Raw genomic sequence first — 127,738 nt, forward strand, 5'->3', positions numbered from 1 at the left:
TTAAGCATGTTATGTAAAATTTCTGACTGATTCAATAGGACCCATTATGTTTGCTAATCTGACTAATCAGACACTTAAAATCTAGCAATTTTCCAAAAATTAATCGATATTTTTCATATATATCCTGTTGCACTGAATTGCTGAAAAGAAGCACTATGCGCCTATCCAAAATATACTTCTAAGACATTTAAAAAAAACAGAATTGTTCCTATAGGTGTCATTATGTATTTAGGTATTTTTTATGAGAAGTGGCAATGTCTTAGGCTGTTAAGCGGGCAGAGGCCTTCCCCATTGCGTGCATGCACTGCAATGCACTGGTGACTGGGTAAATTACCAGTGATGTACGCACGACCTGTCATATACGTCTGCTCTCACCTACTAAGATAATAATCTTGCAATGCAATAATGATCTTTGCATACCAGTTTTGTAGCATCGTTTAATTATCTTGGAAATTTGCTCGGGCTTTACAAATGAATTTATCTGCTGGCTACTGCTTGCAGCATGGCTGAAGGAGTGACGTCAATGAGTATACTGCATGCCGCCATGTTTTGTCTGCTGCTGTCACCTCGAGCACTGTAATCAGTGACGTCAGAGTCATTATCATGCATCCGTTTGAGCAAACAATTACCACCAATACAGGGGCAGCCGACCAGTACCAGGTTTCCAATGTAGTTTACTATGACCCAAGATGAGAACACCTGCTTAATAGCGCGTGATTTCACATCAGCTCATGCGACCTTAATAGCATTACTTCCGGTCGTACATACTGTATATGCGTCACTTCGTTTGCAAGATGTAGAAAATATTTTGTTTTGTCTCAGTTTACCAATTGACAATATCAACTGAAAAAAAAATCTTTTTATTCACCAGTAAATTAGCTTTTGTTTTCAATAATAATGTAGGGATATTTAATTTTCAATAAAATTTCGATTTTCAATGGATAATTGCTAATATTAAAGATCGGCCTGTCAACAAATTCGATATTTCTCCACTTTTTGCGATACGTCACACAAAAAATAGCCTTCCCATAGGTTTATGGTTTTAATATCTGTTAAATAAAATCACTTATCGCACCAATTGACATGATATTTCCAAACAATTTGCCAGCAGTAGCCTACTAAGTTATTCATCGCTTCATTTCCCGCTACATTTAATGAATTAGAGCAATCACTGGTACGAAAACATTATAAGTGTGATATGTCTGTACTCTTTGGAGAGCCGGGAATGTTGACAGACATATATGTATGCAGTTGTGTGTCTCGTCTAATCAATACTTCAAGACGAAGTGCGGGGGTGGCTAACGGAAGTCCAATGTTTTCTCCATCCTGGAATTTTTTTCTGGCTTCGATTTACGTCATAAGCGCAATAGAGATTGAGATTTTTACGGTCTTCAAATTAGTGTCAACGCGGCGTTTGACAGTTGACGACCTTCAAGCACATGACTTGGGTGTGAGTTGTAATGAATAACAGACTCTAACAAATGTCATCTTGGTTAATGTACTTCTTCTGCCCAGCACAAATTACAATACAAAGATGTTTGTATGTCGTTACTTCACTACCAAAGGTAATCCAGTTAACACTAGTGGGCTGGACAGACGTTGTCACGTTGTGTGTCGGTTTTCGTTCACAATAATTAATCGTTTCAGAACAATTTGATTGGTGGCATATTGTCTTAGTAAGGGTTCACTGTTCTTAGTAGCTAACTCACAGAAGACATGAAGCTTAAAACGCTTAATGACTTATCAAGGACATATCTAATACAAAAATGTGCTAAGTTGATGTAAAATTCTAAACAAAGATAAATCGATCTTGTGTTAATTACTCTGACATAAATTGTCATATTTTGGATACTCCAAATAAACAAGGGTCTGTACATTTTTTACATCGATGATCAAATATTTTACACGTGTCAACCATTCCTAAATCAAAAATAGCATTGTTCTGATATTTCAGTAGCACCTTAGCACATTAGTAGTTATGTCTCATATCAGATTTCTATTTTGACAATAATTCGATGACATTTGTAATAACTAGGTAATGTCCGTCATAACACCCATATCATTTCATTATGATAAAATTACTGTGTTGTAAATTTAAAATAACAACGAAATCACAATAATATTGCATATTCAACTATTTTACTGAACCAACGAAATGAGCTAGTTTTTATACACATTTATTATCACAGTTTACGTTTTTCGCATTTGTACTATTTAACTGTGCATATTAAGTACATTCACATTCCTCGAAGGAATAGCTAGTTTATTAAATATTGTAAAACACGTTGTTGATATAGTTTCATATTCATTTTATCCATAAACAAACTACAGGAACGCCTACTTGATTATGTTGAGAATCCCCGTGTGAATTTTAAGGTTGACAGAAGAGAATTTGGGCTGTTATTCTCACGCTGCTTACGTGACATACGAAATGTTAGAGACATGACAAAGATCCCACATTTTTCTAATAACAACCGCAGCCACTGACAGTTCATAATGTCACGCAAGTTCTTCACCGCCAACATGAACGCTAATATTAGAATCGCATGCCCACCTTAATCTTATGTCATTTCCGGTCTAGTCTCGGTCTGATTTCACATTCGATTATTACAGCCTTTTAAGATCTTATAAATCGTAAATGAAAAAAACCAGTTAGTTTTAAAATGATGTTCAAAGTATATGTCGATTACTTTGAAACCAATAATTCCAAATTAATTAAAGTAAGCACTGTCACACTCACTGACATGAAACAAATCAAAATTTCCTTAGTTTCTAAATTTTCCATTAGAAAAATAATAGAAGTAAACAAAAGTCCTTATTTGAAAATGTTCATATAATAACTTTGATGTTTCCCTGTGTTGATCAAAAACAATCATAAGTTTGTTTGTTTTTCTATGATTCAGAAAAAAACGTGACTTTAGGGAAAATAATTGGGTGAACACAACTAATCACAAGCAAGACATATTTCAATCTAAAGAATCATTTAACCAATACAATGTAATTTATACAAAAATAAAAAACTACATTAGATCAAAGTATTTCAGAAGAGTGAGGCTTATTTTGTCTGTTATAGAAATCTAGGTCACAGCGACACCCGCCATACAAATCTAGGTATAAGTGACACCGACAATACAAATCTAGGTCACGATGGCACTGACAATGCAAATCTAAGTCACAACGACACCCGCCATACAAATCTAGGTCACAGTGACACTGACAATGCAAATCTACATATATACATATAATTACATACAATGTTATGTAAAAAATCTATGTGGACTTAACAGAACAATTTACTTAGTTAAAGGCTTGTTAGCCAAGAGTGTCATCCTACAACAAGAAAGTACGTAATAGACAATGTAAACAACCATCAGCAAACAGAACAACACGGCATTCGAAATCAAATATGGCTAGCTAAGTACATTCTTGTGTTATTCAATATTTGCACTTCGCAGACCGTCTTCCATTCACGTCGATTTTGACAGGAATACAGAAGCGTTTCTATTGGATTTAGGTGGATATGGTACGGAGATGTGTTTACAGAATACATGGACAATGTTTACGGTTAGGTCTAAGTATGGTAAGATCCATTTCTAAAATCGGTTTACTTGTCCAAATATGATTGGAAATTAACCAAGGAGAAAATAGAATATTAGCCGTATCCAACTCCTCTTTGACAGATGCAACTAACTTTTTTTATTCGTCAACCTTCACAATTCCAATTCAGTACAATGCGCACTTCATTACTTCAAAGAAACTCGGTTTAACTCGAACTCGAAGGGACCTGGTTCAAAAACAATGATGTTATTGATGTTATCGTAAACGAACGGACTAGATGATGAGATGATGCTGTAATCAATCGCGATATCATATTGCTGGAGATTGACCCAATTATGAAGTGGAATACAAACAATATTTTTCTTATAAACTAGCCTGCAGTACATGATGATATGGCTTATTATTGTTAGCACGTAGATCATTAGAATAAGACTATCTTTAAAACAAAATGCACACTAAAAATATAAAACAATAGACCTGAATCGATCATCTGTGACCTGGTGATCAATGTGAATATTAGAAGCCCAAGTTAGCAAATTATAATTACACAAGGAATGCAGGTTGATACCATCCATTCTAACAAATTTAGTAATTTTTCATCCCAGCATACAGGAGGCTTATCAGGCCTCTGAAGTTCAAGGTCATTCATTCGCACAACCTTTCAACATGCTACATGCATAACATCAGGTATCTATGGCACTTAATTATTATGACAAAAAGTAGTTCGAAGATAATGGTCTATTAGACCGATGTGCCCTTCAATGAAGTAATTCATTTAAACAAACTTGAAAGCAACTTATCCCGAACAATTCTACAGGTTCAATATCATGTTTCTTGGCTTCTTGGTTTTTGAGAAGAAGTCCTTTAAAGAAAAAGGTTGAGGCCGGACAGACGGACGATGGCCGCTGCGCCATATAATAAGCTCACGTGTCTATCGGACAATGTAGCCAGAAACGATAATATATTACCGTACAATTTTGAATGAAACGAAAATAAATAAAAATATTCTAACGAATAGACATTATCCAAACATACTCTAAAGGTAGAACTATAAAATATATCAGTACAATCCCATTTAATAAATGAAGAAAAGCTTCCATTTGTTTTTCACAATGATACGTTGAAACAAAATGAAAATGTCAAAGACAATGCCATTAATTACAATCAGTGAAGAGCTCAAATTCCATATGGTAATTAATAAATATCACCGCCTAATTGTCACAGCTGGTTAACTACATATAACGTCTGTGTTATTTTTTGATAAAACCATTGGTACCACGATAGTCTTTAGAATTCAATTTAATTATGGACGCAGGCTAAGCGACTTAATGTCCATATCAAACACATACAATATTGTCACTGGCATAAACTTACATGCATAGTCCTAAAGAAAAATTTGAATTTATCAATAATAATCATATAATTATATTGGCTTTAAAGTGTTCATCCTTTGCATGTATTAGAATACGGTAAAATGGGACATTTCTATAATCACAAAATAAATCTTGAACGCATATACGAGCCCATTCTACTATACCTTTCAGTCTAAAGACGACACCATTATCTGTCCAAAAGTATTTTGACCTACAATATTGCACAGCTACGTGGAATCCAGATCGCGTTTTTACATATTATCGCGATATTTTCTACCCGCGTCAACACTAACGTCGAAGTTTCTAATTAGTGACCGCATTAACTGCCGAGTCTATTATATATGAAGGAATTCTGCGTATTGCATTAAGAATTAACCATGCCAAGGGTTTACCGTTATGTGTTTAGAAGATTTTTTTTTTTGTGTTCCACTATATTAAGACACTTTTGTATGTCTGCCAAGCGGTTTGGTATTATTTTTCATTTGTGCAATATAAAAATCCGGTCAACTACACTGGTTTCACATGAAAACCGAAATTGAAGTCTCTAGAGGCATGCGTATGACATTATACCGAAAGAAGGTTTGTCTCCGAATGTTCCGGCTTATAAATGCCATCACTTGAGATTTGACAACAGATACTACGGGCCGGCAGCTGTATAAGGTTATTAAGACTTGGGAATAAGTCCCAAAAGGACTCTTAAACCGCATTGCAAAGCAACACCACATTTTATTATTTTACATACATTATCTAGAATCCAGATTGACTGGCGGTACATTTTGTCGTGATTTTAGAAATATCGGTCATTCGTTCAAAATAAAACAGCTGATAGTTCTAAGTTAGGTACTGCATTCCAAAAGGTAGACGATGGCACATTATAATACTGTTTTTTTTCCTAATGAATACTAGGAATTCTACAATTACTCATGATCAGATCAAGCACAGACCAATCTAATACACTACGGTAAAATAATGTTCCATTTCAATAAACAGGAACAAATCACAATGCGATACCATTATGCCATCCAAATACACCTTCTTCGCGGGACATGGTCAACGTACTCAAAACGAGGCTGTAGGTGCACTAGCAGCACCAACTATGTCTAACAAGATGGCTGCCCAATATGGTTGAGTACCAATGTGTTAAATGATTCAAAGAAAGTCATAATGATATCATTTTCATCTTTTACCCAGTTATGAAAAGAGAAGATTGATAGTTAATATACGAGATGTAAGTGATATGTGGATGAAACATAAATCATTTTACTACACAAGGAACTAAACAGCCAAATTAGTACATCATCCTCAAACCATATGGATGGAGTTTATTTAATACTCCAACTTTACCACCAAACGCCTTCAGCCACGTCATTTTAGCATTTAATATGGATGGGTATCTACCCACTGTTATGTTCAACCAAAGCGTGTCAAAAAGCGTGAGGATCATTCGTCTATATCGATGGCCTTGACACCGATATCGGACCGTGCGGTTGTGTGGGAGTTTTACGCTAAACCAAGCGGCATCTTATTTCCTAGAATACTATACACTCTCCCAGCGACGTGGGCTCAATGCATTTATGCATGCGACATGTTATATCCAAGCCACCCACGCTTACTTCAACAGGGCAGTTCGCGAGGACAATATGTACTGATTTGAGTTTACAAGAGAAAATATAACAGTTAATGTTTTCATCTATGTACTTTAAACTGACTTAATTTCACGATGAGTTAATTTCGCGTTTTCATGCCAGCAGACATTTTCACGGGGATTTTATTTCACGATTTACAGGTAAAATGCTCTATGACATTATTAGTTGAATCATTTTCGCGACAGCGAATTTTCGCGACTTCAAGAAGACCGTGACAAACGCTAAAATAAACCGCACGCCAAAATAAGGTGGTTTACAGTGTATTGCATAACTTCTAAAAATAACATCACAATGGAATAATGATATCACCACTTCAGAAATGACATTTAGGCTGTACGCTTGCTGCTAGTGGCTAATACGAGAATTTCCTGCAATGTTCGGAAGAAACTCTGGTTATACACAACATGGGGTACTGTTGGGTCTGATATCAGAGCAACATTTATCATTATTCTGTATTCTTTTTATTACTTCTTTGTTCTTTTGGATAAGTATTAGCTATGATATAATGTGCTTGTGATTGTAACGCCATATCTTTTGGGAGAAAATGAAGTTAATTTCGTACACGTGACAATTATACAATCCTCTCACAAGATAAGACTCTTGTACTTGAAAAGGTCATCCTTTACACTTTACAAATAGCTTACAAGATAGCAACTCTTGTAGTTTAAAAGGTCATATTTACACTTTAAAAAGATATTTCAGAAGATAGGAACTCTTGTATTGAAAAAGGTCATTGTTACAATTTACAAATTGCTCACAAGATAGGAACACTTGTAATTGAAAAGGTCATCTTTTACACTGCACAAATGACTCACAAGATAAGAACACTTGTACTTAAAAGCAACATGCGGTCTCTCGTATCAAACTAAAAAAAAAGTCGGGTTTTAGGTTAGTATGTCATTGAACGTCTACCCGATATATGTACATAGCGATCTATCGACGTCTCGTTTCCTTGTTTGATCAAGCAGTAATGAACTGATAACCGATTAGTAACCCGTTCAGATGAAGATGGCCTTTGCAGCAGACTTCCTGAACGTAAATCCGGCACGAGATATAAAGCTAATGACCATAAGAAAGTAGCCGATTGAAATCCTAAGGAATGGGATAAAACCATGAGGAGTGATAGTTTATCAGGTTTTGAATCGGCTGCTTGTCGATATCAAAAAGAGGGGTGTTTGATATCGGGGTCAATTAGAATTTAACTCCATGAATTCTGAATTCATCATTGTCTCTTCATATTTTCTCTTGATGTTTATGATTATCGATTTTAAAAGTGGATGTTATGGGGGAAAATGGGAGCAAAATGATTCACCGCATTAAAAAGGAGAACGTTGTAAGGAGAACGTTGTATAGAAAAGTATAGAATGACACGTACTCGTATATTGTATTCTTATAGGTAGACAACAGCGTTATAATGTCACAGGACATGGCACTTTCTACTGGAACCGTTATTACTACGCAGTCGAAATATGAAATTCAACTTTCCCAACAGAAACGATAATTTACCTGGTATTGGCTGTAGTCACACAAATCACAACATTGACAGTTTATGACAGTTCACGACTGTCGTAAATGGGTCATTGTATTAACCATTTTGAAGTTTAGTAGCTCAAGTGGTCCGAAGGACCAAGGTGAGCTTATGCCATACCGTGGCGTCCGTCATCTGTCCGTCCGTCAACAATCGACTTCTTCTCCATAACCTCTGGTCGTATTTCAACAAAACTTTCACTGGTAGCATCCTTATGGGCTACTTACTGAAAATTGTACAAATGATGGGGCTGACACCCCCCCCCCTCCACCTAGGGGCCTTCCACCTAGGGGCCTGATCGAGAGGTGCGGGGCCAACTCAAAGCATGGGATAGCACCCATAATGCAATTGTAGCATCCTTATAGGGTGGGGATTCAAAATTGTGCAGATGATAGCGCTGATCCCCGCGGGGCCTGAGGGTGGGGTCAAAAGTGGTCAATTTGACTATTTCCATATAAACGACTTCTTCTGTACAACTAAGCATGGGATTACGCTCATAATGCAAAGGTAGCATCCTTATAGGGTGGAGATTCAAAATTGTGCAAATGATGGGGCTGACCCCCGGTAAAATAAACGACTTCTTCTCTGCAACTTAGCATGGGAGAGCACTCATAATAAAATGGTAGCATCCTTATAGGGTCTTAGAAGGGGGCCAAAAAAGTCAATTAGGCTACTATTTTCATATAAATTACTTCCTCTCTGAACCTATGTATTGAATAGCATATTTGTATGGTATCTATAGCATCATTATATGGTTGTGATTCAATTTTGGAGTCAATTTTGCCATTTTTTTCTAATTGTAAGAGTCTTTGTGATAATAACTAAAAAAACAGGTGAGCTATACAGGCCCTCTGGGTCTCTTGTTTGATGAAATGATCGATATTGTTAATCTCATATCCTTTGTAGTGTGACTGTAATGTGTGTTTTTATTTTTTGAAATGATAAACTGTAAGATATTCCGTGGTTTGAAAACATGTATTTTATAAGCAAAATTATCACACATCTATGTATGTACTCATCAAATTTCGTGACATTCATAACCGCTGATAATGTGTTCAATAATCTGTAAACAAATGTTTCTTGGTGCAATATTTTATGCACACTGGCCTATGACCTTATCTGACAAAGTGAATGCCGTTTGTCATTTTACATTTGTCATTCGGACAGGTTGTTGATATGGTAATATCAAATCCGGGGACCCAGTCACGTGATAGGCTCATTATAATATTGAGCACCGTTTTGAATGCATATCTTAATTAAATCTGAAACAATACAAAAGAATGACGTTCGGTATCTAAAACCAGAGATAACTTAATTCTGAACGCAAGCGATATCTCTTATCAGAGTTGTGAATGATGTATCAGATAATCCGTTACTTTTTCTTGTAGACAGTTCATATACATAGGATCTCGATTAGCCCTGAGGTATTCTCCCATTCTCTCTGTAACAGGCAAATGTCCATGTACTTCCTTCTTACGGATGCAATGCTGATAGAAACGTGTAGATATATCTTACTAAAATTGGGTTGCCAATCATTCCACTAGACAGATTATTGATAAGAAGATGAAGTAACCGGTGCTTGCCTTATTGTCCACGAAAGAGTTCAATTCAGCGTCGTCAACAGACATATCGGAAGAGCTATGGATGACGTCTCAAAGTCACATAGGCTTCCCACCAATCGCTTGTTTGGTTGAACGCTGGTTCATTCGACGATTTTCTTGGCTACCGTCTCTGGCAAAGTTACACACCGGTTAAAGAACGAAAACTTAGTGCACGGGAACGACCAGCACGTCCATTTTCAGTATATAATACGGATCAGATGTGCTGAATCTTCGTTTATAAAGAAAATAAAAGATCCAATATAGTCATCGTTTACAATCGTCAATGAGTAGTATTGTTAATGTTTGATATCAAACAAAACGCATCAAAACAATGACTACATATGTTTTTTATCTACCAGAGTACATTGTAATTGTTCTGAAGTGATATACATGTACATAAAACGCCGCAAAATGAATCTGTAAATTTGAACTTCTTGAATAATGAATTGTTTTTAAATACCCGCTCAAATTCATTATACTGGAAGTCAACTGATACTCGCAGTGACTTAAGTTCGCGCTTTAATGCCCAACATTTTCACGCCGATTAAACGTCATTTACAGGTAACACACTAGATACTGTACTTGTAGTTAAATGGTTTTTTCCCGACGATTGATTGTCGCGATAATCGCGTTCGAAATACGCGAAAATAAGTGGTTTACCTTATATGGTATTTACTGTAAAGGTCTTAAATTTCGCGGGGGTAACATTTTGCGATTTACAGTTTGAAACTTATTTGCGGGACTTATTTTCGTAAAGTATCTTTGAAGCCTTTGAAAGCGTAATTCACACTACAAGCTGTAATATGTACATGTATATGTAAAACTATAATTTTGTTCAATTTCCAGAAGCATTAAACTTCGAGAATTCGGATGAAGCTACGAATTTGGCTAAATGAAAAATGATCTCGAAATAACTATGAAAGTAAGAAGTTGATAAACGCACCCAATACCAACGTTATTTTTCTAAAAGATACATGAAAAATGATCTCGAAATCTCCTACATACGATTCAACGGGCAAGTCTAAGCTGGCGTATAATTTCAGAATAGGGGGAAAGAACGTTTTATCCCTTTATCGCACGACCAATCTATTGTCTGGTATGATAAAAGATACATTCAGTCAATAAAATGAGTCATATCATAGATTTATTCAGAATAATGTTGTAGAAATATGATATATAATGGCGTCTCGGGAGATATCAATCGAGTGTACAATAACCGCCGCTCTAGATCCGTCCGGGACTAGTCAGCATTATTCAAAAGACTACTTGCGAATACAGCATTTAGTAAAGAGCATGATTACGCCAATCGTTTGTTTTCAATGAGTTTTAAGTATTAGTGACAGCAAAGCAGTATGGTGGCATATTTCTAGCATCGAGTTGCTGACTTACACTTAATGATGTCAATTAGTTTAATGCAGTGCTAAATAGGGTGGAAAAAAAGACCGGCTTTCAATTAGAAAACAATTGGTTACGTGTTTTTAAACTTGGTGTATTAAGGTTGATGGCATTGATACTGACAGAAATATGATGCTAGCTATTGTACCTTTACTGAGCAATCAGACACTTTGAACCCTTCGTACCAATATACTAGACATACGTGATATGATAAATGAGAACAAAAATATCCGGCTATTAAAACCGGAGTAAATTACCAACTGATTGAAGCTATATTATGATCGCACCGAAACCAAAGAAAATTGTGTTGAAATTATTTGCAGAAATATTAATAGGTATAAACAGTATTCAAAGGCATGTGTTTGTGTTTGATTGCGGGGAAAAAAGACAACACCAAAAACAAATCGTGAAAACGTATCATGAACTATCGTTGGTACCTATATTCTAGAATATACATCATCTAAATGGAAGTGAATGATTTGCTTTCTGTACTCTTGCTACATATGTTCTATACACAAAAACTTTATAAACATGATTAGTCTTACACGACAACACTGCACATCGACTTGTTTTTGCGAGCGCATGAATTTCGCGAGGCGCTTAGAAATCGCTAAGAACCATACGAGTCTAAATCGAAAAATAAAATCACCGTGGAAATGTCGTTTAGCGTAGAAACGAAAGATTAATTCGCCCCGAAAATATGTTGATCGATAGTAACCAAAATTAAGGGAATCAATGCTAACACTAACAACACCCGCTACTGACGTCAATGATCATTAGTTCAGCAAAACAAGTGTCAATTCCATCAATAATGTTATCGAGAATATATGATCCGATTAAGGAGTGATATTGTTTCTATCCTTTTATTTGTTTTGTTGAGGTCCTAACAAGGCATGACAGATCTCACGACACTAAAGCAATTTCTCTATGTGTGTCTGGCCAGACCTGGTCAGGGTTGCTAGGCCATGTCGGTAGATTATCCTCCTCAAGCCTACCAATCACCGTCCGATATGACTACCAAGAAATACAATCAAGAATGAAACGGAGATCAGACGACAGGCTCTCTATTGACGTCACGCGACAAACACGTGTAGGCCGCGTGACTGATCCGAAATCAGCATGCACAGCCTACAGACGGCCCACCAACAGAATACGTGGGACAAACAAGGTATTGGAAAACGTTTTTTATCAGTCTTGATGGGAACTTTTGGTAATATTGAACGTATTCGACATCAATGTACTTTTAATGTTTCATCAACGGTTATCTTTGAAACATAAAATACAAGTGATGTGAAAGTACAAGGAAGTGGGGCAATGCCCTGTCAGTAGGTACCTTATTACCGCATCATGTATCGGTACCAAACAGTGCAACCAGGGTAGCACATACCGCCACTGGTTTCAAATTGTCATGTTCTATGTTGGTACTAGCTGCAATATTGTAGCTCAAAAGACTTTTAGACAGAATATGGTATCGTCTTTAGAGCTACAATTGGTGCCTATTACTGCTAATGGAGCAAAATTATGATTACGCAAACCATTATAAAACGTTTGTTTGCATTTCATCGTACTTTATTTTATATTGCTTACCTACTAGGCAATAAAACTGAACCATATAAAATATCAAATTCTCATCGAGGCATTATTTTTTTAACATAATATATATGAAGGGCTTTCTGAAGGGAATTTATACGGCAAGTCCACAAATTGTGAATCTGACGTCTTGTGAGCAGTACGGTAGATATTAAAAATGCTAGTTATGTTTGTTTTGGACAAAAATGATATGTAAATGCACGTATACGCATAAAATAATTGGAAACCTACAAAAAAGTATAGAAAACTGTGCCCGAGTGATTTTCGGAGGCAGTGCTCCACTACGACACATAGGGACCAATTCGTACCCGGCCGAAAGGTATAGCAGGCCGGGTTCGTATATTCGTTCTGTCGGTACCCACTGCATGCTTGTCAAAGTTGTCTAATTTGGTATCTTACTGGTAAACCTGCATTCATCGGATAGTACCCATTAACAGTGACTTGAACTGAACATAACCCAATGAGAAATGGTTGTAGTCTTTCCACTGGCCGATACATGTAAGAGCCCATAAAAGTGGTCGTTATATTAATGCCTCGACATAAAGTAAAAGCCTTTAGAGATAAGAACAGAAGGTTTGTCTTTCACTGTTGTCAGTACATAATTATGACAGGTGCAAAATCGCTTCTGTTATTTTGGCAGTATGCTTCAAAACGTGAGGACTTTTGAAACATGTAAAATTATACCGCCATACCTGTAGAGGAGATGCCGGCTGCCTCCATTGCATGACAACAAAAGGCGTTTAAATTCAGGATCTCGTCTATTCTTATCCCTGACACAGCTTCACTTTCTCTGCGTTGCCCGTTCGTCATGTAGGAAAACCCTTGGGTTCGGACCCTTTGCCTATACGCATTAGCGTCGATAAACGTAGCAGTTTCTATCCCTGCTTCACGTGCTGCTCATCTCGCTATCACAACATGACCATATATTTCCATTCTACTTTCAGTTTCCCGTTTAATCTATGTTAAAGCAGATGGGCAATATCAGGCTATGAACTCCCATCTGGTCAAGCGTAGGAATATTTGACGTTTCCGTCACGCCACTGACAATGTATACAATATCTACTTACGTCTATACATAAATTAACGGTCAAATAATTTGAAAAGTTTTTAAAGTTGTGCGGTCTTTGAAATCCAATAGTATTATCGTGTAGACAAAATAGCATAATAAAAAAAATATCAACGCATAGTTTTCATTTGTTCGCTTTGTTTCAAACCGTTTTGTACACGTGTTGGACTGTATTTAGTAACTGATGCTATGTTTGTTGAACTTGGTGACGTCAAAAACTGCGCAAGCGAGAAACTCAAAAGATATACCTGTAGAGTTTTTAATTTGAATGATTGTAATGGAAATATAAAAAGTAATAAATTGTTACCAGATGGGACATACAGTTGATATAATAACTGGTACCATTATATTAATCTTTCTTCCAGATGGGCTTCATATCAGGTGTATGTCCAATCTGGTAACAGTTTATTGCTTCAGTAATGCCACATCCACACAAAACACACACTAACACACAGGTGTCTAAAGGATGGTTAGCAAAATCAGGTAATAGTTGTCTGCTACGATGAGTGGACATAAAACCGACGCGTGTTTCCTAAAAAGAGTTTTAGTTACATTTGTAGGTACATTTTGTAGGTCAGTGGGTCTAGATTAATGCGCTTAGGGAATAGTGGGAAGTGGTTTTAGAGTGATTTCAGTACCAATGATCAAACAGTTATTTTAGTATATGTTTTACACGGACAAATACATACTTTTGACAATTCGTGAATTTGATTGATCACGAACATTGTCAGTTTGCTAAGCAATATGAAGAGGATAAATATGCACTAATATTATCTAATAGGATAAACGCATTCCCAGTCTTGCTACACCAGCAGAGCGAAATAGCTGGACGGACACGCAATACACGTGTATCCCTCTCCTCAATAACCATTTTCCCGTCATTTAGTCAAACACGCCAATTTATAGAATGGAAAGGCAAAAAATGCCCAACCCATACTGGATGTTTAGATGTTTTACCAGTTAATTTAATGACATGACGTCATTGGTATTTTCTAACCTTATCATCACCATCTTTCTTAAACTCACCTGACATACGTTATGGAAGTCTGGGAAAACCAGGATCATTGCCGAAGACACAGCACTGGATAGCATCTATACCTGTGCGATAGTCTGTCAGAACATCGCCGGCATTTCATTCCACACTATATATTATTCCTTTGTCCAAACATTTATCTTTCCAACATCGCCCAATGAGCCATATTCACGTGCGTTCACTCCTCAGCATCTGTCACCAATAGCAGACGACAACCACTACAAGAGTGTGTCTAAATTATGTCCCTTTCTTTGATATATTACCAGGTAGGAAATAATTGAAAACAAGTGGCGCCCTCTGGAATTGCCGTTGTTATATTCGATCTGCTCCGAATGCTTGGCCTGTAGGCTTTTAGTATCGCGACGTCTGTGACATTAAGGTGACAGATCTTAGTCAAATGGATAGCGTCCATTCTTGTATTGATTGACACAATTGTAAATTGGGGTTGCCACGAGTAATAGATACAAGTATTCTCAATAGCGAAATGATAGGCAGTTGATGGATAAAAACTTAACACGTGGTCGTGCTATGTCCATACACAAAGGCAGTTTAAGTTACAGAACTGGCTTCATTTTCAATTTCTGAGAAGGGAAAAATCAAGAGGTACCGTTAAACACATTATTTTTCTTTTGTTCCGAATGGTTGCATATGGTTTTTGACTCTGAAATGCTTTTCATAGTGCAGTTTCTTTAAATTGCAAAAATACAGAAAGTTACTTAAAACACAATATTGGCTCTCTATTTAGGCATTATACAGATCTGTTCTCTACGAGTGACTTTAGTTATCATGTTTCTTTAAACGAAAGCCTCTGTCTTTTCAAATTTTGAAAATCAACTTTCTCGGGTTTGACCATAGCTCAAAATAAAACATAAACCAAAAATAGTATAAGTAGTTAATTTTAAACTATCGATATGTTCTTATTTAATTCGCGTTTCGAATGAATATTTAAAGTTAATGATAACACGTACTTTAATAATGATGTATGTCATTGGCTCGGCAACATTGCATTTCAAACTAACACACTGATAACAAGAATTGCTATATGTTTTCAAATCAAACTCACCGTGGGCGTTTCTGTCTTCCATCGCGCCGTTAATAGTTATTAGTATGATCTGAAAAACGACCTTCACTGAAGGATTCGGTGGGTAACTTTACTCAACAGGAGTTTTGTGACTGAGTACAACAGAAAACAAGAGATCCCAAAGGGATCTTGGCGCCCACCAAAGAATGATCTAGAGGGATCTTGACGCCCACCAAAAAATTATCTATGTCTGAAAATGGAAAGAGGGATCTTTTCTCTGCTTTTCAATTTTTTTCAAACATATTACATTTAAAATTTGTAACATATCGCTTCAGTACTTTCAGATAAATAGCGGTAACAATCTTCAACCATCAAAAAACAAGATGGCGGCCTATCGGCCATCATACTCGCAATACAGTCCCAAAATGCAATATGCAAAACTAAGGCCCCATGGGAACCTAGATTTGAAACTTGAAACAGATCTCTTCAGCACTTTCTGAGAAACAGCAGTGACAAACAACTTCAACTATCAAATTCCAAGATGGCAGCCTTTCGGCCATCTTGTTGACCGATCGGTTTGAAAACGCAATATGCACAACTAGGGGAACCTACATATGAAATTTGAGAATGATCCCTGCAGTACTTCCTGAGAAATTGAGAAATAGCGATAACAAACTTTACCTATCGAAATCAAAGATGGCTGCCTGGCGGTCATTTTGCTGACCGATCGGTCTCAAATCGCAATATGCACAACTAGGGTCCAAGGGGAACCTACATATGAAATTTGAGAATGATCCCTTAAGCACTTCATGAGAAATTGAGAAATAGAGATAACAAACTTTAACTATCAAAATCCAAGATGGCTGCCTGGCGACCATCTTGTTGACCGATCGGTCCCAAAACGCTATATTCACAACTAGGGCCCTAGGAGAATCTATATATGAAATCTGAGAATGATCCCCTCAGTTCTTTCTGAGAAGCGATAACAAGAATTGTTTACGGACGAACGGACGGACGGAGGGACGGACGACAGACCACGGACGAAAAGCGATACTAAAAAGAATTGTGCTTTCATACAAAGGTATTGGATTATTGACTTTGACATGTTCTTAGGCAGCCTTTTGTTACAAATTGTCGTAATTCAGAGTCCAGGAAACATAGCTTCTTTGCCAGTGAAACTACAATCACAGTTGTTCTTTTTTTTGTAAATGTCTTCAATATGTGGAATAAAGCGTCCACAAGCGTCCGTTGCTAATCTAATTGAAATTGATAATATTTTGTTGGGTGCCATACAATATATCATAGTTCTCAAAATAAGTCTCGAGGCAGTTAATTATCAAATTTAAAAAAATGACACGAGCTTTAGTGACTGTCTTTTACAAATTTAACAAAGGCCTAATGGACCCGAATCGCTCACCTGCTATCTGGTAATCATGCATGGTTCATACTTAACAAATAAGAGTGTGAATAAAATTTTATATAATGCCAAAACACGTTAGAGGCCCCTATGCCTCTTGGTTATTAATAAGAAGAAGTCGTTTAAATATTTTAGCCTATTTGACCCATGTGACCTTGAATGAAGGTCAAGGTCATTCAATTGAACAAACTAAGTAGTCCTTTATCCCAGCATGTCACATGCCAAATATTTGGTCTCTAGGCCTCTTGGTTATTAAGAAGAAGTTGCTTAAAGATTTTAGCCTATTTAACCCCAGTAAACTTGAATGAAAGTCAAAGTCATTCATTTGAACAAACTTTGTAGCCCTTCATTCCAAGATGTTACATGCTCAATATCAGGTTTCTAGCCCCCTTGGTTATCAAGAAGAAGTCGGAAAAAGATTTAAGCCTATTTGACCCCTGTGACCTTGAATGAAGATCATGGTCATTCATTTGAACAAACTTGGTAGCCCTTTATCCCAGCATGTCACGTGCTAAATATTAGGTCTCTAGGCCTCCTGGTTATCAAGAAGAAGTCGTTTAAATATTTAAGACTATTTGCCCCAGCGACATTGAATGAAGGTCAAGGTCATTCATTTGAAAAAAAAAACTTGGTAGCCCTTTATCCCAGCATGCCACAGGCCCAATATCAGGTCCCTAGGCCTCTTGGTTATAAAGAAGAAATTGTTTTAAGATTTAAGCCTATTTGACACCATGTGACCTTGAATCAAGGTCAAGGTCATTCTTTTGAACAAACTTGGTACTTCTTCATTCCAGCATGTCACATGCCAAATATTAGGTCTTAAGGCCTCTTGGTTATGAAGCAGAAGTCTTATCAGTATATTTCAGCCTATTTGACCCCTGTGACCTTGAATGAAGGTCAAGTTCATTCTATTGAACAAACTTGGTAGTCCTTCATCCCAGCATGTCACAGGCCCAATATCAGGTATCTAGGCCTCTTGGTTATTAAGAACTAGTCTGTAAAAAAATTCACTTTTTTCACCTCTATTGCCTTCAGTGAAGGTCAGGATCATTTATTCGAACAACTCTAGGATTCTAGGTCTCCAAGTTTTGGAGAAGAAGTTGTCTAAATGGAAAAATTGACGCCCTTTGGACAGGTGAGCTAAAAATTAACGAGAGTTTAGATAAACATAATAAATTACAGTCACGGGCTGTGGAACTTGTTTATTCCATAACCCTAACCCTATTTCTATACCGTGTTGATCATTGTTTCTTTTCTACATTCAGGGAAACTCGCCACCATATAATGTGTCATAATATTCTTGTGCCATAAAATATAGTACCTAATTACCGAGCCAATCTTTTGTTTCTTAAATATTTGAATAATCCCTACCAATATGTATAAAGTTAATACAATGCTATTAAGACCGAAGCTGAAAGCCAATCGGAATCAAGAGATGTGGGAGCTGACCAATGACAGACAACATGAAATATAACCAACTGCTAATTAAATTTATCACATGTTTTTTCCATTGTGACACATGTAAAGTTATTGGATAAATTGTCTCCTTGTTTTGGGGGTTTTCGTTTTTGTTGTTGTTTTTTGTTGTTGTTTTTTTTTCTACACAGCAATTGACTTATGACATTGTGCTCTCCTTGGTTCATTGATGAGTGTATATATGCACCTAATGACATCTTCCTCAAAGTCACAGCCTTCCAAACCGATGATGTGTCGATGGTGTCGGATTCTACAGCATTGTCTACTGAACAAGCTCTTGTCCTACATGTATGGTTGGAACTGGTGTCGGATTCTACAGCATTGTCTACAAAACAAGCTCTTATCCTACATGTATGGTTGGAACTGGTGTCGGATTCTACAGCATTGTCTACTAAACAAGCTCTTGTCCTACATGTATGGTTGGAACTTTTGTTTGTTTGTTTGTTTGTTTGATTAATTAACGTCCTCTTAACAGCTATGGTCATGTAAGGACGGCCTCCCATGTATGCGGTGTGTTGCATGTATGTTGTGCGAGGTGCGTGTTTTGGGAGACTGCGGTATATTCATGTTGTGTCTTCTTGTATAGTGGAACTGTTGCCCTTTTTATAGTGCTATATCACTGAAGCATGCCGCCGAAGACACCAAGCAACACACCCCACCCGGTCACATTATACTGACAACGGGCCAACCAGTCGTCCCACTCCCTGTATGCTGAGCGCTAAGCAGAGTAGAAACTACCACTTTTAAAGACTTTGGTGTGTCTCGGCTAGGGGACAGAACCCAGAGCCTTCCTCACAGGGGCGAACGCTCAACTCAAGGCCAAAAGTGAGGCGGTGCCAAGGGAGGCATTAGGAAAGATAAAGTCAGTTAGGAAGAAGAGAAAAGATAAGATCCTAAATTTAGTCGCATTGTCTACTAAACAAGCTCTTGTCCTACATGTATGGTTAGAACTAGTGTGGTGGCATCTCCTTGCGTAGTTTTTCATCATGTTGTCTTCAGAATTTGTTGCCTGCAGAGTTAATACTTGGCGTAGTAAAAACCTTTCAGATGGGAAAGCATAGATTTTGTATTGTTAGGAAGAGATCTTCATTCCAAGTTGTTTGTTGATAATCTCAGTCATTTTGGCAGTTTTGAAGCCTAGGAGTAAAAGAGTTGGAACCACCTAGATAAGTTATGACTAAGATGTTTGGTTTGACCTATTACTTCCAGTTATTGGTTGTTGATGACCAGATCAACATGGTGTCTATCTGCCAGAAGTGGGTAGTATTGTTGCCTTACCGAGTCTTCTCTTGGCGCAGTTTCCCGTAGGTTTATCATTTCTTAGACTTCACACATAGTTATAACCACCTCGGTCAGTTATCCTGGCATTTTCAGTTTTACCTGTGAACAATGTGGAGTTCCGGAAACGCTTTTGATACATACAAGAGGACTTTAAGGAAGGTTTCTCCAGAATCGACTCTTTCAGCCATACATTCAATGAGGAGTACTTCATTTTAGTTGCAAATTCTCTCGTATCTTTCCGGGTGTGATGGAAAGGGGCATCCGACTATGCGAGTCAGGAATCTTTTACATATACTCATTGTTTCCTATAAATTTGTGCTCAAACTTCACTGAAAAGAGAGCACTGACTTGGATAAATACGCTTGCCCTGGCGAAGTTGTTTGGTTTTGTGCTACCTGCCTTGAAGGCCTTAGTAAATACATCTTTTTCTCCTCGTGAAATTTGTTTTGCTTTTTAAATATTGGCATGAGTTCCATACAGAGTCATAGTCTCAACATATTCTGGTTGTATTTGTCAACTTTGCTCTGTTCTGCATCATAACTTCTGTTGCTAGCTCGTAGACAAAGGTGCTCCAACTACCTTGCTCAAGACATTCCTATCTATCAGAGTTACTTCCCTTCTCTGAATGCAGGGTGTCAATTTCATTTTCCGCAATTTTGCCAAAGATTGTCAGAATTTCTTCGGGACGTTGCAATTAGCACGACATGTGAAGAACGCATGCTATTTCTTTTTTATCCTTTACTGGGACGGAATATTCCCTAAAACTAAATAACGCGGTAATCATTAGATCCAAGTCACCACAAGATGTTGCTGAATATGGAAATTGCATTACAACTGAAACATCTTTGACATATGCGCTTTATGAATAAAGAGGCTCTATAAACAGTAGCTATTTCCGTGCTGCGATATATTATGGTGCGTTTGCTTGCACTAGTGACCTTTATCTCCAGTGGGTGTAATTTGTCTCAACGACGTTATGCGTTTATTATAGAGAGTGAGAAGTCGCCGACCGCCGAGACTCGGATTGGTTAGGAGGTCCCCTGCTACTTCTAGTCCGTCTGTACCAACCGGGGATCATAGGAAACAATACATTCTAATTAGGATATATCCAAATACAGACATGATACATAGACTTTAGCACTATCTGGTAAATTCGCAGCGAGTGTAGACAACCAGAAAGGGGTTCACAATAATATTTATAACAACTGGCAGTCGGCCAAGTCACATTCACAACGGAGTAAATAAAATGATTTCTTGAATAGATAAATTGTTGCTAGGTACATACCTTAACAGAAACTGATTTAAAAAAAAAATTCTCACTTTTAAAAGTGCTCCACCGCCGACAGAGCATAAACGATACCCATTAATTGAACAATAACAGATGTTTAGTCGTGTTTATATGTGTCTAATTAACACAAAAAATACATATAAAATATTGATTTTGCTTTTGGTACCTGCGCAATCAGTACTTCATTCCATATACACGGGGGTAATCGTGGTACATCGGTTTTTCAATTCCGTCAGAGTGGTACAACGGTATTTCAATTCCGTCAGAGCAAATTGTGGCTACAAATTCCGTCAGAGGAAAAAAGTTACACATTGACACTTTCAAGCAGAAAAAAAGAAAGTATATGTGATTGAAATCATCTTTTTACTTGCATAATATGGATATAGATACATTTTTAATGTCTAGCTAAGGTAATACATATCTATTGATAGTTTTTATTGAATTATATCACGATTTCCTTGAAAGTTGGTAAAAATTGTATGTGTTTTAAATGTATTTCGTATTTCCAATAGATCATAACTAGAGTAATTATCAAGATAATTGTTATATTTGTGTAATAAGTGACCTTTTGGTAAGCAAAATCATGGTTTGTATATTTTTTCACTGTACATAAAATTCAATGATACAAGTTCCGTCAAGTTAAAAATGTAGGATGATACAAATTCCGTTGAAGTGTGATACAAATTCCGCCAGGTCTTCCAGATATCACATTTACATCAATGAAGACATTTGTAGCGTATATATCCGTATTTCTTATTCTAATCGTTTTATTTTTAAACTTATTATATTTGTTTATTTCATTAGACGATCATTTCAGGTTCACGTTGTTTATTTTGAAGGGAATAAAGACGAAATTCAAAACAACCACGATAATTAACCATTGCATTACAGTAGTGTTGTGGTTGTCTTGATTGTAATTGGTCTTTTTCATTAGTACACGTATACTCCTCTAAAACACCGCGATAAAGCGTTGATATTGTCAATAGCCGTTGACTTATCAGAATGCAGCATTTACTGTGAAAATATTCAGTATTTGTATATCAAAGAATTATACCATAGAAGACAGGCATTGATTGTTTGTGTGCGAAAAGTATGTTACTTCCCAATCACTATCAGTTATTTTTCGGTCTCGCAATATTACAAACATAAGACGTACTAACCGATACCTGTCCGCAAGGAATGATAACTCATTTAGGGATCTAAGGTAGATTAAGAGTTTTTATTGACGGAACCGGTGAAAGGAAGCAAGCAAAATGTTATTAATAGTAAATTGAATAAAATACGTTTTTTGCAACTCCACCTTACAGGATGAACCATCACTATCATTCACCAAGAGACACGGAATAACCCTGTATATTAGAATGCATTAAATTCACAATGACCGGTAACATCGGGCTGTAATTAAAACTAGAATACAAATATGGTTCATACTTTATTGGAATATTCATTATTTTTCCCATAATAAAATACGATAACAATATTACCTAATCCTGTCATCAGGTGGATCCTCCATCCGCGATTGTTTCAGCACTGTCCACTACAATCTTCAGAGGTACGGCGACTGGGATGATCAAGTCCCAGCCCGAGAACACTCAGCTATCCGCCAATCTAGAATGGTTGCAATCAGTTGGTATGTTCCCGATGAATGATCATATAAAAATGTCTTATATGAGTAGCATTTTCCACAGCTCTTCTCGTTTCCTCCACAGCCACAATGAAGCCATTTCTATCTCCCCGCACACACATCCTGCCAACTTTTTCCTCTCTGCTCAGGTGGCACCAATAATTCGCAGGGCCTTTGTAGACTGTCCTACAACACCACGGTATCCCACCTCCACTGGAAAGCATCATACCTTCCATTGTCTCTGCTGACAGTCTGCTACTAGATCCTGGTATTTGGCTCGCTTCCTTTCATACGCGGTTTTCCAACGGTACGATCAACTCCACTACCTGTTTGGTAGACAAAAACCATATAACAATACCTTGGTACCGTTTCTTTGATTTGTAGTTGTTATCTCTGGTGGAAACTGCATTCGGCATTCCAGATTTGCTCGCAACTGCCAATCCGCAGCCGTACCAAGTAGCCAACTTCATTGCATACCACCTTTCGTAATCTGCTCCCCTGTTCGGACAAATGTGTCAAATTTCAGACCCTTTTTTCCTTACTTGGCTTTTTCCCGTTCTTCTCTAATTCATCTGCAAGGACAGATACCTTATAGTAACGCCGTGTTCATCCGCCAACGCAACTGAGCATGAAGACAGGATGTGCTCTACATTTGCTGGTTTGCCACAGGTCTTGCAATTGGGTTCCTCTGATATCCCATGTAACGAAGTTTGTTAGTGATACTAGTACTAGTGATAGTTAGTTAGTATACTGACTTCAGCTGGAAATGCAGTTCCTGTGCGTCCATAGACCAGATTTCGCTCCATATCAACTTCTTTGGACGAGTACTTTCCCAATTTAACCAACTGCCCTGCTTCTTCATGCTTGTTGCACGAACCGTTCTTGTATGTTCCTCCATTTGGCAGACTTCATTATGTACAAGCTGTCTCTTCTCATTCGTAGCTGTTCCCCATCTTGCTCTAGTTGTTACACCGAACCGTTGCCTGTCCACTGCCATACTTCACGCGATGTCACCATGCCCCAAACATGACTCTACTTCATTCACTGTCCTCTTTGCAAACCATTTTCGTCCAGTTGTGATGTCCACCTTCGCTCCTCTCACCTTAGCATCTCTGCTGTCCCTTAACATCAGTAGCTGTCTAACTTTGGGTGACCTTGTACTCCTCTGTTAGTGATATCAGGGGAAGTTGTAACTTTTTCTCTGAACTGTCAGCCATCATCTCAGCCATCGACTGTCGCCATTGGCATTCATACACTAGTAGAAGCCAAATGATTCGAGGTAGCACACCGTGTTGATGAATCTAGGCCTTGTATTTCCCAGGTAGACCGCTTCTGTCTATGGATGTCTATCAGTTTCTCTAGCTGTTGGTGCATTTCACTCACGTTCTTGGTGTCACTCAATGAGTCGTATCAGTATTTATTTACCAAGGCATTTCACTGGTTTCTTGGACACGGTTGGAATCTTGTCTTCTCCTAATCTCAATTGTATGTTGGTAACCTTCCCTTTCTTCGATTACGAGCTCCTGGACTTCGTGGGTTTGATCTTCATTGGAGTCCAGCTGATTATGTTCTCAATCTCCCTAAGATTCCACTTAGCTTCGACTACCGTCTTTGTGCTTATTGCCAACTCGTCCATGAAACCTCTGACTGAAGGCTATCGAATACCTACTTTCATCCATGGCCCTCTACTGATTCCCCCCACATATTTAACCAGGAGATCCATAGCCGCAGAGAATAAGATCACTGATACAGTGTATCCGGTAACTGTTCCAACTTCTAGACGCTGCCAGGTGGTTGTGTAATCCTACACTGTAAACTTCATCTGAAGTCTGTTAAAGTAATCCTTTAGTAGATGACTTATCTTCCCCGGCACATGGTACTTCTACAGCGTGAACCATACGCATTTGCCAGGTTCAACCATATAACAGCCAGATCCTCTTTTCTTTCCTTGGCCTCTCTGATGATCACGTACTCGTCCTTCCTGCACAGCGATGTCTATTATACTCATTGGTCAGCATATATTTATACTTTTCAGTTACTTTTAATTGAAAAGGTATTAGACGATTTTAGTGCTTTTTTTCGTAGTAAAATATAAGGTGAACATAAAAACGATATACTTCACTCCAGTGAAATGTTTTCACTCGCTTTCGACCTTGCATTCAAAGTATTGTAATTTTCAAAATATTAGCAACTTTTGGTGATTAATAACATATTAAAAGCCCATCTTGATTCGTGAGTATGAAAAATACGGCACGTATCACTTTAATAATCGAAAAGGCAAATAACTTTTAAAATACAATGACGGAATAACCTTTGACGGAACTATTAGTGATGGTCTTCTGTAGATGAGAGCGAGAAAAAATGTAATAAATGGAATATCCATTGTTTCTTGATGAATACCAGTAATATTTCATTTAGCGAGATGGAAACTTAGATGTTTTTTTTTTCACTTGTTGTGCTTCCCACTCGTAGTTTATATACATTTTTTCCCGATTACAACAGTAATAAAACGCTTTTCTTGAACTTTAAACTTTTTATTTCTTAATGGAAGATGAACGGAAATTGTATCATGTCTAAATCAGTATTTAGAAATTGTATCAGTAGTGAACGGAAAATGTATCATTGTTCCAAATACTTTATTTCGATCAAAGCAAACTGTCATAAAATTGTCTTTTTCGCCGACTTTGATCTGTTATTATGATCAATGATAATATCCTTATATTGTTTTGTTAACAAAATACTTTTCTGAACACTTTTATGTATCCAAAACTTAATTTAAATTAATTGACATATTTCCTATACAAATATGCATTTATCTGGAGTTATATATTCACACTCGCCAAAAATCAAATAATAAAGTGTTCGAAATAGTGATGTTGTGACATACCTCAAGAATCGAAGCATATTACACAATAGTAATCTTTCTATATGGAATTAAAGTTGCTTATATTTCCCTCTGACGGAATTTGTAGCCAATATTCTGCTCTGACGGAATTGAAATACCGTTGTACCACTCTGACGGAATTGAAAAACCGATGTACCACGATTACCCCCGTGATATATGCCATGGTGCCGTGGACTTTTTCGGGACGCATTTGATATTATTTTTGATATTTCATCTTGAAGTAAAATAAGAAGCTCAAATTTTTCAATGATGGTAATGATGTAAAGTAAGTAACTTTTGTAACAAGAAAAATACTAATACCATTTGTCAACGGTGGTGCATCTTTAAATGTTGCCGTAAAGCGAGATTTATAATTTTGAAGGGTTTCAGAAATTACAAGCTTACCGTAAATACACATATCTGACATAGCGAATTGTAAATGCAAGAAATTAATATTATTTTTATAACGCGGGTCGTCTTTTCGTCCTAATTCATGATGGCGTAGTAGTTGACAATCAATATTCCATGCAGCAAAGTTGCGAACCCTAATTGTTAACATAGATTTACACAGAGAGTATTGCATTTGTTTAGGGTTGTATAACTTCATCTCAGGCCATGAATATCATTGTTCTGATATTATTAGTGTAAATGATTACTTTTTAATTTTTGTTTCGGAAAGAAACGTAGTTGGCATTTTTCAAACCATTCCGCCGTTCCGTTAAAGTGAATAGTCGGGCAAAGAAAACCAGTCTAAATGCGTTCATTGGCCTTCCAAAAGTTCTCACATATTAATGCGACGGTCAAGGTCTGCTTACGTTTCCCAGTTCTGACCATTGAAATAGAGAAAAGGTGAAAACATTGAAAGCGAGGCTGCGTGGAAATGTAACCACGGGCATAGTCAGCCGGAAGGACGTTTTAGGATTCCTATACTTTAAATTAATTTCTACGTGCGCAGACAGATTTTGACGAGAAAGTTTATTTTTCTATTCCATAAGAAATTATTCTGGATACATTCACACCATTTTTACCGGCTTTAGCCATCCTTGCCCGACTGTTCACTTTAAATATTCTTGTGTTATGGTAAAATATCGTGATCATGGTTCCCAAAGTAATTTTCTTCAAATGTCAATGGGATTTTTTTTATAGAGTAAAGGTCATGGACTTCAAATAGTGTCCGAGATTCATTGGTCAAGGACTCCGAACTGACATCTATCTGCCCTTTAAAGAAAAAAGACTAGCAAGGAATGCCTTTCATTACCATGTGCCACTGGCAATCGAGCTCTGCTGTTTTAAAATATCCATCTCTCAGTTGATCAGACAATGATACTTTCCACGATGACATGCATTACGCTAGGTCTTACAAGAATAAAAATCGTAATCATAACTCAATAGATTAACAAGAGGGAAATAGTAAAACATGTGTTTATAGAGAGACTTTGGAAAACTACAAGTGTTTCTTTATCCTCTTGATCTATTCTCGAGATCAAGTTTTACAAATATATGTCAAATCCGGCCAAGTCTTAAATCTTGCAGGTTACGTTAGTATATATTAATGTCATGTGTCCAATAACACTTCTATGAGCCTTTTGGTTATTGAGGTACACTAACAGACATTCACATATATGACTCTGTTTGACCCCTGCTATATCAAAGAATGACGTCCAATGCCATCAGTATCAGGTTTCTTGAGCAATGCTTTTCATACGACAGTAAAGATACAGATAAGGATAGACAAACGAATGGACAACAGACAAAACATTGTACAGTGTAACTTCCCGAAACCGAACCTTCTCAAAACCGACCACCTCTAGAAACCGAACATGAATGTCATGTACAGAATGAATTCCTCTTTATTAATAGTAAAATAAAACTTCCCAAAACCGATCCCTCCCATGTAGTTCCTGATTTCCTGAAAGAGCACTCACTTCTGGCATTCCGAATACTGTTGGAATATAACTGGTAAAATGGAAGTTTGAATTGAAAAATTACTACCTTTGCCTAGCATCCTCATTGGATCAGTGGTATCATGGATGCAGCCAATGGCAATTTTGGTTTGAAAGATATTAAAGAATCATTGTGATACTGAAATCGATAGGAAGGTTAAGATCATTCATGCCTAATATCAGATCTCTGTGCCTCTTACTTACTAATTAGTTGTTTAAGATTTTAGCCTTTTCTCAAGATACCTGTCGGTCAACCATCAGACTCCTTGATATCAGGCAAATGAGTTTTTTTAATGAAAAGTTTACACACAGCAGAAATAAGACTGTGGACCACCATGATGTAAAATGACTATGCTTCACCTTATGATCAGATGACTGTATAATTAAAATCAAATTTCTCTGGAAGAAGATGCCGATATAAATACTGTTAAAGGGAATTTCCTTCCTCAAATCAAAATTTTGGCCCTTTACGACTGACATCTACAAATGTAGTCTGTATATATCTGGTGCTAGTTATTTTATTTGTCTAAAATATACTATGCATATTTTAAGTCATCAATGTAGCAATAACAGAAATTTACAGCTTGTCAAAAATACTCACTTTGAATGACAATGGGATGTCCAATTATACGGTGCACTAGACCACAAAAATTACCTCCCTTTTGGCATGAAAAATCTGGAGTTAAACAAACAAACAAAAAAATTCCTTAATATCATGAAAGTGTCTTTTAATACAATTTTATTACATACAGTTAATAAATGCATTTGTTTTCTTAAAAAACTGTCATTCATAAACTTAACAAACATGTTTGAAACACAACACCATCATTCACAAAAACATTAAACGACAAAGGAAAGAAAGATAAATGAACAGACAAATGATAGACAGAGTGACAAAGATAGGTCACTGAACAGATCCATGTTCACTTTGAGGTCCATGGATACTCTCAAAACAAAGAAATAATGGTAAGAGAATTATGGTCCATGAAATGTTTTGATTGTTTAACAGAATGATCATGCATACTTGACCTACATCATGACCTTGACTTCATTTCATTTTGTGACGTTATCTAAATGGTAAAATTTAACACAAGAATATAACAATTTAAAAGAACCAGCCCATGAACTTAAATTCATACTGGTTTAGCCCTGAGTAATTTTGTTCTTGTGGAAGCTTTAAAAATAGGTCTCTTGGATGCAATCTAATACCTATAATTAACTACAACTGCAATATATACCAAGAGCTGTTGGTTTCCCTTACTATGGTCAATAATACAATCAATGTGACCAGAGGTCAGCAAAATTAATGATGGCAATAAAATTAATTTATGCATAGTTGTGAAAAAATAGTTTTAAACAGAAATTATATGTTTTTGATCCTTTCTGTGATCTTGTCATAAATAACAGTAATTTTGGTTATCTTACTTTTCTGTACCGTCAGTATGCCATTAAAACAGACTGGGTGTCTGTTCGGCCAAACTTTTACTGTCCTCTTTTATTTGTACAACTGGTACCACTTTGTCTTTCTTCTTCATTTTTCCTTTTTCAAAAAGACTTAAAAATTCTGCATCTCCATCGGAAATGAGTTTGTCTACTCCTGTCTGTGGCACGGTTTTCTTCTTCTTCTTCCATTTGAGAGGGTCGCTAAAACAGTCAAAACTATCATCCTTAAGTGTGCTATTATTGTGGAGTTCAATATTGGAAGATTCAGGCATCATTACGGAACTGTCCGCAGTAGTACCTGGAGTAACATTCCTGTCTCTCCTTTTACTTTCAGAAGTCTCTTTCTCTCTTCCCCTCCCGGGCGGAGGTTTTCTCACCGATTTAGAGGATTTTCTATCACAGAGAAATATATCATCTAAATCCTCATACACAGAAACATCCGGGGTACATTCATCGTCCTGTACTGTTACAATGTCCTTTTTTGCATCTACACCAATCTCGTCCAGCAGTTCCGTAGAGTGAGGCCCTTCCTGCCCTGTTTCCTGAATCTCCTCGTCTGTGCCAGAATCCTGTACTGACCACATCGGTGACATCGCCAGACCGTGAATCTTACCTCTACTACTACCACCAACACCCCTTTTAGCAGGTCGCCGAGTTCGTGTTGTCATGGCAACATTTCCCTTTCTTTTCTTTACTTTCCTACCAATTTCTAAACTCTCCAGAGGTTCGCTCTCTCGGCTACTGGTCCGGGTTAAAGTCTTTGTGCCAAGAGATTCACTGTCTGAGAGATAGCTAACTCCTAATGTAGGATTATCCTTAATTTTCCTAGACTGTTTGGAAGACCTTTTTCTGTCTGAAGAGCCTATAAAAAATTGTGAAAAAAAAAAGAAAATATTTAACTCACCATATCTCACCATATAAATCATCATTAATTAGATGGGAATATCATTTTAAACTGAATGGTATGCCCTATATTTTGGGTTTTTACTAGGCTATTTACTATTTGTTGAAAACAAAATGAATATTTATCTATGCCCTTGATTAACAAATGAAATTTAGGGGGTGCTGAGTAAGATAACATATAGACTATCAATTCATAAAATATATGCACAAAGTAATCTATACAAAAATATTGCAACTGTTACTTTCACAGCGACTTGATTTTACAAATTTAGTAGCTCAACATTTTCATAGTGATTTAATTCACAATCTACAGGTAAAACTCAATTATTGTTCTTGTAGTTGATTAATTTTTCGCTATTAATTTATGGGTCTGAATTTTGCTATAAGATATGATAAGATAACAAACTGAGAGAATGAACAGAGTATATACCATGGCTACATTCCTCCTGCTGCAGATGCTGAGAGTCCTGGAAGATTTTGGACAGATCTGGGTTGGTCTTCACGTAAAATTCCTCCAACATCTTATTCCTGGTAGTAGGATCTGCTAATAACACAGTCTCGGCAAAGTCTACAATAGACTCCTTTCCAGCCATCTGCTGAAACTGTCGTCTGCAAAAATTTACTTTTCATAAATAATCTGTATGTGATATGTAATTGTCACCAAAACAATTTTTATTCAAATACTGATAAGGTAATTAAATATAAATGTAAAACATTTTTAGAAGAATGATATTGCATAGAAAAGAGTAAAATTTTAAGCTTCCATTATGGTGTATTAGAATTCAATGAAATGAAGGTCTCTCCATTAAATAGGACAAATGGCCTTTCAAATCCATAATGCATAGTTTCTTAGCCTCATTTATAACCTCTGCGCTCATTTAAAACTTTGAATTCATTGTTTGTATTTTATAAGCAAACTAAAATCCTGACTATTACAGAGCTATCACATCTTGTAGGTAAGTATTGATGGTAACAACATTAGTTTGTAAGCCAAACTTAGTTGTTATCTGTAAAATAAGACTATGTTCTTGTGTGAAAAGATTGTAATCACAAACATGACATATCAATCAATAACTACCAGTAAGAGCAGATAACATAATACATAAACACAAAATACTTTTCCTGTACTACGTGTACGAAGTACAAACATCCTTATAGTAGAATGTATGAAATTGAAATTATCCCTACATGAAATGTTATCCTAAATTCAAATATAGTTTGACGTATATACAGAATCTGTTATATTCTGTTGATGAATACTACATGGATGCACATGGATGGTCTACTGAAGAACATCTTGAACACTTACTGCCGTATCCCTCTTGGCGTCTGACCAATCAGGACTTTAGAATTACCAATCACTTCCACTCTAGGTTTGGCTGTTTTGGAGCTATTTGACCCCTTTTTTCCCTTTCCCTTAGTTTTAGGGGGCGGGGCTTCATCCTCTGACTGCAAAAAATAAAATTATGACTGGAAGTTGATATGAGATCCAGTAGACTTGGCTAGAATACAAAGAATTTAGAGGATCTATTTGTGACACCATGTAACTACTGAATGGGAAAATTTATTATGAGATACCAAGGTATCTTACAAATTAGGTAAATATAGAATACCGTTTATCCAACAACTGCTGCACATAATTGGAATGATTGTTTACTGAGTATTTTCATGTCCATTTCAGTGATATTGCAATTTTAAAAACAGCATTTCTGGAACTGTTTATGAAGGCGCTTATATATTTTCCATGGCAGTAATAAGGAGTGCACTCTCATTCTGGTTTTGTGATCGAATTTCTTCCTGCGCAATAAAGTAGCGTCTCACTTCAAGCCAAACCAAATGAATAATCGTAAAAAACTGGTAATTTGCTTTAACTTGTCTTGAATGTTGTTTATAAGCAAATGGTTGCAAGATAAACAGGATACAGTTAAAAGATTTAATTTGTTACTCGACACAGAAAGCCGAAACGATCAGCAAAGTCATTTTGGCTTTCCTCATTCTTTCACAAAAACAAACCTTGTAAGATACAAACATTTTATATTAATAATACAGCTGTGTATTTTTGCAGGGATCCACTTAAAGTTAAATCTTGAAATTTTGATTCGCTAGAATTTATTTTTCTACTTTTAGATCCAAATCGTGAAAATATTGACCGACGAAAATCACCTGCTATACAGTATATGGCGAGAAAAAGGAATCAAAATCCATGGATTTCAAGTTAGTGAAAATGATGTTGTTTGAGTATGATTAGTGCAAACTTATGGTGATTGTGACGTCATGTCTTTGATAGGATGGTATATATATATATATCACATCGTAAGCACTGTTAGGTAGGACTGATCATACTGAAACAATACCTTCATTGCATGGCAGTGGATGATGACTTACATCAGAGAAGGGAGCACAGTATGCAGCAGGAACTTGAGAATTTTGATGAAATTCGTAAACATCTTGAATCGCACATCTGGTCATGTGATCCTCAGCTTTACTGGCACCGATGATCTTCTTATTCTGGTGGACATGGACGACACCACATTTTTCTGAAAATTTCAATCAAAATTTGGAAAGTTTACAAACTACATAATGTTATGGGAACATATCTAACATATTATTATACATAGAGAAAGATAAGAATCTCAACCTTCAGGAAAGGGTTCTTAAGCTGCTTAAAAAAAATATGTTTTAAAAGATCATATTTACAATTAACAAACTCAGCAATTTTACATATTATTTCATATCATCTATTATTTCTATTGTATAAGTGCATAATTTTTTTCTTATAACAATAACAAACTCATTTTGTTGGTACCAATAATCTTTATTATAATACCTGTTTTACTGTATGCTAAAAACCTATAGTTTGTCAGTATCAAATTCGTTATAATCTTTACAGTTAAAACCATTTATCTTCAAAAGGAAACCAGCTAGAGGAAAAAAGATAAATGATCATTGTTTAATTGCATATTTTACTACACTATTATGATATTTTTACCGACCGAATGTAAAGCATTAAACTTCTACAGGATAGGTCTACCTACCAAATACAGCTCCTACCGAGGAGAAGCTAGAACTGGGTATCTGACCGCGGTCACCATCTACACTGTCAAACTGACCACTGGGATTGTCCTGATGATATGTTAGCTCTCTCGTTTTTACCTTTGTATTGGAAGCCCGTTTCCTTTTGCTGTTTTTCTCTTATGAATAAAAAATAATTTTCAAAGATATCTTAATGTCAAAACTCATAAACTCATAGTCGGTGGGAGTAAAATAAAACTTTGGATATAAAAATCTGAGTATTTGAGTAAGGTGGGTTTTTTTTACATACTGTTAACAGTATGATGGGTAAATCAAATTGCTCAAGGTCTTCAAGTGATTATGATACAAGTCCAAGTTAACTAGGGTTAACTGGTACATGTAGTAGATACAATAAAAATATTTTGTGGTAAAGTTGTTTTTAAAAGTGTATTTGATTAGATATTGAATCATTAAAATACTATGAAATTCAACCAAAGTTGTTATGATCTATATCTTAATTGTGAATAATAAAATTTTTGACATTATGCATTCATGTAAAATTAATTTCAGGAGCATTATAGAATCATTTACAAAAACTGTAAGCCTATATCCATACCTCTGTTCTCCATTTCCTCACTGTCCAAGGTTCCTGGCTCTGAATCCCCTAGTGACTGGTCCTCTATTATATCATTGTCAGACTCCTCATTACTTACGATAGATAAGTCCTCAGCTGAATCATCTCCCTTCTCTTTCTGAGACTCTACTGGAGGGATGTATTTAGCCAAGTCATATCCAGCGAGACCTCTTTCTAAGTTAGAATTTCTCTGTCAACAAAAAATAACTTTTAATGCAGCAGTAAGTTTTTCACGCTCAATGGTTTTTTGTACAATAAACCTCTATATACACATTTTCACTGCAGCCCTACTAAGTAAGCTTACCAAGCACAGTTGGAATTCATCAGTCTATGAATTGCCATCTGATGATATCATTATCATTATGACATCACAATTGTTATGCCAGCGCTCACAGAAGATGGCTATACAAATGTATGATCCATCTTTGACGATAATGAATTCTTTATTTATCATAGGTGCAAAATCTCTTGAAATTTCAGCATAAAATGTTATCAATTGTAAATATAAGCATTGAACATCATTCACTTGTCATTTATAGGCAATATGGCTATGAATGTCGCCTGAAAGACGTTCAATGCCTGTGCCTATTAATTACCACCTTAGAGAAGTGGATCCTTCTTACCTGGAGTATGTCCATCGTCAAACATTTGTCACCACTGTGGAGTTTAAACATGTTTTTCACACCAAAGAGTTCGCCTTTTTGTTCACTGTCACCAGAAATGGCATCAAAGTATCTCTTAGCATTCATATTTCCAACTGCAACACTGTCCAGTTGCTGAAATAAATAGGGGGAAGTGTTTAAACAATTTTATTGTACCTGATTAGTAAAATACAGTTTACATATATAACGAACATCTGAGGACCTAACGAAATCACTTTGTTACAAGCAGAGTTTGTTATACACTTCTTACAGACATCTTGTAGGAACTTTGACAGGGAAAAAATCACTATGTTATGACCATGAATTCATTGTAAGTGTGTGTGTTCATTATAAACATATTTTACTGTATATAAAAAGATATGAAAGATTTTCATTCAAATTTTCAATTTTATACATCTGCAGTAATTCAGAATTTTGTTCTCCAGTTTGGAGACAATCAAGGAACTAGCTATCTCAAAGCTTGTTTTTATTTCTTATTTCATGTTTAATCAAAACATTTTTGATTGCTTTGCTATGCACATCTCATGTAAGTAATGCCATTATTTATTGAAATTAAATGGTATTGAAACTGCATCACACTACAGCTATTTCCAATATTTCACTTGAGGTTATAATTAAATTATGTTATATCCTTTTTACAACTTACCTGCTTGTAAACCTGCCTTAAGTACATATTCTCCTCTATAGATCCTGCCGAGATCAGGCGATACACCTGGACATTTCTCCTCTGTCCAATACGGTATGCCCTGTACAAAGATATCTTACAATATCTATCAGATGGTAATAACCACTTTGAACAACACTGAGCAACAGGTTTATCTATTCTCCATTATTTCTCCAAAATATTTATAATGATTTACATCCTCTATATTACAGGGGTTAGTGTCAATGTTGTTATATCCATCACTGGACTATGTCATAGCAAATCTGAACGCAGTTCAGGAGAAAAACACTGACCAATCACAGACCTGCAAAGACTTCCTTTAGAAAGAGTGAGGTACAGAGCCATACAATGTACTCTTACTCAATTCTTTTAATGTATATCAAAGGATCAAACTACCTCTCTCATCTGTTGTCAAACACAGAGCCTTCAATTTTTATGACCAGGGATGGATATAATGACAGTGTTAGTAACCCCTGGAATATCAAACATTAGACATCACAACATCATGCATGGTCACCTGTCCTGAGCCTGAAGGTCATGGGTTGGATTCCAGTTGGGGTCAAATATCACCACTCTATTAGCACCAGTCAAATTGAGGCCAAGGCCACCAGCTCTGATAATCATAAAATATACCCATGTACATTTATCAGGTCAGTTTGATTTAAACATTTTATTTAAATATATAAAAATGGGATCAGACAATTTTTAAATATGGTCCATCATCTACGTAGATTAAACCTACCCATCAATACTCAGTAATATAATGTATAATTATCCATAAATCATCAGAATTTTTATTATACAGCAGTGAAATTATCTTGAAATGTCATTGGAGAATATCATTCATAATTTATGTGCAACATTCTTTCAGAGAAAAGGGATATTTTTTATTTGATGGATAAAATGTGCTACAAGTCTTGTTTTCATGTAAACATAATTTTATTTTATGTTTAACTGACTTTCATTTGCAGATGTGTATACATACTTTGTAGATATGAGGAAGATAAAGATTGACGGGTCATTGTTGAACTCGCGGACCAGGTCCATACGTTTCTTGGCACTGGTGCTGCCATCTAGACGACGGTACTCATATCCTGTAGTCATCATGTACTGCTCTAGGATGTCCAGTACCTGTACAAAAATGTTACAGTCTTAGTTTCATAAATAGACGTTGTTTGATTGTCAGATACGACAGCATGAATTTCATATTGGTTTAGTAGGACCTCTTTTTTATATGGAAGATACAACCTCATATTGGGTAAGTAAAGACCTCATTTTTAGTTTGAATTATCATTTTTTGCCCCTAAGAATTATCAGCAATAACAAAAGCGGTAGGATTTTTTCTGATTTTAAATCTAGACACAAATAAATGGTCAAGAATGGTCTACGGACACTAGGATAGCTAGGTCCAAATATACGGTATATAAAATGTATCTAATTATCAGGTCCCTGTGTGAAGACTTACCTTTGTGCTGTAGGAGAAGAGGAGCACCTTGCTATGGTCCCTACAGAATACAGACAGCAGCCCTTTCAGAATCTAAGACAAAGGCCAAAGTTCAATCATTAGATCAATATATAGTTTATTTTATCACTTAATCTGTCTAACATCCAGTGACTAAGTCCCAGACGTCCATTTAGCATATGGCACTAATGTGATTATACCTGGAAATCCACTATTTCAAAGAGTCACAATATAAACATACTGCAGTCTCCCAAATATAAAGCACACTTGTATTATACATAACACATGGGTGATCATCCTTAATTAACTGACCCTGACTGTTAATAGGATGGTAATCTAATTAAACAATCAACAACCTGTCACGTCATGTAATCTGTAGGATATATAAAATACAAACTAGATGAAACTAAAAATGTCACCAGAATGGCAGAATAATACACACACCCTCTTGGGCTAAATGGGCTAATTAGGCCTTTTAATTAGTAATAACAGTGGCAGAATAATACCCCCCCCCCTTGGGCTAATTAGGCCTTTTAATTAGTAATAACAGATGCACAAACAGACAGACAGATGGACAACCCGATTCTAGTATACCCCACTTAACTTCATTGCTGGGTTATAACTAGAGGGACAGTACACCGAATACAATGATCACTACATCACAGGTTTCAAGTGGTTTGAGTGTAGTATGTTTCACATAACATATTAGATAACTATTTAGTATACCTTCATCTTTCCGCAGTATTTGGGATCAGACAGGGTACGAAATGCAGCCTCTCTTGTTTCACTGAAAAATTCTGGAAACTTCTCCTGAATGTACTTGATGACCTTTATGGAGAATTCTGTTAACTGCTGGTCCGATCTATCAGATCGAACTAACAATGCCACATGGTTGGCTATTTTCAACAAGATGTGCATGAATGTGAATCGCATCTGTCTGGTTGATACACCATCTGGAGTTTTCTGGAAAAATATATTTAAATTGTCCATTCATTCACCTATAAAATTTCAGAAGTGATGCTGATTATGTGATTTATGTCATTTTCGCTTACTTTACACAGTACTTCACAAAATTCAATAAACGACAAAATCAGAGCAAGATAAATTTAGAAACACCATATATCAAACAAGACATCATTTGAATGCAACCGTCTTCTGGTGATTGTCATATCATACAATCCCGTCAATATATGATGTTAATATCACTAGAAGGTGAAACTTATCATACAGTTATTTCCTGGGTATTGTCCGCAGGCTATTGAATTTACTACATTAAAAGATGTCTAATGCAAGCTATCTACTGATGCAGGCTATCTGTACTTGAATGTCATTTTCACTATCATAAACCCAACCTCCTGGAATTTATACCGACATTGTGACAGCGGCCCTTAATGACGTCACTCCCACAGTCACATGGCTCGTCCATGTCCAACACAAATCTCATCCCGGGGTGGGCAAGTACCGCACGATACACGGACGTCTGGAAGTTTGTCAGCTTACAAAACACGATGTTGTCATCTGGAAATATATACAAGTCAATAAGTGCACTGGTCAATAAAACAAGACTGAATAATTGTTTTAAGGAACTTCCAGCTTCAAAAGGGTTGTTTACTACATAACATGCATACTTATAATGAATTTGACATAATACAGAGTTATCTGCCCTTGTGGGTAGTTTTTGACTGTGATGTCATGTGCTTGAGTTTGTAATGTCATACTTTTTCAGTGATAACAACACTCTCAGGAAAAATAACCCATATATCATTCTGGATATATTCCTCCACAGTTGACTATAATTGTATACAGTTAGGAGGATATCAGGCAAATTCAAATTAATAACTTTTCAATAGATATGATATCTGTTTCACTTACCTTTATTAGGGAGCTGTTGAGATATCAGATCCTTTGTCCTCCTCAGTAGCATCTTGTTTCGCCTCTCGGCAAACTCTTGATTTTCTGTAATGTGTCATAGACATGCAAACATAAACATGATCAACACGAAAATGAAGAAGAACTTAACAGCACCTACTACCACAACTATATATATATAATTATACTAGCAGGAAAACAATGTCACTGAAAATCGTTCATACTACTAGCTAATCATGCACACTCTCCAACTGGCTGTTATATAGACCGTAATCGCCATCATCACTCCTCCCCCATAAATGCCCCTCCCTTCTTCTTGAGGAGTTGAAGTTATATACACGCCCCACCCATACCATGGATCTGACTTTTACAACTATATGATGCTTATAACAGCAATGAATCCCATATAACATGAAATACCGGATGCATATTTACTGCGCCAGATTAATGTACCATGAGTACAGAAGGAATTAAAATATGGCTTACATTTTCATGACCTTATAAGTGCCCCCTTTTGCTATACTTATAAAGTGCCCTGGGTGCTAATTAAGGCGAATATGGTACATGTAATTAGTACAGTAGACCATGATCTGGACAATGACAGTCCCCATAAATCAAAATCTAGAAGAAAATATTAGAGAACAGATTTAATTATTGACTTTTGAAATAAATTGAAACTGCCAATCAGAAAAATTAATAATCAATGCATTTTGTTTTTGGGATGTAAGTGTTCAGAATACTACTGTATAATTATGTATTTAGAAATGAATGCTAAACTTTACTTTTTCTTGCAAAAGCCAGTTCTCTTTTGGTGGCGGTCTTCTTCTGTCCCTTCTCTATGGGATCCACGTAATCTTCTTTAAAGTCTGACAACACTCCTAGGCAGCCTGGCTGGGCCCTTTAAGTAAAACAAAAGTAAGATATTACAAGGAGAAAGTGTAGTTTTAAGTAAAGAAAGAGAACCAGCATTTCAGGCTGACATTAGAAAAAGCAATATAAACATCTGTATTCTGCCAAAGAAATAAAAAGTTAGTGAAGATTTTTTTCATGAAATGCTTCGCAGAAATAATACATTAGGAAAGGATATTTCATTATTCACTTTATTCAACTATGAGAAAATTTAATCACATGCAGTTACTGTAAATATTATGCTGGGAAGTACCTAGGTTTCAAGATACTAAACTAATGTTAGGCATATACAATTAGTCCCACCTTCAAGCGATTGTATTGTCACAAAATCACCAAAAAATTTGTCACAGTTACCAAAAGTGTGCCTTTCAATGGTGAATTGTAATTTACCAAGTTGAACGTCATTATGAAAACTGACTGAAAGCCACACGACATGGGAGGCTAAATGAGATATCAAATTTGTTACTTACCAGTCGAGGATACTCCACAGTTCTATCATACTGTTCTGTAGAGCTGTACCTGTTAATCCAAACCTCCTCAGACACCGCAACGTCCTCAAAGATTTGGTAATTTGGGCCGTCAGTCCCTGTGCAAGTGGAATAAATAATTGCATTGTACAAAAATCAGAAGGCTCTGTTATATATGTCACACAATTCAGAATTAATAGTGAGTCATAGTGAATGTAGGCAATATGAAAATGTGAACCATGAAATGATAAACCAGCAAAATTGTCACAGCGATTTAATTTTGCCAGTAAAATGCTCTATTTCATTTATAGTTGAATTGTGTTGCAGCAATGCATATTCTTGAATTCTAATCATTCGCAAAATATGCAAGAATATTTTACATTGGAAATAAGTTTATTTACAATATAGCTTAATGATCAAACTTAAAGACAAGGTAGTGTATTCAGTGACAATTTGCTGACAAGGATGTTTTTTTCTTTTAATCTAACTAACTGACACAAAGCACCAGGAGAATTTATCTATATATGAGGGATATACCTTGATCCGATGGACTTCATCCACAAAGACAGCATCCCACTTTATGTCGTTTAGCTCTGCCTATGGTGATATCAATGATTAAGACAATAAGTCCATGGTGCAAAGAATCTCTATAATATAGTCACCTTTCCTTGGAAGATTTCTATAAAACTAGACAACATCAGTAAGGTGGGTCTAAAACTATGCAATTACATCTTGAACCATGCAATAAAATGCTTCCATGCAGGCACCATGCAATATAAACTTAAACTGTGCAATATATCATGATTTATTTGAAAAGTCGTGATAATACCAGAAAATATGATATTTTCTGATATAAAGATTATTATTTTAAAGTAAATTATGTAATAACATATTATATTTACTATTTGATCCAATAATGTAGAATAGAGAGTAACACCCACTTACTCTATTATCACGAAACGTTTCATAGGTTGTCACCATCACTTCATACTTCCCACGCTGCACATCAGAGAGACACTGGACTTTATCTGCTGAATGGTATTTTCTGTAAAAATAAACAATTTCTATCTAAAGCAAATTGAAAAATTATCAAATTCTTCTCAAGGAAATGAAACACTGTCAACAAAGAAAGATATTTTCTCAATCTCCTACACATGACACTGTCTGTCCTTAAATAACTTAGGCTATAAACAAAATAAACTATAAACAAATACTTTTTCTCAGTAAAATCAATTATATTTTGAAGTAAGAGCTTTTCATCCTAGGAAGTGGTTTCTTTGAAGCTCCTCGAACTTACCCTACAGTAAAATATCCCCATGACTCCAGCTCGTCCAGCCAGTTGTAGAGGACACTGCCAGGACCAATAATCAGAAACGGTCCGTGCTGAGGAACTCCGGAATCTGATGAGGACACTGCATCAGACATCTGGTGATAGGAAAAATTTAGCAAAGTGTGTTGCATTTCTCCTCAGTTACACAGCAAAGAACTTTTATGTTGTGTCATCTCTCATTCTTTTGTTACAAATAAAGCTAAGGTGCCCATATTTCATCACAGGTATATTTTCTGTTTTTGTATTACCTTACTTACTAACCTGTCTGATAAACCTTGGCTTCTGTTTCTGAACATCAATTTTGTTTCCTTTCTTGTTCAGAAGAGCTGACAGCAAACCAATCACCTAATAAAGAAATTTTGAAAGTGAATAAACTCCAAGGCCATTTTCAAATGACACAGACTAGCTAGGATCTATTTAAACAATAAAAAAAAATTACAGACCAGTATCAGTTTAAAAAAATTGCAAGTTCACAGAGTAGGATATAAGAATGTTCTTAACTATCATTACACCAGCAATTACCAGTTTTTAAATATTTTAGGCAAATATTCATGATGTTTCATAGTCAAAATTCAAAATCTAGGATTAAAGGCTTTGAAAGGTCAATGAGTAAAATCTAAACATTTCTTGATACCTCGTACACAAAAGAATTCAGAATAGATATATACCAAGATGTTCAAGACTGTCTAGTGATGTTTTTGAAGATCAATTAAAATGGAGTTGAGCATTGTACCTGACGATGACAAGTTTGCATAAAGATGACCATTTACCTGGACAGTTTTATCTAGACCAAGAGTTGACCAGTATATCTAAGATGAACAGTTATTATAAAGATGACCATTTACCTGGACAGTTTTATCTAGACCAAGAGTTGACCAGTATATCTAAGATGAACAGTTTTTATAAAGATGACCATTTACCTGGACAGTTTTACCTAGACCAAGAGTTGACCAGTGTATCTCAGATGACCAGTTTTTATAAAGATAACCATTTACCTGGACAGTTTTATCTAGACCAAGAGTTGACCAGTATATCTAAGATGACCAGTTTTTATAAAGATGACCATTTACCTGGACAGTTTTATCTAGACCAAGAGTTGACCAGTATATCTAAGATGACCAGTTTTTATAAAGATGACCATTTACCTGGACAGTTTTATCTAGACCAAGAGTTGACCAGTGTATCTAAGATGAACAGTTTTTATAAAGATGACCATTTACCTGGACAGTTTTACCTAGACCAAGAGTTGACCAGTGTATCTGGACAGTTTTATCTAGACCAAGAGTTGACCAGTGTATCTAAGATGAACAGTTTTTATAAAGATGACCATTTACCTGGACAGTTTTACCTAGACCAAGAGTTGACCAGTGTATCTCAGATGACCAGTTTTTATAAAGATGACCATTTACCTGGACAGTTTTACCCAGACCCATATCATCCCCCAGAATGGCCCCTCTGTCCTCCTTATAGTGACTGTATAAAAACTTAATCCCATCTCGCTGGTAGTCTCTCAAGTACTGATTAATGGTCGCTGGTACCTATAATTATAAAGTACATTTAGAACATTGTAAAACATTGATAAATTAATATTTATTTCATTACATTGAAACATATTAATACATCCCAATACAGCAACATTCTACTCATTTAACAGAAGAAAGAAATCACACTTTCCGTTGCATTTCAGAGCTAGTTTTTTTTTTCTAATTATATAGCTGCAGCTAGCTACAACTACTGACGGGAAGAAAAACCTATAGCTACAGTACACACTAGGAATTTTATGAAAACTTTCACAGTGCTTTCTATCACAAAGCAAATATCTGAGATTCATTATAGATATATATATATATATATATCACTGTATTGAGATTCTGAAATTTCATCTCATAACACAGCCGAATATTGGCCTTGATTTTTATTCTTTTCCTCTATTAAGAAAATGAAGAGTCAGTACCAACTACCACCTGTCAATATTTACCTGTACAGGTTGTGTATCTTGAGTACCAGCTGAGAGTAGATATGGAATTTTGGCAGCTGCCGGAGTAAACTTAAACCTGGGCTTCTCAAGTTCTTCTTCCTCGAACCCTAGTGAGAATAAGACATTTTTCTTATCACAAAAAAAGCACATGCATTTGTAAAAATAGTGAGTGTGTTGTCTTTTTTTTTAATATGTCTTTAAATTTAATTTGGTAAATTAGGTTCGGGATGCATGCACAATATCACTTTCTAAGAAGAATCTTTACAACTCTAGGAGATAGAAAAACAGAAAAGTCCCAATTTAATATGCATTGTTCAAGTTTTTGGTACTTTCCTTGTAGATTGAGGCCAGTTTCGTTATAATGGGACTATTCACAAAGTTTGGTACTTGGTCAACTAAAAATGGTACTTGTAGCTGATGATCTTGGCTCCTTTCCAACAGTTACCATGGATTAGATGCAACCTGTCCACATATCCATGTTCACTCAATAATGCACAAAATCTAATTATTTAAGTATCTCATTGCAATATTATTGTAACAGTAGAGGAGAAAATGCAGCGACCAGACTGAGGTTCGAACCCTGGACCTCCAAACAAATTATACTTGAACATTTGGAGTATACCTAGACTTCAATATGAGCTTATCCAAGATTTCCTTTTAAAATTTGAAGTTGTCAATATAATGTGATCAATAATGGATTCATGTAAATATCTGTGAAGCATCTTTCCGATACTGACCCTCACACCCTCTTGTATCTTGGATTGCTTCTTCTTCCTCATCACTTGTCTGCAGATCTGCATTTAATTTTCTTCTCCTTGAGACTCCTGTCAGTGGTGACTCATTTTGAGAACTGTTCAAGCTTCCAAGTGACTCAGACTCTGGTTTCGATCTATGTCTAGTTGTGTGACATTTCTGCGGGGACTTTTTATCAGACTTCTTTGAGATATCTTTAGCTTTGTCCCTGAGGTATAACCACATAGAATTACTTCAACAAAAACTTTATGTATTTTACATCCATTCCGGTACAAGTTATATATAACTACTAAATACAAATCACCTTTATTGGCCCTGGTGAAAATACAACTTCAATAAATATTAAAGCAATCAACCATCAAACAAACATACCTTTTTACTCATGTCATTAAAAACAACTACTATTAAATATACATACACCCACCATTGACACAATAATTCCAGCATCACACACATAAACCGATCAACTATCTCGCATATCCACCATCACAACATTTCCATTTACTCCTTCACCGCCAAGAAATTCAACCTTACCATCTCCTCTATCACCATCCCATCTCTTACTTATAGGTAAGTAATATTCTAAATGTTCTATATTTAGGACCTGCTTTCTATTTTTAGAACCAGCTCTCATTCCTCTCAATGATCCTTACTAGACTTTATTTTTCTAACCAATGGCTATAGCTAACATATATTATAACTGGTTGGGGACCTTTCCTATAACATTTACCTCTTCTTTCTTCTTTGTAAGTCTGCTTGATTTTTGGAAGCCCCACCAATGGCCACCACTCCTTTGGCTTTTTTCTTTGGCACATAATAGTCGTCCTCTTCATCATCTGTATCGGCATACTTGTCACTAAAAGTACATGTCATTTTTTAAAACATAATCATAATCTATAATGTACAAGTGTACTTATCATATACAAGTATCCAACACATCTAAAATTATACACAATATATTTTGTCAGAAAGATCAATTCTTTGTGACTGAAGATCATTCTGTTATTAATAAATTAAATTATAATGCAAATTCACTATGAATTCTCTGCAACTTTTATTCATATTCATATTGCAAAAAAATAGTGCCAAAAGCTTACTTACCTTAACCAAGACACCTGTTCTTTACCATCCAGGGGCTTAAAGAGGCTATCATTGTGACTGATAGACGCTTCTATGATGCTGACATCTGAAAAATAAAATTCAAAAATCATTGCTAATTCATTTTTTTTTCTTTTTCTAGAATATGCTTTTAAAAATATCTCATTAAATCATCTAAATTATTTTTCTAATTTTATTCAAATTCCTAAACCTGTGTCAAACTGCTTTGATTCCCACATTTCAAAGTAGGGGAGATAACTTAATCATTTGTCTAAATCAAACTGCTTTGATTCTTACATTTCAAAGTAGGAGGTGATAACCTCTAAGTATACTATTTAGCTACATTCCAATTCTGTACAACCATATCAATGTGTAAAAGGTCAGCAACTTTCCTAAATAGCCATTTCATTATAAGGTACCACTAAATACCAGGAAAGTTTACATGTCCCTTATTCGTCCCGTTCAATGGCAATAATTGTATATGTTCTCTGACAGGTTTAAGGGTTTCTTTTATTTAATGATGCTTATGCTTCTGTCAGAATGATTTGTTAATAACAAATATATAATTACCTGGTGAATTTTTCTTCCTTGAAGCTTTTTGAAGCAAATTCACATTGATGTCTTCGGTATCATCCGATGAGTAGCCATCAAAACTTATGGTAGCGATTACACTGCCATTTTTATGTGCAAGTTTTTCTATTTTAGCTCTGTAGTATTCACCATCCTTAGAATAAGGAGCTCTGCACATCTCTCCTAAACTCCATACTGTTTAAAAAAAATAAAAGTCATTTTTTAAACCAAATACAAAATAAATGTGACAAAGTAATTCTAATAATAAAGACATGATATATAATTCTAATGTATTGTACTTAGGTGCGGCAATAGCCAATTACCCAATCTACCTAAATCAAATTTGAATCATATTTGATTTTTTCCGGTAATCTGTAAATTTTTACTGTCAACTAATAATAAACAAATATTATTTCCATTTTAGACATAAGCTTACAAATCATGTACAGATCTGAATTAAATATAAATCCAGTCATATAGAATCTACTTCGTAAGCTTGGATCCTATTCTTTAATCAGTTTTTAAGAAGATCGTAAAAAACAAAGTGTAGTTCTACTTCATTATACAATTACGTAATACGAAGCCTACCTTTCTCTCGACTCTCTTCACTAGGTTCAAACATCAGACAACATCTAACTTATTGCACTAACAGAGAAAATTGATCAGTAGCATCATAGGAGGACAGAGCGGTTGAAAATCATTAAGATCTGATCAAAAACAAATAAGAACTGCATTAGTAGTTATTACAACACACAGTTCTCTAGGCCTTTTCCACATGCTGCCTCTGAAACTTCAAACATTGAGAAAGTGAAACTGTGGAGTTTGTAATACAAAAACGGAAAACGAAATTTACGGAACAAATCATTCACATATGCATTAGGTAGAATTTATCTTTCGTTATATTATTAGCCCTATACTTATAATCTAGAACAACGCATAAACAAGCAAACTTATTTAATAACCTTATAACTTTCTTAATTACTATTTATCGAAAACGGACCCGTACGATGACCGTAATAAATCCGACTTCCGTCCTGGGTACACAATGATCCCAAATTATCACGGTAGTTCTACGCTTATATTACAAGGATATATTAGAATACGAATTAGTAATTAATAATTTCGCATGATCAACATAAATAAAACAAAAATGATAAACGGAATGTTGATGTTATTTATTACAATACGTTTAAAAGATAAGTTTGCATTGTGACATTAAGGAATAATGATTTCTCCCACAAATCTTATCGTGATTTTGATTGGACACCTGAAATTTATTTAAACCAATAATATTGTTTGTTACAACAATGACAATATAAGAAGTCAAGAAGTCGAAGGATGGCCTACGTTGGTGACCACGGCCGATATCTGTTAAAAAATTATCGTATTTGATGGTAAGATCAAAAGAAATATTGTGTTTGCTGTATTTTTCATGTCATTAGAAGATGACTCTATATCATAATCCATGAATGAGTTTGGTTAATCGTCTATTTATCTGAAATGCGGAGTTTTTAGTTGAGGTCAAGTGTCTACGATGAAAACATGAACGAAAACTAGAACGTCGAAAATAAGGTTGACATCATTGCTATATATTGTTACATAAAAGGCCAAAACGTTTATTTTTTTATATCGTAGCTTTAGGCCAGATACACATTTGCTGTCGTTTTAAAACAGCTTCTAAACGATATAGAATAATTAGTTTTGTTGTTTGTGTAGAAAACTTAAAGTTTATTAAACCCCATAAACAATAATGCCATATCAATCTCAGATCTTAATCATCCATATTACTTTTCCATATTACCTTTGAGTATATCGGATAAGTGACGTAATATTTCAAGAGTTTGCTATTCTGTTGTAGAAGGAGTGGTAGCTTTATCAGGGTGATTGGTACCCCAACAGTGTTAGGTTAATTAAGTGTATAATGGTTATTACTGGTTATTAGCTACTCACCAAGACATCGCGAAAGGTTGAACAAATGGACGGACATTCGGACCGGCAAGGACTGTGAGTAAGCCGGCCAAAAAAGGTTTTGCCGGACCGAACATAAATGTGAATTTTTCAAATCGCCTTTTGTCCATGGTCCGTTGTCCATAGTCGGTCCGTTAACAATTCTTGTTACCGCCATTTTTCAGAAAGTACTGAAGGGATCTTTTTTTCAAATTTGACATGTAGGTTCCCCTAGGGCCCTATTTGTACATATTGCATTTTGGGACCTATCGGTCAACAAGATGGCCGCCAGGCACTCAGGCAGCCATCTTTGATTTTGATAGTTAAAAACCACCAACCAGCGATCAGTACTTGGCAACTACTCCACATGGGATTCAAACTTGCATCTCTGAGGTGGAGGGCTTGTGGTTATATGTCCAGACATCTTAACCATTCGGCCACCACAGCCCCATTTTTAGCTCATCTGGTCCGAAGGACCAAGGTGAGCTTATGCCATGCCGTGGCGTCCATCCATCCGTCAACAATCCACTTCTTCTCCATAACCGCTGGTCCGATTTCAACAAAATTTGACTGGTAAGCATCCTTATGGGCTACTGACTGAAAATTGTACAAATGATGGGGCTGACCCCCCAGGGGCCTGAGGGGCGGGGTCAAAAGGGGTCAATTTAGCTATTTCCATATAAGCGACTTCTTCTCTGAAACTGAGCATGGGATAGCACCCTTAATGCAATGGTAGCATCCTTATAGGGTGTGGATTCAAAATTGTTCAAATGATGGGGCTGACCCTCGAGGGCCTGAGGGGCGGGGTCAAAAGGGGTCAGTTTGGCTATTTCCATATAAACGACTTCTTCTCTGAAACTGAGCATGGGATAGCACCCATAATGCAATGGTAGCATCCTTATAAGGTGGGGATTCAAAATTTTACAAAAGATGGGGCTGACCCCCCGGGGGCCTGAGGGGCGTGGTCAAAAGGGGTCAATTTGGCTATTTCAATATACACTTGTAAATGACTTCTCTGCACCTAAGCATGGGATAGCACTAATAATGCAATGGTATCATCCTTATAGGGTAGAGATTCAAAATTGTACAAATGATGGGGCTGATATCCGGGGGCCTGAGGGGCAGGGTCAAAAGGGGTCAATTTGGCTATTATCATATGAATGACTTAAGCTTCTTCTCTGCGACAAAGCATGGGATAGCACTCATAATGCAATGGTAGCATCCTTATAGGGTGGAAATGATGGGGCTGACCCCAGGGGGCTGAGTGGCAGGGTCAATAGGGGTCAATTTGGCTACTTCCATATAAATGACTTCTTCTCTGCAACTGAGCATGTGATACTATCACCCATAATGCAATGGGAGCATCCTTATAGGGTGGGGATTCAAAATTGTACAAATGATGGGGCTGACCCCAGGGGGCTGAGGGGCGGGGTCAAAAGGAGTCAATTTGGCTACTTCCATATTTACTTCTTCTCTGCAACTAAGCATGAGATAGCACTCATAATGCAATGGTAGCATCCTTATAGGGTGGGGATTCAAAATTGTACAAGAGATGGGGCTGACCTCATGTTGATGATTGATTGTGGTTAGAAATCTCATAATTGTTTTAGCTGTGATAGTTTTCTTTTCTTTTTTGTACTTATTTTATAAATTATTTTTCCAAAGTTTTATCAAACAGAGTTATATAACATATAAACAAGATACAACTTTCATTCCTAACACATGTTACAACATGCATGTATTTTGTTTTACATTGAGACATATTAATTTGAAATTAATTATATTGCTAAAATAGGAGTAGGCTGTTATAAAGCTTGATTTGTATATGCATTTTAATTCATGAGTAATTCCCTCCACTAATTAATAATATAACTCTCATATACATTTATAGACTAAGTTACATGTACAGACTCATACCATGACTTATAGATTACATACATACACACCCATTTTCATACAACCATACAAACGTACGCATAAGACACCTGGACTTGACAATAACAAACAAACATAGTAGAAGAAAGAGTTGAAGATTTCTTTGTCAACCCTTAGGGTACAAGAGATTGCACACTCTAACCTTTTGAACCTGAAGACAATAATGTAACATGACTTCTTGCGGTGTAAACGTAGCATGAATTGTTGATTAATCATCAATATTGACGTTCAGTCGATGGACCCATGTTAATATCACAGTGAAACTGCTTGTTTTTGGCTATTATCTTATCTTTTTCTTTTGTATATGGCAGAAAAAGAATCATTCCCTACCAATGAGGGTGTGACAACGAAACCACAACCCTCTGGGGAATTCCTGAATGTCCAACCCTCGGCAAGCTACAGTTGGACGTTCATGAATTACCCCTCAGGTTGTTATTTCATTGTCACACCCTCTAGGTAGGGATAGATTCTATTAGTCAATTCATTAGCTATTAGTATGAATGTTTGCATATTAATTATATGATCTTTCAGCAACATATACAAACAAATTCATGATACATGATCACATATTTGCATATATTCTAATGTCATTGTTTTGTTTTCAGATCAAAACACTTTACAATGGACGACAGCTCCAACAGGAGAAAGACCAGGTCCTCTGGTAGGAAAAAGGCAAGCACTAAAGTAGCCGATAGCGGGGAGGACAGCAGCCAGGTTCCTGATGGAGCAGAGGCCAATAAAAGTAAAACCAGTGGAGCATCTCCGGGGCGTTCCTCACCGGAACCAGATTGTGCGATATGTCTGGGACGTCTCCAGAACAAGTCCTTCACAGATCGCTGCTTTCACATGTTCTGCTTCGTCTGTCTACAGGAATGGTCCAAGGTCAAGGCAGAGTGTCCGCTGTGTAAGCAGAAATTTACCAGCATCATCCACAATGTAAGGTCAAATGAGGACTATGACCAGTACCCGATCCCACCAAAGATCCCGACCTGGGATCAACAGGCACGTAATTTCCGCTACCACACAACACTCACTTTGGAAAGAAGACTGCAAATCAATATTCCTGACTTTCGACAGCATCCACAGTACCAGGAGCATGATTACACGCTCCAGCGACCAAGTCACCACAATCACATGACGACTCGGTCACACTGGCGCCGTCAGAGACAGGCCTCCAGTTCCGATTTCCGTAGGAGGATCTACACAAACAACCTAAGACTTGTTGAGGTTAGTGACCCCAGAATGCGCACAAGAGATACAACGCCAAGTTTTTTCAGGAGTAACCCAGCATGCACTCACAGACTTGTCCCATGGTTGAACCGGGAACTCAATGCTCTGCTCCAAGGCCAGCAGGAAAACGTTCAGTTTGTTCTGGAACTCATCATGGGCAGGATTAAAGACATGGCCATCACAAGCGAGGACTTTTACCAAAGTGTTTACCCATACATAGGAAGATACACCAGACATTTCATGCAGGAATTTGAACATTTTGCTAGATCTCCCTACAACATGGCTGCCTATGACCAGCATGCGGTGTATCAACCACAAACCTTAGCTGTTGAGTCAGACTCGGACACAGACTCCATCCTCTCAGTAGGCAATGATGATAATAATGATGATGATGATGACGTAATTGTGATTTCTCCGAGTCAAGACAGTGGTAGGAGGCGTCAACCATCCCCGCCTCATCGTCCGAGAGAGAGAAGTTCTCTGACATACCGTGACCTCTCACCATTGTTGCACAGAGTAAGAAGCCTGCTGGAATATCCGGACCCGGGTAGTAGCCATCTGGGTATTGGCACGCCCGGGTGGGATTCCCCTACACCTGGACCATCCTGGGCTGCTGAGGCCGACGTGTCAGACTCATCAGCTGCTGTAACCACTGTGGATGAGGAGACAGTATTAGACGATGGACTTCGCTCCATGGAGAACGCACATGCAGTTAAAACAGAAGATGAGCGCGACATTGATGTAGAAAATTCCTCTAGTGACGATTCTGATTCTAGTGGAGCTGAAAGTGACATTGTGTTTGTAGGGTACGATCGACCCTGGCAGGAGCGTTCTCCAATATTACTTTTATCATCGAGTGATGATGAAGACGCTACTGCCCAGTCAAATTTAAACGGTGCCATTGATAGGAATTCTAAGCATAAAGAGGATAAAAAACCTCACAGTGACAGACATAGGAAACGGGACTCTGAGATGTCGAAAAATCACTCTAAATCCTCAAAGAGGCGAAGGTCACGATCAAGGTCATGGTCAAGATCTCGATCCAGATCTTCACCTCGGCATGAAAGTTACCGGAGAAGGAGCAGTCATTCTAGGTCAAGGTCAAAGTATGTGTCTGATTATCGTAGGCGAAGGTCAAGGTCAAGAGATCGATCAGGATCAAAAAGGAAAAGAATGTCGTCTCCCATTAGTTCAGATCAGTCCTACGCTTACAGATCTAGATCAAACTTGCTGTCATGGGATCGTAAACGACACAGAAGTAAATCAAGTAGTGTTGAAATCACTTACGTAAAGCGAAAGAAATCAAAACACAAGAAAAAAGAGAAGAAACATCACAGAAAACATAAAAGTAAGAAGCATAAAAAAAGAAGGCGAGCTTCAGATTCGGAAGATAGTGAGGGTAGTAGGACTCAGGGTAGACCAAGGAGTTTGGTTACTGTGGTGAACAAATCAAACGAGACAATCCAGAAACAAAGGGATGAGCATGAAGAAGAACATAAAACCATTAGTAATGATAGTAGTAATAATCACACTCATAAAACTTCTTCTTCACAACCACTGGCGTCAGACTCGTCCGTCTCAAATACAAACACAGTGACAACAGGTACAACATCAATAGCACCGGTCTCAACAGGATCTTTAGATTCAAAAGTGACTACTACTGAACCTTCAGATTCAAAATCTAATTCTATAGAACCGAGCGTCAATAAGAAACCATATAAGAAACACCCAACTGGTCATAAAAAGAGTAGCCAGAACAAAAACTTATCACAGCCTACATCCTTGCAACATGCTTCCTCTGAAATTGTTCATCCATCACATTCATATGATTCATCCTCATTTACTGGAAATGTGTCTGCATCTAGCTCACAATCTACTGGAAATGTTTTTGAACCTAGTATACATTCTACTGAAAATATATCTGCATCTAGCTCACATTCTACTGAAAATATGTCTGTATCTAGCTTACAATCTACTGGAAATATATCTGCGTCTAGCTCACATTCTACTGGAAATATATCTGCGTCTAGTTCACATTCTACTGAAAATATATCTGCATCTAACTTACAATCTAGTGGTAATATGTCTGGACCTACTGCTAGCTCACAATCTGCTGAGAACATTGACGGGGACATTCATGATCACATTAGTAAGACATCACCTGAATCAGATCAGGAAAAGGTAACAAAAGAATCTTATACCCAAGGTGCTTCACCATGTGATGCACAATCGCCTAAAGACCAAAGTGATGGACCGGTCTGTGTGGCAGCAGATCAGTCCAGTAGTAACATTTCTGCATCAGATGATAGATTAAAAACCTTGAAAGACAGTGATGTAGAAAGTAGTAATTCAGACAACAGTTGTGAACATCAAATACCAGAGAGCTCTTCTAGTTCTAAGCTAAACACCATCCATGATTCTGATCAGAATTTAACACCAGCTGTATCTGTAGTAAAGAGAACCTCTATTGAGTTAGATCAATCATCATCAGATTACAATGGAGATGAGAACAAAAATGTGCAAACTGAATCAGATGGAGTTACTATGATGCCCAGTGATGAGGCAGCTTCCAGCTCTATTAGGACTGATGACAGCAGACACAGCAATGACATAACAGATAAATACCAGTCCCCTCCCGGTACAACTAACAGTGGGACACGTCGACTTAGGCACCAGTCAAGTACTATTGAGATCCTGGACTCCGACTCATCAAACAGTGACTCCGATACTGAAGTGATAGAATGTGCTGGGAGTGCAGAACGTGGGAGGGGTAACGAACATAAAAGGTCGTGTGTTATTGTCGCCTCTCCCCCAGTGATTGGTTACCCACCAAACAGTGTCTCGGACTACTCTAGATACTCTGGTGATCAAGGTCAGGGCCCACCCAGTAGTACGTCTGAGGCTAATGTGTATGACAACTCCAGTACAATGCCATCCCTCCCCAGTAGTCCCTGTGTCTACAGTAGCCCTAGCCTTATGTACGGTTCCCCAATGGGAAGTAGTCTAGCCATTCCAGGCTTCAACAGTCTCTTCCATTCCTCCAGTGCCAGTATCATGAGGACGGATGGCTTTGTCAGTAATGTGGCAGTGTCCATATCCACCGCGGGCGTACAGAGTCAGCATATGACCAACCATGTGTATCGAGCTAGTCCGAGCGGACAGTGGGAATCTCACCATTCTGCACATAGTATCTCTCGTGCAAACATGGGAAATGTTGAACTTGTACAGACAATGTCCGGCGTTGCTCACAACAATCTTTATGGCTCCTCATGCAGCGCGTCATCATCAACCATGACCTACTTACCGCGAACCACCTGTGGGACAGGTTTACCTACAGGGGCCTCCGTACAAACATACACAAACACAGAACAGTCGTATGTCCCTACTGCAGGTACAAGTCAGTATGTTCCCACCACAAGTCAGGCACCAATGGTACCAAGCACCTCTTCTCAGACAAACTATCTGCTAAATGGAAACCAACTTCCAAATCAGGAAAGTTCGCAAGCCTCACTCTCCCCTTTACCTCGGTATTACACAAATCCTAGCTCTAGTGGTTTGTGGCCACAGGACAGACATATTGATGTGACCAATAGCAGTGAGGGGGGCAGTGATGTGGATGTGCTATTTTTGTCTGATAATGAAGATGAATTGAGGGAAATCAACATAATGGATGTCACCGACGAGGAGGAGGAATCATTCGACGATGGATCCCATGTGGTAGATCTAGGAAGTGTTGATCTCATCAGCGATGACAGCGATGTCGAGATAGAGGAAACGCCGGGAGCAACAGGCAGTGTATGCCAGAGTCTGATTGGTGCTGGTTTACCACACGGGAGTGTGAGTGACGCAGTGCTGGAAGATGATGCAGAGCGGAGTCGCAGGACTACCTGTGATCTCAGTCTGTGTGTAAGTGACGACGACGAAACAACATCGCATAGTCATGGGCAGCTTAATGTTTGTTCTTCCTCAGAAGAAGACAGTAATTTATTGTGTAATGCAACTTCAGAAGATAAGATAAAAAATGGAAATGGTGTTTTATCATCATATAGAAACATCAATGAAGAATCAGATTGCATCTCACCAGTTAGCTCCACTGACTCTCATAGTGCCAGTAACTTACATGGAGAAACTGATCAAACTTCAACAGGGTCTAGTTTAGACTGTCAAAATCCTAAATCCAAATCAAACCAAATTGTTTCATTCAACTCTAGTATTGTTGGTCTTGATTCTGGCACCGAGTCGGACAAAACTATATCATCTCATTCTAGTGTCAACTGTCATAGTTCCATATTAACTGAAATAGCTGGAATGTGTAATTCTGAATCAAATTGTCAGAATTCAGATTCCAGCGAATCTGTACCATCTCATATGCATTCTGTGGTTGAAAGTTTGGATTCTTGTTTATGGAAGAACAGTTCTTCAACAGACAATGATACACAGAGGGTATACAACATAGCATGTAGAGGTGAATCATCAATCAATTATGAAACATCTGATAAAGATAGTGAAATGTGTGATTTATCTATAAACAATGACAGTATGTGTAGTTCATCAGAAAATGAAAATCAAAACATCGAGAGTGTTAGTGATTCATCAGGCAATGTAGGCCAAACAATTGGTGGTTCATCAAAAACTGAAAGCCAGAATATTGACAGAATGTGTGATTCGTCTGAAAGTGAAAACCAGAAAATAGAAGGTATTGGTGGTTCATTAGAAAATGAAAGGCATAATATTGACAGTATATGTGGTTCATCAGAAAATGAAAACCAGAACATTGACAGAATGTGTAATTCATCAGAAAATGAAAACCAAAACATTGACAGAATGTGTGATTCATCAGAAAATGAAAACCAAAACATTGACAGAATGTGTGATTCATCAGAAAATGAAAACCAGAACATTGACAGAATGTGTGATTCATCGGAAAATGAAAACCAGAACATTGACAGAATGTGTGATTCATCAGAAAATGAAAACCAGAGCATTGACAGAATGTGTGATTCATCAGAAAATGAAAACCAGAGCATTGACAGAATGTGTGATTCATCTGTACATAGTAACAGGAGCATTAATTCACCTGATTCATCAAACAGTGATTCATCTAGCTCTCCTCATAGAAATGCAATAAGTCCAGTCTGTGGTGAAAGTAAGGGTGTCGATGAAAATGTAGAGGTAAATGAAAAATGTGTAGAATATTCATCAGATGATTTAAATGATACAGAACTAAGTGAAGGCTTGTCTTTCTCAGGCAGTGATGTTGAGGGAGCAGACAACAGCTAAATATCAATATACATTTAGGTATAGTCAATAGTGTATAATCTTAAAATAGGTTTTTGCTTTTGGTTTGATACACAAACTTAGATTTTGTAATGTAATGCAAACATCAACTTCCATAAGTAATATATTTAATATTATTTAAATACATGTAGATTTTTTTTTTTATCAAAATTTGTTGCGCAGATATAATATAGAATCTACATTTTGTAATTTTATTCTGTATAGCATATTGCTTTAATATCATCTACTCTTGGGAGTAACCGAAGTGTTGATTTTGGTGTCACGTGTTTGTGAGGGTAACGTCAGCAAGTGATTAACCGTAAATTGGGATATTTTGAATATGGTCATATTTTAGCTTATTTGGCGGTTGGCATAAAAGCGCCAAAATTTAATGCACCAAAATTTGGCTATGTATTTGTTTGTATATAAAGATCAATACATCTACATGTCATGTATTATGTATATGAAAACATACTTTTAGGTAAATTACTCGATCACGTTACATAAATATACATTTAGGGTATGTACTGTCAACTGGAAAAATAATATACAAGTGCGTTACCTGTGTGAATTTTTTTTTTGTGCAAACATGTATATATATTGGATGTGTGACTAATGATAACTTCTATAGAAGACCAATATTTCAAAGGGCCGTCTTTGTATTGATAAAGCTTTAAAAAAACGTCGGTTTTTCATTGTTGCAGAATCTATATATAAAGAAAAAGTAAATCTTCAGAATTCTGTTCTTTTATCAATTGAAACTAAGTTATGCACCAAAAATCTACATAGCATAGGACTACGCCAAATTTAAACACACCAAAATTTAACCACCCTATTTTGATACAAAAATGCCATATTTTCCCCAAAGCCAATATATCCCAATTTATGGTAAAACACACAAAATAATGACATAAAAATAAATACTTTCTAACAAGAACAGATAACTCTGTCATATATATATATGCAAAGATTAAGTATGCAAGATAAAAGTTTAAGATAAACTGTTATGGCACATGTACATTTCTCTAAATTGCAACCCAATAGCCTGATAACATTTGTGCAGAATAATTGTTTCTATTGTGGAATGACATAAAAAGAGGATATCTTGTGTAACATCATTTCAACAGAAAGATTACAAATATTTACATTCCATCACCACTGGGGATACTAGTCCCACACAAACGTTATCAGGTATCGTGTGGTACGTGAATTAGTCCCATTAATATATGCATAGGTATTTGATTATTTAGTATAAAGGTTAGAAAAACACAAATTTTGTTTTAGCCAGTATGAGGCTGGTGTTCACATTGCTATTTGAATGCTACATGTAACATATACATAGATACTACATTAAAGGGTGATGATTTAATTGATTTCCAGCGGGTATATTGATTTGGATTTTTCCATTTGTTCTCTTTTTGAAACTTCTTTTCTGTACAATAAGTGCAACAAATAAAATTGATATATTCTTAGAACTTGGTAACAATTAGAAAGTTTAATCAAATACCTTAAGTTCTGGACTAACTTTTGATCAGCACTTTTAAATTTGTAGAACACAATTTGGAGTTATTGCCCGTTTGTTAACATCATCATTCTCTATCATCTCTGAGCAATAACTGAAGTAAGTAAATGTTTACTTAATTTCATGGAACTTTGTGATAACTTTAATACCTTAATTCAGCTAAATTGAATTTTCACTTTAAAGCTAAAAAAAATATTTGTCAGAGTTATGACCCCTTGATTGGCAAATGCCTGTTCTTTGCTGATAAGAACTGCGATGAATCCAATTTAATTTACGTGACCTTGTTTATGTTTATATTATCTATTTCCTGAAAACAGGGGATATAAAATCTACTAATGTTCTTGTTTATAGGTTAGATATTGTGTTAGAACTTTGGTCAATCATAATTATATATACATACACATATACTGTATACTGTGGACCCGCAATAATCCGGATACCAATAGTGCAGAAAACTCCCGATCTAGAAAGGAAATATTAAAGAATGTACAAATGTATTTGTTATATTGACTATGAGTACATGTAGAAGGAATTCTACAGTAGTCTGGAATATTGCTAATCCAGGTGGTCTGGGCTGCGGGAATGTCAGGGGTTTCAATATTAGGCGGTAAACCGGTACTTTTGATGGTTAAACTTGGCTGTGGTACAGCCTGATTTGGGCTTAATTACATTAGATAGCATAAAGATAGTATAGAATAGTACCCTCTGAAATTGCAATTATACCTCCTCTCCTGAAAACTATTGAATCCCCTAGAATGTACATTGTACAGAAGTCTGGATTATCAAAGGTCCACTGTAAAAACAAATTTTGTTTATAATCTTTAAAAAAGAGTCTATATATAAAGGTATGTAATGATCATCAGTTTTAAATCTTTTGAACCTCAAAAAGAGATACCTTTATCAGCTTCTGTGATGTGATAGTGACTGGTATCTAGGTTTAAAACAAATATTGTATTACTTGTAAATAGATATAAGCACATTCAGAAAGTTAAACTTTGTGTAACCAGATTATAAAACAGATAAAGGAATAATATATCTGTGATTTTGTTTTAGTAAAACTATTTTATTAATTTTATTTTTTTGAAATTAGGGTTAATTTAGTGGCAGACAAGAAATCAGGTCTCTTAATGATTGTGAATAATGATTTATTATTTATAATTTGATTAACACATTGTGTATAAAATTGTGTTTTTAAAACCCATTCTGTTTATAATGTGCTATCAATTTTCGGTCTGTGTCTGGTTCATTTGTGTATTTACTATAGTATTAGATCTGGTAAACACTTATGATTAGTCAGTCAACTAGGCAAAAATCCAGATCCTATCTTTTATTTTTTTATTTATGAATTCTTTATTACCAATGAGTTGTTTTTTATCTGAAGTCTTCCAAAAATTACTTTACAGTAGAATTCGTTTTAGAATTCTATAAGCATTTCAATATCTTACTCGAATCCACGGCTTAAATAGACTTCTATATTACTCATTAAAATCAAATTATTTACACGTGGAAATACAAATTGTATATAAATTATACCGTGTGTTGCAGTGTTGAAGGGAGGTAAATCCTTTATCCCCAAGCATAGTAAAACAAAGGGAAGCAACTCCAATATTATATCACTAAACTCGAAGGGTTCTGCGAATTATGAATTAATGTATGTACCATATGCACGGGAGTATCCAGAAATATTTTGTTCTTATTGAACTAGAGTGCTAGACTAAGAGAAAAAACAAGTCTTTGAATGTCTGAACATTGGAGAGGGAAAGTGGGAGGGAGAGAGAGAGAGAGAGAGAGAGAGAGAGAGAGAGAGAGAGAGAGAGAGAGAGGGACCAAGCCTTCATCGTATTGTATTGCCAAACTTTTATCATTGTAATGTAATTAATCAACAGATATTATTTAAACACTATATTTAAATAAATATTGCATATTGAAACACTAGTATTTGTGTTCCCTTAATTGTTTTTTCATGACTCTTCGTACATGTATAGATATGCTGTTATACATTTCTATTTGTGGAACGGTTACAAAAATTAGCCCCCCCCCTTTCAATCCTATCGTCTTTTATATATGCTATTAAATCCTTTTTTGTGCAATCAAACAGAACCAAGTTCCACAAAAGCTAGTATGCATCATGACACTTGAGATATAAGATACGAAAACATGTGCAATAATTATAACTAGCTATAGGTCTTACAGTTCATGCAAAAATGCATCAGGTTGGGATTATATTTCTTTCACAAAATTATTGAGTGATAAATATTTATAGAACCGCTCTTTGCATGACAAGGTCAAGAAGGAATAAAGTCAAATGCTGTTAAATAAATGATGATAGTACCATTTATAAACACAATGGTGTGGTTACTTGACGAAAGAAATGTGACTTAAAATCTGCAGCATTTGTTTCATAAAATGAACATTTTTCACTTTTTTTTTGTCAAAATTACAACTACATGTACTTATAAGTAGTGACCCCGATTCTAAGTAGAGGTAAACAATAACCTCGTTATAAATTTCGAACGTGCTCATAATTTTGAATCGATAAATGATAATGCAGTGGGATTTTCGTTCTTATTAATTGAGGATCAACTTCAGGAATATTTTTCAAGTTATGGAAATATAATAAACAAAATGTTATCTAAAAAATATTTTTTTTAAATGTTTACATCCCTCCCTACCGAACCTATTTTTTTTTTTTTTTTTTTTTTTTACAAAAGTATATTCCCGGTCGTTGAGATCATCAGAAGCGACGCTACAAACAGTGACATCATTATTTCTATACAGGGGACAATAATGCCAATTTTAAGCTAGTGGAAATGCTCGTTGCCCGCGAAATTGAATTATGCTTCCAATAACTAAATAAAAGATGTATTGTTTCCTTTGTTTTAGCATTCCATATCGGCGTTTATAAATTGGCATTGCCACTAAATCTGACTTCGACATCGATATCTCTCAATATTTTGTTGCTTGTCAATTTTAATTTTTGTATGCCAAAGATACTGGTTGTAAGAATTGCGATGGACCAGAAACCAGTAGCGATAGTTTCTGACCTATATCTATTTGTTTATATTATTATCCGGCAGACACGTAGATTTTCTTTACTAATGTAGAATTCGTTTCATTTAGTAAGTAATAGATCTAAACAAAACGTTATCGATACCGAGAAGTGTTCATTAACACGGATTCAATGTACATTGAAAGTAAATATACAGGAAAGATTAAGGAAATAGATTCACAATCAATTATCATTAAATTGGTACAATATCAAATTATTAGAAATTAATTCTTCCCATTCGTTGTGGTTGCTTAATACGTGTATAATATTGAGTGAACATGTAGTATCTGTTAACAAATACTTTAAATGTTATATATCATAGTCACTTTGCATTGAATTGAATTGAACTTTGCAAGCTTAAAATGCAGTCGGTGTACCTAAATGTTAAATGAAATAAATAAAGAACTTTACACATATTTCAAAAGATAAATATTCAGTGAATGAGTGTTTCATACAATGGTTTGAAACCGACAGAATACATAAACTTCAATAATGCAATTCCTATTTGATGTTTACAAGACTATGACTATTCCTTGACTGAATGTCACCTGAGCAGAAAATCGGATTTGAGTTGTACGCTAAGCTTCCTGCGCTTTGTTCCTCAAACACGAAATCGTGACGCATGTAACAAAGCCCTTGATATCCAATTCGCTGGGATATGTAAATTTGGTAGCTGGCGCTATTTAAAGATTTATGGAGATATGAAGGATGGGAATAGATATAGTGTGACGAGGGTTTCAAAGTTACCAACTTTTGTGATCCCGAGAGGAAATTATTCCTAAATGAACGTGAACGAGTATTTTTTCTTTCATACAGTCATGTGATTTTTTTTAAATACGAGATTTAAAAAATTATTAAAAATCGGGATATTTACTTTTATAGTAAATAGTAAATATCCCGATTTTTTTAATAATTTTTCAAATCTCGTATTTTAAAAAAAAAAAAAATCACATGACTGTCATATATACTCATCAGTCCATCCTCCAAATACAAAAAAATGTATGACAACATCCATTTTCATTGAGTTGGCCCCCTGTGATTCTTTCATACTTTTCTGTTTGATTGTTTATATAAAGGTTACACAACGAGTGGTTGTTTAATAAGGATTTTATTCCACATGAGTGAGTTATTTTTTTAAAGTTACAATAGACACCAGCTACTTTAAGTAGATAAAGTTAGTAATACCAAATTGCGAGTTCTCATCGACCTACATTTTTCAGGGCGAAAACGATAGAAGCCACTTTTCGTTTCTTGATTGCACTGTAGGTACTTGAAATCTTCGCAATCCTGGGTGTGAAATATGGAACGGTAGAATTGGGTGTCATCTGCAAACATGCAAATGGTGGTTCAATGGTTTCAAGGGAGGTGAAAAGAAATAGAACTGGCCCGAGGACAGATCTACGTACATTGTCCTATGAAAGATGAAATGAAACATCCTACACGTGCAGTATTGGAAATAATGGATGTTTCTCTCAGTATTTTCATAATATCTATATGTGAAAACTACTGACTACTGTTGACCAAAAGCCTGGTCTTCGATGTTTGTTTTTCGAGAAGAAACAATAAAGTAATGGTCATAAGAACAAAACCTATCCATTATTGAGGTTCTGTTATATTACCCAGGTAAGGTTTATGACACACAATATAAATCTATTGAGACTAACCAGACTAGCTTCGACTCTTACATGAGATATGGATTTGATCCCAGCGTAACCTAGATTTGACAGGGAACACTTTAGTCATAGTGGTGTTTTTAGCTGTTTTTCTTTCTCGTGCTGAAAGGTTTTAGTTGCCAGTAGTGAAGAATAAACACAGATAATGTTTTAGGTTCTGAACAATAACAGACATTTAAAAAGGGGAAAGTAATGCTAATTACCATGTTCAAAGATGTAAATTCTGTAAAATCAAAACTTTTCTTTGAGAAAAATTGAAATGTAATCATTGATATTTTGAAAATATAAATTACATTATTCTGACCAAATTCTCCTATTCCTTATAGACAACAGGAAACAATAGTAAGAATAGTGTCTATATCCCTTTGGACTTCAGGACACCCCTCTCACCCCATCTTCTTACTTCAAATTCGTGTGATTTCATCTTTTCATCAATAACACACTTATGACCCCACCCCATGTCTGGGTGGGGTCATTGTTCCCCAAGAATTCGGAAACCCCTGGGTGGGGTCATGATTCCCCAAGAATTCTGAAACCCCTGGGTCGGTCACTAGTAATTTCCGTATTATAACCTTATTATCACCCCGTGTTCTACCTTCCTTCAATGCGTTGGTTGTTACTGTGAGTTATCTGTCGAATACAGAAAGGTCGTTTGAGGACTATATGTACCTTTATCTTAAAGAAATTGTTAAACTGTAACAGCTGTTGACCAGAGGTGAGGGCTAGGTGCCGTGTTATTGTGGAAAACCTCATATCTCACAGAACGTTTTTACATGCTATGTTGTGTAAGACTACTAGGGTTTACCTACCTTAGCTACAAAGAATTGCGTGTCACTGTCTGCTGTTATCTAACTTTCTAGGTCTAGTATGTCTACCTACATCTCGGTATACTTGTCGTATAAAAACAACCGATTTGTCACACTGTAAGTCTAACATATTAACGCAGATCTAATAGAACAGCAGGCTCTCTAACTGACATTTAAGACGAAAACTGACTCTTCTTTTTCACGGTCGAATAATTATGACATTTAGGTCAAATGACAGCGTTAAGACTAAAGGTCAAGAATTCAAACACTGACAAATATGTTCCAAAATAACAAAATAATTCCGAAATCATAATACCAACATACAAATTGGATGATGAGTAGGTTGGTTACATCCTCTTTTTCACAATCAAGACATTTGCTTTTAACAAAAATATTAATGTTATGGCTTGACTACTTGGTTTCTTACGCTTGACAGCCTTTAAATCCTGACTCATTTAAGGACGGCCTTCAATGTATGCAATGTGTTACATGTGTGAATGTATGGAATGTTTCGGGAGGCTGCGGTATAATCCTGTGGCATTTTCTTATAATAATTTAAGTATATGCCATGAGGCTTAGATATCTGATAGGTTATTGGACGCTGAGTTACAGAAATAAAAAAGACCTGTAACTGAATTTCTTTTCTGTGTGTGGAAAGCTGTAACTAGTAGCGATTAAAATTCGGTCTACTTGGCTCCTTTTTGGCCTATCTTTGCCGGAACAAAAGGTGTAATGTATATCATTGTTATCAGTTCATGCTCTGATTGAATGTTCTCAATTGTATGTTAAGGTGTTTATATAGGTCTGTACCCTAACCTCGCCAAGTGTGGTATGGTAAGTAAGTCTTTATTAGACCTCGAGGGTATGCAGAATGAATTATTTATTAATATTACTCATTATTATATTATCCGTTACTTGGAGAGTTTTGATAATGTTTGACCCCATAATTTTATCAGAAATTATTCTGTTGGGGTTTCTTTTCATTTCATATGGGTATCATTTTTTTTAAATTAAATGTGTAGCAGATTCACACGAAAATTTTAAAACAATAACCCCATGAAATAAAAAAAACGATAGTAACATCTGTACTTATAATGATTTCTGAAACTATTGTAACCATACAATACGTTTTTAATTAACATTACCCCTATCCGCTTCATTCTCGGATTTATATTCATACAGGTATGAAAGAAACAGATAGGCCAATTATCAAGTCAGATTTAGTAGGAAAATAAGAAAAATAATTATTGCGGCATGAAATCATTCGTTCTAATAATTGCTTCTATTACCAGGGAATTTGATTTCACCGTCTTACTTGGTATTTTCCTGATTTTCACTTGGCCCACATTTGACTTACATTTGATAACGTAAAGAGCGCTAATTTTTCCTGTGCATTTGTTCTCTTTCAATATTTTATAGAGGTATTTATTTAAAATGCATGATTTGTCTACATTTGCTATTGTTCAATAAAACTTTGAAGGCTGGACTAAGGCTTAGCTATCATACTGATACGTATGAAAAAATGTTATAAGGATTTGACCTAGATTGGTTTGGTATATTTTTGATAAAACAAGACACCGAACATTGATCTTTTATATCTAATTGTCGTTATACGTTTTTACATTACTCAACGGGTCTTTAGTTCTTTTACCAGAGCTTTAACCTTTTTGAGGTAGAACTGTGAATTGTGTTCGATGTGTTCATGTGTCTGCTGTCGCGTAGCTCTCATTATCTGTATAATTTTAGTTAATAACGTTTGTTCATGTATACTCATTGATTTTAGGATAAGTAATAATTAGTATTTATGGAGAACATTAACCGCAATTATGGTAAATTTAGAATACATCCAGAATTTCCATAGCAACCACACGTAGAGTTATAGAAAAATAATTTAAATATCATTAAAAATACGTGATGAAAACGTAGTGAGCATCATTTATTAACATTAAATGTACTTTAATCCCCATACCTCAGTCTTCTCTCTCACATATTGAGACAAGCACACATGTATACCAACTGTTTATACTACTGCATATAACATATAACCGTTGTTCATCTCTGCGTTATGATATGGGTAGCAATCTAGATTAGTAATTGATATGCTGTACTAACGACAGCTAAATATCTCCTTTAATGACCTACGTATGATACCCATACATGTATATATGTGTATTGGTTGTCCTACTAGTGTATTGGTTGTCCTTAGTAGAGGTCGTTTACATAACCAAGGACAGTGTATAACTCACAATGTAGAGCATGTTTTTTAACAAACTGATATCTACAAAGAAGGGGTATATGGTGTAGTGTTATTTCACTACCTGGAATGCAAAGACGTAGATGAGATAATCTGGGTCCTTGTTGGAATGTTAAGTCGCAGGGAGTTGATGGAGATGTATTTGACGCTTTTTAAAAAGATATTATAATTATTACCACGTCTGAAGACTTATTTATATTTCCAGCATCATCTACTAACAACTTATTTTTAATCGATTAATGGTTTTTTTTATCAGAGTAGTATTTCAAACATTATTTGTTCAAATATATAATAAAATATATTTCATTTGAAATGCCCAGCCGATAATACTGATAAGGCACTGTTGCTAATTAATAAATTTAAACATAGTTATACACGTATATTGTTGATGAAAACTGATTGTATTATGTACTAGAAACAACAATGACTAGTTACTTATATTAATAGTCTACTTATATTAATGGTATGCCTGCTTGAAGGTGTGAAAACATATTTATATAGGTTAGATCTTATATGAAGGGTTCGTTAATGAATAACTCGTGCTTCAATTATTATTTTTTTTATTCAAATTTAAATATGTACTTTCTGTCAAATTAGCATCTAAATCATCAAACAAAATATTATACGAATAAGGGTATATAGCACGATTATAATTATTGGTGTGTGTATTTTTTTAAACAATTGATGATTCAATTTACTTTCATTGAATATGAAAAAAAAATAATCGTGTATAGATTCCGGAATTAAAAATGAGAAAGGCTTCATGAATATTGACAGGAGTCTTAATATCTTCTTAAGTTATGTTATTTCTATTTTCAATCGTGCAATTGATTTTGAGTTTAAATGGCAGTTAAGATATTTTACTTGGCCTTAGTTCGTCAATACGTACCTTTAAACCTTTTACTTACTGAAGAACGACATGCCAAAGAAAGGTAAATTAGAGTGCAAAATGTGGACTGTACAAACTGAACAGTGTTTGTTAATACAACCTCGCTATTGCCTGAAAGTGAAAACCGAAATCCACTGGATTACCTATGAACCGGTCTATAATAAGAAAATTCGTGTTCAGTGAAGGACTAGCCATCCATCCGATATTTATATTACTCACCATCAATCAATTATGTCAATACACTGACCCATTATTGTTTACACGGCTATACAATACCTAATTATCCTCATCTAAAATAACATGGAGATTATATATTGACAATAGCTACAGTACAAACAAGACATTTCAACAGCTGCTGGGCCTTATACTAATCAAACGACTTTATGGTATCTTGAATATATACAACAAATTCATTTTCGTGTGCGATCGACTGAAGAAATCGCGAAAAAAGTTTCAATTATACAAAGAAAGAACAAGTAGAACCAAAGAGGTCGCGATCGCGTACACCTCCATATATCAATGCAAGACAAGTCTATTTTATGTATCATGCCGTGCGTTCCATTAGGAGATTCGTGCCTGTTGTATGGCACCGCCAAATGGTTTTAATGATGGCGGCATCCATATGAAAGTATTTTCGGTGTTTACAATATAATGGATATAAAAGTAATACCTAAATAGTTTCGGAATACATTGAAATAAATAATCCATACCATTTCATCGGATATAAATACTCTCTAATTTTCAACAAAGAAAACATTTCGATGACAAATGAAAATTTTTGAGTCCGCCATCTTGGATCCAAGTAGTACGGGGACAGTTCTGCTCCTACGACGCGTTCCATATGAGAAAGTAAGTCGTCGTGAAAATTCACCAGGTGCGTGATAAAGCGTAGTTAAACCGCCGCGAAAACAAGTCGATTTACAATAACTATATTACTATGATAATTTACATTTCAATTATTTTTAAGTCTCTAACCATTTTGACATCAACAGCTCACTGTGATGTGTATCAAAGATGAAAATTTATCGGTGATGTATTCATGACATATCATGTGTGAATATTTGTTAACATTTCGATGTAAATCTCTATTTCGAATTCATTGTAACCAATATTACGTCGTAAGCTGTTGTAAATAAATACATCTATAGATAAATTCCATCAAGGGCTTATCTCTGGTCTACATACAGGCATATAAGCTGACATATTGAAGACGCACTTAAATGAAATGCTTCATTTTCATATTTAAGGGACAGGGGAATATACTTTATTATATTTTAGTAACATTTTCCTTTGTTATTGTCGTTATTGATATTCTTTATGTATGTCATTGTCTATATAATACAAAACATTCGTCGTTTGATATAGATTATCGTAAACGCTGCATTGTGCTTTGTTTTCAATGGTAAATAATCTCAGGTCTTAAATTTATAACACGAACTCGTTATACAGGTTGTATTTCATGGTTATCGGTCATTTTATTAAAGAGAGGCTGTTATTTAATTTAAGTTATAGTCAAACGATATATGACAATGACAATGAAAGACACTTGAGGAATATCAACCCGCCACAGTCGTAAAGATCTACCAACATCACGATTCTGGCAGCGAGCCAATTCTAGCTCCAATGAAATTATTGGCTTTTTCTGTTAACTGGGTAGATATATATCTATCAAGGTACATAATAGAAGCGGCTATTTATAGCGGGGAAATCATGACATATATATATACACACGTATGCATGAAGGTGCCAACTAGAGCATGCGGCGGCTAATCGATGTCTCCTGTTTTTGAGTCACGGATTTGTTTTATATCGCGTTGAACGGTGCGGGAGTACCAGATAAAAGATCGTGTGTTACGTCGGGTAGAAGTATTTAATATCTGTTCGGAGCTGATATCAGAAATGGCGTCCATTAAGATGTGGACTTTAGTGGGACTGTCCCTTCTGTGTGTGGTGCTTACTGTACAAGCGGATAATGGTATGTTTTCATTATTGATTTGCTTATTTACTTTTTATTCTATAGATGATACGTTTTTCATTCAATGCCATATCATAAATTCTTATTTTTTTCTTCGACGGATGCAATCTTTTTTATTCTCTTATCGATTTGTTTAATTCATATTTTATTCGATGGAGGATATGTGTTTTTCATTTTAGGCAATACTATTGATTTGGGTTTTTTTGCTTCGACGGATGCAATCTCTTTTATTCTATCATCGAGTTGTTTAATTCACTTTTTATTCGACAGATGATATGTTTCATTCTATTATTTATTTGTTTATTTCCTTTTTATTCATTATTGCACAACATAAATCTTCAACAGTGGCTTTATAGATAATATGATTTTACGGACAGATAATCGATAGTCTTGTTTTTATATTGATCATATAAAAAATTATCAATTTGCATTATGATAATATATAATTGTTTCTAATACGAATATTATACTTACATGTAATAATTCTAAGTGGAAAAAAAAAACAAGCACTGCCAAAGGAAGATATGTTATTCTTGTTGTATGACCATTCTAATTTTGATAAAGAACATTTTTATTCAGCTTTCCATTCCTAGCAATTATCTTTGTTAATAATGTCCCGTATATGCTTTTCCTTTGATATTTTTTTTAATCCACCGCCGACAGAGCATAACCGATACCCATCATTTGAACAACAACTGATGTTTAATGGTGTATATTATTATATATTTCTAATAAACACAAAAATACATATAAAATTATTCATTTTGCTTTTGGTACATGCACAATCAGTTCTTCATTCTATATATGTCATAATGATATGGATTTTTTTCGGGATGCAGTTAATTGTGTTTTAACATCTTTTACTTGAAGTAAAATAAGAAGCTCAAACTTTTCAATGGTGGTAATGGTGTAAAGTAAGTAACTTTTTGTAACTGAAGAAAAAACGAATATGTCCTGTGTTTGAAAGAGAAAAACCACCATTCATCAGCGGTGTAGTATCTTTAAACAATTTTCTTGCCTATTGCGCATATCAAAATTTAAATCCATTCTCTACTACTGCATTAACGATTACTTTTTGAATTCGATAGCCACAGTAACATGTACACCTGATAATCGAATGTTCTAAATAATGACCTCAATTGTTTGATTCTCTCTACTGTTAAATACAGGTATAATGGGTGTAAAAATGAAATTGCTTTTACATACTGAATCTAAATTAACTCATATTCGATTGAAATAACTCGTACTTCCATTCTACACATAATTATATAGTTAGTATCATTTTTTGAGCAATTCAAAGTTCATAATAACAGACATATGATACTAATATCATTATTTGGGATTTTGATTTAACTGGGAATTAATTACAACCCTTTTAAATTATATATAATATTGATATTGGCCTTTGCGATAATATAATACAAGGATAATGCTGCATGCTTTCACTTATAATATAAATATGTATATGTATTTATCAGAAATATTATGCCTCGCACAAATGATCCCACGAATTATGTGGTGAACATGGATTTTATTCTTTCAATGTTAAAACTTTAACTGAATATTTTTTACATTACACAAGTGTATTTTAGCTTGTCTTTAGCTTCCTATTTTGATTGACAGGGTCGACAACCTCAGCTGCACCATCCCCAGCCCCAGGCGGGGACAGCGGTGAAGACTCCCATGAACATGATGGAAGACGCCGACACCACGGAGATGGTATGTACATTTTGTATGAATGGCTTTGATTTTTGGTGATTTTTTTATATATAGGATCTTAAATGAATGTTCATGTCATATGAGATTGTATAAACCGAATGATAAAAGTTTTTTTTTTCTGAGACTTTGCGAGTAAAATGTTAACTCCGAGACGAGTTATATGAACACAAATCTAAGATACATTTGATCAAAAGGCTACAAAAACCTACATTTAAAGAATATTTCAACTTTACAATGTGCTGCATATTTAGTCCCACAATTCTCAAATATTGACGTCACTTTGTTGTTTAATTACGTCACGAAGCCACAATGAATTGCCTTCCTGGTACAGCTAATGAAAATCGTCGGTAGCTTATATAACAGCAGTGACATATGCAAATAGCAATTCATTCCTTATTACAGAGTTACATATCTGCACTTGGCGGGTGGTATCGATCGTGATGTCATCAGTTTATGATTGGGAAATATTCTCCATTATGCTAAAAAAACACATGAGGTCACAATCAATTTCAATCCACAGGAGCAGATAACTCATAATTTGTAATGTGCAAATGCGGTATGTCCATGTTGTGTCATCTTGTATAGTGGTTTCATAATATAAATAAATTCGGCCTGACTGTTAATAGGACGTCAATTATTCAAACAATCAGACAGACAATTAAACATATGATCAAAGGAAATATCAGGAAAATTCTTTCGAAATGTTAATAACGTATTTAGAAACTGATATTTTAGACAAAATTATACATGCGTCTTTAATGTCCGGACTAATATGCAAGACACTATTTTATCCTGACAAATTGGCTGACATTTACTCAGTGCTAAATACTCTTTAATAATTTAGATACTGAAATCTCGTAGTCACTTTCAGTATCAACATATAATGCATATAGAACTTCAGCTTAGGAATTAAAAAAAGGATAAACAAACTAAAAACAAAACAGAAAAACAAAAACAAAAAAACCGTAAAGAATATTTAATACTTTCTGAGTACTGGCATATTTCGCGTTGTTATACATGTATGGTAAGTACATTGATCACTTTTATGCTGTTTGTTCTATTTTCTTTGCCAACGAAGTGTATATCTCGTGCCAACGATTTTAACCCACATACAATATTCCACAACATTATACCACTTGTTAATGTATAATATTAGTCTATGTTTGTGAATATACTAAGCCTAGAGGTTATTCAGTTATCATTGATTTTGTTCTCACTTTCGAATTACTTCAAAAGCACCTTTCCACTGGCAACTAGATTTGTACATAAAAAGCAGAGCGTTTTCAACGATCGACATTGATTTTTAAACGTATCCTTTGTTTTCATTATGAAACTCATTGTCGATTCTGCATTGAAATGAGTAGTGTCATTCAATCTCCATTCGGATGTGTTTCCTTCATATTTTTGTTCGTATTGTTTGAGGTTTTCAATAGGCCGTCAAAGTGAATACTTAATTGTTATGTTATTTTTTCATATGTTCATCATTCTAAATCATCTCATTATGAAATGATTTAATTGAAATAAAACGTTCATTAATTCAACCTATTTATATTTCAGATGACTTAGGTTACGACAAAGACGACGACGATGATGATGATCATGATTGCGACGACCACGACGATGAAGACAAGGGAAGAATGGGCGATGACATGCACAAGGAGAAACATCATGATGACAGCAAGGAAGGTGGCGAGGATTACAAAGAACATGGCAAACGCAAGCGATGTCATCACAAGAAAATCGTCAAGATTCTGATCATCGTCGGCTCCAGCATCGCTGTCATCGGAACTGGCGTGGGCGTCGTCTTCTGGTAAGTATACCATCGATAGCTCGCGCACTTTTTTTTTATTATGATTATAATTATCATTATTTTTAATGTCTTCGGTACTGTAGTTGCGTTCGTCTGTTGTTAAGATATAGCGTAACGACTGAAAACAAACTATAACAGTATTAACCATACAGTAATTTATACTAATGTCATACCATTTCATGCGATAATATTCATTTGTATCGACAGAATATTATCAAAACAAGATGATGAAATCAGTAAATCATGAACTGTTGTAAGCAATTCAAGATCACATTCTTAATGGAACGCGTATCCCTTTCCAGAAAACGATAAGGTTATTTGAGATTTTACCTGACATATTAATTTCCCGCATTTCATTTATTATTTTTACTTGTTTCTATCTTTTCCTTTATTTATTCATATATTTATTTATTTATTTTACAGTTGTATGCGTCACAAACGTCAAATGATGAGGAGCGTGAGCGAGTCCAAGACTAATCTGCACGTGCCGGGAGCGCGAGAGAATGTATACGTTGTGAGAGAGGACCCTTCTGCACCCGAAAAGAAGCCGTCCGCACTTGACTTCCCTGTCGTATCAAACTCGCCTCTACCAGGGAAGGAGTGAAAATCAGACGGGAAGATCACATGTGTCACATATCACAAAACATTAACAACATATTTACACAGGAAATGATAGCAACGGTAAAGAATTTTGTAAGATAAAACGACCTAGCCGGAGCGACGTCGTGACGTAATAGTCAATAGTACCATCGAAAGGTCATGTCGCATGTGATTTGTAGTCAAACTCATTGTAACATGTGTCACTTAGTCAACAGCAGATAAATGCTGTTTTCATATGAATGTTGATAAAGGTCTATGGTAATATTGTGCAGTATTTATATGTTCCACATTCCTGTTTCGAATTGCAAGTGCCTGTAACATGTGAAGTACTATTGGACATATATACTGTATTTTGCGGAAATTGTGTCGTTAATGTGAAGTTTTGTGGCCTTCGATGTCGGGTAGCCATTTATAGTTTATCAAGTCCGATCTTGATTATTTCGTCTCTGTATTGCAAAACCTGTAGAGAATTTGGAGATTGCTGTTTTGAGCAGATTTCAGTTGATGGTTTTATCTTTTAGTTTTTATGTATTTCTGTCATTTGGAAATATTATGATAAGAAGAAATAGTCAATTTTAACCGGAGTAACTGTTGACAGTAAGTTTGAATTTTATTAATGGAAAAGTTTTTACGTACAATCTTAAAAAACGTTGTATTTTTCTAGAAGTGCGTTTGTCTTCATGTTCGTTGTTCTTGTTATTGAAATAAAAATTGTTAAAATGTCATTTATACATCTTGACGTTACTCTCACAAATTCCTGTCGATACAACCGAAACCTAACCACAAATACAGAATAAAATACACACGTATTAATGTAGTTCTTCGCTTTGGCTTTGTCAAGAAGTATTTGCGGTATATATTTTGTATAGATATAGAAAATACGTGGCCAGTGCCTTAAATATAAATTGTATTTTGACGAGAGTTAAGAAAGACAATAATGGCAAGTCTTCGACAAGCCACTTTTGTATTTCTGTCTCAGGCCGATAAAACACAATTGATATTTTAAGACATCGTCCATGTATACTATCCTGCGATATTGATTCTAACACCTATATTTATGTTAAAATAGATCAATAATTTTGCACGCATGTTCATCTTCCAAACAATGTTTCGTCTCGTAAGTAAGTCGAATACGTCAAATGCTGAAATTCTTAAATACAGCTGTAATACATGTGTAAAATGCATTCCAACAATGCAAATATCAGTTGGAAGGCAAAGTCGGTTTGATGGTACAAGTCACACTAAAATGATTTGATTCAGTCGAAGTTCTGTTCAGTTGGAATTTAAAAAATGACAAATAATGAACTTTACTTAGACCTCATATTTTTTCAAAAACGTTGAACTTAATAGATTTATATCCATACGTAGTTCAGTCTACAATTCTCACTCGGTTGAGATATCATTTTCTCTCATACCTACAGATACAATACCGACTAGTGTCGGGCAATACACTCAATATACTGGCTTCACATACAATAAAGCCTCGTGATGTCAAAGTGTCAACAAAATTACTATTTGCTCGGTTTAATTTTATCATTTTTTTTTCATAAACTAGGCAGGGTTTACTGCAGTAGATGCGATCAATAGTACTTGCATTCAAAATTTCACGCAATTTCTGCGAACTTATTTTAAAATGGCTGGATATCGTAATTGTAAAGTTGCAATAAAATTTCAAAATATGAGACTATACGACTCTTTCATATGTGGATATGAAGGATAGGGATATTCTTCCTTCGGGATCACAATATGTTGTAAAACCCTCGATAAGCTTCGACTTTTACAACATTTTGTAACCCTCATGTAGAGTATCACTATACTTCATATCCACATTTGAAAGCGTCTTATAGTCTTATAAATTAAAGCGGAGCTGTCTATTATTCTATATTAGCCTCCTATCTATGCGGTTTCGCGGGAGTTGATCTAATAGTATGCAATGTGTCCCCAAAAAAGATGGAAACACATGAATACATGAATTGAGTGTGTATATAATATATGATATATACATATATGTAGGTGTAACGAAAGCAGGTTGCCGGTACACTTATTTATCCGTGAATATTAGATATATGTCTGAATGTTTAACGTGTATTGATCTATAGTACAGGTAGATTATCAAAAGGACATCGACACAAGTCGGTGAAATGTTCTTATGATTTATTCAACAACATTCAACTCGTGACTAGAGAGAACTGGTGATAAATTTTTAATGTTTTGTGAAAATATTTTTTGATGTCGTTTTCAATTTCAACTGAAGGCCCTTCCATGTATACAAATGAATATGTAATCATAGTGGTACGACTCAATTGATTGGGTTGATTTCAAGTCCTTTTAATTGTACAATAGGTTTTACCGCAGTGTTACCGTAATCACGGTTTAACAAATTATTCTGCTGTCAAATAGATTAAGGTAGCCATGTTTGATATGTAATTGTTGTGCTTTGTTGGGATCTTTAAGACTACGTCACAAACACAGACACAACAGAGGACAGAGTTTGTAATACAAGCTATGCTTTCCCTCTAAGATGAGTTTCGGGTATTTACAATCAATTCTCATTTTATACATATATATTTCTTTGAGTGAAAAATATGGTTGCATTAATATTGAAATAGAGAAAGATGAATGATTACATATAAACAAGTAAACAAGCTTATTTACTGGGAGACTTCATTCCGTGTCCTTAACGTCATTTTCCCATTTAAATATGTCACCAATCGGGGAAAACGTCATATATTTTAGAAGCATTCGCGGAGTTCATCCAACTTCGCTAGCCAGGGATATTCCATAACGATTTTCTCCCTAAAACATGAAGAGAACTTATAATCCTTTGCTAGCGAATAATACGCTATATACTCGAGGCGTGAATTCGAAAGTGGAAGTCATGTACTGCCTCGACAGGTGGCATTTGATATTTTACAAAACATCAGATACGAAAATGTACTTTACGATTTAAATTTTCAACAGAAGCTCGTTTTATCACACCATCTAGTTCCCCCCCCCCCCGAGTCGATTTATACACGCCCTGATAGATCATCACTTGTTTCCATGGATACCAGCCAGTTGGTAATAATAATCTGGTCATAAGAATAGCCTAACACATGGAGATTTGATACAGCAATTATTTAACTGTTGACATGATTATCAATTAATGTCTAATGGTAAGGTAATCCCTTTGCGATTAAATAGGGTAGAGTAACAATACATATTAACGTACCAGTATAGAATAATTAAACACACAACGAGACTAATGTGTGAAAAACAAACTGATATATAAGCTCATCCACAGTGCAACACCCATCGCATAAACATTTATATAATATGTAATGAGCGACAAGGGCTTCGTATGAGAAAATTGATACATTTTGTAAGTCAGTTCCAGCGATTGTTTTGCGGGTGTTTATTTATTTTTTTTTTTTTTTTTTTAATTTTTTTTTTTATTTCATTGGAGTCTTATCAAATGTTACAATAATACAATACATTGAATAGTGGTTAAGCATAATATAAGACTACTTTCTAAAACCGATATGAAGCAGCACAATTCATATACAAAGCGTTATGTACAATATCTTTCTAAGGGCCAATATTCAATATAAAACATAAAAATATCAAGATGGATGCAAAAACGTTGCTGCATAACAATTCGCATAACGTAGTTTGTAATGAAGGGACCAAAGGCATCTGTTTAAATACTCTTTGAAATTAGACTATGACTCGAAATCAGATCATAATTAAGTGTATGGAAACATAGGGTGTCTCTGTGCGCCCAGTTGTACCCTCACACTATTAAATACTCCTGTTTTCACCAACTAGTCATTGTACCACAGGGGCCAACTCAATGAAAATGGATATTGTCATACAGTTTTTGTATTTGGTGGATGGACTGATGAGTATACATGACAGTCATGTGATTTTTTCAGAAAATACGAGATTTGAACAATTATCAAAAAATCGGGATATTTACTATAAAACAGAGATAGTAAATATCCCGACTTTTTAAATAATTTTTCAAATCTCGTATTTTCTGAAAAAAAACCCACATGACTGTCATGTAAACTCATCAGCCTATCCACCAAATACAAAAAAAATGTATGACAGCATCCATTTTCATTGAGTTGGCCACCTGTGCATTGTACATACCACAGGCATTTAGCTCTAACAGTTATAGACATATATATATATAATACTATAATACTGACACAGTATTACATGTATATATAGAGAGAAAAATGTCTTTAGAGCCAAATGACTGTGTACATACTCTTGCAACATTTAAATACAAAACATTCACCTGTTATCTATTGAAATTTACCTTCCCTTCCGTAGCGACTCTATTGTCATCCCCGATAGTTACAGGGGTTACTATCACTACTGTGTATTACGAGAGTGACTGCAAACCGTGGGATATCGGGGATGCTTTTTTTTTTTGTATACACCAATACTAGAATCAGTCATTAGATTATAAGATAATGCTAACCCTTCCTCAGGTGTACGGTATACTCCATTCTCGATACTCCAGGGGTTAACTCCACTCATCATGTTATACCCGTCTAGACTTTATCTTTTCAGGCTAGCAAAAAAAAAAAAAAAAAAACACTCTCAACTTGTATCATGAATTTAAAATGAAGGGAACATCGTGACAGATCATTTTATGTCTATCACAACACAAAAAAAACCCAACATGTCACGGAGAACGATAACATACCAAGAGTTACTTCCCTTCGGTCATCTCGAAACGATTGTAAAATTTAATTCAATATTTCGAAAATCTTTAATTATGTGTCATAAAAAGAATAAAATGTTGACTGTTGGATAATGGAGTATCACTTAAGAATACGAGTATTTGTATTTTTTAATTTCATCAGATGTTGATTATTTACGAAACAGCAAATTTGATTTTAAAACAGAAATCATTAACGGAAAAAATAACACGGTGATTTGAAAATGACAGCTACTTATATCGAGCAATCTATTTATCCTCCTGAAACATTCACATACTATTGACAGAGTATGGATAGATCAAACATATCTGCTACTGTTTCAACAGAAACATTACTCAGAGAGATTGACTACGCTATTATGAGTGGTACCCTTATACATGTATGTGCCTAGGGAATTTTCCATATTCTCCTTGACTGTTACATGTAGGATGATAACTTTGATATATGGTATAGGTTTTGTAATGTTCACATGGTGCAGATGGGGATTTTAAGGGTTTCGTTTTAAAGTTTTGAATGTACAGTTTTCGAAACAGAGGTAAAATTGCTAATTTCATGCTGGCAAATATCATATCCAAACACTTGCATCGGAGGAAATTGATATATCTGACCATAATATAATGTTTAAAAGTTATCTTTATGCCAAATAACAAAATTATTTATCAAGCTAATAAACTTTGAAGTGATTAGCAAAGGGGAATGCCTAGAGGTTCCTATGCTGACAGCAAAGACAAAGAAGGAAATTACAATATCTATGTATATATGTGTTTCTGGTCTCAATAATAAAAGGTAATTAATTTATTGAAATATTATTGATCGATCTATAAACCATATTTAACAAAGACTAAATGTCTTAATCATAACACCACACTATAGTTAATCTTCCCCTAATGTAAAAATATCTAGGTCACATCAAATGTCGTAATTATTCATCAATAGACATCTAAAACAACAATTGATAAGATCATATGTGATCGGTTACATTGTATCTGCAATTCAACTTAGACGGACTATGTACTATGGTATAAAGTATTTCACATGTTTAGGCAATTATCATCTGAGGCGAATAAAAATAACTGATTTCGCAATGTTAGAGGTATATCCTGACGAGATACTTTTTGAAACATTACCTCATGTCTAAATATTACCAAAATATCGTCCGATAAAAATTGGCTGACCAGTGACCTCTCATGTTATGGGAGTAGGTCTCAGGCTGATAATCTCAAATGAAACCAATACAAATCACGTTTTTTATATCTATAGAATTCAGTGAAATAGCTATAGATAACAGAGATATTTCCCGGTTTTTACTGGAAGGTGCAGTTTAAAACAAAAGTGCAACATTTCACATCAACATCTTATATCAGCACGAACAAAGAGTGTCTAATTCTAAATATATAATAAACTCTCAATTCTCATCTTAGCGCATTAATTATATATTTAGCTGGATGAATTTTGTGAAAACATCACTAAAATCATTCAATAAAAAACTGCAGTTTTTTTTTTTTTTTTATTGACCTTTCGATTATGAGAATAATCAAGCGATTGGATTTCCCAGTTTATACTGGTCGGCAGCATGTAAACTGAAAGTACATCACCTGACATCCACGTCACCAGTGCGAACAGTTTTAAATATATACTGAAAATTTACAGTTAAGTATACGTTCACCCATCAGCTGTCTCAGTAAGCAGTCAGAAAAATCGACCAACAAAATGTCAGGTATGTATTAAATATGATTTATTTGGATACATAGGTGCACGAAGAAATTTCAAACAAAGTAAACGTTAAGATTGTTTAACACATACATGTTTGTGCAAGAGTTAATCAATTCTTGACTATGTAAGCCAAGTTATAACTTCTTCATGGTGCAATGTTGGTTCAAAATACGACATCTTTTGCTGGCAGCAGTTAAAATTGTTCTTTTATATCTCTATATAAGACATCTTTTAAACTATTCTTGATAAGACATCTCATTTTTTACAAGATATCTCGGCATAAACATAAACTTTAATATCATATATCTTATGTCTCTTTCATACACATTCCTAAATAAGATATTTTATTTGCTGTAGTGAGATATTCAATACAACACACAAGATCAAAGATATATTATAGGGAGTTTATGGGATATCTTATAAAGAATCTCGATTGCTTACCAAAAATGAAAGTATAATTTAAAAGGGTTATTCCCATTGTGTTGTTACTTCCGTTAGAATTATGTGTCATTTATGGAACCACGAGTCGAATACAGTATTGATTCACCGAGAAGTACAGACACTTTATATAGTTCTAACCATGCTGTAGGTGTTTTATTCCCAGATCGGCAATGGAGATGAATAAGTTCAATGCAGATTGCACTTGTTGCGAGTACCTCCATTATCTACGAGACAAATGAGAGAAAATATATTTTTCAAAACAAATTAAGCGTGATAAATGTTACTCTTTAACCATTTTTTTATTAAAAGCTTAACAACTAAGTGAAACAAAGATTATATATTGAACAAAATCTCATTAAAGTAACGTTACATGCAGCATTGCTGTGTTTGAGGGGATTATTATCATATTCAAATCTCTTCGTTTAAAATAAGTATTATGTATTATATATTTCTGTTTGAAAATTGTCTTTTTATCCCAAAAAGTTTGTCGCAAGATAACTTATATTTATCATATATCTTATATACTTTATATCCTATTTTCAAAGCTAACGTAAAGTATCTTTAATAATTATTTTAGATATCTTACATATTTTAGATATGTATTTTGGATCAATCTGGTTCTGTTAAAGATTGACACCTTGGCTTCACAGGGATCTGAGAATTAATTACAGTTTATATAATTATGGACCCACCAGATGCCCAAAGACTATTTTTAGACGTTTTAGGGGTCTAGATAAATACTATAGATAGTACTATACAGTAAAATGTAGAGTATACTATTCTAAAATGGTCTAAAGGCACTGTGGTGGGTCCATAATTATACAAAATGTAACTACTTCTCAGATTCATGTGCTTGGCTTGCTAGATATGACGTCTATTCTAATGTATAATACTAGAAATATATATATTTCTAGCCTAAATATTTATTTCCGGTTGAACTTTTATTTGTATGGAATTTCCAGGGAATAAAAAGGACACGAAAACTTTGTACCACCACACAACAAGAGAGGGAGCCGCTCAGATATTGAAGTCGGGGTACATTAAACAATCGACTGACACGAAAAATGACGCTGCCTATGGCGTCGGTACCTACTTCACCAGTCATGGCCCAGACAAATCCCAGAGGGATATCGCAAGGAACAACTATGATGGGTACAGAAACCAACACGCAGATCAAATGTTGAAAAGTGGTAAAACAGATGCGATCATTGCTGTGGATTTGCCGACAAAAGACGTCACCAAGGCCCCGTCAGATCGTGATATTTATGTCTCGAAGGGGGACACTACGATTGCGGATAAGAATCCACGGGTTTATGTGCGGGACAAAGATGGAAAGGCTGTGCAGTATAAACAGAAGTAGAAACTGAAATCACATCCATTTGACTTTTTTCCCCGAGATAATGACAAAATGTGATTTAAAAACTTAAGAAAAGAAAAACTTTGTTGTGAGAAAATTAGAATTAGATCAATTGGTCAATATCGACACGTTTGTTACACGGTTTATTTCTGGTGTATATACATGGAATAATTGCAACAAATAAACTAAAACAGTCATCCCGTTTAAAGAGTTATTCCGCTGTAATCATATGAAGGCAAACATTTACTGTAGAACTAATGGAGGAGACAAATCAAAGGAAAGCAAATAAACCAATATCATTAGACATTTAATGAACAATATGCATTATAGTATCATTATAGAGTATAACCGAGTACCATATTCATACTAAATGTTTTATGTGTTTATATTCTTCTTTGCACTTATTGTACATAAAGTCATAGTTTCATAATTACTTCCTCGTGTCATTTAATTCCTTAACCTTTTGGTCACTTATTTGGAAAAAAAAGTAGTAGCATTTCATTCCAACAGATCTGTCAACGTGTGTATCTACCTACTCAGAAACATATATTAAATATGGTATATTATGTGTATATGTTTCTGACCTACTATAAGTGAGAAAATCCGTTCAAAGCATAAAGCCTATTTGGTCTATGCGACATTTTGGAAAGGTGACTGTCAATCATTTTAAAACAGTCGGAAATCCTTCGTCCCAGGATGTTACTGGTGCAATACTAGGTCTCTTCCTCAGGACTTTTGAAGAGACAACTTAAAATTTTTACATAGACAACAGTGTTAAAGTTTTGTTATGTATTATTAAAACAAATTACTGCAGTTATCCTGATATTACTACAAATATCGTAGCGCCTTAACATAGCAATAAGTGACCATTATCCAGTGTGTATCACAGTAAAATCCAAATCATCTAAACAAGCATCGTCATCACACAAAACAATATCATACAGGTGTTTTAAAGAATTCAATAAACATAATTTTTTATCAGACCTATCATCATCCACAATCAATGAAATTTTCCAAATAGAAGACCCAAATGAGGCTTTATCTCTCCTAACCTCTTCACTTTTACATACATTAAACAAGCATGCACCAATCAAATCTAAAAGAGTGACAATATCCAAACAGCCTAGCTGGTGTATACTGAGGAATCAAATGCAAGGAATCTCAGAGATAATTATCACAAAAATAAAGATATGGTTAACTACCGATTATGGAGAAACAAAACAATATTGAAGTCAAAAAGAAACAAGAGGGCCAGAGGGTCTGTATCGCTCACCTGGTTTTTTAGTAATTATAACAAAGACCCTACCCCTCAGGCCCTGGGGGGTCAGCCCAATTATTTGTACAACTTTGAATTCTCATCCTATAAGGATGCTACCATTGCATTATGATTGCTATCTCATGCTTAGTTTCAGAGAAGAAGTCGTTTATATGGAATTAACCAAATAGACCCCCTTTGACCCTGCCCCTCAGGCCCCCGGGGGCCAACCCCATCATTTGTACAACTTTGAATCCCCATCCTATAAGGATGCTACCATTGCATTATGATTGCTATCTCATGCTTATTTGCAGATAAGAAGTCCTTTATATGGAAATAGCCAAATTGACCCCTTTTGGCCCCGCCCCTCAGGCCCGGGGGGGGGGGGGGGGGGGGGGGTTAGCCCCATCATTTGTACAACTTTGAACTTTGAATCCCCACCCTATAAGGATGCTACCATTGCATTATGAGTGCTATCCCATGCTTAGTGTCAGAGAAGAAGTCGTTTATATGAAAATAGCCAAATTGACCCCTTTTGACCCCGCCCCTCAGGCCCCCGGGGGGTCAGCCCCACCATTTGTACAATTTTCAGTAAGTACCCCCATAAGGATGCTACCAGTCAAATTTTGTTAAATTCAGTCCAGCGGTTATGGAGAAGAAGTCGATTGTTGACGGACGGACGGACGACGGACGGATGGACGACGGACGCCGGACGCCACGGTATCGCATAAGCTCACCTTGGTCCTTCGGACCAGGTGAGCTAAAAAGAACGCAATTAAATATAAAATGCCTAGTAACACTTTATGGAATCATTTAAGTAGCATGACGAAAACTGCAAACTAAAATCAATTACCAACAGAAATCTTCTGTGAAAATGAACATATTACTGGTATACAAAACATCCTAAATTATCTTAATGATCATTTTGTGAATATCTCTGACAATATAAAGAAAAAGCCATTCAGTGAAAGGGATCATGCCCTTTTTCACAAACAGGTAAACGAAAAAGTAGGTAATAGCCCAGTTTTCTGAATTCCATTAATTAAAGTGGATAAAACATATGATTACATAACTAGGCTTGATGCTACTAGAGCAAAGGGGAATGATGGAATAGGTCCTAAAATTCTTAAACTATGTAAAGACTTAATATCATCACATATAACATTTATAATAAATATTAGTGTGAATAAAAATATATTCCCTAATATATTAAAGGAAGCTAGAGTAGTTACAATACATAAAGGCAAAGAAAAGGAAAATCCAAATAATTATAGACCCATTTGAATTTTACCAACTCTTTCAAAAATATTTGTATTTCAAAAACATGTAACTAAGCATCTTTACAAATATCTGACCAAATATAACATACTGAATAGCTCTCAGTCAGGCTTTCGATTACATCACTCGTGTCAAACAGCCCTCATTAATCTGCTGGACACTTGGCTTAAAGGAATAAACAATAGTCAAATGATAGGAGCGCTTTTTATAGATCTACAAAAAGCTTTTGACCTTGTTGATCACAAAATACTTCTTCATAAACTTAAACTTTTAAATATATCAATGTCAAGTCTGCAGTGGTTTACATCTTATCTATCTGGCAGATTTCAATCTATACAATCAAATGGTATGTCATCCTCTCCTAAATTGATAAAAACATGAGTACCTCAGGGCTCAATTCTTGGTCCACTAATGTTTCTTATATATAGTAATGATTTACCAATGTATCTAAAACAATGTAATGTTGATATGTATGCTGATGATACGACTACAAACACAAAAGGCAGTACATTACCTGAAATTAAGCAAAGCCTTCAAGAAGATATGAAAAACATTTTAGGTGGTGCCACTTTAATAATATGAACATAAATTTACCAAAAAAAAAACAAATAGTATGCTTATTGGGAGTAAGAGGAAAATAGCAGGAATGGATATACATCTAGCAGTAAACGATACACATATCAATCCTTCAAATTGCCATCAAAAGGTATTAACATAGATAAATTTTAAACTGGTCAGAACAAGTAAGAAACGGTAGCATCTAAGCTCTCAATATTAATTGCTTTATTTAGAAAAATGAAAAGCTATCTACCAAGAGAAGCTAGGAAAATTTACTACAATTCCTACATTTTACCAATTTTAGATTATGCAGCTATAGTCTGGGGAAATGGTTTGACAAAACAACAACTAAATCATATAACAAAACTACAAAAGAAACTTAGAATAATGCTAGATAAACCAATACTATCTGACAGTTTGTCCCTTTTTAAAGAAGCTAAAAACTCCCTTTTGAACTCAGAATAAAATATCATACTGTAATATTGGTTTATAAAGCACTGCATAATATGACACTGGATTAAATATGTACTTTACTTGAAGCTTCCTGCTTGTACAAACTCAGATCAGCTACAGAAAATAAACTCCCTTTACCTAAGTTACAATCAGAGACAATGAGAAAGTCCTTCAGATACTCTGGAGTTGTGTCTTGGAATAATCTTCCACTTGATATAACAGACTCCACATCCCTTGTAACTTTTAAGCAAAAGTTAAGAAATTATTTACTATCAAACTTGATAATCTAAATGCATTATTTAATAACAGTGTACTTAATATATGTTACCTATACCATAACAGTTCCTATTATTTGGTTTAAGGAATATACTATACAGTATATATTAAATAGTAATGTATGTGTTTCATTTCACTTGGGTTTTCCATTGTATTGTATAGAGATTGTTATCATATGCATGTGATGTATTTTTGATGATTTATGTCAATTTGTTTGTGTTTATATTATAATGAGGGTCATATGGAAGATTAGTTCCATGCTAAATATGCCACCCTCAATAAATAAAGTATTATTATTATATTATTATTATTAATATTAGTTAGCTTTTTTTCGATAAGTAAAGTTTAGGTTCTCATATTTTCTTACGCGTGTATGAGGTCTTATTTCACCCTGATTACATTGGTTGGATAGCGATATGACACAATGTAAAAAAGTATCTCGTCGTGTTAACCTCTGACATTGTTGCATTTTGCACTAAAAATCCGGAAATTCTAATATTTTACCTAATTATTATCAAAAATGATATTTTGAAATTTCAATCTGGATTTCCAAATTCATATTATTGTCATCTACCTGCAGAAAACATTTTTATTTTTGAAATTCATAATTAAACAGTCATTCAGTGGTCGGGTCGAAAATCTATCCTGGGCTCAATCTTACACAGAGGTCATTTCTAAGGTTTATTTTTCATTTACTTAGTTGGTTGTTCCCTATCGCTAATTTTAGCTAAATCACAATGGTATAATTTCATTTGCCCATCACGCAGGTGAGCTCAAATTGATGTCATTGTTTAATCAGCTACATGTATATAAAATGCACACACTGTCCGTAGATATTTAAACGGTGTATGTCCGTCACCAAATTATATTGCTTACATACCAGGGAAGTACTACTTCAATGATCTTAGCATTAATTACATAATTATGTACAAGTCACAATCAAATGCACCTTTAACTAAACAGAAAATTTACAATCGCTGGGAATTGCCGAAACTTCTATTTTAGGAATTCGCGGAAATTGTATCAATGGCAAAAGTTTTTTTTTATAACGGTAATATTTAAAGTACAGTAATGAATTTTAACAATACCACAACCCTTTACTTTTGGGTAATACTTCCATTATTACAATGAGACACTATACATAAATAATTCGGAGCCTCTTAAAACTAGCTGCAATATTGTAGCTCAAAAGATTTTTTGACAGAAAATGGTGTCGTCTTTAGAAGGTATAGTAGGCCGGGTACGTATATTCGTTCTACTTAAAACAGACATTTACACACACTGCACATTGTACATAGTTTCCCATAATGGAAAACAATAAACCTACTGATCTGTTATGAAGTTCCATGTGATAGTAGGAAGTGAACAATTGAATACCACTACACAGGTATGACAAAGACGCTCTCGTCCAAACAATAGGTCCCAAGCGATATCATCCGACAACTACAACAATCATTTAAAGATAATACACTGCTGACGAATGGTATTTTTCTCTAACAAAAACATTAGCAGACGAATAAATGTTTTTTTCAATTACTCTGCACCATTACCACCATTGAAAAGTTTGAGCTTCTTATTTTAAGACAAATTATTTAAAATAACTAATTGCGTCCCGAATCAAGTCCATGGCACTATGTCTCTATGGAATGAAATACTGGTTGCGATTCTACCAAAAGCAAATATTTTTTTATGTTATTTTATTCTTAATTATTTTTACAGCCGGGTTTTATTATTTCTGGTGTTAATTAGACATAAATATACATGAGTAAACACCAATTATTGTTCAAATATTGAGCCTCATTTATGCTCTGTCGGCGGTGGAGCATATCCAATGGAAGTGTATAGCCCATTGTTTGTTACCATATACGGTATAAATTCAACGTCATCATATAATCTGCAGTTATTTGGCTATATACATGTAGAAATATTGTAACCCAAGTTACTTTTCGCGTGCGATAAAATTCCATGGATCAAAATTCACAAAAAATACCCTGCGAAATGTTTCAACTACAAGTGGAATTAGCTTTTAAATCGGAAAATTAAATTGCTACGGAAAAAAGGCATTATGCGCGAAAACGCGAATTTATGCTGCCGAGAACATAGGTCGGTTTAGAGTAAGATCTTTCTATTTCAGAACTTCTGAGAAAGCCAACATGGAAACCACTGTTTTATTACGATGGAAGTTACCGTTCAAACAGAACGTGCAACAATTTACATAGCCACGTCACCAGCAAGAACGGCTTTAAATACGTTGAAAATACAGTTCTGTCTTCACTCCTGATTAGTACTACGAGATCCCGTGAGATGCGTGCGCATCGTTAGCGGTCATAGCGTGCTTTGTTAGCAGAGTGGTCAGAAGGACACTGTGACCTCTGACTTTATTCTTTTATAATTAGCAGTAATTAGACAATTTTTATACCCAAGAGTCGCTCGAGGGTGTAGTTTATTATCATTGTACTGCTTTGATCATAAGCTTATTGATCATTCACTGGCCGACTCGGCAAAATTCGCAGTGAAATATTCGAGGGACTCCCTCGCACTGCTGTCCTTGGCGGGAGCGCATGGCCGCCATCTTGAATCGGCAGAAAATCGTCAGAGAATTCGATTTTGTAGGGGAAATTCTTAACAATATGGAGCCCCGTTACGCCGAAAAAACAAATAAGAAGACGGAAAAGTCTTCAAAGAAATCTAATGGACAGTCTAACGGCAGTAGTAAGACCGTTTTAGCTAGTAATGCTGAAAAATCTGCTCCCGTAACTGATGTTGAACGGGAGTCGCCCAAGGCCCCAGAAACAAACAAACCGTCTCAAAATCGGACAGTGCCAATGGAAGTTGACCAACAAATACCCGGGCCCTCAGGTACACAAACATGCTCCCCTGTTGGAAATAATTTCCAGGAATCGTTGGCATCGGTATTAACAAACATGCAGAATATGATGGCTACACAAATGCAAATGTTTGAAGAAATGAGGTCGTCTGACCAGAGATCGTTTATATCAGACGGTATGTACAGCGAACACGATTCTGTTGATGTGTGTGGGCAGATTGATGCTTTACTCGGCGATTCCGACTCGGAAAATGACGACAAAACTGAGAACGACGAAACTACAGTTGAATGTACTACCAATAGATCTACTGTGCAAATCGCATCTAACGTTAGCCAGGGACCTGTTGATGATCATGACGAACTTCCTCAGTGTATGAGGGAAATAGCTCAAGACTTGTCAAATTCTGATGCGACAGGGCCAGATTTGAATAATGAGAAGCTCACAAAACTGTTGAGCGACATGCTGTCAAAACGCATGCCCGACGAAAAACTGAAGACGAAAATGGACGAATATCTCCGTCCCGCAAATGTTGATATGTTACAGGCTCCTAAAATGAACCCAGAAATATGGAGAAAAATCAGCCACAACACAAAGAGTCGAGATTTGCGTTTTCAAAGAGCGCAGGACAAGATGTTGAAAGGGTTAGTTCCCTTAGCTAGAACTCTCCAGAAAATAACGTCGGACCGGAAAGAGATCACGGACGACAAAACGAAAGCGATACTGGATGAGATCATGAAAGCTACTCTCGACAGTTTCATGCTGATAAGTACAGCTTCTCAGGACATAAGTCAACGAAGACGTGAGCTTATTAAGCCTGATTTGAACAACCAATTTTCATCATTGTGTTCCACGAACAATCCTGTAACAACACAACTGTTCGGTGACGATCTCCACAGGTCAATGAAAGAGATCAGTGAAACAAATCGGGTCGCGTCTCAAGTTTCCTATGGAAACTATCAGTACGGGAAAATGAAGGGACAGACCAAATACTCAAATAGAGGAAAATTTGGTGGACATCGCGGCCGTTTCCAGCCATATGATGGCAGAAACCCCAGAAATTTCCAGGCTTTCCAATACCAGGGAAAAGACCCACAGTATGGAAATCAACAACACAAGCCAAAAAACTACAAAAGGGGACAGCAACAAGAGAGAAAGTAACACAGTCTCTGTCCCCAGTTAATGAGGTAAGTGATGTAAAACATTTACCGGAAAAGAATTGTAAACAATCTCAATTTTGGGTACAAACTCAAAGAAATCAAACAGATTGGGAAAAGTTTCTAAGTACTATACAAAATGAACTGCCAAAATGTGTTAGCTCATTCCAGGCAGGTTGTATAGGTGATCATTTGTCATCATGGAGGAAATTGACCTCAGATTTTTTACTATTAAGTAATGTAAAAGGTGTCAAGATTGAATTTAAAGAGACTGACACAGATAACCCTAGTGCCTATAAAAATAACATTATATTGCCAGAATATGTGTTTAAAAATTCTGAAAAAGTAATGATTCAAACCGAGATTAAGAATCTCATCCAAAAGGGAGTCATAGAAGAAGTAGATCATGTTGAAGGGGAATATATCTCTAACATATTCATGAGACCTAAGAAGGATGGTACTTGTCGACTTATTCTGAATTTAAAACAGTTAAATGAGTCAATTGTGTACCGACATTTTAAAATGGACACATTAACCAATGCTCTAAATTTAATAACACCAAATTGTTATATGGCATCAATTGATTGGAAGGATGCTTATTACTCGGTGCCAATTCACAAAGAGTATCAAAAATATTTGAGATTCACATTCGAAGGTAAACTTTATCAATACACAGCTTTACCTAATGGGTTGTCATCAGCACCAAGAATATTCACTAAAATTACAAAGCCATTTTTTTCGGAATTGAGGAAAATGGGTCACATGAATACTCTTGATGAATGTCGGCAAAATGTGAAAGACACTGTTCAACTTTCAGAACAAGTTGGTTTCATAGTGCATCCTACTAAATCAGTGTTTGAACCAACACATATCATTGAATATCTAGGGTTTATATTGAACTCGATAACCATGACTGTAACTTTACCAAGCAGAAAATCAGAAAACATTCAAAGTGTTTGTAATCAGTTGTTGGTTTGTAGAACACCGACTATTCAGGAAATTGCGCAATGTATTGGTTTACTAGTATCAAGTTTTCCTGCAGTTCAGTATGGCCCGTTACATTATAGATATCTTGAAGAAAACAAAATAACGGCACTGAAGCAGAACAAAGGGAACTTCAATGCAAGGACACAGTTATCTGCTCAAAGTAAAATAGATTTACAATGGTGGATTAACAATATTATGTCTGCCAAAAATGTCATATCACATGGCCCACCCTCTGTCACTCTAACTTCTGATGCATCCAAAACAGGATGGGGGGGAGTGTTATATATGACTAACAGTCACATGCAGAAAACAGGTGGTAATTGGTCAAAAACTGAATCACTTGATCATATCAACTACCTTGAACTTAGAGCAGCATGGTTTGTTTTACTGACACTATGTAAAAATCTTAAAAGTGTCCACATTAGAATGAACTTAGATAACACCACAGCTATAGCTTACATTAATCACATGGGTGGGAAAAACTCCCAGTGTAACTTGTTAGCTAGGGAAATCTGGTATTGGTGTAGTGAGAGAGATATATGGCTGTCAGCTGCTCATATCCCAGGTAGTCAAAACATTGAGGCAGACACAGAGAGCAGGCTTGACCATGACAATACTGAGTGGAAAATAGATCCAAATATATTCACAATGATTGTAAATATTTGGGGAATGCCTGATTTAGACATATTTGCATCTAGACTTAACTGCCAAATAGAAAGATATGTTTTCTATGCTATGGAACAAGTTTGTGTATATTTTCCCACCATTTTCATTAATTGGGAAAATACTTAAAAAAGTAAGGGAAGATGAGGCTGAGGTAATAATGATACTTCCTTTTTGGTCTACACAAACATGGTTTCCATTTTTGCTAAGATTACTCATTGATTGTGTGTTTTTATTACCTAGGAAGAAGAACATTTTGTCACACCCCAGCAGAGCAGTAGAAACTCTTCCGAAGATGCAGTTAATGGCTTGTCGCCTTTCCGGCAAACAATCACAAACCTTGGAATTTCAAAAGAAGCTGAGGAAATATTGTTGTCGTCATGGAGATCAGGGACACAAAAACAGTATGACACTTACTCCAGGAAGTGGTTTTCATATGCAGCTTCAAGGGAAATTAATCCATTTTCACCATCTGTGACAAACGTTATTGAATTCCTAACTGAACTGTTTAATTCTGGATTAGGATATAGTGCCATTAACACTGCCAGATCATCTTTATCAACATTTATTGTTATAAATGGACAGTCTTGTGGAACTTTGCCCTTAGTGAGACGATTTTTAAAAGGCGTGTTTCAAAAACGACCAGCTTTACCAAGAAATACTTCAATATGGGACCCGCAAATAGTTCTTGACTATTTAAATACAGTTGAATGTGTTTCATTAAAAATGTTGACATTGAAAGTGGTAACTTTGCTGGCATTAGTGACAGGACAGCGTGCCCAATCACTTCATGTGATGGACACTAAGAACATCTACTTCCGACAAAATAGCGTGTATATCGTTTTTGGTGAAGTGTTAAAGCAATCAAGACCAAATTTCCATCAAAGTGGACTGTCGTTTGAGGCCTTCAAGGAAAATCCCTCTCTCTGTATTGTCACACAATTGCAGGAATACCTGAAATGTACAGCAGAAATTAGAGGAGAACATACTAAGCTGTTTCTTAGCTACCAAAAACCACATTTGCCCATTTGCAAAAGCACCATTTCCAGATGGATAAAAACTGTACTTGAAAAAGCTGGAATCGACATGAACATGTTTACACCACACAGCACAAGAGCTGCGTCTATGTCGGCTGCTTATCGGGCCAATGTTCCAATCGCAACAATAATGAAAACTGCATAATCTGCAATCATTCTTCTACTCTCTTGGCCAGCGCTCCGCATAATTGATCTTCAAAATGTCTGGTACATATAGGATCTTACATGAGTGATGATTTCATATGAGATTTTATGAAACGAGTCTAAGAAGGTTTTATTTTTGCGAGCCTTGGCGAGCAAAAAATAAACCTTCGAGACGAGTTTCATAAAATCTCATATTAAATGAACACAAATTTAAGATACTTTTGATCACATATCTACAAATACCTACAAAACAAAGAATTTCAAGTTAAAATGTATTCCGAAAATCTACGAACGCCGCCAATTTGTCCCGCCGTCGTCGTAATTCTGACGTCACATCATTTTTCCTGACGTCATTTTATTGTTTCTGACGTCACAATGAATTTCCAGCCACTGAAAATCGTTCCAGGTCTTATTCCACTAGTGACATACCCAAAAAAAATTACACAGGCGAAATCACTGGATATTAGGGGGACTATGTGATCAAATGATATATTTATAAATCATATTGTTCACGAATTGCTGCACTACAACAGTCTCATTAACATATCTATATGTACTCATTAACATATCTATATGTATTCATTAACATATCTATATGTACTCATTAACATATCTATATGTACTCATTAACATATCTATATGTATTCATTAACATATCTATATGTACTCATTAACATATCTATAGGTACTCATTAACTATATGTACTCATTAACATATCTATATGTACTCATTAACATATATATATATGTACATGTACTCATTAACATATCTATTTGTACTCTTTAGCTTGAAAGTATCTATAAAAATGTTTTAATGGTGTTTTTTAAATGGCGTTAAAATGGCTGTAGCACTGTAGTTGACTGAAAGAAGTTGATAGAAATATATGCACTTACCCAACAATATCACAGAAAACTATGATGAAATACAAAAAAATCAAAGTTTCCACCTCACTCGATGAAATATAGCTGGTATTCATCAAGGAATAAGGAATATCCTCTATATATCTGACCGTATTAAGATAATGTTTAAACTTTATATTTATGCAAAAATAACATGACTAATCATTAAACTAATTAACTTAAAAGTAGTTAGCCAAGGAAGATTGCCTATAAACGGGCCGGACGTTCCTCTGCCGAGAGCAATAACAAAGAACGAGTTTACAATATGTATTTATATATGTTTCTGGTCTCCATAATTAAAAGGGAATGAACTTCTTGAAATATGATTGATAGATCTATAGACCATTTTCCCACTCAGAGTTTAGAATACTAAATTTTAATGAGAGCATTTTCTTTTCTTTTTTCCATAAAAATACCGATACATGTTATGTAAATAAGTATATAAGCATGCATACATTAGGACAAATACACCCATGTGCATACATACCACATCCATGCATGCATACATGTTCATGCAAATACAATGCATCCATCTATCCATACATACATACATACCCACTTAAATAGATATACACATACATTTACACATCCATCTGCACATACATACACACCCTTACATACACGCTTACACACATACACACTTACACACACATCATCACATATTGTACACACCTATTATCTACATCTACATACTATATATGTATATGATTTGATTATAATCATCCATTCATCAAACAACATTCATTATATAAATAAAGTTGATTTTTTATTTGTTCACTTAATATTCTCGTTTCATCATATTGGGTGAATTACTATAATTTTATTTACATTTTTTTCAAATGTAGGGATAATGGCAACCTTTACTGTTTGTGTGGACGTAGCCGTCTAAATCGGTTAGATTGAAAGGGGCGGAAGATGATCCAAACATATGGATACCATACAGTGCTACAACTTGCGTTTCGCTGAGTGAAGCGGGAATAATTTGTCTATGTCAACACGAGATTTCAAGTGTTGCACGTGCGCTGAAGTCACAGTGGTCGACGTGTCGGGGGTACACAGGTGTGTGTGTGTCATTCCTTGACACCGTTGCCATACCGTATGGTCATGTGTTTTGGTTAAACAAAATCCAACATCTGAAATCTAAAGCATTGAGAGTTGGCGCACCTCCTATACTCATGTACAACAGAGTTTCAGATTAAGAGGCTCGCTTGATTTTCTATAGGCTTTTTATATGTGTCAGTGCTTTAGTTTTGATTTTTAAATGTTATAGTGACAGAATGTTTTCACGTACTGAACTTCAGTTACGCACTGTTCAATTGCTGTTTGTACTCATTGAATAAACTTCGGCTGTCCTATACACGGCGGACTAGTCGGCAAATAGTATTTGTGTGTTTGTCATTGTAAGTATGTGGTGACTTACCTGTGTCATGTTTGAATTTAATTCCGAGAATAATCTACCAATGGAATTCCATTGTTTTCTAAAATTACGCCGCTTAACATTCACGTCAACAGCACGAACGTTTTAAATATACTGAAGATTTAGTTAAACATACGTTGATCCATCTGTTGTCTCAGTAAGCAGTCAGTTAAATCGACCAACAATATGTCAGGTACGTATTAAATATATGATCTATGAATGTCTATCTGTAGTTGCACGAAGAAATTTCCAACAATGTAAACATCAAGATTATTTAGCATATGTGTGTATACGAGTTAATCAACTCTTAGCTATGGTCATCCTCGATACTCCAGGGGTCCTGATCACTTACGATCTACACCCCTAGAATATCTCATAGTAAAACTGGAAGCAACAGAACAGAGCAGGTAATTTAGTCCTTTGATGTACATCAAAAGAGCCGTGTCATTGACTTTGAAGCTGGCGTAGCTCTCTCTGTAGTCTTAAAACGAAAGTTTTCCTGACCTGTGATTGGTTCAGATGTGTTTACCTCTGAGATGCCTTCAGTTTTACTATGAGATTGTCCAGGGGTGTAGGGATCGTAAGTGATCGGAATCCCTGGAATATCGAGGATAAGCTATGATAAGCCAAGTTTTAACTTCTTCATGGAGCAATGTTACTGTTAATGTTACATATTGTATGCTATTCAGAATATCCGATTTTTTTTGCGCTCATGGTATATTTTAGAGGTCAAACGTCAAAAGGTGAAAATTCACATTTTCATTATTTAAGTCCTAATTGATTATAAATTAGAACATAGATAACTTTTTTTGCATTGGGTTTGTAAAGTTCAGTTCAGAAAACTGATAAAAAAAATTCAAAAAATAGGTCACAGTCTTCACTTCACAAACCCAATATTTACAGGCAAAATCGGCACAAAATGTTATCTCTATTCTAATATTTAATAAATTATGACTTAAAGATGCTCCACCGCCGACAGAGCATAAATGATATTCATCATTTGAACAATAATTGGTGTTTAATCGTGTGTATATATGTCTAATTAACACAAAAAAAATAATAAGAAATGATTTATTTTCCTTTGATGCATGCGCAATCAGTACATCATTCCATATAGGATACAGTGCCACGGAATTTTTTCGGGATGCAATTAATAATTTTTCATATTTTTAACTTGGAAGTAAAATTAGAAGCTCAAACTTTTCAACGGTGGTAATGGTGTAAAGTAAGTAACTTTTGTAACTGAAGAAAAATAATTAATCGTCTGCTCCTGTTTTTGATAGTGAAAAAATACCATTTGTCAGCGGTGGAGCATCTTTAATCAATGTCTAGTAGCAATTTAAAGGATTAACCTCTATTTCCCCTATTGGGCGGCGCCCCTGCACTATCTCATAGTAAAACTGGAGGCAACATAACAAAACAGGCAATTTAGTCATTTGATCACTGTGGTTGACTGTGTGGCTTTGAAGTTGGCGTAGCTCTATCTGTAGTCTTAAAAGGGAATTTGCATGGTTCAGATTTTTTCCTCTGAGCTGCCTTCAGTTTTACTATAAGATGGTCCAGGGGTGTAACGTGACGCTACTCAATTTGGAACGCTACCCAAAATGAAACATTTTTAAAATATGTGATACAGAATTTCAGTTTACAATCTAAACTAACAATAACTGTCCTGAACAAAAATTAAGGTGCTGACTAATAACTGTTACAATTTTTTATATGTCATTTTCTTTCCAGTTGCTTATTATCTGTATTTAAAAATGAAAATAATGAAATTTGGAAAAACTCCGGGAAACAACGTCGTGCGACAACCCTAAAAACACCATATATTTTAAAATAAGAAAAATAAATGCTGAATGGAATATTTTTGAAAGAAATGTGACTTGAATAAACTAAAAAATGTTTGAACTTTCTTTTAATCAATTCAACCATTTTTTATCATGCCTGGGCATTTATTAATCAAACTTTATTTAGGAGGTGTTCCATTTTGGGTACTCAAACCTGCTGAAACACAGGGTTGGACCGGGCATGCTTCCAAGCTCTGTATTTATAAATATATGCACTGCTGACAAGTAAACAAATCATGAAATTAATAATAAAAACATCTATTTGTGGAATGTTAAGAAAAAAATCTGGATTCAACCACAAGTAAGAAAATTTTTACAATTATCTTCAAAAAGTGTTCCAATTTGGGTAGCGTCACGTTAGATATCGAAACTGATCGGAACCCCTGGAGTATCGAAGATGGGCTATGGTAACCCAACTTCTTCATGGAGCAATGTTACTCCAAAATACTATACCTGATACTAACAGCAATTAAAAAAATATACCTCTAAATCTTATAATCTAAGATCTAAATAATCTAGATCTTATAAACTTTTCTTGATCATATTTTATTGACATTATATACATCAAAAGGATCGGTCATCAGGCTACGCCTGTTTAAGTCCACTCCAGTTCATTTTTAAGTACAAACATAGATTCATTCTGCATTTATTAATATATACATATAAATTAAATAAGTTACAGTGCAGTAAAAAAGTAATTACTAATTAAAGAGGGATAACTCCAATTTTAATTTTTAATAGAAAATGTTTTGATACAAGTTTAGTTATTTGGAATTCAAATTTCTAATGATTTTATTTTTCGAATAGGGATAAGAATCATGCTCATTTATTGACATACTAACATACATACACACCATGAGATATTTGGCCATAAAGTCCCTGTGTTTATGCACACTGACCCATCCCCTAGGAATCTGTATGAGAGTCTGACAACAACTAAGCATTTTATCTTTCGTTGTATATGAAAAAAATTGTAAAGAGATTGAATGCAATTTTTATACAAATTGGGTTAACCAACATTTATGGTTCTAATAAATATATAGTTTAATTATTCAATTAGATAATTATTATAGTATAATAGATTCTCAATATTCAATAATCAGTATCAATCCAGCCCGAATAGTTTAGAGTAAGTTAGAAATAAATATCAACATGTACATTAGTTTAATTGTACTGCTAAATAGTATTTTGACTATCAAGTAATCAAGTAATCAGATATGGGTACTTGTTACTTGGTATTTGCTTATTTGCTTAGAGGACTATGATACATGTATATAATATACATGTTTATCAGAAAACAATTATTTAAGTATGGCGGATATATTAAGTCACGCATTGTAAAATATCTTTGTTATTATCATTATTGCAAAATTTACATCCATATAATAGTGTTTCAATGTTTAAATGATTATGATTATCTGGTAAACCTAAGTTCTGTATTCCCTGTATAAGAACTGCTCTCTGTTCATAGAAGTGCGTACAGTCAAAGAAGTAGTGATATGAATTTTCATTAATATGATAAAAGGAACAGACTGGAGATTCTCTTAAATGGTCGTGATAAAGACCAGAGTTCAAATTCCTTGCTTGTTTTCAGTATTTTTACCAAAAAAAACCAAACATTTAATATCACAGACATGTTATACATCTGAAGGCTGCCAAGGTTGGGGCCTTTGGGTCAGCATTCAAACATATAAACAAATGTCCCCACACAGGAGGGCTCTCATTCATCACACCACTTACATACATGTATTATAATGACTCATCACATTTATCCTATAAACATAGACATTTATAAAAAAAAAAAAAACAAACAAGCAAAACAACATCACTTACGCTGTCATATAAATCAAAAATACTAGAAAAAAATAATGATAATAAATATGATAACCTGTTGCATTTTGGGGAAAAAATATTATGATTAATTTTCATTTCATACATACCTAAACCATTTTCATACACACCATCAGTTACATACATACAAACACGCACGCACGCACACACGCACACACACACACACACACACATACTCACACCCTCACACACACACACACACACACATATATATATATACATACATACATACATAAATACATACATACATAAACAGACATGCATACATACAAAAAGTACCTACATATACTTATACAAACATAAACATTTGTTACATATCTCTCTCACAAGTGTGTGGCACATGGACATAAACAAAAAAATATTAGGAACATGAACAAAAAGAAAAAAACAAAGCACAAAACATTACTTGTATATCCTGGTCTCTTCTCATATGAAAAAGTGGTTTTGTAGTTGGCACAGAATAATGTTATATTTACGGTCGCCATGATATTTAAAAATATTAAAACAATTTGTAGTTGGAATATCATTATATATTTTTATACTTTTTTTTAAAATTGTTCAAATGAGTTATTATATATATTAATATGAGTGCTATATCTGTTTGATTCAATTCTCTTAGCATTGAGGGAATACAGCTGTTGGAGTATTATTCAGTTCTACAGAGGGGGAGGGGGTAAACAGGCGACTAATCCTTAATGTGTAAGGAGTGTTATAATTATCATTAAAGAATGGTTCAATCAAATTAGTAAGATATCCAGGGGATTAATTATTTACAATTTTAAACATCAATATTGGTTTATGGAGTCTCCGTCTGAATGCTAGTGAATCAAGTTCAACTTCAGCATAACGTTTATTGTGCGATGTACCTTTTCTCTGGCCTGTTATAATTCTTATTGCTTCTATCTGTACAGATTCTAATAGGTCTTTATCTTGTTTTGTATAATTATCCCAAATGACATCACCATATTCTAAAACAGGTCTTATAAAGGACGTATAAATAAGACTCTTTCTATCTACATTGTGTGTAAGCAATCTTAAAATATTTAGTCTTTTAGAGGCCTTGGTATAAATATTATTAATATGTTTGGACCATTTACCATCACTACTGAAATGTTTGTGAAATAGAACAGAATTTACAATATCATCTGCAAATAAAATATCAGGATTGAATAAATGTCTTTTTTATTTTAAAGAGTACACTTTCTGTTTTTGAAGATTAAAATTAATGTCCCATTTCTTTGCCCAATTATTGATATTACTTAGGTCATTAGTTAGATTATCTGCAATTTCGACATGGTGATCAGTTATTATTTCATAAAGAGAAGTATCATCAGCAAAGAGTTTAATTTTACTATTTACACATTCAGTTATGTCACTAATATATAATAAGAACAGGAATGGCCCTAAGAGATCGACGAAAGAAATTATCCTTACAGTATGCTGCCCAACTGAAATCCAATCCTAAAAACCCCGCATTCGATCTTGTATTTAATCCACAACACCAGGACATATTCAGACAAAATCAAAAGCTCATACCAACATTTGGCATCAGAATTTCAAATTTTTTGCAGGAACTAAATATAAATTTCGACGCCATTGACGAGTACACCATATCGGATGTACCACCATGGCTCATTCAAACACCTGATATCAATTTATCTTTGCATGAGAGGGCAAAGTCCAGTGCATTACCCGAAGAACACAAATCCTCCTTTCGGGAGTGCATTAGGGCTTTCCCTGACCATGTTCAGATCTACACTGACGGATCAAAAGATGGTGATAATGTTGCGGCAGCATGCTGTACATCTAATCACTGCTCCTCTATCCGACTTCCAGATGTTGCCTCCATTTTCTCTGCGGAAGCATGTGCTATCGGTCTGGCGCTTGACCACATCGAAGAACACCGCATTGAAAAGGCAATCATCTGTTCAGACTCTCTTTCGGTTCTTCAGGCTTTGAAATCAAGAAGCCCTAGAAATACTCTAATCCAAAATCTTTTAATCCGAACATTTCGATTATCTTCTAAAACTCAAATTACTTATCTCTGGATTCCCAGTCATGTGGGTATAAAGGGGAATGAACAGGCTGATAAAGCAGCTAAGACTGCTCTTCGCCTAGCACAAACAGATTTGAAACTACCATACACCGACATCAAACCTTCAATTCAGTCAGCCATCAAACACTATTGGCAACAAAGGTGGTCTACCGAAACAAACAATAAACTATTTAAAATTCAACCTACACTTAATCCTAAACTGTCCAGTCGGAGAGACCGCAGAGAGGAAGTTGTTCTCTCTCGGCTCCGAACTGGACACACATATTTTACACATTCCTATCTATTGAGAGGGGAGGATCCTCCTACATGCCATGCATGTGATTCTCCTCTCACAGTGGAGCATATTTTATTGCATTGTATCGATTTTAAACACATACGAGATAAATACTACGATGTCTCCGACATGTACACTTTGTTTCATGCCGTGAGACATAATCGTATTTTCAATTATCTCAAAGAGATCGGTATTTTAAGCAAAATATGAACGTTTTCTCATGTGTTTTAGCCAAATTTATTTTATCCCATGCAAAACTCTTTTATCAAATAAACGTTTACAATCTGTGTTTTAGTCCTTACTTGCTTTTTCTTACCCTGAACTTTTATACTGATATTAATGCATGACTTGTAGTTTGGCCCTAAATGACCTTAGTTGTCGATGGGCCGTAAAACTCAATCAAACAAACAAACCCTAAGAGAGAACCTTGCGGTACACCGGCATTGACATTTTTAAAAGAAGATAGGAAACCCTCTGTAGATATTCTTTGTTTTTCTATCAGAAATATAATTTCAAAACCACTGTAACACTCTCCCTTTTATACCATAAGACTTTAATTTGAATAATAATCCTTCATTCCAGACTCTGTCGAAAGCTGGACAAATATCGCAGAATATAAGTTCTATTTATATTAGCTGTTTTCCAAGATAATGGGATAATTCCAGTTTCTAAAATTTTACACAGTAGAGTAAGATGATGATTAAGAGAAGTGATAAGGGAGTTAAGTGTTTAATAATTTTGGGTATCATGTTGTCTGGACCAGGAGGGTTTTTTTCATTAAGTAAGTCAAGTTGATCTTTAATATCCTGTTCTAAAATAACAATGTTATCTAATCTAAAGAGGAAGGTGTTTTCCAAAAGTGGGAAGTGATCTAAATGAACAGATGAAGTAGATATTGAACTGAAATAGTTATTAAGACACTTAGCTTTATCCAAAGGGTGATGAATATAGTAATTATTTTCAAATAGTGGAGGCAAAGCATGTAATATATTACTTGAGTTCATAACTGATTTGGTAATTTTCTATCATTTATTTAAAGGAATTGACTGATCTTGAAGGGATTTTTTTAGTTTATCTAAATGGTTTATTCTTTTCAGTTTGAATAAATTTCTATGACTTCATTTCTACTTTGCCTAACGTTTGCCCAGTCAGTCTGTAAGTTAGTATTTCTGGCTCTTGTATGTAATCTGTGTCTTTTTCTAATTTGTTGTCTTATATTATTGGTCATCCAAGGTTTATCATTTGGGCGAACAGTAATAGTTTCAGATGGAATAAACAGATATATTTGTTCATTTATAGTATCAGTTAAAAGCTGATTAAATTTTCATCCCAGTTTACATTATTGATATTTGAATTCATCTATGTGAAATTTGCATTGTTATAGAGAAAGATAGTTTTCTTATAAGATTTTTTTTTAATACAGAGTAGGAACAAGTAAAGTTGATGACTCACCAAAGTATTTCTAATTAGATTAAAGGGACAATTCAGTCTAAGTGGACATTAAAATGTGTACATATATCGGAAATAACCCAGTTCTAACGGAAATTAGATCAGTCGGTTTTACTGTGATATGCCTGAAAAGCCCATGGTGGTGACATGTGTGTAGATGTTCAAACTCGCTCACTGTCCGCCATTACACATTGCGGTCGAACTTCTTCTATGCCGAGCCCTGTCCCTTGCTCGTAGAGTAATGAAACTGTTGTCTAGAACTATTCAAATCGCTCTGACAGTAGTATGTTTACCTTATTAGGTAAATTTCTTGTCTAAAAATCATTTTATCACCTTCTCAGTGGTTATGTATTTTATTTATTTAACGTGCGAGACTTTGGCTCGGGTATGGGTACAGCGTCCATATTGTACCTGCTTAATCGTATTGATCAACGATTTTATATTTCAACGATGTTAATTAAAATACTTAACAATGTCGTGGAATTTGTCAATGTTTTACGTTATATGTTTCAAAAGAAATGTAGAACAATACATTTATGCTATATTTTGCTTCTTGGTTATGTAAAAGAATTAGCCGAAGTGAATTGTCCCTTTAATATTATTTGTAAAAAGTATATCAATAGCAGTTGAAGTAGTATCAGTAACTCTTGTAGGTTCATTGATTATACTGGTGCGATTAAATTTTGTTAATAGCTGCTTAAATAGTGGTTATCGGGAATATTTAATATTTTTACATTTATATCATCAGTTATAATGATATCAGTACCTGTATTTTTGTTATAAACCTCCTCAAGAGCTGTATCTAGCTTATTCCAATATTCAACATTTGATTCCGGTCTATAAATACATCCTATTTTTTTATTATTATTATTGATGAAAATATCCAACCAGATGAGCTCCAGATCCTCATGTCCCAAGTCTTCTCTTATTTTAGTGTTTATAGTATTTTTAGAATATATAATTATTCCACCTCCTAGCCCTGTCTTTCTATCTAGACTATGAATATTATTGGAAAATGAATTTATGTTTATGTCAGAGTTTGGGATATTTGGTGTGAGATGGGTTTCAGTCAAGCATAATATATCTTTATCATAAAGTTCTGCTTCAATAATATCAATTTTATTTCTGAGTGACCTAACATTCAAGTGAGAGATTTCAAGATTACAATGAGGTCCTGGATTTAACTCTACATCATTACATAAATAAAGTAGTAGCTGTTTGGTATATTTGAAATAAGTACAGTTATCTAAATTATAATTATACTTGAAAAAATAGGTCTTAAAAATATATTGGGGAGAGTATAAGGAAATATGTTATTAAACAGAATTGATTCAGCTCTACCACTAAATCAATTATATATGCGCCGTCTAAGATAAGATGTGTCCTGTAATGAATAGTTATCATATTAACATACTTAACCATAGTCAGCGGATGACGTCTACAGGACACATCTGTATTTATGCAGTAACAATAATACTGTTTTTGGCTGGATGGAAATTGATTGAAATCGTGAGTGATAATATTTCATATTTACAGGATGTAAACATACGTTAAGATTGAAATACCGTTTCCAATGTTTTTATCCATATCAGAAGTGGAAAAACACACATAATCAACACAAGGGACGATCTATTATTAGAATAACATGAACCAATCGTCTTATTAACCAATAATATTGACCACAAACAACTTTGGGGGAACGGGGTTTGTATAACTTTTGGTTTTGAACACCCCTCAGCGACAGGATAGGTTGGGACTAAAAGGGAAAATAGAGGTAAATCATTTAAATCGCTACTGATCGTAGAGTTCTGGATGGATTGTAATCATATTTGGTCAGAAACATCCTTGGGGGAAGGAAAACAGAGTTTCTATAAATTTGGCTCTGACTCCACAGTGGGACAGGAGTGGCCGGGCCAAATAGAGGAAATAGATGCAAATCATTTAAATCGCTTCTATTCAAAGAGTTCTATATGGATTGTAATTAAATTTGGCGAGAAACATCCTTGGGGAAGGCAAACAGAGTTTGTATAATTTTGGCTCTGACTCACCAGGGGCAGGAGGGCGTGGCCCAATAGTGGAAATTGTGGTAAATCTTTTAAATCACTACAATATATTATTATCAAGTAGGTTCCTGTGTTGTGATTTTAGACCAAATCAATTCATGACTATTACATTCAAGATGTAACCCGCATTTAATGTTGATGTTATGTTTAGCGTATATTAGTACACCACCACCGTTGTTATCTCTATCGCTCCTTAATACATGACCATAGATCGTTATCAGATATGGAGGTACTGAGATGCGTCTCGGATATGCATGATGTCAAAATTAGAATATTCGGTTTCAAGAATGTGAAGCTTTCTACGTAATGAACATATATTGATGTGACATAAAAATAAAACCAACATATAGCCAAATCATTAATAATTGATAACTTCAAACATGCACTTACCTACAGATGCTTGTTTGGGAGTTTGTGAACCTGAAATAAATAGTAATATAAGTTTTAATGATATTGGAATGAAACGAATACCATTATTAGAATGTAGTTATGAAATACTGAAACGTTTAAAAGAAGTGTACCAAGTTAGTATTAGAGAAACCTAGTGTAATCAAAAGGAAAGGCCTATTTACAATATGTAACATAACTGTTTTAACAAATATATGTATTGTTACACGCCATGTGTCCTATATACATGCATGTCTATATTATGCCTAGTAACCTCCTGTGTACATACTTGTATATCTGAGAGTGGAATACAATTAAATAACTTATTTAGGAAAGTTTATGAGAAAGATATAAGATACACCATATTAATGTTTCTCAACATGTTAATGAGATATCTTGTAAAAAATATGAGATGTGTTATCAAGAAAAGTTTATAAGATCTCTTATATTAAGATATAAAAGATATTTTATACTGCTGCTAGTATCAGGTATCGTGTTTTGGAACAACGTTGCTAAATGAAGAAATTAAAACTATTCTTTTGTGTTGCTTCCTGTTTTACTATGAGATAATCCAGGAGCGGGGTCCAATATGGAAAATTGAGGTACATCCTTTAAATCGCTAGTAGTCATGGAATTATGCATGGATTTTAACCAAATTTGGCCACAAACATCCTTTGGGGAACGGAAAAGAGTTTGTATAAATTTTGGCTGTGACTAGAGGAATAGAGGTAAATTCTTTCAATCGATACTAGTCATACAGTACTGCATTGATCGTAACCAAAGTTGGCTAGAAACATCCCCTGGGAAAAGGGGAACATAGTTTGTATGAATTTCGGGTCTGCTCTCGGGGGGCAGGAGAGGCGAGGCCCAATAGGTAAAAAGAGGTTATTCCTTTAAATCGCTATTTGTCATAGAATTCTGCATGGATTGTAACCATATTTGCCATAAACAACCTACGGGAAAGGGATACACAGTTTGTATAAAGTTTGGCTCTGATCTTCCGGAGGCAGGAGGGCAGGACCCAAACGGGAAAATAGAAGTAAATCGTCATTGCTTGTAAAGAGATTTGGGCACAAGTATTCTTCGGGGAAGGGGAACAGAGTTTGTATAAATTTTGGCTCTGACCCCCCCAGGGAGAGGAAGGGCGGGGACGAAAAGGCAAAACAGAGGTAAATCCTTTAAATCGCTACTAGTCATAGAGTTCTAAATGGATTGTAAACGAATTTGGTCAAAAACATCCATGAGGGAAGGGGAACATGTTGTATAAACTTCGTCTCTGACCCCCGGGGGCAGGAGAGGCGGGACAAATTTGAGGAAATAGAGGAAAATCATTTAAATCGCTTCTGGTCGTAGAGTTCTGCATGGATTGTAAACAAATTTGGTCAGAAATATCTTTGGGGGAAGGGAAATAGAGTTTCTATAAATTTGGCTCTGACTCCCCAGGGGGACAGGAGGGGCGTAATTAAATTTGGCGAGAAACATCCTTGGGGAAGGCATACAAAGTTTGTATAATTTTGGCTCTGACTGCCACACGGGCAGCAGGGCGGGGCCAAAAAATGGAAATTGTGGTGAATCTTTTAAATCACTACTCTTCTGTATGGATTTTAACCAAATTTGGCCACAAACATCCTTGGGGGAACGGAAAAGAGTTTGTATAAATTTTGGCTGTGACTTTCAAGGGCCAGGATGGGCGAAGCCCAATAGGGTTAAAAGATGTTATTCCTATAAATCGCTACTTGTCATAGAATTCTGTGTGGCTTGTAGCCATATTTGCCACAAACAACCTAAGAGGAAGGGATTATTTCAGAAGATTGTAAAATCAATTGCTTTTCACTGTCCCGGAATAGCAGTTGAGATGGGTTGTTTTTATCTTGTGCACACGTTCCTTCCACATACTCATATTTCTAAATATAACTGTCGAAGACAGATATATCTGGATAAAATTATCGATGAAAAGTTACATAATACATATGTATAAGACCTCGATCGAGTGCATTGTGGGTAGCGATATGCCTAGGACGTCTCCTTGCTGGCGGTATATGGAATTTTCAAATTATCATTTGCCTAGATGAAATAAATAATTTGTTTTAATGTCTAGGAGACAGGAGTCATCTCGTTTTTCCGTGTCGACAACAAAATAAAACTAACAGGCATATTCAAGGATACGTCCTTGGCCTTCTGTAAGATACTGGCCGTGCATCCGATGTAGATCCTCAGATATATAATACTATGATTTTAAACTATGTTATGCTGTATATATGAGTGCAAATTGCCACCATAATACCACAAATGCATGCTTATTCCTTCAAAACGCCAGCTTGCATGGTCGAATCACCCTAGAACGAATAATCATACCCTGCCTCCACTCCGGTTCCCGGCAGGGTATGAATTTCACCCCGTTGCCGCTAGTGTTGCAAGCCTCGCTTTGATCCACATGCGCACTTTGAGACTGATAAAAAAAATTTCGGGTAATATCCTTATGTAACTGTATTGTTCTGACAACTATGATCAATATTCAATTCACAAACCTTTCGATTATAATGTTTCATCAACTATTAGTGGAAAAATTCAAGGCAAACACAACACATGTATAATTCTGTTCAAATTTGCCGCCATGTTTGATTAACCGGAAACCATGCCGAAATGAAACACTTAACAGATAAAATATGTTTAAAAGTTTTAAAAAGCCAACAAACTAAGAATAAACATGGTGGAACTGAACAAATGTAAGTATTATTTAGAATTTAGCGAAAAAGAATTTTTAAAGTTCATGTTAAAAACTTTGTGACATTATATTCCTTTCGTAGTGAAAATTTGTATGTCATTCCATATATGGTACTAGTTGCCATATTTGGAGCGCGAGACTTTCTAACGAGAAGCATCATGGCGGCCAAGTGAGCCGTGTCGGAGATGTGAGCCATTCAAATGTGCTTTAAAACATAATTTCAAATCGTCAAATTTAGAAATGGTAATCAGAATAAAGAAATTAAATATTTATTTACTCACATTGCAATATTTTCCTATCGCAACTGTTACATGAAATTCTTATGACCTGGTATCGAGTTCTATGCCTGATTAATCTCGATATTAGTGCAGAAAATGTCTTGTTTATTGATATTGTTTCGCTACTTTTGTTGAGTTTAAATTCGCAAATTCGAAGGGCGTCAGAACGCTTGTTTTCAACCGGAATCAACACCGTAGTGATTAAGACCTTCCAAGGAAATTTTTTTTCCTGATTCAATTTTTGCATCAGGGGAACAGGGACATAAAAAGTTGATTTTCTCAAAAAGTAAGAAAAATAAAAATACATTAATTTTGCTGGAACACTAAAATATCATTCTGATTTCGGAACAGCTGGAATTATGAAGATACCTCTGACAGTATTTTTTATTATCATTATTATATATTATGTAAGTTAATTATTATAATAGTATTTGTCCATATTGTGACAAGGGGTATCACTTTGGACCGTTTTACGGCCACTCAGTGATAAGAAAAATATTTTGCATAAAGATACATTAGGGTCATGGTAATTTCAGAGGTCAAAGGTCAAAGTATGAAAATTCACATTTTCATTGTTTAAGTCCAAATTAATTAGAAATTAGAATATAGATAACATTTTTTGCAGTTTTTGCCTGTAAATATTGGGTTTATGAAGTTCAGTTCAGAAAACTGATGAAAAATTCAAAAAGTTAGTCACAGTCTTCACTTCGCAAACCCAATATTTACAGGCAAAATCTGCACAAAATGTTATCTCTATTCTAATATTTCATTAAATAGGACTTAAAAAATGAAATTGTAAATTTTCATCCTTTGACCTCTTTGACCATGAGTGCAGAAAAAAACTGAATATTCTGAAAAGCATATAATATGCAGCTTATTTGTCTTATCAATGAGTGGCTGTAAAACGGCCAAAAGTGATACCCCTCCTTTGGTTACAATCCATGTAGAACTCTATGACCAATAGCAATTTAAAGGATTTACCTCTATTTCCTCTATTGGGCGCCACCCCTGGACTATCTCATAGTAGAACTGGAGGCAACATAACAGAACAGGTAATCCGGCACACTGTTGTTGATTCTTTGGCTTTGAAGTTTGCGTAGCTCTCTCTGCAGTTTTAACTTCTTCATTGAGCAATATTGCTCCAAAATTCGATACCTGATACTGACAGCAGTTAAAATTTTCATTTGTACCTCTATATAAAGTACCTGTATATGCATTCCGAAGGTATATTTTTCATTTAGTTGGTTGTTCCCTATTTTTCGTTAAAGCATAATGATATAATCTCATTTGCACATCACACAGATCAGCTCAAATGTATGTCATTGTTTAATCAGCTACTGCTACCTGTATATGCAATCCACACACACCTGGTCGTAGATTTTTAAATGGTGTATGTCCGTCACCAAATTATATTGCTTACATACCAGGAAAGTATTAATTACATAAGTATGTACACGTCACAGTCAAATGCACCCTTAAATAAACTGAAAATTTACAATCGCTGGGAATCGCCGAATTTTCTATTTTAGGAATTCGCGGAAATTGTAACAATGGCAATACGGCTTTTTTCATACTGGTAATATTTTAAGTACAGTAATGAATTATAACAATACCACAACCCCATTACTATTGAGCATTGAAATCTGTAGGAAAAGCAACGGTCTTTAGAAAACACATAAACTACATTTGACTAACTTCAAAAAGTTATCCGTGCATAGGAAATATGCACCAACCAATGTAATCAAGGTGGAATAAGGCCTCATACACGCGTAGGAGTAAGAAACATCTAGACATTCACTGAAATCTAATATAAAGTGAGTCATGGGGAAGTAAATAACTACACTGAGAATTGACAATTAAAGTATATAACTTCTCCTTTGTACACTTGTTCAGTCATTTCTTCTCCAGCCTGTATAACCGCTCTACAAAATGGCAGGTATGTGTTCGCTTCAACTATTATATTGACTAATGATACAATTTATAGCCCGGCGGATTGGTGGACACTATTGTGCTATTATGGTTACAAGCATGAAACTTGGCATATATGTCAAGAAACATATTCTGAGTGAATTTTGATTAGGAGCCACTTGAAAAAAATTCCTAGGTAAATATGGCGGCCATTTTTTCAAAATGGCCGCTACATACACTAAAAATATCAATTTCCTTCAAATATATGAACCTACTCTCTCGCCTTTTACATGTTTCTGTGCCATGGCTGTTTTCGGCCGTTCTTTTAGTACAGAAAGATATAAAAGTGACTGCTCACATAAATACTGCTTTCACATCTTTGTGTACCATGCTTTCATATGTTTTTGTACCATTTATGGTACACAAACATGTGAAAAAACTGTACCATGATAAAAAGCGTTACAGTTTTTTCATATCTTTTTGCCAGGCTCCTGTCGGCCATCGTAAACTTGGCATATATGTCAAGAAACATATTCTGAGTGAATTTTGATTAGGAGCCACTTGAAAAAAATTCCTAGGTAAATATGGCGGCCATTTTTTCAAACGGCCGCTACATACACTAAAAAATATCAATTTCCTTCAAATATATGAACCTTTTCATTGTCTTTTTCACTAAAAATACCAAACAATGGTAGAATAACGTATTAGCGTACACTAAAATATGTTATCAAATAAGAATTTGCATTATTGTCAGCAAAACGCAATATAGACCATATTTTACATTTCAAGTTATGAATTGATAATGACCAATTGTATAATATATTCACAAGAATGATATATTTACTTTTGATTGGAATATTCGTCGAATGTAATGGACGCATATGGATCATGTCCGAGTTTAAACAAAGGATGGACTCAGACACTCAGATAGGGTCATCTACTTCACAAAGGAAACTGCTGTTTTCAATTTTAGGTGGAATTGTATCAGATATTATTTTATATGCATGATGGTATTAGGGATTTCTATCAGATTTTTCATAGAGTAATTTATAGGTGGTTTATGAAAGGGAAAAAGGCGACAACAGATCACCAAGTAAGTATCCAAATACATAAATTTAAGCATTTACTGCCAGTCTGTCTGTTAAAATTTAGTTGACTTCACCAGTTGCATGTTGCACATTCAAGAAACGATTGTATAGTTTGAATCTGATAGTAGTAATGAGGCTTAATTCATCTTAATTCGAAATCACAAACAGAAACTCCCAGTCGTGAAAGGATTCGCGTTTGGTTTTGTTATTGGAGTAGCATTGTCACAGAAATGCGAATCATTGTGGAATTTGAAGGGTAAAGGCGACAGCAGAATACCAACCACGCTTCCAAATACCATTTTCCATCAGTCTATATGTTAAATGTTAATATACCTGTCTTCAGTTACTCTGAAGACCACTCGCAGGTTTCACATTCAAGAAAAGACCTAATTCGACTTATCAATATATCGCCGTGATAATACTTCAGTTCGCATTACAGTGAACACCCTCAAACTTACATGAAACCGGTATCATCGTCCGAAGCGGCTTCCAACCATCCTTAATGACCCATCCCCATTTGTCAGGACTCAGTTAGTCCATGATCGCTTTGGTTGCATTTCCCCATAATATACTCCCTGATATGTTGCACTTTTGGTGTGCTGCTCAAATGCGCCTGTAGTTGGCGGGATCATGTCCAATGTTCTGCCTTTCTATGTGAACATCTATGGTTTTAGCATGATTTTAGCATACATGAGCAGTGCAAACTTTTCTAATGTACTGAAAACCTTACTTGGTATATGCTTGATTTGCTTCTCCGTATATCTTATATGAATCCCAAGCAATTTTCGTGCATTGTGTATTAAATGCCGATACAGAGACACATCTGGTCTAGGCATGGAATAATGGAAGGGTTAATAATTTCTCAGGGCCACAAGCGGAGGCAGTATCGTGAGCAGGGATGTATCGATAATTCCAAGTTTCAAAGGCCACCCATACTTCGCTGATGCTGAATTTGGTAACAGCTGCTACTACTAAGGCATCAACTTCTGTATCTGTCCAATGTATGGATGGGAAATTTTTCATACACTTCGTTAACAGCATCTGTCATATGAATGATCATCCTCGTGTTGCCTTCATTATGATTGCAGGGCGAGAGAAGTTCTTGTACAGATAAGACAGGAAAAACATATTATGCGTAGTTTTCGAATGTTATGACACAACCTAATTTGAGAATGTTTACTATAACTGCTCCGTCAAATCTTTTTGTTTCCAGAGCTTCCACATACGTCTCGAGGTAATAAGACCAGATTTCAAACCTTACTTAAGTTGAGAGAGTGATGGTGGACAGGCGTGGTTCTCCGCTAGCTCTTGACTGGCAAGCGATATAAAGTCTTAAGAAAAGTGATTCAAAAGAGGATATTTGCAAACTTGTTTAAGATGTCTCTCTTGCGGATGGTTGGCTGAATTTGGCCAGCTTGTTCTTTCTTATTGGCTCTGCAATTGCGTTTGATCTGGCCACAAGGTGATCTTTAGTAAAGGCCTAAAATTGTTGGTTGCCTTTACATTCATTGTCTGTATTCTGACTACCAACGAGTCGGCTATGTCCATTGTGTCGAGTCTTACAAGATCACGACTCTATGAATGGATTCCAGTTAAAACATTAACCAAGTTTCGGGCATGTTTGACAAACGCTTTTTGTGATGACTTGTTTTGTTCTATGTGTTTATTTATGTTTGGCGGGGTTTTTAATGGATGTTTCGAATTCCGTTGTGATTATGACTAATTCTGGTCCTGCAACTCAAAGCTTAGGTATTTGGTTTAAATTCAATAGCACATCGTTCGCTCTTGATTATAGCATTGGTTTGATCATGAGCCATGTCCATTGCAATGTACGAAAATGGCCGTTTTGTGCATTGCGAAGTTTCCTTTTGTTATTTCTGGATGCTACCGTATTTATGACATGGGCAGGTAACCATATCGCATAGCTTGTGTGATCTAGACTAAAAAACCATGTAGCTAGTTTCGTCAAACATAATATTGTTAACATATTTACCCTTTATATGCGAGGTGAACGTGCTGACAAAAATGCAGAACGATAGAATACATCAATGATATCTTGGTTATTTAATATACTGTGTACACAAGAATTTAAAATAAAGCATATGTTTCTAAAACATCTACATAATAATGACAACCTGCGTTATTTTTAAGATAATGCTTGTTAAGCGTGATAAAAACGATTCCGAATAGCATCTTATTTAAATGTTCGATAAATGACTGGTATTTTTAAGTTTTGGCGGAAATTCAATATGACGTCCATTTTGACTATGGCACAACCGGAAGTGCGTCCAATATTAGAAAAAATCTTGCCCAATGGTACTGGGATCATGTTTGAAACAACAAGGACATAGTCATTCAGATCCCCCGCCAATGGAGATATCAAAGCTGAAGTAAGTTTGATTGTGGAGACTTATGTGTATGAAAAAAAAACAGGAAAAAGGAAGTTGAGCTAAAGAAAGATGGAGTATAATTCAAGTAGAGCGGGGCTGCAATTGTTGAATCAGGTATACAGCCTTGACATTTATATTAGACTATATACACAAAGATGGGTGGAGTTTTGCAAAGTAACATTTACCATTTACCATGATATTTTCAGCAATGTTTCCATGGTAACGGAAAAAGTGCAAAAAATGAAAACCTAAAAATAGCAAAAGGTACTACTAGACCATAAAAAGAATGTGTCTATGAAGTTTCGTGGAAATATCTCTGCTGGTTTTAGAGTTATGCTCCGGAAATGAACCTGCTACAAAAATATGATCTTTTCAGCAATGTTTCTATGGTTACAGAAAAAAGCACAAAAAGTGAAAACCTAAATATAGCAAAAGGCACTACTAGACCATAAGAACAATGTGTCTATGAAGTTTCATGGAAATATCTCTGCTGGTTTTAGAGTTGTGCTCCGGAAACGATTCTTACACAAAAATCTGCCATTTTCAGCAATGTTTCCATGGTTACAGAAAAAAGTACAAAAAGTGAAAACCTTAAAATAGCAAAAGGCACTACTAGACCATAAGACCAATGTGTCTATGAAGTTTCGTGGAAATATCTCTTCTGGTTTTAGAGTTATGCTCCGGAAACGAACCTGGTACAAAAATATGATATTTTCAGCAATGTTTCCATGGTTACGGAAAAAATGCAAAAAATGAAAACCTAAAAATAGCAAAAGGCACTACTAGACCATAAGACCAATGTGTGTATGAAGTTTCGTGGAAATATCTCTACTGGTTTTAGAGTTATGCTCCGGAAACCATTCGTACGGACGGACGGACAGACGGACGGACGGACGGAACCCATTTGTATATTCCCCGCCAACTTCGTTGGGCGGGGGATAATAAGCCACCAAAGAATTGAAAAATTAGGTTATGTTGAAAATTGGACACTGATTTTGGGAAATGCAATTAATTTCACCTTTTTTGGCAGCCATTTTGAGTTCTGGTGGTATTGAAATTTAATCATTTGGAATCAATCATACCACACGCATCATTTCCTGCATTTTAGAAACTCTTTTGTAGCATTTAACTGATATTTGACAATCCTGATTTTTCTATTTTAGCGAAAATTCTGAATGGCGGCCATCTTGAATGGCACAATAAGCTAAAAATAGACATGATTTCAGGTGGCTCCTAATCTTAATTTACCTATAATATATTTATCTAGAAGCATACTAAGTTTCATGCTTGTAACCAAAATAGCACCTTTCTTATGTATTTGTGCACAAATCCGCTGAGCTATTAAGCTACTAGTGATTCAATAATAATTATAAATGTATATCTATAATTTAAAAAAGTCAATTTCATTTTTATTTAATTACAATATATATTATATTTTATTTAAAGATGCTCCACCGCTGACAAACGGTATTTTTTCTCTATCAAAAACAGGAGCAGACGAATTAGTATTTTTTCCTCCGTTACAAAAGTTACTTAGTTTTCAACATTATCGCCATTGAAAAGTTTCAGCTTCTAATTTTACTGCAAGACAAAAATATCGGAAATGATTAATTGCATCCCGAAAAAATTCCATGGCACTATATCCTTTATGAAATGAAATATGCACCAAAAGCAGCAAAATAAATAATTTCATATTATTTTTTGTGTTAATTAGACATATATATATACACGATTAAACACCAATTATTGTTAAATTGATGAATATCGTTTATGTTCTGTCGGCAGTGCAGCATCTTTAGATATTTTATTTGTATTGCCACTGATTTTATTAACCGGATTTCAGATTTTATTTCACTCTCAGACATATACAAGTATGTAACAGGCGGTCACTATACATAATATAAACATACAAGTATAATGGGCCCATAGCGCAACAGTGCATTACAATATGTATTAGTGATGTACATGCTCAATCAATAGTTTTTCAAATTTTTTCAAAAACTTACATATATTTGTCAGAACAGTAATGTTACATATAGTAAACAGGCCTTTCATTTTGATAACACTATGGTTTCTATAATAGTAACTTGGTATGTACATTTCTCGTAAACGTTTCACCATTTCATTACTGCATTGAAACAAATAATGATATTAGTTTCCAATATCAGTAAAACATAGATTACAAGTTCTATTTACTTCAGGGGTCCCAGTCCATCTTCCAGTTTCTATAGGTAAGTGCATGTTCGAGGTTCTGAATTTTATGATGATTTGTCTATCTATTGGCTTTAGTTTCACAAGATAGTTTTCAAATTCAAAATTACTTTTAAAAATAGAATAAGTACGACCTCTTGATGAATTCTCTATATCCAGTATTAAACCATTATTTTGTGTATTTGTATAAAATGTTACTGTTTTCTGAAAATGAAGGAGGTGATTACAGTAAAATCTCAGTTAACTCACAGACAGGCGACACATAATGATAAAACTTATCGTAACAGTTATCTGAATATTAAGTTTGAAAGGAACTTCGAATAAAACAGGGTACTCAATATATAAGTTAAAGTCTTCGAGTTTCAAATACTATTTCGTGTATGTAGTTGCAAATAAATTTTCTTCATATTTATCTTTGTATGACATTTGATTTCAGAAATAAAGACTTACTTCCACCACACAACATTGGATGGTTTATCGAAAATATTACAGTCGGGGTACATAAAACAGTCGACTATAACCACTAACGACGCTGTTTACGGGGCAGGTACTTACCTCACCAGTTACGGTCCGGAGAAATCCCAGTGGGACGTCGCCATTAACAACTATGATGGATGTAAGAACAAATTTGCGGAACAAATGTTGAAGAGTGGTAAAACAGATGCGATCATTGCCGTGGATTTGCCCACCAGTAGTGTTACCAAGCCGGATCCATACAGGGACATTTATGTCTATCCTGAGGACATTATAATTGCGGGCAAGAATCCAAGGTTTTATGTTCGGAACAAAGATGGAACGGCTACAGAGATTTCGCCTGCAGAAATCCTTAAATTAGTACCATAATCAACAATATCCGTCGTTCATGAATTCTTATATAATCACAATAAGATGGTATGCTTACTTGCTTTAAAAATGTTTAATCATTTAAAAATCTGCCTTTAACTCTGAACAAGGTACATTGTAAATACTATGTAGTGCCGTCTACTTCATATTTCATGTGTTTTGTAAATTAAAATTGTATTTGGACTGATGTAAATAAATGGTTTAAGGTGTCATGCGTTTTTGCAAAATGAAAAGTAAAATATAATGCAAAAGATTTCGCATAAGTTAATATGCGTGAATTTGTTTTTTCCCACAATGTTGGGTTACTGTATCTTGTTTTATCTGCTGTTCGTCTCTTTTAAGTGTTTAATAAATGTATAGCTTAGTGAGAGCAGATTAATTGACCGGATGTCCACTGACTGTCATTTGTCAAGACTGACACCAGTGGCGTAGGAAGATGAAACGTCGTGGGGAGGGGGGGGGGGCAAAGGTCTCAATATTTTGTAACCCAACCCCCCCCACCCCGGCCACACCTACAGGAGGAGATTAATTCAACTCCCAACCATATAATATATGCTTTATGTACATTTTTCATATATCACTAAATTTAATCCTTGTACACATTTATAGACAGTGGGGTCGCTAAAAGGAAATTAACGAATACGCAAATTGGCCAAATAAGCGTGTGAGCGTCGAAGGCGCGTGTTTTATTAGGGGTCTGAGGGTGATCCCCGGGATGAGTTTTATGTATTTTGATGATTTTGCGATCGCCCGAAAGAGCGAGATTTTGGTGTTTGGCGGGTCCGTGGGTCTCACCTGGGGAAAAATACGATTTAGAATGGCTTAGATGAGTTTTACGATGCATTTTGATGAATTTGCGAGCGCCCAAAGGCGCGAGAATTTGGTGTTAGGGGGGGGGTCCGGGGCTCTCCCCCCGGGAAAAAAAAATTACGATTTAGAATGGCTGAGATGAGTTTTACGATAAAGTTTAATGATTATAAAGCGATCTTAACATGGTAATTTTTCGATTTAAAGCTACCTGCATTTAGAAATGATAATTGTGTCGTCATAACATTATGCAACCCTACTCGATCTGAATATACAGGCTTCATAAAAAATGGATTAATTGTCTCGCTAAGACATATAAACAAATTGATTTTTTAAGAGACATTTTTTTAAAATAGTACATAGAATCCCTCGATGGACATTTTTAGTCTAGTTTGTGTGTCTTGAATTTTTACTATTTAAGTTTGACATTATGTGCTTGAACATTTTAGGAAATGCGCCGCGCAGCGGAAAATTTTCTAGAATGAAGTACGAAAAATGTGCAGGACCCTTTTTTCTTTCAAATAAGCATTTTTAGAAAATTTCAGTCGTCGAAAATGGGGGGGGGGGGGCAAAAAGACATGTTTGCCCCCCCGTCCTACGCCCCTGGACACGGAAGGTACCACTTCAACTAAACGTAAGTATTATTAATTCAAATAACTTCCGTCGTTATTAAATATACCTGAAGAATTTACAGTACTGGGAAATGACAAACTTTCGTTTCCAGAAATATCTATATCCCCGTATAAGATGCTCTACATCCTCGATACTCCAGGGGTTCCGATTTGTCAAATTGTTCAATGCTGGCCTGTGATTGGCTCAGAGTTTTTTCTCTGAGCTGCCTTCACTTTTACTATAAGATAGTCCAGGCGTGTAGAGATCATAAGTGATCGGGACCTCTGGAGTATCGATGGATTCTCTCCTACCTACTGATGAACAGCAATTTTCCGCATCGGGGTATAGCATACGTAAGGCAAAACAGGCATTTTCTACATGCTTTTATAATATTGCAGATAACCCGCACTGTGGTATTTCCACAGGTTATCTGTCGACTTAAAAGCTTATTTTTAAATAATCAATATCGGTCAAAAGAATGATTTGTTTTGCGACTGCCCGTCCTTAGAAACGCAAGGGGTTATCTCAGAACGGAATTTTGAAAAAAAAAATATATATTGGAAAAAAAAAAATTCTCAAATGTATATTTTTTAACTTGCATTGTCACCTTTAAAGCTCATTTTTTGGAAAATCAATAACGGTCTAAAGAATGTTTTGCTGTTGCTATTAATTTCCCCTTTAATCTTTCCATAACCCTTTGAAACGTCGATAAATCAAATCAATCTCCAAAAAGAGATTTCAATACAGTCATAGAGAAACCCTAGACTACGACAATGATAACCATGAAGACTGGAACTTTCTGAGAAATAGCTATACAAACTTCAATGCCAAAATATAAGACATTTACCTTAGAGTATGTTGATTTCTGATCAAGGTAATTTGTATTCATGCACCCCAGTGCTATAAGCCAAAAACATTTCAGGACACAAGGTCTTCAACTTTTGGAGAAGTTGTTTGAATGGAAAAGCCGACGCCAGACAGACAATGGAGCATTGATTCTTTTCTGAAGGAAGTACCAATAAGTTCCCAATAAGTTCCCAGTCTTTCTGCTCCATAGGGTTAGAACCATCCCAAGAGGATATTTCTGTCCAAATTTGGTTACATTCCCTGTAGAACTCGGACAAGTAGCTCTTTTAAGGAAATGTTGACAGACGGACGCCTCACCATGACACGACTCAACGGCTCCGATTTCTTGAAACAAACTTAAGTCAAAAACTGACTTCACATAAGTTACATAAGGAGAAAAGCTAAGTTTTTGACTGAAGTCTGCACTTTTGTTTCGAGATTTCGGGGCCAGATGAGCTAAAAAGAAAGTCAGTCTCCATGCTTCTTAGCTCTTAACAAGTTGATTAAATATCTAGTCTAATTGACCTCTAAGACCTTGAATAAACAGCGATTTGAGAAGTTTTAGTCAAAGTGGCTTTACTCCACTGGAGTTTGACTTTGCTATATTGTCGACAAATATTCAAAAACTTTTAAAATTCAACATTTTATTACATAACTATCAATATACAAACTTGTTAACCAAAATGAAAATAACAATACTAAAGAATGCGGTTTTTTGGTCGGAAAAGAAGTTTTGAATACATGCATGTGTAGATGCTAACTAACGTTACATAAAATATATGTACCAACAAAACATTACAGTATTGTACCAATAGACAAATTGATATGACTGGTTACGAACACAATTACTAGAATTTGATACACATTATTGTATTTTGATCTACCAAGAGTTATTGCTACGCCATCTTGCAGCTCAGGATAGCCATGTAGCAAGAACGCTTAGGGAAGTAACTCCAATAGAACGCAGTGTGTGGTGCAACATATTGGAAGTACAATGAAATTTTGTGCTTGGCTTGCATGGCTGTACTTTCAATAATTCGGCCAGTCTAGAAAATTCTACTACGAAACTAAATTTGGTCCAAAATAATCAACTTAATAATGATTTAACAACAATTACAGGATGTTTTGATCAAAGGCACTAATACAATCTAATACAAAATAGGACTACAAGGGGTGTAGTTGTATATCCTGGTCATCATGTTATATAGAGAAACTGTCCTGAATGGATATTAATGTAAAAGAATAGAGTGTTTTAAGTAATCTATAGATTTCTGCAGAGGCTGGCTTTTATCAGCATGTTACAGAAGCATGAAAGGCTCACATGGATTACTTTCATACAAGTATCTGAATGTTACATCTTTCTGAATAAACCACTTAATTACCACAGACATCACATTATAAAATCTTCTCAACTGCATTTAACCTTATATTTACCAATTGTTTACAGACATCACAATTGTAAGGTTTCTCTTCTGTATGTATCTTAAATGTGTCTGTAGGTCATCTGAAGGAATTTAATGGGTTTTTTTTTATCAAACTTGTATGTGTGGGTGTGAATGTGTGTGAAAGTGTATATGGTTTTATAATGTATTTGTTTCTATGTTGCGATAAGTTATAAAACTTCAGCAAAATAAAGAATCTGAATCTGACTAAACCCCTTACACAGCCACTACATTTGTTAGACTTCTTTATTTATTTCCTAATTTAAGTCGACTTAACATCTTACCACAGACAATCACATGTGTAAGACTTTCATTTCCTTATTTAAGTCGACTTAACATCTTACCACAGACATCACATTTATACAGTGTCTCTCCTGTATGTGTCCCGAGGTGTCTCTGTAGGTCACCTTTCCGACTAAACCACTTACCAGACATCACATTTGTAAGGCTTCTCTCCTGTATGTATTTTGAGGTGTCTCTGTAGCTTACCTTTCTGACTAAACCACTTACCCACAGACATCACATTTGTAAGGCTTCTCTCCAGTATGTGTCCTGAGGTGTCTCTGTAGGTTACCCTTCTGACTAAACCCCTTACCACAGACATCAAATTTGTAAGGCTTCTCTCCAGTATGTATCTTGAGGTGTATCTGTAGGCCACCTCTCTGACTAAACCCCTTACCACAGACATCACATTTGTAAGGTTTCTCTCCTGTATGTGTCCCGAGGTGTATCTAGGCCATCTTTCTGACTAAATCCCTTATACTTACCTCAGACATCACATTAGAAGGTTTTCTCCAGTATGTGTCCTGAGGTGTCTCTGTAGGTTACCCTTCAGACTAAATCCCTTACCTCAGACATCACATTTGTAAGGCTTCTCTTCTATCTATGTCCTTATATTTATAAATGAACTAAATGAACTTTCTGAATCACTACAGGTTTAACACCACATGTATGACACAATGTGAGCCTATTACACTTCCATAACATACAGACCTGACCAAAATTACTATGTATAATTATTGTTGTCATTACTCTTCTTGCCGCTATAAGTGCCGACTCCAATTTCTTGAAACTGTAATAAACAATCAATTTAAATTGGTACTTTTTGTTTCAAGAACTTGAGTACTGGCCTGGTTAGTTAATATTGGTCAAAGCATAAAGGTATCGATATTTCATAAAATGACATTATTTGTTACATTTTATACAACCAATTACACCCTATGTATAAATGTTCGATCATCAGTTCAATCTTGACAATCTTGCTGGCAGCTAATGTTTAGTTGTGCATACAGTACTTTTTCTGATATGGGAAACTTATAACATCATCATCACACTTCAGTGACTTGCCATAAGTTTCACTGCTAAATCATCGTCGCACTTCAATGACTTAGTAGTTACATTGTGGTACCTTGACTATTATCTCACTTAATATATCAGAAACTTGTAAAATCACTAATTGTTACACTTCAGTGATATTATCCCACTTAATGTATCGGAAACTTATATGTCATTGATTATGATACAATAACAAAAGTTGGCACTAGCTACACTAAATCATTGTCACACTTCAATGACTTTAATGTTTTATTTTTACATTGTTGAATAATTATCAAACTTTTGACCAATAACCAATAACCTTGAAAAACATGCTAGAATCATTGTCACACTCCAATGATTTTAACCGTTACCTTTATTTGTTATGCTAAATGACATGCTTTAAATAGCAAATATTAAATATTCTAATTGATTGAGGAGGGTAAATCCCCTAATTAACATCCTTGTTCCGGTTATAACTGAGCCTAGAACAATACTTTATGTACCGATACAAAAAACTCAGTACAAAAACGTCTGCAGTATATATCCTGACATTTAAAATTATAAGTGTCACACTAATGTTTACAAGCAAGTCAAAATCAATAATATTAATGACATAGCTGTACAAATTAACATTAAACAGAAAATTCAACAGCAATACTGAAAAAAAAAAATTGGGAGAAAAATATAAAATGTCCGCTGGCTCTATCAGGATTAGCTGAAAAAACTCATATTTCAATGCATAATACTAGAACTAAATTCCATGTTCACTACAAGAACAAAACTAAACTACATCACTTCACTACTATACTACACTATTAATCTACTATCACCAACAACAAAACTAATCATCTAAACTACATGTTCAGGTAAAAGCACTGATCTCTACTTTCTAGTGTAGTAAACTTTCAAGCTAGTCTACACGAAAACAAGTAAAATGGTTATAAATCATTTTTTCGCATTCACTGACTAAATCTACAACAAACTTAGACATTCTAAATTCTAACAAGTCTATTTTAACATGTAAGATACTGGTTAATGATACACGAGTTCCATCATATCCTAAATTTTAAATGCAAAAGTTCTCCTATCATTGATGCCTCTCATCTACTATTGGACACTCATGGGTGTTGAAACTGTTTCCTATATAGCCGTAAGCTTTTGGAAAAGACCATTGCAACTTACCCCACTCGAAAAGTTCTCCTTTCTAAGTTACCATAATGCATGGATGTATTCTCTTGTCTCTTTTGAAATGACAAGTAAATTATACAGATATATCTTGTTTCATAAATTCATGGGTGTTCTCTCTGGCCTTTGTTGAAATGACAATGCCACATATCTGTATCCCATTTAAGCAAGTTCTCCACCGGTAGGCAGTACGGACAATTTACCGATATTCATGGGTAAACTCTTTGGCCTTGCCGTTCTGATTCCTGATGTAGAGCGCGGTGATTCTTGTTGTATAATTTCAGGTCACCAGGGTAGAGGTGTATATCCCTCCGCTCGGGCAGTCTCTCAATTTTACTGGCCTCATGGGCGGGCATTTCAATGGCAATAGTGGCATCAGTTCGCCCGGCATCTTCCATGTATTCCCAATGGTTTCCAGACAATCCGTCCCAGTTGTTTCGGGCAATTTCTCCAGGTGAACGCTTGGGTCCCAAGGCGAGTCAGATAGGTACCGTTACCATATACAGCATCGCCTCCATCTCCACGGGATTGGCGGATTACGCCTTCCTGCATTATAGCTTCAGCACGTTTCCCTAGTGTGGTGAAAGTAGGTAGTGGGGTGACAAAGAAACAATTCTAAAACCCCTGAAAAAAAAACGAATTGCAAAGTCCCCAAAACGCTTGATGGAATAATTGCAAAGCAAAAAGTTTCAAATTTTGTCCTTGTTTCTGTTTGTTACATATTCTCTGCCTGCCAGTTTTATATATTTTACTTTACTTGCATTCTGCCCGCTTGAATTCACGTTCCGTTTTTTGTAGTAACCAGTCGCCATATTTAAAACTAGGTCAAAATGTTACTGAAAGGATTCATCATATCTAATCCGCTAAAATACTATTTTATGAGGCCTCAAGTTATGGGTTTCCTATATAAATGGGATAATTAATACCTAAACTGTAAGTACACACCAATGTTATCATTGTTAGAGCTATAAAATATTGTTATAATTGCACTTTTCGTTCCGACTTCAACTGACGTCGGAAGCTGCATCAAAGAAATGACCCTTCGGAAATGAGTCGACAGTCAGCAAAATAATGTCCGATAAAAAAAACGGCTGACCAGTCGACTCTCATGTTATGGGAGTACTGTCATAGTGTGATAGACGCATAGCTATGAGCTGAACTGCTGAATGTTGATAAACAGCATCAGTCAACTGTCATGGCGATAACTTTGGATGGTGAAAATGTGCGATAAAAATGGATCTTGCAAAAGTATTATTAATGAAATACAATATCCAGGCATGTTAAATATGGCACACGAAATGTTTTCTTGTACATTACTTATATTTTTAGCAGTCGATGATGCAAATACATGTGGTGTTAGTGGATATCTCTTCCGGGTCGAAGGTGGAAGCGAAGACATCCGGAACTCCTCGGGGAATAGGACTAGATTCTCGGCGTAACACCGGATGAGTTCAGAATGGCAGTGAAGCCCGATTAAAATCAATACGCGATGGCGAATTAGTTACTAACGTGTACGAATTATTATTATACACATTAGACTACCCAATTAACAATTTTACTCTTTAATTTATTATGTAATTTGGTTGCTCCATAATTCTTCTCCGTGCACAATAGTAATGTTGCATGTGCAGAACACAAAACTATATTTCAGGTAACGATATGACTGTAATACGGTCGAGCTAGTGTAAGGTTTTCGTTGAAATATATTAAATACGCATTTTTCACATTACGATGCGAATCTGCGTGCAATAAAATACAGCAAACATTTATATATACAGTCAAACCTCGATGATTCGAACTTCGATGAATCGAATTTCTCGCTGTATCGAACTTTTTGTCTGGTCCCGAATTTCTTCACTATATAACATTACTAACTAACCCATGTATGAATCGAAGTTTTATGAATCGAAGTTCTCGATGTATCGAACTTTTTTCATGGACCATTTGTTATAGAATCATAGGTAACGGACACTCGATGATTCGAATAAAAATTTACCTGTACAGATCAGGTGTTCGCCGATACCCCGCGGCATGCTGTCACACCTAGCTGTCTCGCGACGGCCCTTCGCCGGACATTAGGGATTATGACAGCTTGTGTTGCTAGCTTGATATCATCAAGATAATTAATATCACTAATCAGGCCGATACCCGGTGCTTTGTTTTTACAAGCTGCGTTATTAAATCATTAGTACGGCAAAGATACAGTTAGTCGTTTTTGATGTTCGCCGCCGGCATTGGTAGCGGTTTGTAGAATTTACGGAACGGTAAATAGCGAGCCACATTATTAGTAACTCCTACTCAAAACTGTTACATTGCACAACTTTGGCATAAATACTTGAGCAAATCGATCATTCTAAATCGAAGTATTTTGTAGGTGTTGTAGCACTTTCGGTTCCCCCTTTTTAGTTTCGTTTTTACAACGTGTTTTCGTTTTTATATTCATTCCGTAATATTAACCATCTCTTAGATAGTCACCAAACGAACACTTGTACATCATGTACATGGGTTAGGCCTAGTACACGTAAGTCTTGTTTATAATATACGTATGATTAATTGCATTCTTCGTTTTTATTTTGTTTTGCTTGTGGTACAATGATTATAAAGTTTACGGAACGGAGACGACATGTACACAACTACCACAGTTGGTCATGGTGAAAAAAAAACATCGGTCTAATTTCAACCACGAATAATTCGAAGTCTCGATGTATCGAAGTTTTTCTGACGGTCCCTTGAACTTCGATACATCGAGGTTTGACTGTATAATGAATATTATTGTTTAATTTCACACATTGGAACAATGATTAGTAAAGCAGTAATTGGAAGACAGCATTTTGATTGGTTGAAAGGAAATGAATGGAAGTTTATGAATGAAATAGTTCACAAAATCACCACTAGGTGTCGTTGTGGGGCAAGTCCTACAACTCATCTTACAAATGAGGTCGAACCAGACGACATAAACACAAGCGCTATGCTAGCGCAGTGTTAATTAGTAAAATTGACTCCCAAATTTGTTCAATTTTGAATCCCAACCATATAATGATGCTATACATACCATACAAATATGTTATCCAATACAAAGGTTCAGAGAGGAAGTAATTTATATGAAAAAATAGCCTAATTGACCTTTTTGGCCCCGCCCCTAAGGCCCAAGGGAGTCAGCCCTATACTTTGTACAATTTTAAATCCCCATCCTATAAGGATGCTACTATTGCATTATGAGTGCTCTTCCATGCTGAGTTGCAGAGAAGAAGTCGTTTATATGATAACAGCAAAAATTGTTCCCATTTGACCCCGCCCCTCAGCCCCCAGGGGGATCAGTCCCATCATTTATACAATTTTGAATCCCCACCCTATAACGATGCTACCATTGCATTATGAGTGCTATCCCATGCTTAGCTTCAGAGAAGAAGTCATTTATATGGAAAAGCCAAATTGACCCCTTTTGACCCCGCCCCTCAGGCCCCCGGGGGTCAGCCCCATCATTTGTACAATTTTGAATCCCCACCCTATAAGAATGCTACCATTGCATTTTGGATGCTATTCAATTCTTAGGTTCAGAGAAGAAGTTGTTTATATGGAAATAGTCAAATTGACTCCTTTTGACCCCGCCCCTCAGGCCCCCAGGGGGTCAGCCCCATCATTTGCACAATTTTGAATCCCCACCCTATAAGGACGCTACCATTGCATTTTGGGTGCTATCCCATGCTTAGTTTCGGAGAAGAAGTCGTTTAAATGGAAATAGCCAAATTGACCCCTTTTGACCCCGCCCCTCAGGCCCCCAGGGGGTCAGCCCCATCATTTGTACAATTTTCAGTTAGTAGCCCATAAGGATGCTACCAGTTAAATTTTGTTGAAATCCGACCAGCAGTTATGGAGAAGAAGTCGATTGTTGACGGACGGCGGACGCCACGGTATGGCATAAGCTCACCTTGGTCCTTCGGACCAGGTGAGCTAAAAATGACTTGAGTCAATTACTTTTAACACATAAGTTACATAAGGAGAAAAACTTCATTTTTGACTTAAGTCTGCACATTTGTTCCGAGAAATCGAGGTCAGATGAGCTAAAAATGGCAAGTTTTTGCAATGTCATCTGTGATTGGCTAACTGTTTTAGGTTCAAGATTGTTTCACGATCTATGAGCCAGGTCTCCATGCCTCTTAGCTCTTTACAAGTCGATTAAATATCTAATCTAATTGGTCCCTGTGACTTTGAATAAACAGCGATTTGAGAAGTTTTAGTCAAAGTGGCTTTATTCCACTGGAGTTTTGACTTTGCTATATTGTAGACAAGTATTTAAAAACTTTCTTTTAAAATTCAACATTTTATTACATAACTATCAATATACTAACTTGTTAACCAAAATGAAAATAACAATACTAAAGAATGCGGTTTTTTGGTCGGAAAAGAAGTTTTGAATACATGCACGTGTAGATGCTAACTAACGTTACATAAAATATATGTACCAACAAAACATTACACAGTACTGTACCAAAAGACAAACTGAAATTGATGACTCCTTACGAACAGAATTACTAGAATTTGATGCACATTATTGTATTATGATCTACCAAGAGTTATTGCTACGCCATCTTGCAGGATAGCCATTAACAAGAACGCTTAGGGAAGTAACTCCAATAGAACGCAGTATGTGGTGTAACATATTGGAAGTACAATGAAATTTTGTGCTTGGCTTGCATGGCTGTACTTTCAATCATTCGGCCAGTCAAGAAAATTCTACTACGAAACTAAATTTGGTCCAAAATAATCAACTTAATAATGATTTAACAACAATTACAGGATGTTTGATCAAAGGCACTAATACAATCTAATACAATAGGACTACAAGGGGTAGAGTTGTATATCCTGGTCATCATGTTATATAGAGAAACTGTCCTGAATGGATATTAATGTAAAAGAATAGAGTGTTTTAAGTAATCTATAGATTTTTGCAGAGGCTGGCTTTTATCAGCATGTTACAGAAGCATGAAAGGCTCACATGGATTACTTTCATACAAGTATCTGAATGTTACATCTTTCTGAATAAACCACTTAATTACCACAGACATCACATTTTAAAATCTTCTCAACTGCATTTAACCTTATATTATTTACCAATTGTTTACAGACATCACAATTGTAAGGTTTCTCTTCTGTATGTATCTTGAATGTGTCTGTAGGTCATCTGAAGGAATTTAATGGTTTTTTTTTTTATCAAACTTGTATGTGTGGGTGTGAATGTGTGTGAAAGTGTATATGGTTTTATAATGTATTTGTTTCTATGTTGCGATAAGTTATAAAACTTCAGCAAAATAAAGAATCTGAATCTGACTAAACCCCTTACCACAGCCATCACATTTGTTAGACTTCTTTATTTATTTCCTAATTTAAGTCGACTTAACATCTTACCACAGACATCACATTTATACAGTGTCTCTCCTGTATGTGTCCCGAGGTGTCTCTGTAGGTCACCTTTCCGACTAAACCACTTACGACAGACATCACATTTGTAAGGCTTCTCTCCAGTATGTATCTTAAGGTGTCTCTGTAGGTTACCCTTCAGACATCACAATTGTAAGGTTTCTCTCCAGTATGTGTCCTGAGGTGTCTCTGTAGGTTACCTTTCTGACTAAACCACTTACCAGACATCACATTTGTAAGGCTTCTCTCCTGTATGTATTTTGAGGTGTCTCTGTAGCTTACCTTTCTGAATAAACCACTTACCACAGACATCACATTTGTAAGGCTTCTCTCCAGTATGTGTCTTGAGGTGTCTCTGTAGGCCACCTCTCTGACTAAACCCCTTACCACAGACATCACATTTGTAAGGTTTCTCTCCTGTATGTGTCCCGAGGTGTGTCTGTAGGCCATCTTTCTGACTAAATCCCTTATACTTACCTCAGACATCACATTAGAAGGTTTTTCTCCAGTATGTGTCCTGAGGTGTCTCTGTAGGTTACCCTTCAGACTAAATCCCTTACCTCAGACATCACATTTGTAATGTTTCTCTCCTGTATGTGTCCTGAGGTGTATATCTGTAGGCCACCTTTCTGACTAAATCCCTTACCACAGACATCACATTTGTAATGTTTCTCTCCTGTATGTGTCCTGAGCTGTCTGTAGGTTATGTGACTCACTAAACCCCTAACCACAGACATCACATTTGTAAGGCTTCACTCCTGAATGTATCGAGGTGTCTCTGTAGGTTACCCTTCTGACTAAATCCCTTACCTCAGACATCAAATTTGTAAGGCTTCTCTCCTATCTACAGACATCAAATTTGTAAGGCTTCTCTCCTATCTATGTCCTTATATTTATAAATGAACTAAATGAACTTTCTGAATCACTACAGGTTTAACACCACATGTATGACATAATGTGAGCCTTTACACTTCCATAACATACAGACCTGACCAAATTTACTATGTATAATTATTGTTGTCATACATCTAAAACTCTTCTTGCCGCTATGAGTGCCGACTCCAATTTCTTGAAACTGTAATAAACAATTGATTTAAATTGGTACTTTTTGTTTCAAGAACTTGAGTACTGGCCTGGTTAGTTAATATTGGTCAAGCATAAAGGTATCGATATTTCATAAAATGACATTATTTGTTACATTTTATACAACCAATTACACCCTATGTATAAATGTTCGATCATCAGTTCAATCTTGACAATCTTGCTGGCAGCTAATGTTTAGTTGTGCATACAGTACTTTTTCTGTTATCGGAAACTTATAACATCATCATCACACTTCAGTGACTTGCCATAAGTTTCACTGCTAAATCATCGTCGCACTTCAATGACTTAGTAGTTACATTG

At 35.4% G+C, this 127,738-nt stretch overlaps 6 protein-coding genes across 22 annotated transcripts; 5 read left to right on the forward strand and 1 right to left on the reverse strand.

Moving 5' to 3' along the window:
- Positions 1–28,435: 28,435 nt before the first annotated feature.
- LOC138325101 (DNA excision repair protein ERCC-6-like 2) lies at positions 28,436–107,665 on the reverse strand. Of its 14 annotated transcripts, none has more exons than XM_069270524.1 (30): positions 107,473–107,665; positions 103,268–103,297; positions 57,790–57,852; positions 46,067–46,185; positions 45,479–45,673; positions 44,912–44,996; positions 44,541–44,666; positions 43,795–44,018; positions 43,058–43,164; positions 42,489–42,617; positions 41,341–41,424; positions 41,047–41,174; positions 40,695–40,794; positions 40,287–40,346; positions 39,753–39,868; positions 39,156–39,271; positions 38,377–38,460; positions 37,877–38,022; positions 37,231–37,467; positions 36,508–36,579; positions 36,028–36,173; positions 35,560–35,655; positions 35,025–35,124; positions 34,340–34,492; positions 33,699–33,906; positions 33,106–33,261; positions 32,456–32,607; positions 31,380–31,519; positions 30,501–30,679; positions 28,436–30,029 (listed from the first exon to the last, which is right to left on the reverse strand). In XM_069270524.1, the coding sequence occupies exons 4-30, from the start codon at positions 46,098–46,100 to the stop codon at positions 29,173–29,175; spliced, it is 4,230 nt and encodes a 1,409-aa protein (XP_069126625.1). In that variant the 5' UTR covers positions 46,101–46,185; positions 57,790–57,852; positions 103,268–103,297; positions 107,473–107,665; the 3' UTR covers positions 28,436–29,172. The 14 variants fall into 14 exon arrangements, with proteins under 14 accessions (XP_069126625.1, XP_069126626.1, XP_069126620.1 ...); XM_069270525.1 differs by lacking the exon at positions 57,790–57,852 and adding an exon at positions 76,636–76,728; XM_069270519.1 differs by lacking the exon at positions 46,067–46,185 and adding an exon at positions 76,636–76,728.
- On the forward strand, positions 46,796–59,205 carry LOC138325100 (serine-rich adhesin for platelets-like). Its single transcript, XM_069270516.1, has 2 exons — positions 46,796–46,872; positions 49,966–59,205. The coding sequence occupies exon 2, from the start codon at positions 49,982–49,984 to the stop codon at positions 55,868–55,870; it is 5,889 nt and encodes a 1,962-aa protein (XP_069126617.1). The 5' UTR covers positions 46,796–46,872; positions 49,966–49,981; the 3' UTR covers positions 55,871–59,205.
- On the forward strand, positions 67,804–72,889 carry LOC138325105 (uncharacterized). The gene is made up of 4 exons (XM_069270535.1): positions 67,804–68,035; positions 69,659–69,754; positions 71,312–71,564; positions 71,988–72,889. The coding sequence occupies exons 1-4, from the start codon at positions 67,960–67,962 to the stop codon at positions 72,166–72,168; spliced, it is 606 nt and encodes a 201-aa protein (XP_069126636.1). The 5' UTR covers positions 67,804–67,959; the 3' UTR covers positions 72,169–72,889.
- On the forward strand, positions 78,438–80,823 carry LOC138325099 (uncharacterized). Its single transcript, XM_069270515.1, has 2 exons — positions 78,438–78,596; positions 79,996–80,823. Exons 1-2 carry the CDS (start codon positions 78,590–78,592, stop codon positions 80,391–80,393), a joined length of 405 nt encoding a protein of 134 aa, XP_069126616.1. The 5' UTR covers positions 78,438–78,589; the 3' UTR covers positions 80,394–80,823.
- LOC138325104 (uncharacterized) lies at positions 86,531–90,222 on the forward strand. Its single transcript, XM_069270534.1, has 2 exons — positions 86,531–88,222; positions 90,086–90,222. The coding sequence occupies exon 1, from the start codon at positions 86,772–86,774 to the stop codon at positions 88,194–88,196; it is 1,425 nt and encodes a 474-aa protein (XP_069126635.1). The 5' UTR covers positions 86,531–86,771; the 3' UTR covers positions 88,197–88,222; positions 90,086–90,222.
- On the forward strand, positions 93,326–114,958 carry LOC138325106 (uncharacterized). Of its 4 annotated transcripts, none has more exons than XM_069270538.1 (3): positions 93,326–93,533; positions 108,161–108,203; positions 114,301–114,958. In XM_069270538.1, the coding sequence occupies exons 2-3, from the start codon at positions 108,197–108,199 to the stop codon at positions 114,705–114,707; spliced, it is 414 nt and encodes a 137-aa protein (XP_069126639.1). In that variant the 5' UTR covers positions 93,326–93,533; positions 108,161–108,196; the 3' UTR covers positions 114,708–114,958. The 4 variants fall into 4 exon arrangements, with proteins under 4 accessions (XP_069126639.1, XP_069126638.1, XP_069126640.1 ...); XM_069270537.1 differs by lacking the exon at positions 108,161–108,203 and adding an exon at positions 113,855–113,884 and having other exon boundaries at positions 93,328–93,533; XM_069270536.1 differs by lacking the exon at positions 93,326–93,533 and adding an exon at positions 113,855–113,884 and having other exon boundaries at positions 108,100–108,203.
- Positions 114,959–127,738: the final 12,780 nt, after the last annotated feature.

This window comes from Argopecten irradians, chromosome 6, assembly GCF_041381155.1.
Source record: "Argopecten irradians isolate NY chromosome 6, Ai_NY, whole genome shotgun sequence".
NCBI classification, from domain to species: Eukaryota; Metazoa; Mollusca; class Bivalvia; order Pectinida; family Pectinidae; genus Argopecten; species Argopecten irradians.

What these genes read in the sequence shown, in the direction of transcription:
- LOC138325100 (XM_069270516.1), top strand. Translation starts at nt 49,982, where the DNA reads ATGGACGACAGCTCCAACAGGAGAAAGACCAGGTCCTCTGGTAGGAAA.
- LOC138325105 (XM_069270535.1), top strand. Translation starts at nt 67,960, where the DNA reads ATGGCGTCCATTAAGATGTGGACTTTAGTGGGACTGTCCCTTCTGTGT. An exon ending in TACTGTACAAGCGGATAATG is followed by an intron (nt 68,036 to 69,658) that starts GTATGTTTTCAT and finishes TTTGATTGACAG; the next exon opens with GGTCGACAACCTCAGCTGCA. An exon ending in ACGCCGACACCACGGAGATG is followed by an intron (nt 69,755 to 71,311) that starts GTATGTACATTT and finishes TTTATATTTCAG; the next exon opens with ATGACTTAGGTTACGACAAA.
- LOC138325101 (XM_069270519.1), bottom strand. Translation starts at nt 76,663, where the DNA reads ATGGAGTATACCGTACACCTGAGGAAGG. An exon ending in TTAAGGGCCGCTGTCACAAT is followed by an intron (nt 37,468 to 37,876) that starts GTCGGTATAAAT and finishes ATATTTTTCCAG; the next exon opens with AAAACTCCAGATGGTGTATC. An exon ending in ACGCCAAGAGGGATACGGCA is followed by an intron (nt 30,680 to 31,379) that starts GTAAGTGTTCAA and finishes AAATTTTTGCAG; the next exon opens with ACGACAGTTTCAGCAGATGG.
- LOC138325104 (XM_069270534.1), top strand. Translation starts at nt 86,772, where the DNA reads ATGGCCGCCATCTTGAATCGGCAGAAAATCGTCAGAGAATTCGATTTT.
- LOC138325106 (XM_069270537.1), top strand. An exon ending in CCATCTTCCAGTTTCTATAG is followed by an intron (nt 113,885 to 114,300) that starts GTAAGTGCATGT and finishes ATTTGATTTCAG; the next exon opens with AAATAAAGACTTACTTCCAC.